The sequence below is a fragment of the Trichomycterus rosablanca genome, chromosome 4 (genome assembly GCF_030014385.1).
Source record: "Trichomycterus rosablanca isolate fTriRos1 chromosome 4, fTriRos1.hap1, whole genome shotgun sequence".
Taxonomy (NCBI): domain Eukaryota; kingdom Metazoa; phylum Chordata; class Actinopteri; order Siluriformes; family Trichomycteridae; genus Trichomycterus; species Trichomycterus rosablanca.
Genome location: NC_085991.1, coordinates 27577197 through 27690483, shown reverse-complemented (window position 1 = coordinate 27690483; position 113287 = coordinate 27577197). Strand labels below are relative to the sequence as shown.

At 38.8% G+C, this 113287-nt stretch overlaps 1 protein-coding gene across 1 annotated transcript; it reads left to right on the top strand.

Annotated features, from left to right (window-relative positions):
* Nucleotides 1–401: 401 nt before the first annotated feature.
* On the top strand, nt 402–100840 carry LOC134311905 (B-cell scaffold protein with ankyrin repeats-like). Its single transcript, XM_062993554.1, has 15 exons — nt 402–414; nt 3824–4219; nt 13715–13839; nt 18993–19131; nt 26258–26400; nt 26590–26704; nt 34286–34482; nt 71914–71977; nt 72075–72305; nt 89393–89455; nt 90273–90454; nt 92274–92334; nt 93736–93765; nt 94142–94221; nt 100670–100840. Exons 1-15 carry the CDS (start codon nt 402–404, stop codon nt 100838–100840), a joined length of 2010 nt encoding a protein of 669 aa, XP_062849624.1.
* The last annotated feature ends 12447 nt before the right edge of the window (nt 100841–113287 follow it).

Below are 113287 nucleotides of genomic sequence, written 5' to 3'. Positions count from 1 at the left end.
GCCATACATTAGAAGATGCTTATCTCCTCTTTTTTGTTTTCCAATTTTTGAGGTACTTGCATCCAGTTATGATTTTGTTTTACTTTTTTACTCTTAGTTTTTATCTTTTATTTAATATTAGTATGCTTTATTTTAAAACATATCAATACTTTTGGAGTTTTGTAGCAATGTAGTGTGCCTGACCGCTGCCGTGTGTGCCTGTGTGGGTGTGACATGGGTATGTCAGGAATACAGTTGCATACAAGGAAACCGTGGTCATAACCTGCCTTGATCCACCACAGTTCACGTATCCTACTTTATCATATCTATCTGTAACTCCCAAACTATAACCAGATAGCAGCACAAAGGAAACTGTGTGTGTTCAAACAGAACTTTCACTCTGTATCCACTCCGACCAAACGATGAGCAAAACATGTAAGTGCATTTTTAAAACTACAAACTGTTACTTAAATGAATAACTTTAATGTTATTGATGACAAATCAGGTCATGTGATGTTTTATAAAATGTTAGCTTTGGTGTGTTGAGTCTTAGGTGACATGGTTGTGTGGTAGTGGTCAAAAGTTCTTCCTATTATTTGAAATAATTTAAAGATTTAAATTATCCTGGATAATGTCCTGGGTAAAAACTTTCTTTAAGAGTAAGAGCTGACAGTTTATGGCACTTAGCCTTTAAAAGACTCCCTATTTCATTGTGTTGACCTGCAGTCAGCACTTTTTGACTTTAGTCTAGCTGGAGTTTTGGAATAAATGATTAGTATTTAGTTATGCATTTAAATTAGCTGAATTTCTCTAACTTTAAATTATTGATGGAGTAAGCACTTCTATAAAGACAAACTGCCATGCTTACTGTGTCTTTAACACCTCAAAACTCCCAGAACTAGTCGTAAATTTCTCAATTCATTGTAACTACTGAATACTATGCTTTAAACTATTTTATAAATTACTTAATAAGCTAGAGGTTTAGGGAATTATTAAAGAGATCAACTTTAATAGATCAAACTTCAATAATTAATTATTAATTCACTGCTTTTCACAAAATTGAAATATAAACCTGATTGTTGACATTTGTTTTATTGTGCACTGATTAATTAATAAGCCTTGGCTCACAGTCTGCATTCACATTTTGTTTTATTCTGCATGAAACATGACATTGTTTACCTTTGACAGCATCAGTCGCAACAAAATGCATCCCATAACTGGAGACCAGTCTTTTATATTATTATTATGCAAAATCTTGACACACAACTGCCACAATGCTCTCTGTCATTGTCTTGTTGCTTAACTGGATTAAGCTCAAGCTTCAGATTATTAACTGATGACAGTATATCCTCATAATTCATGGTTCTGTCAGTTATGGCAAATCATTGTCACATCACAACACCACCACTATCTTTGACATATGGTAAGGTGTTTTTATTGTGGAATTCTGTGCTAACTCATGCCATATATGAAAAAAGAATCATGTAATTATAAAAGGTTCTACTTAGTAATCATTAACCCACAATAATACCTTAAATGGCTTGTTTTGTTGGAATTAGTGAGATGAGCCTTTATGTTCCACTTAACTAGCAGTGTTTTAATGTTTAAATTATTAAAACATCTAACCTTATCTAACAATGGCTGAAAATATTCACTTAAATGAACTAATAAGTAGATCAAATACACCTGCTTAAAGCCATCTAAGCATGTGCCTCATTAGAAAGGATACGATTCACAGAAATCTGACCTTTTGTACATGGTCAGTTTCACTTGTGCTTTATTTGCAATAATAAGACACTCTGAAATTTAAGATTCCATTTAATAGTCAAGAAGTTATGCAGACTATATGATTTGGAATAAAACACATTATATGCGGGATCTTCAAAAAGTTTCAGCACTTTTATATTCGCTTTGGAAACAATGAGGTCGGGAGGAGTAGTAATTGGTCAAGTCTGAGAGACTGAAAGTGAGAGAGCTTATAGTCCGGATTTAGCACCATCTGATTTTCACCTTTTTGGACTGCTCAAAGAAGCTTTAAGGGAAATAAGATTTTCATGTGATGATGATGTGAAACCAGTGGTGCATCAGTGGCTACTTGCTCAACCAAAAACATTTTTTGCTGATGGCATTAAAAGGTTGGTACGATGCTGGGAAAAATGCATCGGAAGGTGACTTACATAGAAAAGCGAAGTCATTTGTTAAAAAATTACTTAAAGAAACAGTTTGAACAACCCTCATATTTTGTTCAACTGCTAGCAATGGTTTTGAGATGAGTTTGGTTTCTCCAGCTCAGGCCAAATTCTGCAATTTTTCTACTTTACCTAAAAGTGACACCGCATTTGTTGGATAAAAATAAAATATAAAATATTATAATTTTGTTATATTAAGTGACTTAAAAACAAAGTTACATTTTGTAAAATATGTAACAGATGTGGCTTTCTAATGATATATGATATATTCCACATTTAGATTAGATGCTAAATGTTAGGCTTAATGAAGACTAGTTTACATGTTTACAAAATAGCTTTTTATGCTTGAATATTAAGAATTTTTGTATTTTATTAATATTTAAAGATCCTAAATTATTTTATTGACAAATCAGTACTTTATTTATTTGTAACATCATGTTACACACTTTACACACTTTGGTTACATTCATGAGAGAAACAGTATTTTCTTTGTTACACAACATTCATCAGTTCACAAGTTTAATGTCAAACACAGTCATGGACAATCTCCTATTCACCTCACTTGCATGTCTTTGGACTGTGGGAGGAAACCGGAGCTCCCGGAGGAAACCCACACAGACACAGGGAAAATATACAAACTCCACACAGAAAGGACCCAGACCGCCCCACCTGGGGATCGAACCCAGGACCTTCTTGATAAACCAGTATACTCATTTATTAATTGGTACTTAGTGCTAAGCCTGTTTGGAATGGGGCATAAACCAAGTATTACACATTACACTGTGAACACACAGACAGGGGAAAATATAAAGAACACCTTACAGATAGTGACTGGAGGCAGCGACTATGATCCAGGTCCTTAAGACTCAAAAGTGTTATCTTTACCATAATTGTGTAAAAGTGCTAGTGAAATAAAATAAACATTTCTATTTAACAATGTTCTTTAATTCTTTGGAAACTGAAGGCACTAATTGTTGTATCTGTTAGAAGAGAATTTCGCAGGGACGTTAAGGTGGTGCAGTGGTAAAACACGCTAGCACACCAGAGCTGACATTTCGAACTCGTCGGTTCAAACCTCAGCTCTGCCATCTGGCAGGCTGGCCGCCTACGAAAACAACGACTGATGCAATTACAACCTCTGCTGGCTGATTGATGGCACCTGCACAGAGACAAAGAATAATGTGGACAGGGTGTGACTCTCCACACACAAAGCTGATCAGCATATAAACTCGCCTCGTGCAGATGAAAAGGGGGCGTGTGTTAGTCTCGCTCTCCTCAACCAGGGTGGAAATCAGCATGAGTAGAGAGGAAGCGTAATGCAATCGGGTAATTGGATACGATTAGATTGGAAAAGAATTTAGCTTCGGGATCTCTGACGTCATATATTACACTTAATGTTGTACTTGTAGAATGGGTTATGACTTCAAATTAGGAAAAAAAATCAGTGAAGTTGATATGGTAAAGCATTAAATATCTCGTATTTGTTCCATTTTTAATTAAATAATTGTAAAAGACAGTTTAGAAGTCAGTGCATTTTACTTACTGTCCCAAATTTTTGGAACCATGACTGTACGTGTATGATACAATGTGACAAACGTGAACCTGCAGCACTGACCATGTGTATCTCCATACCTCTTTACACACACTTGTTCCAGCTGAAGAACTGTTGATCATCTTTGAAACGGAGGCCAAGCAGTGGGCCTCGTACATGCAGTCTGTCCTCGCTGGCTCAGTTCCGGAGACGGGGATCTGTTGCTATGACATTGCCACAGTGACCGGTCGGCAAGACAACTTTCAGCAGCTCAGCCATTATAGATGCAAACTGCTGATCCTGTCGCGAGGTATGCTGGAGGACTTGTGCCAGCTGCGGCGGTACTTCCTGGCCTGTGTGCTTAGGCCAGAGTCATGTGTGGTGGTGCTGCTCTGTGGTGTCGAGAGCATAGAACCTCTGCTGGAACTTGTTCCACTCAAGGGTGACGAATGCCTCCAGATCTCCAGTGAGCAGGATGCACAGGAGTACCGCTCAGCTGTGCTTGATATCATCTGCAGAGGTGAGTGATAAAAGTGGGAAAAGTGCTGTTATTTAGAAAGTACTCTTTAAAACATAGAAAAGAGTAAGCATAACTAAAGTGCCATTCTGTTCATTACAAAAGATCACACTACTGCTGGCGCCTGAATTTAATCCTGAGCGCTTGTGCCATTCCTCCCAGGTACTCCAATTTCCTCCTTTAAAAAACGTGCCACTGAACACTCTAAGGTGTAAGTAAGTTGGAATAAGCAAGTAAAAGGGGCCATAAGATACACTGGCCACTTGTCCCAAGTCTTCCTGTCAGGTGAACAAGTTTTGGTTTGTTGTTATGGTGGTTAGGCCGATATCACCGCTGGGCATTCAAATCCTGTATCCAAGTGATAGTGGGCTGATGTAATTAACCACTGTGTCACCCGAGCATGGAACACATACTTATGTCCAAAACATTCACAAATACGTTTCTTTTTATATGCTTTTGTGGGTTTTCTAGAAATGTGACCAATGTGATGGTTTGAAGGTAGAGACAACACACATAATATTTGGTTGTTTGTCTCTTTGCTACGTTCTCCTTTTTTTTATGTTAAAAAGACACTTTTTTCCCCAAAAATAAAGACTTTACATTTTCAGCATTTAGCAGACACTCTTATCCAAAGTGACATACAATTGTGACTGTATACAATCCAAGCAATTGAGGGTAAAGGCCCAACAGTGATAACCCAGCAGACCTTCTGATTACTAGTCCAGAACTTATTTAATCCACTCTAAAGTCAGTTTTTCAATATTGGGCAGTTGTCACATTGAAACAACCAGCTGCATCCAAATCTATCCCCTTGTCTATTATAATCTTTCTTTTTTTATTATTCCATCTAACTTGTACATTGCACAAGTTCCACTGGCACCAAAACAGCCACAGAGAAGTCAAATGTTAATCAAAATACTGACAAGAATTCTGGAAATCATGCCACAAAGGTGTCATCATTGTAGAAAATGTACACATTATTAATACATAAATGAATAATGTACATTGCTCTATGCTCAATTTTTAAAAATAAAAAAAACCCCACAATGACCGACCCACAAACCCACAATGAACTTGAGTATGTGTTCCAATCATTCATTTACAGAAAAAAACAGAAGCAAAATGCTTCTATTATGCATTAATATTAAATGTACACATTTTAAATAAAATAATAAAATCATTAAAACAATTAAAATAATAAAAAATTTAATTTTTGAAAAAATTACACGAATTGTATGTATGTCTTCCTTTTGCTGTAATAACAGCATACACTTGAGCTGAAGTGGACTATACCAGCATGACTGCAATATTCCAAAAAGCATCTTAAAATGATTGGCTTTTTATTTTGTTTTGTTTTTTTATTAGGATTTTAACGTCATAGTTTACACCCTTCGGTTACATCCATGACAGAAACGGTAGTTACTCATTACACAAGATTCATCAGTTCTCAAGGTTATATGAACAGTCATGGACAATTTAGTATCTCCAATTCACAAGGAAGGAGGAAAACGCAGCACCCAGAGTAAACCCATGCAGACACGGGGAGAATATGCAAACTCCACACAGAAAGGACCCAGACCGCCCCATCTGGGGATCGAACCCAGGACCTTGTTGCTGTGAGGCGACAGTGCTACATAAATTAATAATGCACAATGCTCTCTTTTTATTATTTTGTAAAAATAAAAAAATATGAAAAAAAAACTTAAAACTGAACATGAGTATGTATTTCAATCAAGTAAAATGCATTTACTTTGCATTTTTTTTTTTTAATGATTATTTTACCCCTTTTTCTTCCACTTTTAGTGCATCCAATTTCTGCCCGTCAATCATCCTCTCACTAATGCTAGTCTCTGCTCCTGATTGGGGAGGACAAGGCTGCTCCACGCCCCCTCCGAAACGTGCACAGCAATCGAACATAGAGGGCCACACCCTCTACCGCACTCCTTCCCCATCTCCGTGCAGGTGCCACCAACCAGCCAGCAAAGGTCGTAATCGCACTAGTCTGAGAGAGAGTCCCCATCTGGCTTTAGTCCCGCCCCTTATCTGAACAACAGGCCAATCGTTGTTCATGTAGCCACTCAGCCTCAGCCGGCAATGCAGAGCCGAGATTTGATACGATGTATTCGAGATCTCAGCTCTGGTGAACAGCGTGTGTTTTACCGCTGCGCCACCTGAGCGGCCCTACTTTGCATTTATTATGAACACACATTTTTAAATACAAATAAAATAAAAAAAATGTAATCCTTGAGAAATTTGCAAGAAGTTTAGATTTTTTTGTTTGGAATGTCTTCCTTTTGCTGTAATGACAGCATACACTTGAGCTGACATGTACTCCACAATTTTCTGCAAAATTTCATGTTTAGTGTTATCCCAGCATGACTTTACAATATAAAAAGCATCTTAAAATGATTGAAATGTGGCTAAAATATTCTTTTAAAAAGCCATTCACACTGTCTCAATGCTAATTAGTATAAAACATTCATCCGAAAACCTAAAGAATGGCCATATTTATAATAGATGAACAATAGCTGCAAATGTAATAAATGAAATGAGCTTCTGGATGGTAGACCAAATCCACCTGAGCATCATCTGAGCATGTTCTTTAATGGACAGGATAAGACTCCAGGAGACCTGGCATTTTGTCAGTTTTACGAATGTGCTTACTTGCTTTTTAGTAGTTCCAAATAAAATTTATTTATTAACTTGTTAGTATTTTAATCACGTCATGTTTTACACACTTTGGTTACATTTATGACAGGACAGGTAGTTACTCATTACACAAGACTCATCAGTTCAAGTCTAATGTCAAACACAGTCATGGACAATTTTGTATCTCTAATTCACCTCACTTGCATGTTTTTGGACTGTGGGAGGAAACCGGAGTTCCTGGAGAAAACTCATGCAGACATGGGGACATGCAAACTCTACACAGAAAGGACCAAGACTGCTCCACCTGGAAACTGAACCTAGAGCCTCCTTGTTGTCAGTTGTTGTCATTTGACTTGTTGTCAATCCCCATTGTTCCCTCCTTTTACCCAGTTCTACTGGAACTGGCTCCCAATGATTGCTATTTTGCAGCATTATAATTATTTTTTTTTTTTTTACTTTTAATAATATTGTCTAAAACATTTATTTAGAGTGATTATTTAGCAGTGATTATAACCCTTTTTGTCATATTAGGAGTAGACTAAAGCTAACAGCAGGCTCAGGTATCCACACAATAGCTTCAAACACCAACTGAATTACTTTAAAGACCCTTAGTAAATTACATTCTTTCCTAGCTAAAGAAAGGCTCAGCATCAGATGAAGGGAGTCTTGCTGTGCTAAATAACTCGACACAGCAGGTTAAGCAACAGTAGTGGAAGTTAATCAGGTGTATGTTCTGCCAGCATGATCAGTGATTCCAGGGACTGTAATTACAGAGCAGTGTTAGCAGGAAAGAGAGCGGAGAGAGACACATTTTCCATGTGTTTATAATCCACAACAAACTCCAACAAGCCAATTACTGTTCCAACAGTACTGGTAGACTGTACTAGACTGTACGCAAGAGAGCAATGAATATTTTTAAATATATTGTAACAATGTTTATTTACTCTTGTGTTAGATTTTTGTAAATATGATTAACAATATGTTAACAATTATCAAAAACAGGATAAATATGACACTGCAATTCCAGACTTGAGCATAATTTATCACAAAAACAGGAACCATATGTTAAACACAGTTTTTCTTTAGAATCTAAAGTTTAAACAGAGGTTTTAATCATCTGAACACTAACTAGTCATGTGAAAAAGTTAGGACACCCCATGAGAACCTTTGTCTTTTTTTTTTTCCCTTTTTCTCCCACTTTAGCGCATCCAATTTCTGCCCGTCAATCATCCTCTCACTAATGCTGGTCCCTGCTCCTGATTGGGGAGGACGAAGCTGCTCCACGCCCCCTCCGACATGTGCACAGCAATCAAACATCTTATCACCTACACTTGATGAGTGCAGTGCAGTACAGCGCTGTGTACGGAGAGCCACACCCTCTACCGCACTCCTTTCCCATCTCTGTGCAGGCGCCACCAACCAGCCAGAGGTCGTGACTGCACTAATCTGAGAGAGAGTCCCCATCCGGCTTAATCCCGCCCCTATCTGGACAACAGGCCAATCGTTGTTCATGTGGCTGCTCAGCCTCAGCCGGCAGGCAAGACCTTTGTCTTTTTGAACGTATTTAAACATATGAACATTTGAGCTTTATTTGAACAGTATTGAGAGATGGAGCTTATATAACTAAACAAATAAAACTGAAAAAAATACTTTAAAACTCAATTTGAGAGTTGGAAATTGATTGTGAGGAAAAAGCTAGGACACCCTATGCCCTAATAGCTGGTATTTCCCCCTTTGGCTGAAATAACCTCAATTAGACGTTTCCTAAAACCATCTACCAGTCTCTGACATCAACTGGGAAAAAATTTTTCCCACTCCTCCATGCAGAATTTCTTTAGCTGTGTGAGGTTTGAGGGGTTTCTTGCATGCACAGCCCGTTTCAAATCACCCCACAGCATCTCAATAGGATTAAGATCCGGGCTTTGACTTGGCCATTCCAGAACTCTCCATTTCTTTCAATTGAGCCATTCGTTGGTGGATTTACTGGAATGAAGCAGCCCAAAACTACGACATTACCACCTCCATGCTTCACAGTTGGTATGAGGTTCTTGTGCTCAAATGCTGTGTTTGGTTTGCGCCAAACATGTCTTCTGTTACTGTGCCCAAATAATTCAGCTTTGGATTCATCTGTCCAAAGTGTTCTCTGGTAAACTTTAGTCTTGCTCTGATGTTTTTTTTGACAGCAAGAGTTTCCTCCTTGCAGACCTCCCATGAAAATCAAACTTGTGCAGTCTCTTTCTGATGGTAGATGCATGTATCCTGACATCAACTGTGGCAAGAGCTACCTGTAGGTCCCGTGATGACATTGTAGGATTATTGGAGACTTCTTTACACATCTTGCGGTCTGCTCTTGGGCTGAACTTGCTAGGACAGCCTGACCTGGCCATGTTGGCAGTTGTTTTAAATGTTCTCCACTTGTAAATGATTTTCCGGACAGTGGAATGGCTGATTTGTAATTGTTTTGAGATCTTTTTAAATCCTATGCCAGACTCATATGCATCTACAACCTTCTTTCTGAAGGCCTCAGAGAGCTCTTTAGATCTCACCATGGTGATACCACTCACTTTAACAATCAAGAGCAAACCAAACTAATGTCTGAGGTTTAAATAAAACTCCAATGTCCTCTAACGATGGTCTAATCATTGCAGCTGATCTATGCTGATGATGAATTCTAATTTTAGACGTTTTAAGTAGTAATAAATGTGGGAGTGTCCTAACTTTTTCCTCACAATAAATTTCCATTTTTGGTCATTACATTTTACAACTTGAGTTTAAAAGTAATTTATTTCAGTTTCATTTGTTTAGTTATATAAGCTCCATCTCTCAGTACTGTTCAAATGAAGCTCAAATGTCCATATGTTCAAATATGTTCAAAAAGTCAAAGGTTTTCATGGGGTGTCCTAACTTTTTCACATGACTGTATTTGCTCTAAGTGCCAGGATTTGATCCTTGCCCTGGTTACTGTGTGTTGAAGTTTCACATGTTCTGCATAAATCTCTGTGTTTTATTTCTCGGGGTACTCTGTTTTCCTAACACATCTCCCAAACACCCTGTACTACCCTGTCTAGGATGCATTTGTCATGTACCCAGTGTTTCTGGGTGGTGCCGAACACACTGTAACCCTGATCGGGATTAAACGATTAGTGCAAATAAATAAATAATTGAAGCCTAAAATAACCCAGACAACATATACAATGCCACAATAACACTGTTTAGAGAACAATAAAAACAATAAAAATTTCACATGTCAGAATTGTGTAAGTGAATGCTAACTAAATTCTGCAGTAATTGCACTGACCTGACTGCGATTACTCTAAATTCCTTTCTCTTTTGTGCACAGCAGTCCACCTCTCAGAAACAAGTCAGGACATAGCTACACAGAATATACAGAATTCTATTCTTTCCATCCTTTAAGAAACACACACACAGCTAAATTTACCTGTAGGTAAACTAAAACCTGTTGTGTCTTGTCACTATTTTTGAGAAGTTTTAGATGTTTTTACTTTTTAAGACAGAGGCCACTATTGGCACTGTACAGTGGCTGACCCTGAGCTCTGACCACAGCTTCCAAACAAGCTAGGATTAGGCAAAAAAATTTTATTGTAATGAAAACGTGTATATAAGAAAGGCATTCTATTCTATTTAATAGCATGCCATGAGACCAGCACTGAGAGCAAACTGACTAATGCACCTCCCAATGGCTAGGTTGTTCACTTGTCTTGTACAAAAGCTCAATAAGGTTTAATGGTACTGCTTTCTTTAAAATGCCACCAAGGATTTTCTATCTAATTTAAATCTAGAGACTGGAAAGGCTATTCCAAGAAATTCCAAGACTGATTCCTTAAACAAGCTGTGGTTGACTTGGAAGTGTGCTTGGGGTCATTGCCTCGCTGAAGTCCAAGTCCAATTATCACCAAAGTTCAATTGCACCACAGAAGACAGAACATTCTTGTTTAAAATGCCTTGGTATTTCTGTGAATCTATAATGCCAGTCACATGGTCAAGATTGTCAGTACCCACATCACTGACCCACCTCCATGCTTCACCATGGTGATAGTATTATTTTGGTTATAACCTTCACCTCTCTTTCACTAGACAAACCAGTAATCTATTTGGCCAAACAACTCCAGTTTTGATTCATGCCAAAAGGTCAAAGCAATTAGTCTGTATTACAGTTGAAATGTGTCCAAGTAATCACGTCTTTAAATGTGGCATTTTGCCAGAAATTTATATCATTTTATGCTAGTTCATAACTGGTCATAATATTATTATGATATGTTTTTCTCATCATGTGAGCAGTGGAGCATGTATCGTCCCCAAATAGTAGGTTAAGTTCACTTATTTTGCCAAATCTCTTTTTAGAACTATGCATTTTACTTTTCTGCTAATAAAATAAGCCAGGTTTATTTAATCACTTTATGTTAAATAATTACTACATTTTTTTCCCTCTTTTTCTCTGATCCCCCCCCCCCAATTTTCTTCCCAATCTAGTCGTATCTAATTACCTTGATTGTGTTACACTTTACCTTTACCGATAACTGCTGACTGAGTAGCTTCGCAACTGACACACACCCCCTCCAACATGTGTGCAGTACCAACTGCATCTTTTCACCTGCATGAAGCGAGTTCATATGTGGATCAGCTTTGTGTACGTAATTGCATCAGTTATGAGGAACCCTGGTCTGGCTCATCTCACCCTGTGTACAACAGCCAATCGTGGCCACGTCGAATGGCAGAGCTGAGATTCGATACGATGTAATCGAAATCCCAGCTCTGATGTGCTAGTGTATTTTACCGTTGCGCCACCTGAGCGGCCTATAATTACTACATTTAAAACAAAAAAATTTTAAGACTTTTTAATGTACAGTTGAAGGTTTACATACAGTATACTTGTAAGGGACATTTATAGTCTTGCATTCTTGTGATTTTAATGATTTCTGCTTTACTTTTTTGTAACTAAACATTTGAAATATTTGAAATATTTAGTTTATTAATTTGTGGTATAGAAATGTCTATGAAGTAATTTGTCTGATTATTGCTCTTATTGCTGTAATAATCTACAGCTGGTAAAATAATTGAAGTAGTTTGACCTTACCCATCAATCAGCACATGGACGAGTTGTCTCTTGCCAAGGCTAAAAAGAAATCCTGAATTACATTTTAGAACTTTCTATACCACAAAATTAATGATGCAAATAGCTTTATGCATTTTTTTTCAGAATACCCAGATTAAATGTAAAAAAGAACAAGCTTTTTGAGAACCTAATCATGTGTTTCAGTTATTTAGTCCTACAAAAACAACAGACATAATTAAAATCCCAAAATTGCTGTGACATAGATGTCCCCGACAAGTGTATGTACACTTTGTTAGTGAGTAAGGTGATTTTATTCTTTATTATTCTTTATTATTATTTTAGATTTTATTAACTTCATTTTATTTATCATATTTATTATTTTATTTATTATTTTTAATATTTGAAATATTTATATTTATTTTATTTTTATTTATTTTAGATGTTAGTATTTTATTATTCCTACTAGTAATAGCTTGCGTGTAATGACACTAATAATGCATTTTACTGGTCTCAGATAAAAGCAATGCCACATCCAAGCATCAGACCAATCAAATGATCTAAAAATCCTGTTCTGCATTAGTATAATTTATTTATTTATTTATTAGGATTTTAAAGTCATGTTTTGAACACTATGGTTACATTCATGACAGGACAGGTAGTTACTTGTTACACAAGATTCATCAATTTAATGTCAAACACAGTCATGGACTATTTTGTATCTCTTATCACTTGTATGTCTTTGGAGTGTGGGAGGAAACTGGAGCACCCGGAGGAAACCCATTCCACCTGGGGGCATTGTATAAAGTATTTTTAGTTATTGCCTAGAAAAAGTGTCCGATTTACCCAGTTGACCACTCTATGGTCCTCATAAATGTCAAGTCCACAGGAAGAACAAAATGTATAATAACCATATATCTTTACACATTTCATGTTGTTCAGGTATTAACCTACACTATTTTTTTCCCAAAATAATAGACAGTTTAATTTTGCCATCAGAAAGCTTACTTATTCTGTTTCCATGAGAACATGGTGTACTGCTCTGATACCCATGGAAGTTGCACTGACAGCTTGTGCTATTCATTTGCACTAACTGTTTTGCTGATGTTTATTTAAAGGGATTCTGAGCCATGCTGCAATACTCTGTAAACTGGGTGAACAAATGTGCTCTTAACTGTTTAAAATAGACAAGCTCAGCAGAGTAGGTCCCTTGTTTCTAGATGTACTTTGTTTGAAGCCTCAGATTTCATTAACACAGCTAATCAACATTGTGTCCCAGTGTGGATTATATACAGTACTTGCCATAAATTTTTTGTACCATTCAAAAAATAAAAAATACGACTGACAATTAAAAGTGTGTATTGAGATAGTGTTGTACCAAAGTCCCACTATATTTATCCCTTTTGTGGGTCCAGAAGGGCATGGCCAGAAGCTGCTATAAAATGGGTGTGTAATTAAGTCAGTGGCAACTGACATGCAAATGCAGAGCCCTTCATATGCGCCGTAACCACCTTCTATCACTCTCTATGCAAATCCTAATTTCCTGATCTCTATAATAGCACACCTAAGCCCCACTAGTAAAAATGGTAACTGTACTATACAGAATTAAAAAAAACATTTAGTCAATACAATATTCATTTTTATCTCAGCAACCAGGATATGCATCATATGCAAAATTATTAATGTTAAATTTTTATTGTTATCTATATTCACTTGCTAGAATATGTTATGAACAAAGCTTGTAGATTGTTATCTGTTTTGTTTTCATTTGTCTTTAGGTGGACAGACATCAGCAGGGGGGATGAGAGAATCACAGCGCCTTAAACTGGAGAGAAAACAATCTGCTGGTCCTGCATCTACAAAATCCCAAATAATGATCCTACCCAGTCGAGTTCCTTGTGAGGTAAGAGACAAAGTTTATTTGCATATTAAAAAAAATATAAAGAAAAATATTTTCTACTTACTGGAAAACACTCAAACAGCTTAGAATGATAAAAGGCATTGCATAGTTAAATATTAGATAGTGTGCAGCCCCTTTGACTATTTTGACTCACAATGTTCTTGCATAATTTAATTTTAATTAAGCTTTAGGAAATAGACATGATGTCTTTTAAAGTCGAATGTTTCTATTAAACAGCACATTTCCTTAAAATAGATTGGTGTTATTCATCCACAGATGATTCTAGCATCAGACCTCTCCTACTCTTCTGTAAGTGGGGACACATGTGTTTGTTGATGGTTCTTGTTCAAAACCTAATGATTCCACTTTTCTTTGTGGATATGCTGTGTGTAAGCTTCTGGATATTGTTGCTGAGGCCTTGATTTGGCGCGGCTCATAATTTTTGAAAAATCTGGTCTGCCAGAGGCTTTGTTTCTGCACAGGTTAAGCTTTTTGCCGATTCTCAATTAGTTTCTAACCCCATTTAAGCTCACACTTTGCCTTCTCAACTTGCTGTGGTTAAAGGTCATGACCTGTCTAACTCTAATATAGCCAAAGGTAGTGCCCTGGCCGACATGGCGGCCAAACAGGCTACCCAGGGCCTTATAGTCACTTATAATTTGTCATTCCCATCTGATACTTACCTCTATGGACCAAAATAAATAGTTATTATTTTGAGGTTTCTGTATATCCTTTGCTGTTTTTAGCATAACATGTTGTGGTGTTGGTGTGATTGTTTTAAGACAGCCACTAGTAGGATGAGTTGCAACAAAACTAAATTTCCTACATTGTAAACAGTTTGACTTATTAGTGCCTCATGAACATTCAGATCTTTTAATAAATTACATCTGTAGTGCTTTAAGTTCTTAAGTCTGTGTACCTTTATACAGGACAGGGCACTTACTATCAAAAATCATTTATTACACCCAAGTTCAAGTGGTTATCCCAGAAAGTAACATACTTTTTGTTAACCTGACTGTAAATGCTATGCTTGAAACATGCCATGAACAATAGTTTGTGTAATGTTTGGTAGAACTAGTATTACACAGTTGAGGGCAGCACAGTGGTGCAGTGGGTAGCTTAAGCTTTTCCTCAGCCAGCTCTAATATTCAACTATGTAATGCCTTTTATCATTCATTGTCTGTTTTACTGTTCCTTATTCCTGCTCAGGGTCACAATGGGTCCAATTCATTGGATGAAAAACAGCACACCACAGACAGAGTGCTAGTCTATCACAAGACACACACACTTGGCAATTTTTATTAGCTCCAGGTGGCCTGACTGCATGTCTTTGGACTTGTGGAAGTAAACCAGAGCACTTGGAATAAACCCATGCGGACACATGCAAAACATGCAATGTCCACACAGGAAAGACCCTGGCTGCCCAGCCAGGGAATCAAACCCAGGCCCTTCTTTATGAGCGGCAACAGTGCTACCCACTGCACCGTTGTGCTGCCCTCAACTATGTAATGATTAAAACATAGCATAGGTTAAACAAAAAGTATGTTAATTTCTGGAATAAGGTAGGAAACAAAGAACGCCCACACATACAAAGGGAGAACATGCAAACCTCACACAGAAAGTACCCAGATCGCTCCACCTGGGAATGAAACCCAGAACAGACACCATGCCAGCCATCCTTACTCAAGCAGCTACAGAAAATGTAAATGCTAACCAAATAAATTTGGTTCTACTACTTCTTAAAGACAAAATCTTGCTTTTTAGCCTGAACTGAATGAATTAGTTAATGAAGACATTTGGAAAACAGTAAAATTGTGTTATACTTGATTTTTATGACTTTTTAAAACATTATACCACATGTCAACATAGGATGTTAATTTCTGGGATAACCACTTGAACTTGGGTGTCAAAATAAATGATTTTTGATGTAAGTGTTCTGTCCTATATAAAGGTACATAGACTCTGAGTCTACGTTGTTTAAAAACTTGCTAGGAACTTAGAAAGGACTAAAGATGTAATTTATTAAAAGGTCTGAATGTTCATGAGGCACCAACAAGTAAAACTGTTTACGATGTAGGAAAATGAGTTTTGTTTTAACTCATACTACTAGTGGGTGTCCTAAAACAATCACACCAACAACACAACATGCTATGCTAAAGAAACAGCAATGGATCTACAACCTCGAAATATTAACTGTTTGTATTTTGGCCCATAGAGGTAAGTATCAGATAGGAAAGACAAATTATCTGTGACTAGTAGGCCCTGGGCAGCCTGTTTGGCTGCCATGTAGGCCAGGGCATTAACTTTGGCTATATTAGAGGCAGACTGGTCATGACCTTTAACCACAGCAAGTTGGGAAGGCAAAGTGCGAGCTTAAATGAGATTAGAAACTAATTGAGAATTGGCAATAAGCGTACCATGTGCAGAAACAAAGCCTCTGGCAGACCAGATTTTTCCGAAATCATGAGCCGTGCCAAATCAAGGCCTCAACAACAATATTCGGGAGCTTACACACAGCATATCCACAAAGAAGTGGAATCATTAGGTTTTGAACAAGAACCGTCAACAAACATAGAATAGAATAGCTTTTATTTGTCATATATTCTTTCTAAACTCTTTCTTTGCAGATCCCAACTTGTTTGGAAGCTAGGTTCAGAGCACAGGCTCTACCACTGTATGGCATCCCTGGAGCAGAGAGGATTAAGGGCCTTGCTTAAGGACCTCGCTATTGTAGCTTTTGTAGCTTCCACTAATTCTATCATTTAATGACTAACATATTTAATGAATGCCATGAAATGTGTCATTTTTCTTTAAAAATCTTAAAAAAAAAAAAAAAAAAAAAAAACTAGGTCCATGAAATTAAGCTCATTTCCCCGTGAATTTAGTAGGGCCCTACTTACTTTATTTATTGCAATTATCTTATATACAGTATAGTGCACATCAAAATATAAAACGTGTAGTTTATATTACTACAATGTAAAACTTTAACAACCAAAACATTGCTCAGTTCAAAACATACAATAATTAAAATGTGAGAAACTTATGAACTCATGACAAATCTATTTGATGATTTATGCTGTAATTATACAGCTTTCACATGTTTCTGATTAACAATAAGTATCAAGTCATATTCAAATCAGATGATGTGTTCTGTCTGCCAGCTTTTTCTCATTCAGCCCATTACACATATGGTACCCACACTGTGAGCATGTGGGTGGGAATGTTAATCATTAAACAGCCTGATTGTAGTGTGTTATAGGACCAAACAAGCGTGTGCGGTGCAGAAGGTATACCTACCTACACACAAGCGTCTATGTCACAATCATAAACACAGCTGCACTAATGACTTTCATTGGGTTAATAGTTAATACATTACTGGTTGTAAAATAACTTTAATAATTAGAATTAGCACTATGTGTGAAATTTTAAAACAAAAATGATCCAAAAAGGCCATATTGTGAAAGATTAAATTGCAGATTTAGTCACATACACTAACGAAATATTTTTGTTTTAAGAAGAACAGTCTTAAAAGTTATGTAGCTAAGGTTATTTATTTATTTATTAGGATTTTACACACTTTGGTTACATTCTTGACAGAAACAGTAGTTACTCGTAACACACAGTAATGGAAAATTTTGTATCTTCAATTCACCTCACTTGCATGTTTTTGGACTGTGGGAGGAAACCGGAGCTCCTGGAGAAAACCCACACAGACTGGGGAGAACATGCAAACTCCACACAGAAAGAACCCGGACCGCCCCACCCGGGGATCGAACCCAGGACCTTCTTGCTGTAAGGTGACAGTGCTACCCACCGAGCTGCACTGTCAGCTAAGGTTAAGCATGGACAAATAGCATCAATAAAACAAACAGTGGTCACAATCAGTACAGCCACAAAAATTTACACGAAAACCACCTCAAGAGCAAGAGCAGGTCTTACATGCCACACAATTAGCTTCACAAAGCTGAAATTAATGGGAACTCATTGACAGCGTTAAAAAAAAGTTCATGTCAAAAGCCAGTGAGCAAAGATGGTCAAGGAGCTTTCTAAAACTCTTAGAGGTAAATTGATTAAAATAGCAGGAAAAGCAGCTACACAAAAAACAAAACTGTACCCCAACCATTCATGTTCCTGTACTATGCAAAACAGCAGCAGGAACAGCAGTTACACAGAAAACTACATCACAATAATATCTGTTTACATCATGCAAAATTTTCTTTTACTATATATACAGTATTACACTGTACATATTTATATTTTTGTCCATATTTTACTTTATTATCTAAGGAAGTTAAGCACAAACAATATGTGTCTACAAGGCCACATTGTTGGAGCACATGCAGAATGAAGCCTGGCATTGTTTTGCTGAAATAACTAAGAACTTTTGGGGAAAAGATATCATCTTCGTTTTAGCACGTCTCACTAAAATCCAAATTTATGCCTACGCATAAATGGTACCTTCACATATGTGCAACTTACCAATGCCTTGGTCGCGGATGCACTCCCTTACCTACACCTTTTGGCAATAGCAGACTGAAAGGTCCTTTTTGTCTTTTGTACATCAGAAATGAGCTAAAACATAGACTTATCTGACCACAGCACATGTTCCCATTGAGACCTTAATTATTTGTAATGTTTTTAAACTGATTAATCGTTAGTTGTGCCAACTGTCAATCTTCGCTCCCAAAGAATAATCTTTGCTCCCTTTGTTGGATTCTCCTTGTAGACCCAATCATGATCTCTTCACCTATTACCAGTTTACATGCTAATTGTGAATTGTAAATATTGTAACTTAGTCTTTAAACTTTTCACTCTTATTTGGTCACTGTCCAATTTTTTGAGCATTTCATGTATTAAATTCTGAATTTGTTCAATTAACAAAACACAATTAGGTTGGTCAGCCAAAAAATTAAGTCATTAGTAATGCATTTTGTATAAATGTTTTTTTTTTAATTTAAATAGTGGTTTAATACTTGTTTCTTTTCACTGTAAACTTAATACATCAATAATCAATACATCAGCCATATCACATAGCCATTATGTTTAACCAGTCACTCTACTACAATGCTGGACTTGCTTACTCTAATCGTGTTACTAAAACCCTGAAATATAGGGCTGCCATGAAATTGCTGTTGTTTTGATGTTCATCTTTACAGAGTCCTGGTGAGGTGTATCTTCTATTGCGGGAAGCCATGACTAGTAAAAATCTGGAGGTGGAGTTCAGTGGTGTCAAGAAAAAAGTGAGAGTAAAGCCAGTAAATTGGAATGAGACCACGCTCAGTGTGACTGCTGCAGGTAAAACACTTAAATTTTTCTCTTTTTAGTAATCTATCCTTTGCTGTCAATACAACATGTTCAACTCACTGCCATCAAAAACATGTTCAAGCTTACGAAAAAAAAGTCACAGTTCAAGCTATTCAACTCTGAGCCAATCACATTAAATAATCAAATGATTAGAGGATGAAAAGATCCCTAGAAACTTAAGCAGTTAGCTGGCCTGCTTGCTAGCTATGTGCTTATGTTAACAAGATCTGTCTACTATTCCAAAAATGTTTAAAACGATAGGATAAACAAATGAAGTTAGAATAGCAGTCATAGATAAATTGACTCCGACCTGAAAACTGTACAGATGAGATAATTTTTGCTTTTTAAAAATAATTAATAAAGGGCCGCTCAGGTGGCGCAGCCGTGAAAAAACATGCTGGAACCAGAGCTGGGATCTCTAATACATCGTATCGAATCTTAGCTCTGCCTACCGGCTAAGGCTGAGCGGCCACATGAACAACGATTGGCCTGTTGTTCAGATTTTGGGCGGGACTAAGCAGGATGGGGTCTCTCTCCCATGACTGGTGCAATTACGACCTCTGCGCCTGCACAGAGATCAGAAAAGAGTGCTCTTAGGGTGTGTGTCTCTCCGTACACAAGGCTGAGCTGCACTGCACTCGTCAAAGTGCAGGTGATAAAATGCATACGGCATGCTGCCCACTTATTGGAGGAGGCGTGGGTTAGCTTCGTTCTCCTCAATCAGAGCGGGGATCGGCATTGGTGGAGAGGAAGCATGACGCAATCGGGCAATTGGACGCGCTAAAAGGGAGAAAATGCATTAAAAAAAAAAAAAAAAAAAAAAAAAAAAAAAGGCCTATTATTTTGAAAAAAACTGACCCTTTGGAACCCTCACCAGGATAAAGCTGTGTTTTTATTACTTTTTAAAATATATATATATATATATATATATATATATATATATACAGTGTATCACAAAAGTGAGTACACCCCTCACATTTCTGCAGATATTTAAGTATATCTTTTCATGGGACAACACTGACAAAATGACACTTTGACACAATGAAAAGTAGTCTGTGTGCAGCTTATATAACAGTGTAAATTTATTCTTCCCTCAAAATAACTCAATATACAGCCATTAATGTCTAAACCACCGGCAACAAAAGTGAGTACACCCCTTAGTGAAAGTTCCTGAAGTGTCAATATTTTGTGTGGCCACCATTATTTCCCAGAACTGCCTTAACTCTCCTGGGCATGGAGTTTACCAGAGCTTCACAGGTTGCCACTGGAATGCTTTTCCACTCCTCCATGACGACATCACGGAGCTGGCGGATATTCGAGACTTTGCGCTCCTCCACCTTCCGCTTGAGGATGCCCCAAAGATGTTCTTTTGGGTTTAGGTCTGGAGACATGCTTGGCCAGTCCATCACCTTTACCCTCAGCCTCTTCAATAAAGCAGTGGTCGTCTTAGAGGTGTGCTTGGGGTCATTATCATGCTGGAACACTGCCCTGCGACCCAGTTTCCGGAGGGAGGGAATCATGCTCTGCTCAGTATTTCACAGTACATATTGGAGTTCATGTGTCCCTCAATGAAATGTAACTCCCCAACACCTGCTGCACTCATGCAGGCCCAGACCATCGCATTCCCACCACCATGCTTGACTGTAGGCATGACACACTTATCTTTGTACTCCTCACCTGATTGCCGCCACACATGCTTGAGACCATCTGAACCAAACAAATGAATCTTGGTCTCATCAGACCATAGGACATGGTTCCAGTAATCCATGTCCTTTGTTGACATGTCTTCAGCAAACTGTTTGCGGGCTTTCTTGTGTAGAGACTTCAGAAGAGGCTTCCTTCTGGGGTGACAGCCATGCAGACCAATTTGATGTAGTGTGCGGCGTATGGTCTGAGCACTGACAGGCTGACCCCCCACCTTTTCAATCTCTGCAGCAATGCTGACAGCACTCCTGCGCCTATCTTTCAAAGACAGCAGTTGGATGTGACGCTGAGCACGTGCACTCAGCTTCTTTGGACGACCAACGCGAGGTCTGTTCTGAGTGGACCCTGCTCTTTTAAAACGCTGGATGATCTTGGCCACTGTGCTGCAGCTCAGTTTCAGGGTGTTGGCAATCTTCTTGTAGCCTTGGCCATCTTCATGTAGCGCAACAATTCGTCTTTTAAGATCCTCAGAGAGTTCTTTGCCATGAGATGCCATGTTGGAACTTTCAGTGACCAGTATGAGAGAGTGTGAGAGCTGTACTACTAAATTGAACACACCTGCTCCCTATGCACACCTGAGACCTAGTAACACTAACAAATCACATGACATTTTGGAGGGAAAATGACAATTTGGACATTTAGGGGTGTAGTCTCTTAGGGGTGTACTCACTTTTGTTGCCGGTGGTTTAGACATTAATGGCTGTATATTGAGTTATTTTGAGGGAAGAATAAATTTACACTGTTATATAAGCTGCACACAGACTACTTTTCATTGTGTCAAAGTGTCATTTTGTCAGTGTTGTCCCATGAAAAGATATACTTAAATATCTGCAGAAATGTGAGGGGTGTACTCACTTTTGTGATACACTGTATATATATATACTGTATATACACAGTGTATCACAAAAGTGAGTACACCCCTCACATTTCTGCAAATATTTTATTATATCATTTCATGGGACAACACTATAGAAATAAAACTTGGATATAACTTAGAGTAGTCAGTGTACAACTTGTATAGCAGTGTAGATTTACTGTCTTCTGAAAGTAACTCAACACACAGCCATTAATGTCTAAATAGCTGGCAACATAAGTGAGTACACCCCACAGTGAACATGTCCAAATTGTGCCCAAAGTGTCAATATTTTGTGTGACCACCATTATTATCCAACACTGCCTTAACCCTCCTGGGCATGGAATTCACCAGAGCTGCACAGGTTGCTACTGGAATCCTCTTCCACTCCTCCATGATGACATCACGGAGCTGGTGGATGTTAGACACCTTGAACTCCTCCACCTTCCACTTGAGGATGCGCCACAGGTGCTCAATTGGGTTTAGTCCATCACCTTTACCTTCAGCTTCCTCAGCAAGGCAGTTGTCATCTTGGAGGTTGTGTTTGGGGTCGTTATCCTGTTGGAAAACTGCCATGAGGCCCAGTTTTCGAAGGGAGGGGATCATGTATATATATATACAGTGTATCACAAAAGTGAGTACACCCCTCACATTTCTGCAAATATTTCATTATATCTTTTCATGGGACAACACTATAGACATGAAACTTGGATATAACTTAGAGTAGTCAGTGTACAACTTGTATAGCAGTGTAGATTTACTGTCTTCTGAAAATAACTCAACACACAGCCATTAATGTCTAAATAGCTGGCAACATAAGTGAGTACACCCCACAGTGAACATGTCCAAATTGTGCCCAAATGTGTCGTTGTCCCTCCCTGGTGTCATGTGTCAAGGTCCCAGGTGTAAATGGGGAGCAGGGCTGTTAAATTTGGTGTTTTGGGTACAATTCTCTCATACTGGCCACTGGATATTCAACATGGCACCTCATGGCAAAGAACTCTCTGAGGATGTGAGAAATAGAATTGTTGCTCTCCACAAAGATGGCCTGGGCTATAAGAAGATTGCTAACACCCTGAAACTGAGCTACAGCATGGTGGCCAAGGTCATACAGCGGTTTTCCAGGACAGGTTCCACTCGGAACAGGCTTCGCCAGGGTCGACCAAAGAAGTTGAGTCCACGTGTTCGGCGTCATATCCAGAGGTTGGCTTTAAAAAATAGACACATGAGTGCTGCCAGCATTGCTGCAGAGGTGGAAGACGTGGGAGGTCAGCCTGTCAGTGCTCAGACCATTCGCCGTACACTGCATCAACTCGGTCTGCATGGTCGTCATCCCAGAAGGAAGCTGACTCACAAGAAAGCCCGCAAACAGTTTGCTGAAGACAAGCAGTCCAAGAACATGGATTACTGGAATGCCCTGTGGTCTGACGAGACCAAGATAAACTTGTTTGGCTCAGATGGTGTCCAGCATGTGTGGCGGCGCCCTGGTGAGAAGTACCAAGACAACTGTATCTTGCCTACAGTCAAGCATGGTGGTGGTAGCATCATGGTCTTGGGCTGCATGAGTGTTGCTGGCACTGGGGAGCTGCAGTTCATTGAGGGAAACATGAATTCCAACATGTACTGTGACATTCTGAAACAGAGCATGATCCCCTCCATTCGAAAACTGGGCCTCATGGCAGTTTTCCAACAGGATAACGACCCCAAACACAACCTCCAAGATGACAACTGCCTTGCTGAGGAAGCTGAAGGTAAAGGTGATGGACTAAACCCAATTGAGCACGTGTGGCGCATCCTCAAGTGGAAGATGGAGGAGTTCAAGGTGTCTAACATCCACCAGCTCCGTGATGTCATCATGGAGGAGTGGAAGAGGATTCCAGTAGCAACCTGTGCAGCTCTGGTGAATTCCATGCCCAGGAGGGTTAAGGCAGTGCTGGATAATAACGGTGGTCACACAAAATATTGACACTTTGGGCACAATTTGGACATGTTCACTGTGGGGTGTACTCACTTATGTTGCCAGCCATTTAGACATTAATGGCTGTGTGTTGAGTTATTTTCAGAAGACAGTAAATCTACACTGCTATACAAGCTGTACACTGACTACTCTAAGTTATATCCAAGTTTTATTTCTATAGTGTTGTCCCATGAAAAGATATAATGAAATATTTGCAGAAATGTGAGGGGTGTACTCACTTTTGTGATACACTGTATATATATATTTTTTTTTTTTTTTTTTTTTTTTTTTTTTTTTTAAGTAATAAAAACACAGCTTTATCCTGGTGAGGGTTCCAAAGGGTCCGTTTTTTTCAAAATAATAGGCCTAGTTTTCCTCCTCCCTCCAGACATAGCCCATGATGTCTGTATGTAGATACCTGACTGCCCGACAGCACAACGTTTTACCACTGTGCCACACGAGTCTTGAAAATGTGCATATTCTACAATTTATATCAGCAACACTTTCCAAAAAGGTTAGGACAGGCTACTTTAGGCTAGGAACATAAAACGGTGTAAAAATGAGATTCAGTCTCAGCAAGTATGAGTCAAGGCTTGCACCAAAAAAGTATCACTAATCCACAAATCCAGCAGTTAAACAACATTCCTCATTGTGATTACAAGGATTTTATGTAACAGGGTGGATGCTAAAAAAGATTTGGCAGTTTATCCATGTTAAGAGGGAGGGCGGAGGGAGCATGGAGTCACAGTGTGACCTGTCATTCTTGTAATGAGTCACCTGTGACTTGTGAGTGCTTATGCACTCCAGGTGGAATGCTTCTCCATGAATATCACAACGTTTTTCTGTCTATTTCTCACCTATTTTCTATTAAAGCTGAGATGCCCTGAGGGTTGCCCTGTCTGCTCCAGTATTGGGATAACACAATGACCCAGCAATGACCCAATTGTGCCACAAGGGGTTTCCTTTTTCCTCCAGTGATACACAATGGTAAATCAACTTGGAGTGCAAAGGAAGTGCATGATCAGGGTGTCAACACTGTTAGGAGTCAACAATGAGTAGCACAAAGTTGTTTTTTTTGAGAACTTGGTTTGTTGCAGGCAACATACAGTTCTCAGTCTGCACGATACCCTTTAGTCCACTTTTCTTTGTAGTGGGTCCTAGACATTGTATTTTGTTTTATTATTCCTTGGTCACCTTGTATTTATTAATCATGTCAAATTCTCCATATTGAGTTTCTGGCTTTTAGCCACAATATTATTCTACCTGGTATTAACAATCTGCACGATAGATTCTAATTTGTTGTCTACTGTGTGTGGGAAGCGCGCCCTTGTATACTCATGTGCTGAGGCTCGTCTGCCTGTTTTCGCCATTACATTTTAGATATTTAATGCATTACAGTGCGCATAATATAGTTACAAATTCAGGTAAACTGGAACAATGTCTGTGCATGAAGGGCAAGGCTGAAAACTACTGATTTTTTTGCAATATGTGGTATTTCCAGAATGAAAATATGAAATTATATGGTTTATTGTAGCTAGCTTAGAGGTGACATTTAAAATTTCATCTTCCAGTGTTGGTGCCCTCACAGATGTAAAAGACACCTATGACATGAGCATTATTACATATAATACAGATACCATGACAGACTTAGGATTTTAAACCTTAGACCAGGACTAATCCCTCAGATGTTACAGCATTCACAGGTAGATATCACCAGATGTGCACGGGCATGCTTCGTCAAACATCTGTCAGACAGTTTCCATCACTGCATCCTCAAAGCACAGTAAAAACATTAAAAAAAAATTCAGATTGTTTATACCAAATGGAGAATGTCTGTCATGGTATCTGTATTATACACCGATCAACCATAACATTAAAACCACCTCCTTGTTTTTACACTCACTGTTCATTTTATCAGCTCCACTTACCATATAGAAGCATTTTGTAGTTCTACAATTACTGACTGTAGTCCATCTGTTTCTCTGCATGCTTTGTTAGCCCCCTTTCATGCTGTTCTTTAATGGTCAGGACTCTCCCAGGACCACTACAGAGCAGGTATTATTTAGGTGGTGGATCATTCTCAGCACTGCAGTGACACTGACATGGTGGTGGTGTGTTAGTGTGTGTTGTGCTGGTATGAGTGAATAAGACACAGCAGCACTGATGGAGTTTTTAAACACCTCACTGTCACTGCTGGACTGAGAATAGTCCACCAACCAAAAATATATCCAGCCAACAGTGCCCCGTGGGCAGCGACCTGTGACCACTGATGAAGATGTCAAAGACGACCAGCAGCAATAGATGAGAGATCGTCTCTGACTTTACATCTACAAGGTGGACCAACTAGATAGGAAGGTGTGTAGAGAAACAGATGGACTACAGTCAGTAATTGTAGAACTACAAAGTGCTTCTATATGGTAAGTGGAGCTGATAAAAAGGACAGTGAGTGTAGAAACAAGGAGGTGGCTTTAATGTTATGGCTGTGTACATTATATAATTTCTAAAATTATTTTTCCACTTATTCTAGTTTAATAAGCTATGACTTTTAAAACAGAGAAATATAAATGATTTGCTTTATTGAGGATATTAATTGTATGTTACAGATTTTCCAGCTGGAAGTGTAGTTGTAACACTGTACTGTGGAGGTGTGATCAAGGGCACTGCTTGCCTACACTACTACACCGCTATGGGGGAAATCTCCCGCCTGCTTAAACAGGCTGCAGACCCGGTGAACTTCATGCTTCAGGTTATGCAAACACCCCAAACACATTAACAGCTTGATTAAGCAAACAGCTTGGCATGTTTTTTTTTTTCTTACATAGAACAGGTCAAACACAAATTATACTAATTATTCTACTTAAACTGCTTTGACACTTGAGAATTATTTGACAATTTTTAAACATACATTTTCTGACTGTATCTGTCTGATTTCCAGGCTTTTCAGGTCTCCTCCACAGAGAAACTAGATCACATTCTGGCTTCCAGCATGATGAAAAAAATGCCTACTGGAGGTTTCCAAGCTCTGCAGCATGATCAGAGTCTGGCTGCAGGTAAGTGACTCTGTAGGTCAGTATAATTCTCAAAAGCTGACTATAGCTCAGTTCAACACAAGCAAATGATGAAATATCTTCTACCTAGAATCTGATCACACTGATCCTTGACCTGTTTGTAAAGACAAATGCTTCTGGCAACTCATTCTTCATTCTGTTTAATGAATAAATAAAGGGGAGAGGAGCATTAGTCTAGACTTGTAGCATGGACATGTGTCACAGACCTTTGCTTCTTTAATCCAGCACAGCTCAAACCCAGGGCACTCAAACACACTACTGCTAATGATAGTGCTGTGTGACCTACTTTTTTTTTTTAATTACAGCAAAATATGTAAAGAATCTGTCTTATTGGCTGTGTTTATTTATTGATTGATTTTTACCAACTGCTTTCCCATGCTGCTGAGCGACACCAATTGCTATGGTTGGTTTTATATAGCACTAAACTCTTCCGGTGTCTTTTAAATAAGTCAGTTTATTTATTTATTAGGATTTTAGCGTCATGTTTAAACACTTTGGTTACATTCATGACAATGTTACTCGTTACACAAGAGTCATCTCCTCACAAGTTTAATGTCAAACAGTCATGGACAACTTTGTATCTCCAATTCACTTCACTTGCATGTCTTTGGATTGTGGGAGGAAACTGGAGCTCCCGGAAGAAACCCACGCCGACACAGGGAGAACATGCAAACTCCACACAGAAAGGACCCAGACCATCCCACCTGGGGATCAAATCCAGGACCTTCTTGCTGGGATGTGGCAGTGCTACCCACTGAGCCACCATGCCGCACTCAACAAGTCAGTATATTAAAATTATGCTCCCAAGAGCTGACCTGGTCAATGTAAATGCTGCCCTTATGACATGGCTAGATTTACCAACAGCTTGTAAAGTATCAGGCTACGTGGTGCTCAATACACTATTCTACAGTGTAACATCTGCACAAGAACTGTTCTTCAAAAGCTTTTATGGCCAAGCAGCTGCACAAAACCCTCCTTGAATGGAATCGGGGATCCCCAGCAGTGGAAGACAGATTGACTACGCTAAATCAGGAGAAAATGCATAAATAAATAGAAAAAAAAATGTATTCATTAATAATTAAGAAACCCGACTTACTAATCAATGTGGAGCAGAAAAACACTAGAAGGCCCTTCTGACAAAAAATCTTAAGATATTACACAATAAACCTCACTCCTATTTGACTCTGGAGTTTAGCATTGTTTTTTGTTTATGCTTATAAATACAATCTTTTTTTCATATTTCTAAGTACCAAGCCAACAAACATTGTGTATAAGTCTTAATAGTGCAATGTGCACTAGACGTATCTTAACAAAACCTGTATTGATTAAATCCTTGTTTTTCTAGTCACTGAGTTAGGGCTCGTTACACTGCCCTGGAAGTAAAAATACTGCCTTTAAAATAGATGCTATGGCAAAATGTAATATGAGAAACTGACAAGTAACATAATGTCAGTGGTTAAATGTAGCTTTTTCATCTTCCACCAGTAATAGAAGTACAAATAGATAGCTATGTTTCATTTTTAAAAATATGACTTCAAACAGCTCATCCTGAGTCTGCTGAGAAGCAATTATTAGGTATGTCTGGTCTTGACTGCTCGAAATGACACCAGATTACTATTAAGTCATTCATACCCCCCGTGTCAAACCTATTTGAACAGGCAAAGGAGGTGAATGACTTCACACAGATTTTATTCCACCCCTCTACCTTTTTTATTTTTGCTTTTTACATAAACACACACACACACACACACTAATAATAGATTCTAATTCACCCGCTCAGTGAATATTTTAGCACATTTTACATCCTTAGCATGGTGTCTAAAAGCAATATTCATGTACTTGTCAAAGTCTTTAATTTTAATGGCCTTTGCTCACTGACATTTGCAATGCACCTCTTCACTAAACCTCCTCCCAGATCATCCCAGGTTTTCAAAAATACCAGCCACAATGTGGTAATACACCCTGGGAATACTCTACTGCAGAGCAGTACACACTCGATAGAGGGACAATTTGAGGAAGTCTGTCTACCTGCTGGCATGTTTTTGATATACGGTTCTTCAAAAAGTTCACACTTCATGTTCATACGGTTCTTCAAAAAGTTCATCACTTTTCTACAGTCATTTTCCCAGTGTCATACCTGTTTAATGCAGTCAGCAAAAAATGTTTTTGGTTGAGCATGTAGCAACTGATGCAGTGCTGCTTTAACATCATCACATGAAAATCTTCGCCCCTTTAAAGTTTCTTTGATTGTCCAAAACGGTGGAAATCAGATGGCGCTAAATCTTCACCATAAGCTCTATCAGTCTCTCAGACACGACCAAGTTCTACTCCTCCCGCCCTCACCATTTCCAACCAAAATATAAAATTGTGGAACCTTTTTCAAGAGCCCTCATACAACATATTATGTAGCCCACATTTTCAAGCGAATGTCTAGAGTGTCAAAATTTCACATGCATAATTCAATTGTTCGCTTAAACAGCAACTGAATTTGAGGAATATACTCCAGTTTAAGAAGCAATTTTTGCCCTGATTTTTGGTCGCCAACAGATGCACAAGCTCGGAGGCAAATCGGCGTTGGCTCGGGCCTTGAAAAATGTTTTGGATTGCTAGATGTGAACTGTAAACGACTCGATCTGAGCAGCTCACCGATCACTCATCGACCGCTCGCAGATTCAAGAAAAACATCTAGCGTGCTAAATGTCTGGAACTGTTGGTGACTAAATATCCTGTAGTGTGAAAAGTGTTGTGATCAGGTTGTGACTGGCAGTGAGTGGTGTTGAACTACAGCCAATGAGAGGGGGGTGTTTGGGGGGTGGGGGTGGCAGGGGCATAATATAGTGTCTATAGGAATACATCGGCACACACAAGCTTTACAGTATTTGTGACCTTACCGTCCACGGCAAACCATAATATCAATGTTGCATTGCAAAACAATATTTATTTACCTCCAACTTTCTCTGCAAAACAGACAATGCCTGCTGGTCACGTAGTCCAATCCACTCCTTCACCCAACACAAACACCTTGGATTGCTCGCTTCTTGATGACGTTCCTTCTATAATGGTATAATTATACCATACCATAGTCACTTCTTGCGTATGTTTTTGTGACAAAGCGTAGCTTGGGAGACCAGACAAACTAGTCTGAGATTCCTCCTGGTGATAGATCATGTAGGGTGTGACCCCCTATCTCAGATCAATTGTGTAGAGTAAAATCCATGACTTAAAAGACTCCTGAATACAAAAGATCAAATTGTGTAGTGTGAACTGTACAGTGATCTGACCACTTTAAAAGTCGTGTTGTGTGAACTTAGCATGACTGTTGGCACTACTACACCTCCCAACATTTACAAATGTACTGTAGCTTATAGTGTCTCTGTTGGTCTACTGTTTAATCTGCATTACAGCTACAAGGTGGAAATACACACCGAATGAGGTGCAAGTCCATTACAGCATCACACATATCTGGAGGAAATTTAGATACAATAATTCATGAACTGGCATGTTTCTGGAAGGTGGGAGGAAATCAAAGTACCTGGGGAATACCTGAAGTGAAAAAAACAATTCAACCAGACAATCCACCAAGTCTGCCCAGAGAGAAGGCCTGTCCTGTGGTGGTGGTGGAGAATTTCTGCTGGCCCCTGCCCAGAAAGAGGGCCTGCTGTGATGGGGAGGAACCTGGGGGAGTGAATTTTGGACTTGGACAAACAATTTACTGAATGGAAAAAAATTTACCCAGGCGATATGCCGACCCTGCCCAGGGAGAGAGGGCCTGCCCTTCTGTTTTGGTGGTGAGGGCCCCAGGGTGGATCTGCGGCCCCTGCCCAGAAAGAGGGCCTGCCTGAGATTTTGGGAAAACATGCCAAGTGTTTCACAGCTTGTAACCGGGACTGAACCAGATGTGTTGGAGGCACCCATACTGTAATATGCTGCCAAAACAGACATGAAGGTTTTATCACGATATCACAGGTTTTTAGACACTTAACCCTTGTATTGTGTTAGAAAGCTGCGCACATCTTTAGTGTTAGCGGGTCAAATTTGACCCGATTTAAAACAGCCTCAAAAAATACTCAAAAACAATAGTTATCATCCAATTTTGTTTCTCACCTCATAGCTAACTTAGTTTGTATTTACATCCATGTAAACACTGTTTTTAATTGTATTTTTTTGGCTCCATAAACTTTTCATCTCACAATATACCACTCATTTTCAATAAAAAAACCCTGTTTAAATACATTGTAGTGAATTTCCTATAGTGAAGAAACAATGTAAGGATATTATCTGAGTCTAACAGACTAATATCAGAGCACACTGAGCAAATATTGTTTGTATTTTTTTTTTTTATCTAAACATTATTATCTATAGTGACATCAGTGCTGCTACGGGTCAATTTTGACCCGTATAGATTTTTTCACTTTTTCATAAAACCAACTTTATTTTACTCAGAATAGCAGGTGTAAATTGAAAATTAAACTATAAATTGAACATAAAAACAATATTTTGTGTGTGTGCATGTGTGTGTTGTTTACATGCATATATCACAGTATGTGATTGTTTTAGTGTGCTCCTTGCAGATGTGTTTCTTACATGTGTGGCAAGTGGTGCTAGTTTTTCTGTCCTTGTTGGAGGGGCAGGACTGGCACCTCTATCTCTTGTTCCCCCTAGCATCGCCTGTCTGGTTCCATGTACAGGATGCTGGTGTGGGTGTAGCCTGAAGCTCTCTCACCAAATTGACAGAGGCTTCGGTTCGGGGCAGCCGCTGGCGTCTTTCAATGTGGGAATATACCAGAGTCCTCCCCAACTATTCCAAAAAAAGCCTCTTTTTGAAGGTTTTTCTGATGTTCCATCCAGGATTTATTTCCGTCCACACCACAAATGCATTGTATGCAGAAACATACAATATATTATAAAAGACTGCCATTGGCCACCTTTTTGTCTTTCGCTTGCATGTGTATGTGCCAGTGACCTAGTCCAGATTGTCAACTCCTCCTTTGTTTTTGTTATAATCCAGGATCATATCTGGCTTTTTGTCCTCCCTACTGCTCACAGCAGCATCCTTGTGGAGAGTGGACATCACAATGACATTTCTGGGGTTTTTTTGGACAGTTTGACACAATTGTGGTTCTCTCTAAGAATGCGAACTTCGAGGAGAGAGGTGCTCTGTCCTATGTTCCAAGAAGTGCAAGAGGAAGCTCAGGTTTGTTTTTCCTGACCGTTCCCACCATGGTCAGCTTCTTCTTCAGCAGTTCTTGGTCATAGGACGTGAAGAAATTATTACATGTTATATTGTGCCCCTGAAGACCATTTGTCATGTCTAGGACCACTTGCTTGTGTGTCTGTCTGTGTGTGTGTGTGTGTGTGTGTGTATGTGTGGTGGGGCAAATTGAGCCAGATTTGAACCACAGAGCAACCCACACCTTTTATGTAATAGACGCAACAGCCAGTATTCTATGCCTGGTCATATTTGACCCATAACACCACAAATGTCACTTTTTTTATTAGAGACATTCAGAATGGACTAAAATTATGAAAATTTATTTTTTTTATGAAATCTTGTTACAATACAAAAAAGCAAAGGGTACTTTTTACATACCTGAACTTAAAAACGGGTCAAATTTGACCCAAACACAATATAAGGGTAGTAGATCATGGCCTGGTACTAATCATGGTAGTAGTTCTAAATAATTAAAGAGACCTGATTGATGATGTAATCAGTTTAACAGCAGGTATTGATCCTGTAACCAATAAGTGATCGTTGATTCTAGCCTACACGTTGTATTCCGCAAGCAGTGCCAGTCATCACAAGTGGCTATAAACTGGCTACAGCCTACATACATTTTCTTGTTGTTCAAAAAGTTTCCCAAATTATCTCTTTATATTCAACTAAACACAACTAACAAAAATAGTGCTTTAAACTGAGAGTTGGTATGTGGTACAATGTACAGTAGATATCAGGCAATAACGCCAACTCTCACTTTGTTTTGCCTTTGCTTTTCTAACCCCTACACGTTAAGCTGGAGTTTGAACTCAACAATTAAGGTCATGAAACGGGCTAACCCTTGACACAGCTTCCAAATCAATAAGGATCCAGCATGTTTTATTTTGCTTTAAATCCAACAGGGCTAGGATGATAAACATGTGATGAAACTTTTCTTTAAAAATATTTATTTTGTCCGTAAAAATAATTCTAAATGATCAAGACTAAAGATAAACATGATTTTACACCATTTAACTTTAATCAGCCGCATTATCCTGGTCAGGTTTACAGCAGGCCAAGTTTCTGCTAATGCTCCAGTGTTTGCTAATGGCTATGACACAGAGATGTTCACAAGTCACAAAATACGAGTCCGAGTCGAGTCACGAGTCTTTGGGCTAGAGTCCGAGTCAAGTCACGAGTCTTTAGGCTAGAATCCGAGTCAAGTCATGAGAAAACAAATAATATGTAAGTTCAGATAAAAACAACAACAGATTAGCGACTGTATTTTGACGTTTTATTTTGTGTCTTTACTTTCCTAGGTACCAGTTAATAGCTTAAACTGACGTTTTGTTTTCATTGCAAAACAAAAGCGCAATAAATCACGACACAGCGGCCAAAATCCCAAACACAGCAAAAAAACCATAATACTGCTTACCTTAGCTTATGTTGTTCCAGATGCTATTAAATTTATAACCGTGTGTTGTCCCATTAGGAATATAATCCGTTATTTTGTAAATGTGCTTATAATTAAACCTCCAAACTTTTCCCAGTTGTGAAGTAAAACACTAACTCATTAGAAAGCCAATCAAGCGTTTCATTGACAATCATTTGTGTGATGCTGCAAACATTTCTTACTAAAAATTAAAATCATAAGGTCTGATTGGTTCAGAAAGCGGTTCTTACAATCATTAGCGCCAATTCTGTAGGAGCGTTCCATTTACATTATCTGTTACTGTGAAGTGCACTACGTAGGGTATTCCACCTTTTTAAGGAGGGAGCGACACTTCATCACTACGCCGGAAGCTGGCTGGAACATTTACTTATTGCAGGCATTGCATGTTAAAACAGCTGGAGTGTTATTAGAGAGCAGAAAATGACACGATCAGAATGATGTTGGATCATATACACACATATATATGTATATATATGTAATTGTCACACATAACTAATGTTGCTGACTTTTGTTGTCCACAAGTCAATTTTTGCGAGTCACGAGTCGAGTCTGAGTCATTTGAAACGAGTCTGAGTTGAGTCTAAAGTCGCTGTGTGTGTGACTCGGAGCCGAGTCGCAGACTCGAGTCCCCATCTCTGCTATGACATGCTATTATTAATTGCATGATACATTTTACTCTTAATCAATTTTACCTCAGCTTTTTCTTTTTAGTTAGGGTTGAACTCCAATAATACGCTGTGGTGAGACCTAAAGCAAATGGTTTACTGATGTGCCTAATTTAGTTTAGCTAAAATAAACAGAAACATAATATTTATGTAATAAAGTTATATAATATAAAACTAATATAAAAGTAGTATAAAAGTGTTATGTAACAGTAATTTTTCACATTACCATACATTTGTGTGCTCTTCTGCAGTATCCTCATCAGATGACATTCCCACTCTACTGCATTTTGCAGCTCAGCATGGACTAAAAGACCTGGCCAGCATTTTGCTGCAGTGCCCTGGAGCCCAGCAAGCCCTAAGGAGCCCCAATCGACTGGGACACACACCTTTAGCACGGGCACATGCACATGGGCACTCACAGCTCCACACTCTCCTGCAGGAATCACTGGTAAGTGTTGGGCTGCTATTTCATATGAATAAAATGTACCTTGCAAAATAATGTATCACCACACAGATGAAAAACCCAAAGTTACTTACATTTCTGTAGGTAACTTGTCACTTATTTAAATACAGTGGTACCTTGTAACTCAATGTCCCCTCAACTCAAAATCTTTGAAACTCAACACTCTAAATCGAGAAATTTGTACCCTTAAACTCAACGTTTTCCTTAAACTCCACATGCTCTAACTGCTGCTTTGTTCAGCTTGGCTTGATTGGTGTGGTAAAACGTCATTAAAGTGCGAACATGAGACGAATATGCATATGTGTGAAATAACCATCAAATTCACTCGAAGCGTCCACATGCATTTGTGTTCAGCTGGATTTTCCTCCTGTTTCACTTTTAAACTTGTGTTACAGCTCAGGGTTCTGAGAAATTGTAAGAATCAGCTTTTCCGAGAGTCTAAAACACTTATCGGTAAAAAAAGCTTAAGGTAACTTAATGCCATACTCCATAGGAAATAACAACACAGCCAGTGCCAAAGCGATTTTGCTGCTTCTCATGTGAACTTGCTAAGGAATACGGTATTCCAAGATCAACCATTTCCACGATAAGAAAACACTAAAGAAGTTAAGTGCAGGTTATTGTATTTTTGTTAACTGTTTTTTAATTGTATTTGTGTTTTTTATATTATATTTGTTTATTTTCAGTGTATAAGTGTCAAAAACAACCCCATTATTTTACATTAGCCTAAAATATATGCAGTTCCACAGGACCATGGAATGCATTAACAGGTTTCCCATACATCCTTATGGGGAGAAAATACCTTAAAACTCAACGCCTTTTAAACTCAACGCCAGTCCCAGACCCAATTGACGTTGCGTTTCAAGGTACGGCTGTACATGTTTAAAATAACTTTATTTAAGTCTGTCTGGACAGGGGTTTGTTTATTTGGTTAACTGTTTGTTTCTTAATGCCATGTCAGCTGATATGGCTATTACCATGGCTGAATACAAGGTTCCATTGTTAAAAAGTCAATGTCAGGGGTCGATATGTTTCTTTGTATTAATTCATGCAAAGACTTTATATGGATTAGAGTGTTGTTTGAGTTACTGTGAGTGTAGCTGCACCGGTCTAGTGAACTAATGGGCATGCTTCCTACAGATGTTTTTGAAGATTTATTTCTCTCTCTCCCTCTCTTTCTTCAGCAAACATCATGAAAACTACAAGAAATAAAATACTTATAAAGTCCACATGCATTTGTCAGTCCTTTAAGGTCTCTTAAATTAGCACCCACTGATAAAGCTTCTCAACATGTTAGCATAACTAAATGTGAGAAAATCAAATAAAGTTGCTTACAAGGTACATCATTGTCCATGTAAAGAGACAATCACAACATTAAGTACAAATACAACAATAAATGAAGTGCAATTACTGTGTGCGCCTCTTAGACCATGTGATCTCAGAGTTTATTGGTAGTAAACGTTTCCATACTTTGTCAAGCTTCTGAGGTGTCTACTTTTATGGCTGGCCTGAGATCAGATGGTGGGTAAGGACATTGTTGGAGCAGGGACATTACAGCTTGTTTTGCTATCAAGTCTGTCTGTTGTTGGAAGCACTGGGAGGGTCCAAGGGAACAATTTAGAACTGATAAGTGACAAGATAACACTATAATGTTTTTCTTGCTGCTAAATGTAGTGAATGTTTGTGTTGAGATCTACAACACCCAGATAAAAGCTCAGAGGAGGTTCAGCATGCTGCATTTATTCACTAATGATAAGCATTTAAGAGGTATCCACAAATAGATCAGTGAATGCATTAACCAAGTACTTAGGAAATAAGTCTTCTGAGGATGTTTTTAATATTATTGTCAAAATGCAACAGCACAACACAGCACAAAGTACTTCTGTCAAGATTACAAATTAGTCTTCTACTCTGCTTAATATTTAAGCTGGCAAGAACTTTTACTATACTACTATACTCTATACTTTGTTTATTAGGATTTTAACGTCATGTTTTTCACTCTTTGGTTACATTCATGACAGGAACGGTAGTTACTCAATACACAAGGTTCATCAGTTCACAAGGTTATATCAAACACAGTCATGGATAATTTAGTATCTTCAATTTACCTCACTTGCATGTCTTTGGACTGTGGGAGGAAACCGGAGCACCCGGAGTAAACCCACGCAGACACGGGGAGAACATGCAAACTCCACACAGAAAAGGACCCGGACCGCCCCACCTGGGGATCGAACCCAGGACCTTCTTGCTGTGAGGCGACAGGTCAGGAAAACCACCTATGCTACATGACTACATTACATGTTTACTAGAACTGTGTCTATTTGACAGATGTCCTTGAAGAATATACTACACTGCCAATAGACTGTGTACACCACTATACCTAGAGCAAGAGTTCTTTTGGTGAGCCAAAGCAGCACAGCACACACTCCCTCAGAGAAACACTGGCACTTCCCTAGGGTTGGCAACGTTGTGGACAAAGGAGTTTTACTGAAGTACAGGTCCCTTAGAGGGCTTTCCAAAACACAAGCCTAGTCTAATTAATCAATATTGTACCTAACCCCAGCTCTTAATTATTCCAGTGAATGTGGTAGTCTTTTTCCAGCTTTTAACTTTGTTGGCTGGTCCAGTTCCACTAATCTACATTTACTTTCATTTTTCTTGAGTACTTTTAAGCTAAATACAACAATGATGTCCTTGTAGAACATACTACATTGCCAAAAGTCTGTGTACACCACTACACCACTATAACTAAAGGATTCAGCAGTTTCAATCAAAACAAGTATCAACAGGTGCACAAACTTAAATATGTAGACATTTGCTTGAAATGTGGGCTACATAATATGTTTCTGCACTTTTATATTTTTGTTGGGAAACAGTTAGGGTGGGAGGAGTAGTAATTGGTCATGCCTGAGAGACTGAGAGAGAGTTTATAGTCCGGATTTAGCGCCATCTGATTTCCACCTTTTTGCACGCTCAAAGAAGCTTTAAGGGAAAGAAGATTTTCATGTGATTATGTGAAAGCAGTGGTGCATCAGTGCTAGCACAACAATCGTTAGTTCATCTCCTTCACTGTGGAAACAGGTATGTTTTTTCCTGTGTGGGAATATGGGAAAGAATTATCAGACACACTCCAAAATAATGTGGAAAGCCTTAACAGTCACCAAAGTTGGCCATACAGTGACTGTATATTGAGTAAATAAGTAAGGAATTAGGTTTTGTGAGGTCTTGTACCAGTGGTGGACAATAAGGCCTAGTTCACAATCATCATTTACATTGTTACGTCTTAATAGGCTTTTTGTTCTTATTCGTTCTGCTTGTCAGGTTATAGACATGCCCACAAGAGTCCTGCACTTCACCACAATCTTTACTGCTCACAAATAAAAACAAGGCAGACACCTTGATAGCCAGACAGTAGATGTGTGTCTCCCTGCAACCATTATATTATAACATTTTGGTAATTTACCTAGGGGTTTGCATTGTTTCCATTTGTGTGTAAAAAAGATTGTGGTGCAACCCAAATAGCAAAATTATTACCAACATTCAAGCCTATTGAAAATCTGTGCATCGAAATGGCTAGTTGTCCAACAAGCACAATTTGCTGTGCCTCAGTGAGGGATGGTCAACTGGGTTCATCATTGCTGCAGTGTAGTGTTTGCATGTTCTTCCTGCATCTGTGTTGGTTTTCTCACACAGTCCAAAGACATGCAAGTTGCCATTAACGTAACCAAAGTGTAAAGCATGATGTGAAAATCCTAATAAATAAACAATCTCTATAAACACCTCTGCTGACTGGTTGAGGTTCCTGTATGAGGGATGGATGACGCAATATAGCATAGCTTGTCTGTCCATACACAATTAATTAATACTATGCCTCTGGTCGGCGAAAAGAAGCGGCCAGCGACTGCATGCATAATAATCTGTGGATTTCCTCAGTCAGAGCAAGCGGCGGAGGATGTTACAATCAGGGAATTTTGAGGGAAAGGGGAAATACAAAAGGCAAGGCAAGGCAAGTTTATTTGTATAGCACCTTTCATACACAGTGGCAATTCAAAGTGCTTTACATAAGGAAAAATTAAAAGCATTAAAACATTCCTGAGATCTAGAACCTCAGAAAGACTTCTTGCAAACATTTAGTTACAATTAAGAACATGAAATTCAAACAAGAGAGATAAAAATTAAGAACATGAAAAATTAAAAGAAAATATTGTAAAATATACCCTACAATTTGGGAAATACGAAATTAAAACAAGAGAGATAAGCAATTAAAACATGAAAACTAAAAGAAAATATAGTAAAATATACACTACAATTTAGAATGTACACTACTCTATAAAAAGAATTATTAAGAGCATGAAAAACTAAAAGAAATAGGGTAATAGCAAAAATTTCGAGCTCAATCATAGGCACAAGAAAAAAGAAAAGTTTTTAACCCGGATTTAAACATTTCTACATTTGCGGAACATCTAATATCTCCTGGCAGTCTGTTCCAGTTATATGCAGCCCAAAAGCTAAATGCTGCTTCACCATGTTTAGTTTGGACTCTGAGCTCAACTAGCTGACCTGAGTCCATGGATCTAAGAGATCTACTAGGTTTATATTCTCTAAACATATCTGAGATGTATTCTGGGCCGAACCCATTCAGTGATTTATAGACCAGTAGCAGCACTGGAGATAAAAGCATGGATCAGCTTCTCTAGGTCTTGTTGGCACACTAGACCCTTGATTTTGGCTATATTTCTAAGATGGTAGAAGGCTGTTTTGGTGATGGTTTTAATATGGCTGGTGAATGTAAGATCTGAGTCTATTAGAACGCCAAGATTTCGGACTTGGTCTTCGGTTTTTAGAGCCCGGGAACTGAGGTGCTCACTGACACTAGACCTCTTGTCTTTGCTGCCAAACACCCCAATCTCTGTTTTGTCCTTATTTAACTGTAAAAAATTCTGGCTCATCCAGTTATTGATGTCCTCCAGACACTGACACAGTGAATCTATTGGGCTGTAATCATCTGGTGAGAGAGCCAGATATATCTGTGTGTCATCTGCATAACTATGGTAATCAATGTTGTTAGCCTGTAGCATTTGGCCTAATGGCAGCATTTAAAGATTGAACAGAAGAGGTCCGAGAACTGATCCCTGGGGGATTCCACATGTCATAGCCACCCTGTCAGATTCACAGCTGCCAATAGTGACGAAGTAACTCCGGTCTTCTAAATAAGACCTGAACCAATTAAGGACTGTTCCGGAAAGTCCAATACAGTTTTCCAACCTATCCAGCAGAAAAGGATAAAAAGTTGATTTTGAGCAAGGCCTTCTTGTCCAACATTGTCCAAGACCTCACATCTTGTATCTAATTGTTTCATCATATTTATTAGTTTGTTTTTTTATTATTGATTTATTTGTGCATTAATGCATACTTTCAGTTTTAGCAAAAGAATGGCTCCTTTAAAAAAGAAGCAGCACATTTTTTTAATTGCTGAACTGCATTCACTCCTAATTATCTGTTTGCCTCACATTTAAAACTCTTTATAATCTTGTGGATATCTAGACCTTGATACATTATGCTGTTTGTGATCAACAAATTGGTAACATTATGCTGAAACTGTTACATTTAAACGACGTTCAGCAAAAGAACAGAAGGTGAATTGTGCATTTCAATTCACCTGAGATATCAAACTACTTTCCATCTGCAATATTTTTGCAATTATACTTAAATCTTAATAGGTCTGAACAGATGCTGCCTTGTTGCAGATTCACTGAGCAAGCTTTCTATTGGAGAGCCAAGACAGCACAGCACAGCCTCCCTCTGAGAAACACTGGCAGTTTCCTAGGGTTGGCAACATTGTGGACAAAGCAGTTTTACTGAAGTACAGGTCCTTTAGAGGGCTTTCCAAAACACAAGCCTAGTCTAATTTGCCAAGATTATGCCTAATCCCAGCTTTTAATTATTCCAATAAATGTGGTAGTCTTTCTCCAGCTATTAACTTTGTTGGCTGCATTTGCTTTCATTTCTCTTGAGTACTTTTAAGCTAAATACAACTATGAGCAAGCATGTAGTTTATTTGCCAAAATAATTTATTAGACATTTAATACTCATTATAGACACAGTTTGACACAAACCACTAAAATTTCAGAGCTGTGTGGAGAACACAAATTCCTTGTGTTCCACTGTTCCACTGTTCCACAAATGGCCACTATACAACCAAAACAGCCTCCACTCAATTGGAAACGCTTTCCACATTATTTTGGAGTATATTTGTGTAAATGTGTGCCTCTAACGTCAAAAGAATACTTGTAATGTCAGACACTGGTGTTAAACAAAAAAAGCTTGGCTTTGGCAATTAGCATTTTAATTCACCGAAAACATTAATTTATTACAGTGATACCCTGTAATTCGATGTCCCCTAAACTCGAAATCTTTGAAACTCAACGCCCTTCGTCTAGAAATTTGTTCCCTTAAACGCGACGTGTGTTCGACTGCCATTTTGTTCAGGGCTTGTCTTGAGCGGTGCAGTAAAACATCATTAAAATGCGAATATGAGACGAATCTGCATTTGTGTGGAATAACCATCAAATCCACTCCAAAAGCTCCACATGTATCTGTCACAAGGGGCTAATTGTCTAGACCAAGGGGCGGACACACGCGCAGAGATGGGAACTAAATCAAGGATATATTTATTAAGAACATAAGCTATTTACATAGTAACAAAAGCTAAGCACACGGCTAGTAACAAAAGCTAAGCACACGGCTAGTAACAAAAGCCAAAACAGAGTCCAAAACAGAGTCCAAAACAGAGTCCAAAACAGAGTCCAAAACAGAGTCCAAAACAGAGTCCAAAACAGAGTCCAAAACAGAGTCCAAAACAGAGTCCAAAACAGAGTCCAAAACAGAGTCCAAAACAGAGTCCAAAACAGAGTCCCACACCATAAACCCAGTTCAGTTCAATAGTTCTCAGAGTCTGTCGAGAAGCTGCCTCCTTTTATTAGGAGCAGCTGGAGCTAATTAGCCCAGAAGAGCCAATCAGGAACAGGGTGTGGCAGGAGACAGAGTGTGCTCATGGAGAGGGGGGCGTGGCACCTCAGGAGCACACACAGAGGCTCAAAGCGTGACAGTATCTGTGTTTAGCTGGATTTTCCTCACTGTTTTACTTTTAAACTTGTGTTATAGCTCAGGGTGCTGAGAAATTGTGAGAATCAGCTTTTCCATGAGCGTCTAAAAAATATTTAGTCTAGTCTATTTTTTATAGTTAAAAAAAAAGCATAATGTGACAATGTATTAAAAGTCTACACAGGAACACTAAACCTCTCTTAATTATTACTGCTCATAAGTTCTCTCCACTAACATATATATTTCTCGTTAGTTGTTTGAGTACAATAAGTCAAGTTAAGCTTTGTGCACTGGCACACTCCATATGAAATAACGGCACAGCCAGAGCAAAAGCGATTTCTCCGCTTTTTATGTGAACTCGCTAAGGAATATGGTGTTCCAAGATCAAGCATCTCCACGATAAGAAAACAATGCCGGTTATTGTATTAGTTTGTTAATTTTCAACTGTTTTTAATTGTATTTCAGTGTTTTTAAAATTATATTTGTGTTATTTTCAGTGCATGTGTCAAAAACAATACCATTACTTTAAATTAGCCTAAAATATATGTAGTTCCACGGGACCATGGAATGCATTAACTGGTTTCCCATACATCCTTATGGGAACCCCATGAAACTCACTCCCAGAACCAACTGACAGAGCTTCAAGGTACCACTGTACTGAGTTTGGGGCTCTGTGCAGGCTGTTTGAGTTCTTCACACCAAACTTGTCATACCATGTTTTTTATGGACCTTGCTTTTTGCATGAGTCTCACTGGATCAGGAATGAGCCTTACCCAACCTATTGGCCATAACTAACCAACTAACCAACCTGTTGGCAATGTGTGGCTGAAATGCTTACTTTTCACTTACAGAATTAAGCTTCTGGTGCTATCAGCTACAGGCCACCCAAAGAGGATCGGTGCTTGCTGAGTTTGGTTCCTCTCAAGGTTTCTCTTCTTATAATTTTAAGAGAGCTTGCTCAACACTGGTTTTTGGTTTTCAGTCCTGGATTCTGTAAAGCTGCTTTGAGACTATCAATCATATGACTAGTTTATTTTCACCTCTACTAAAATACTAAATTAAATAATGGAAATTCTTCATTGTATTTTAATTGCGTGTCACTACTGCGCTTATTGTCAGAAAAAGGATTAAAAGGCCATGCAGCATGCTTCCTACAGACACATTTCATCTTAATACCTAGCCAGCTTTGAGCACATAAGGGAATACTCAACCACAGGGGAATGAAAATGAGGACTTAACCTGATCCTCGCTCAGCTGTGAGTGTTATGAGATAGATCCAGTTATAAATGTAAAACTGGATTAAAATTGACTGATAGCTATACCTACCCCTCCAACTCACTGAATAAATATAAGGGAAAAATACAGTACAATATAGAATTCTTATTACTGACACAAATGTTTTTATTTTAGGTGAAAATAAACTCAAATCGTTTGATTAAAATACACTGATCAGCCATAACATTATGATCTCCTCCTTGTTTCTACACTCACTGTCCATTTTATCAGCTCCACTTACCATATAGAAGCACTTTGTCATTCTACAATTACTGACTGTAGTCCATCTGTTTCTATGCATACTTTTTTTTAGCCTGCTTTCACCCTGTTCTTCAATGGTCAGGACCCCCACAGGGCCACCAAAGAGCAGGTATTATTTAGGTGGTGGATCATTCTCAGCACTGCAGTGACACTGACATGGTGGTGGTGATAGTGTGTGTTGTGCTGGTATGAGTGGATCAGACACAGCAGCGCTGCTGGAGTTGTAAAATATCACGTCCACTCACAGTCCAATCTATTAAACACTCCTACCTAGTTAGTTTACCTTGTAGATGTAAAGTCAGAGACGATCGCTCATCTATTGCTGCTGTTTGATTTGGTCATCTTCTAGACCTTCATCAGTGGTCACAGGACGATGCCCATGGGGCGCTGTTGGCTGGATATATTTTTGGTTGGTGGACTATTCTCAGTCCAGCAGGGACAGTAAGGTGCTTAAAAACTCCATTAGCATTGCTGTCTTATCCACTCATACCAGCACAACACACACTAACACACCACCACCATGTCACTTCACTCCTGTTTATACAGTTTAGGTATTACAACCACACCTGTTGCTAAAAGGTGTATAAAATCTGTTATGTAAAATTAAACATATACATCCAGCTGTGTAGCAACAGTTTGTGGAGGAAGTTTTCCTGTTCCAATATGACTGAACCCCTGTCCAAAAAAGCAAGGTTCATAAAGACATGGGTATGACGAGTTTGGTGTGAAGAACTCTAGCAGCCAGGACAGAGCCCTTAACTCATTAATACTGAACATGATTTGGGTAAATTGGAATACTGATTGCAGAAGCCAGGCTTTCTCTTTTAACACCAGTGTCTGACATCACAAATGCCCTTATAATTAAATTTCCCATAGGAAACCTTTCTAAAAGAGTGGAGGCTTAAAAAAAAAGGGGCCAACTCCTTACAATTACCAAATGGATTTGGAATTTCATGTCTAACAAGCTCACAGTTAGGTGACTACCAACACTGAGCAATGTCTTCTGAAGTTTAGCACAAAGTGGTGGGCCATGATCATTGCTTGTAAAGACTGATTCTTTGGTGGATCCTTCTTTTATACCAAATAATGATTCCCTCACCTGATACTAATTCACCTGCTTATGGTGGAACACCAATCTGAATATTCTGCATACTTTCCACTCTTATTTTGCCTCGGTCCCATCTTTTTTGTGTGTGTGTTGCAGGCATCAAATTCTAAATGTTTTTAACTGACAAAAGTAGAAAGCTTTCCAGTGTCTCCACTGATCAACTTTATTATATTTTTCTAATTTAAAAGAATTAACAAATCAAATATTGTACTTTGTAATGCATTTTAGACACTGTCCCAGCTTTTTCTGAAATATTTTTAAACAGGAGGAAAATAGTCAGTTAAAAGAGCATTTGTGAGGACTAGCACCAATGATGGACAAGAATTGCTTGCTGAACATGGAACCATGAATGAATATATTACAATGTGAGAAAATTCTGGGCGCCCAGATGGTGCAGCGGGATATTCCGCTAGCACACCAGCGGCGAGATTCTGAACTCCTCAGTTCGAAACTCGGCGTTGCCACCGGTTGGCTGGGCGCCATCTAGCGAGCATAACTGGTAGTGCCTGCAGTAGACATGGTTCTGCAAGGGCAAGATGAACGGACTTTGGGGGTGGGGTCTTCAAAAGCTGTGTAAGGACCCTGATTGGCAGATAGGGAGAATGCATGAGAGAAAAAGCACTCCGCTAAGGGCTGCACGTGGGTCGGAGAAGGCGTGAGCAGCAATATACCCACCACGACCGCAACTGGGGATCCCCCAGCAGTGGAAGACAAATTGACTATGCTAAATTGGGAAAAAAATGCATAAGTAAAATAGAAGAAATGTAAGAAAATTCTAATCAGGGTAATTACTGTGTCAAACAGGTCAACGTGTACAGACTATCACTTTCCAATTACATAAATGTTTTAGTAAAATAATATTTAAACTATAACATGCTTGTATGCAATTATATAATAGATAGAACTATTTTAGGAATGTAAAGAAAAATGTGAAATGGTTCTGACTAACATGACGACTTCACTGTAGCCTTATCATTAGCCTTTACCCATGTAATTAAACTTATTTTAATACACATAGCATAGAAACTGAAAGGAGAATTAAGAAACATTCATTTTTCTTGTGGTAGTTTATTTTTTAAATATATTTAAACCTCTACCCAATACAATTTCACATGCAGTTATGCTGTATCATTTTCCATATACTTTAGGTTCAGTGGTCTTGTGAATAAGTAGTTCTGCATTGTAAAACGGATCATTTGGCTTTTACTGCTTTGCTGAATTAGATCATTAAAGGGAAATCTGGCAGCATTTTATTTCCTGTATTATGTTTGACCATGCCTTTTTTGAAGCAATTTGATACAAATCCAAAGTTTTCATTTCAGACAATAAAATATTGTGCATTATGGGCAATACTAGTCAATGTAACCTTTTAAACTTGTAAAATCATATATTTAATACATTATTGTACTTGTTTATTCATTTTTATTACTCTTTTATCCTAATTAAGGTTTAACCACCCAGAAACACTAAGTACAAAATAGAAAAAAGATAGGGTGCCAGTCCAACACAGGTGACCACATGTTTACCACTACTGCAGTCAAACCAGAAAGTAATCTACAATTGCCAGTTTAACCAGAGTCACCCTAAATGTAAATAACATAAAGCTTATTATTTTATTGGAATTGTGCTCTGATATACTCATTTTTACATTTGCATAAAAGTGAGAACTTGACAGTTTAGGAATGTGTCAGTTAATATATACATAAGCACTATTAAGGATTGTTTTCTGTATAATATTATTTATAATATATATTTAATACACCGATCAGCCATAACATTAAAACCACCTCCTTGTTTCTACACTCACTGTTCATTTTATCAGCTCCACTTACCATATAGGAGCACTTTGTAGTTCTACAATTATGCTTTTTTAGACTGCTTTCACCCTGTTCTTCAATGATCAGGACCCCCACAGGACCACTACAGAGCAGGTATTATTTAGGTGGTGGATCATTCTCAGCACTGCAGTTACAATGACATGGTGGTGGTGTGTTAGTGTGTGTTGAGCTGGTATGAGTGGATCAGACACAGCAGCACTCATACCAGCACAACACACTCTAACACACCACCACCATGTCAGTGTCACTGAGAATGACCCACCACCCAAATAATACCTACTCTGTAATGGTCCTGACCATTGAAGAACAGCATGAAAGGGGGCCACAACAAAGCATGCAGAGAAACAGATGGACTACAGTCAGTAATTGTAGAACTACAAAGTGCTTCTATATGGTAAGTGGAGCTGATAAAATGGACAATGTGTGTATAAGCAAGGAGGTGGTTTTCATGTTATGGCGGATCGGTGTATAATTAAATTCTTATACCATGATATAAATTAAACAACCATTCCACCCTGTCCACACACATGTAAAATGTCAGTGTGATTCACATAATCCTCAGGTCCTTTTAAGTGCCCCACTAATACTTAAATTCACACTGCTGCTATTTTTTTTAACCATCCAGGGCTTTCTAAATTACAGTTATGACCCATGCTTAAACCAAGTTAATCATGCAAATAATAGAGATTTGTAGGTACATTACTTTTTCCCCTCATAAAATTGACACCACTCTCAATGGTTCAGCTAACATTAGCGTCAAATCAAAGATGTTCACTTAAAAGGTCAGCATGGCTTAATGGGGCGATTCTATTGTGAGCAGGTTACATTTGGTCTCAGATCTAATTTCAGCTTACACTCATAAACATGTCATCCCGCCGCCTTTAATACTACAGCGTGGATCATGAAAGGACGTAGCACCATGCAAACTACTGTACATAAATAGCAGATTACGAAAAAAGCTAAAACAATGAAAGTAATGAATTAATGGCCATGTGTCATATTACGTCTGAGTGGTGTTCATTTTTTATAAAGCCAGCCACTTGAGCTACTAACTAGATCCACTTGAAGTCTAATCATTCAGTTTGCTAATGACAGTGCACGAGGTGCAGCACCAATGAATGCATGGTGTGATCAATCACAGGGTTTATAAATAGATTAACCAAGCATTGGGAGTTACTTTGCTCAGGAAATTTGCAGTCCATAGACTCCCTTATGCCAGAGGAAGAACTCTAAACAGGTTCTAGATGACATGTCTCTGAATCTGATGAAACCAGGTGCAATGGCAATCAAACGTGGTAGCCATTCTGATTCTCATGTCCTATATCTGACTATTTCTGTAGCACATTATGTAAATGATTTTTGCCACCTTGTCTCTCTTATTACCATGCACATCTTACATAAATTACATTTCTTAGTCATATTTTCTAAACAGTACATTAAACATTAACATTAAAACCACCTCCTTGTTTCTACACACACTGTCCATTTTATCAGCTCCACTTACCATACAGAAGCACTTTGTAGTTCTACAATTACTGACTTTGGTCCATCTGTTTCTCTACATACTTTTTTAGCCTGCTTTTACCCTGTTCTTCAATGGTCAGGACCCCCACAGGACCACCACAGGACCACCACAGAGCAGGTATTATTTATGTGGTGCATCACACAGCACTGCAGTGACACTGACATGGTGGTGGTGTGTTAGTGTGTGTTGTGCTTGTGTGAGGGGATAAGGCACAGCAGCGCTGCTGGAGTTTTTAAACATCTCACTGTCACAGCTGGACTGAGAAAAGTCCACCAACCAAAATATCCAGCCAACAGTGCCCTGTGACCACTGATGAAGGTCTAGAAGATGACCAACTCAAACAGCAGCAATAGATGAGCGATCATTTTTGACTTTACATCTACAAGTTGGACAAACTAGGTAGGAGTGTCTAATAGAGTGGACAATGAGTGGACACGGTATTTAAAAACTCCAGCAGCGCTGCTGTGTCTGATCCACTCCTACCAGCACCTACCAGCACTACACACAAATTTAGTGACAATAAAGACTACTACTACTACTACTACTACACACTAACACACCACCACCATGTCAGTGTCACTGCAGTGCTGAGGTAATGAAAATGATCCACCACCTAAATAATACCTGCTCTGTAGTGGTCCTGGGAGAGTCCTGACCATTGAAAACCAGCATGAAAAGGAGCTAACAAAGCATGCAGAGAAACAGATGGACTACAGTCAGTAATTGTAGAACTACAAAGTGCTTCTATATGGTAAGTGGAGCTGTAAGTGTAGAAACAAGGAGGTGGTTTTAATTGTAAATGCATTGTATATATACATATATATACAGTATATACTGTATATACAGTATATATACTGTATATACAGTGTATCACAAAAGTGAGTACACCCCTCAAATTTCTGCAAATATTTCATTATATCTTTTCATGGGACAACACTATAGACATGAAACTTGGATATAACTTAGAGTAGTCAGTGTACAGCTTGTATAGCAGTGTAGATTTACTGTCTTCTGAAAATAACTCAACACACAGCCATTAATGTCTAAATAGCTGGCAACATAAGTGAGTACACCCCACAGTGAACATGTCCAAATTGTGCCCAAATGTGTCGTTGTCCCTCCCTGGTGTCATGTGTCAAGGTCCCAGGTATAAATGAGGAGCAGGGCTGTTAAATTTGGTGTTTTGGGTACAATTCTCTCATACTGGCCACTGGATATTCAACATGGCACCTCATGGCAAAGAACTCTCTGAGGATGTGAGAAATAGAATTGTTGCTCTCCACAAAGATGGCCTGGGCTATAAGAAGATTGCTAACACCCTGAAACTGAGCTACAGCATGGTGGCCAAGGTCATACAGCGGTTTTCCAGGACAGGTTCCACTCGGAACAGGCTTCGCCAGGGTCGACCAAAGAAGTTGAGTCCACGTGTTCGGCGTCATATCCAGAGGTTGGCTTTAAAAAATAGACACATGAGTGCTGCCAGCATTGCTGCAGAGGTTGAAGACGTGGGAGGTCAGCCTGTCAGTGCTCAGACCATACGCCGCACACTGCATCAACTCGGTCTGCATGGTCGTCATCCCAGAAGGAAGCTGACGCACAAGAAAGCCAGCAAACAGTTTGCTGAAAACAAGCAGTCCAAGAACATGGATTACTGGAATGTCCTGTGGTCTGACGAGACCAAGATAAACTTGTTTGGCTCAGATGGTGTCCAGCATGTGTGGCGGCGCCCTGGTGAGAAGTACCAAGACAACTGTATCTTGCCTACAGTCAAGCATGGTGGTGGTAGCATCATGGTCTTGGGCTGCATGAGTGTTGCTGGCACTGGGGAGCTGCAGTTCATTGAGGGAAACATGAATTCCAACATGTACTGTGACATTCTGAAACCGAGCATGATCCCCTCCCTTCGAAAACTGGGCCTCATGGCAGTTTTCCAACAGGATAACGACCCCAAACACAACCTCCAAGATGACAACTGCCTTGCTGAGGAAGCTGAAGGTAAAGGTGATGGACTAAACCCAATTGAGCACCTGTGGCGCATCCTCAAGTGGAAGGTGGAGGAGTTCAAGGTGTCTAACATCCACCAGCTCCGTGATGTCATCATGGAGGAGTGGAAGAGGATTCCAGTAGCAACCTGTGCAGCTCTGGTGAATTCCATGCCCAGGAGGGTTAAGGCAGTGCTGGATAATAATGGTGGTCACACAAAATATTGACACTTTGGGCACAATTTGGACATGTTCACTGTGGGGTGTACTCACTTATGTTGCCAGCCATTTAGACATTAATGGCTGTGTGTTGAGTTATTTTCAGAAGACAGTAAATCTACACTGCTATACAAGTTGTACACTGACTACTCTAAGTTATATCCAAGTTTCATGTCTATAGTGTTGTCCCATGAAAAGATATAATAAAATATTTGCAGAAATGTGAGGGGTGTACTCACTTTTGTGATACACTGTATATATATATATATATATATATACCGTATACGTATATACTGTATATATACACACTGGTGCTGGTCATAAAATTAGAATATCATGAAAAAGTTGATTTATTTCAGTAATTCCATTCAAAAAGTGAAACTTGTATATTATATTCATTTATTACACACAGACTGATATATTTCAAATGTTTATTTCTTTTAATGTTGATGATTATAACTGACAACTAATGAAAACCCCAAATTCAGTATCTCAGAAAATTAGAATATTGTGACAAGGTACAATATTGAAGACACCTGGTGCCACACTCTAATCAGCTAATTAACTCAAAACACCTGCAAAGGCCTTTAAATGGTCTCTCAGTCTAGTTCTGTAGGCTACACAATCATGGGGAAGACTGCTGACTTGACAGTTGTCCAAAAGACGACCATTGACACCTTGCACAAGGAGGGCAAGACACAAAAGGTAATTGCTAAAGAGACTGGCTGTTCACAGAGCTCTGTGTCCAAGCACATTAATAGAGAGAACCGCACCCTGGAGAGGATTGTGAAACAAAACCCATTCAAAAATGTGGGGGAGATTCACAAAGAGTGGACTGCAGCTGGAGTCAGTGCTTCAAGAACCACCACGCACAGACGTATGCAAGACATGGGTTTCAGCTGTCGCATTCCTTGTGTCAAGCCACTCTTGAACAAGAGACAGAAGCGTCTTGCCTGGGCTAAAGACAAAAAGGACTGCTGAGTGGTCCAAAGTTATGTTCTCTGATGAAAGTAAATTTTGCATTACCTTTGGAAATCAAGTTCCCAGAGTCTGGAGGAAGAGAGGAGAGGCACAGAATCCACGTTGCTTGAGGTCCAGTGTAAAGTTTCCACAGTCAGTGATGGTTTGGAGTGCCATGTCATCTGCTGGTGTATGTCCACTGTGTTTTCTGAGGTCCAAGGTCAACGCAGCCGTCTACCAGGAAGTTTTAGAGCACTTCATGCTTCCTGCTGCTGACCAACTTTATGGAGATGCAGATTTCATTTGCCAACAGGACTTGGCACCTGCACACAGTGCCAAAGCTACCAGTACCTGGTTTAAGGACCATGGTATCCCTGTTCTTAATTGGCCAGCAAACTCGCCTGACCTTAACCCCATAGAAAATCTATGGGGTATTGTGAAGAGGAAGATGCGATACGCCAGACCCAACAATTCAGAAGAGCTGAAGGCCACTATCAGAGCAACCTGGGCTCTCATAACACCTGAGCAGTGCCACAGACTGATGGACTCCATGCCATGCCGCATTGCTGCAGTAATCCAGGCAAAAGGAGCCCCAACTAAGTATTGAGTGCTGTACATGCTCATACTTTTCATCTTCATACTTTTCAGTTGGCCAACATTTCTAAAAATCCTTTTTTGTATTGGTCTTAAGTAATATTCTAATTTTCTGAGATACTGAATTTGGGGTTTTCATTAGTTGTCAGTTATAATCATCAACATTAAAAGAAATAAACATTTGAAATATATCAGTCTGTGTGTAATGAATGAATATAATATACAAGTTTCACTTTTTGAATGGAATTACTGAAATAAATCAACTTTTTCATGATATTCTAATTTTATGACCAGCACCAGTATATATATATAAACACACACACAATCAATCTGCCTTTACTTTAGGACACTTGGTGGTGCAGCAGTAAATTATGATAGCCAATTATTGCTGGGATCCAGGGTTTTAATTCCCTGCAGTACCCTAGGCTGTCTACATACAAACATAACTGCTTATGTCTGGAGGGAGGGGTGGCCATTATCCTGCAATGGATTAGCACATCCTTTCCAGAGTGTGTTACGGCATTGCACCTTGTGATTCCAGGGAAGTCAGACACACTGCAGTTCTAACCAGGATAAAGCAGTGATAAAACATGAAAATGAATAAATTAATTAATGCCTTTACTCTTGTAATGTTTGTCAGAAGGATACTAAAACAGGTTAAGGAACAGATTAGGAGACACTAGTGCAAGTATATTTTTAACAATGGGGAACAGAATACACAAAAAGTAACATACTACATTTTATACAACAGTTAGTTCTGACCTTACAGTCTGATTGGTTGAGAAGCGTTCTACAACGTTTTCACACCACAACTATTATTCCGCGGACGCGTTGCCAGTAACAACAAGCTTCATGCACACAAGCCGCCTTTTGTTTTGTAGGCCTATTTGTGCTCATACACATCCAGAAATTGATACGGAAGTGTGCAGATTAACATATACAAATAACGCAATAACTCTAATAAATAACTAAATTTTATCTTTTAATTCCTAATTAATTTTATTTTTAGCTTTTTCTTCTTTTCCTTTCATCTTCACTTATTATTCCAAACTAGCGTTACTTTGTAGTGTTAAACTATATGCCTTTTTTAGCCTACTGTGTTAAGGCAGGGTAGGGAATTTTTAACATTGCATAGCAGCAACTCGTTCGTTGTGGAACTACTTTTTGGTGGAAGGTATTGTCAATATTAAAGCATATTCAATATGAAATTCAGGGTCGTGTGTTATCGCGAATAACATCACGACTGTGATGATCACAGCCGTGATGTTATTCGCGATAACACACTCCCTCTCGTGTTCTATTGCTTAATTATACAACAGTTAGTTTCGACCTTACAATCTGATTGGTTGAGAAGCGTTCTAACCGTGCTGATATTCGTAATAACAGCACGGCCTTTTCACACCACAACTGTATTACTCCGCTGAGGCGTTGCCAGTAATGACAAACTTCATGCACACAAACGCGCAGTCGCGCACACAGGCGACACAGACCTTATTCCCGTTCGCATTTTAAATCCGTTATCTGATATACAATCTAGCGCACTGTGTAGGGAACATAAATCCACGATCTGATACACAATCTAGTGCACTATGTAGTGAACATAAATCCGCGATCTGATACACAATCTAGTGCACTGTGTAGGGAACTTTAAAGTGTTTGTAACGCGAACAGTTAGCTTAATAGCCCAGTTAGCAGCTCCTAAGAGTTCTGTTATCACCCATATCCTTTGGTGTGTGTGAGAGGTTTTTTATTTCTTTTTTTCCCTTCGGAGGTTCTTGCCTTTTTCTTCTTGTTGTTCTTACCTCCCTGAAATGAGTTTTTGCAACTTGGGATGTCTGCTTTGTAGTGTTAAACTTTATATTCGTTGTGGAACTACTTTTTGGCGGAAGGTATTGTCAATATTAAAGCATATTCAATATGAAATTCAGGGCTTCTTTGATTTATTTTCTTTCTTTATTTTGTAAAAACTGTTGTATAAAAGCAATAGAACACTTGAGGTCGTGTGTTATCGCGAATAACATCACGGCTGTGATGATCTACGGCAGGGGTGTCAAACTCACGGCCCGCGGGCCAGATCCGGCCCGCCACGTCATTTTATGTGGCCCGCGAGAGCTTAAACGACTGTACTACGGCAAAAGAACGCGGGTAGTAATGTAAACAATAATAATAAATATAAATAATTATCTTGCAGTATAATACAGAAGCATCGTCTGTAAGTAGTGGCGTTTATATTCTCAGTCGTTTGTAAATGTTTAGTGAGTATATCACAGCGTTTTAGTTACAAATTTACCGTAATTAAATACAGTTGTTACCGTTACTATAGCAATTAGTATCTTTACACAAAATGCTAACTCGTTAGCGCTATTTTATGTTTGGTTAAATCTCATATTGTACCAGATGTAACACTTGACTACAGCTGTGTGCTTTTACTTTATTAAGTTCTTTATTGTTTTAATTGTTTGTATTTTTACTTCATTCTGGTGCACACAGTATATCACAGCTGGGAAGCAAATAAAACCGACTGTATTCTGAAGAGGTCTGTCTGTCTGTCTGTCTGTCTGTCTGTCTGTCTGTCTGTCTGAGAAAGGGGGATAAACTCTTAGTGAGCAGAACAATTGTCTTAAAATACACTGTAAAATCCTACATTAACTGCATCTCTCAAAATGCATGCTGATTTTGTGACCTGCAAAGTCACACATCCTGCCAGTAGATGATGTTAAGAAATATTTACACATAATCCCAAAATGTACAAGAAGATAAGTAAGAAGATTAAGCGAAATTTAATGAAAATGAAAACAAGTTTGTGCTTCAGGATGAGAAAACGGTGCGTCTCTTGTGTTATGAGGCCGTGTCTGTGGTAAAGGAGGACAATATAAATGCAGAATTTAGCCTCCAAGAAAAACAACAGACTGCAATCTCAGCAGAATACGTTACAACCGGCCCTTTGAGGGCCACAATAATGCTGATGTGGCCCTCGGTGAAAATGAGTTTGACACCCCTGATCTACGGGGGGATCAAATCACAGCAGTGATGTTATTCGCGATAACACACTCCCTCTCGTGTTCTATTGCTTAAGTAAACACTGACATAGAATGCTGTGACATAGAATGCTGTGACATAGAATGCTAACAACAGTGCTAATGCTAGAGATAAGTGCTAATGACGTGGCTAATACTAAAGCTTATGCTTACCAGTGCTAAAATACTGACTAAACTAGAAAGAGAAAAAATTAACTAATATGAATTCTATCTAAATATACCAGGAATAACAAAGACGGAGCATAAAGATGGGCAATGCTGTACACGAGTATGAACTGGACTAGTATATAAAGCCATCTTTACGAGGCATGTGATGAGCTTAAGGTGTAAATTCCTAGGTGGGGTGGACTGCTGTGATCACACAGCCAAGGGCAGAACAGAGAGCTGGGGTTACTGGGAAATGTATTTAGTTACAGTGCTGTTAAAAGCTTTGTCCATTCTATTAGGTTTAACATATCAATTTGTAATTAATTTAGAACACAAATCAATCACACTTAAACACGCTAAAATGTGAAACACCAAAGTAGGATCAGAAAGATAAATTTAAAGTACGCTACAACTTGAGGGAAGTAATTAAAGCTTGTGTAAAGTCTGCAGTATTAAAAGTAACTTTTAGGGGTACTACTTTCTTCATAGTCTGCTGGTTTGTGCCTTCTATCCATCATTTAAACCATGGGCGCAGTGGAAAAGGCCATCAGATTGTCCCTACCCTCAGCTTTTTCAGCCTAGTTCTCTCTGTTCCCTCTCTAACCCCTTTTGATCCAGTCCTCATCACTTTCCTGGCCTGCAGATGACTGTAACCACAGCAACACTGACTCAGTGTAACACTAAGTCTGAATTGTGGATGAGAACAGATTAAGTGTTGAGCTCAAAGATTGTTCTCTCATTTCAATGCAGGCTGAGTTTTTCTGTAGAATCTCTAATCAATTTCGTTCAACATTTGTTTTCCTGCTTGAATATTCAGTGTTTTTTTTCCTACATACTGTATCGATCGTCTGTCCTCTATTTATTCATTCAAAGGTATACAAAATCATTTATAGAATAATATAAAATATTAAACATTATTGCTCTGGTGGTGGAGCAGCAAAAGCTAGCCCAGTACAGTTGATATGCAGGGTTTAAATCTCAGCAGTGCTATTGGCCGTCTACATACAGGCATAATTTGTAATGTTTAAGGAGGACATAGCTGTGGTGCTGCAATGTATTGGCATCCTGTCTGGAATGTTACTGCATTGGGGGGTGGCTAAGAGGTGCACTTATCAGAGTGCTCTCAGTGGTAGTCCCAAGCCCGAAAAAAATAATATTTGCATCAGGAAGGACAACCAGAGTAAAAGTGTAACAGCCCACACGGAAAGTAATATATGACATATATGCCCCTATATCAATAATGGTTTTTCCATACGTTACCTTTAAGATGATATATTGTTATAACATACAGTACATGTATCCTTTGAATATATGTAGATGTAAGCTTATAACATGGTTTCTGACCATCTTTTCATTACTTTCTGTCTCTCTCTTCCTATTATCAAATCCTCTCCGAAGACATTCATTTCCTATCGAAATTATTCTGCTATCAGTCCTCAATCCCTCATGGCTACTCTGGAACACTCAAACTTTACCAGTATTACTTCTGTATGCTTACCTGTGGAGGCTGTCTCACTTTACCATCAATCGATCGCATCTGCCATTGAGGTCCTAGCTCCGGTGAAAACCAGGTATGTTCCACGGTCCCACTCCTCTCCCTGGTTCTCCCCGGAACTACGTGTATTAAAAACTACTGGCAGATGGTTAGAGCGTCTATACAGGAAAACCAGGTCATCCGTGCATTCCATTGCTTTTTCTGCTCACCTAGACAAATATAAAGCGGCACTTAGTGCTGCTCGAACTACTTACCTTACTGATAAATTTAAGATAGCAGGACAAGACCCCTCTCACTTATTTTCTACTGTCAAGAGGCTACTGCATCCCCCATCTGACTCTTCTCCCGCTTCACGGGAGCTTTGTAATTCTTTTTTGACATTTTTTGAGGATAAGGTCTCTACTATTTATAAGACTTTATCAAACTCTACAAATCAAACTCCGTTTACTGTTCCTTCACTCTCTTCTCCTAGTTCTCTGTCATCTTTCACTGCTGTCGACTCTTCTGCTATTTTAAAGATCTTGGCCGCTTCAAAGCCCACTACCTCATTTCTTGACCCCGCTCCCACTTATATTCTGAAATCCTGTGACTCGCTCTTAGCTGCTCCTATCTGTCATCTTGTCAATCTCTCACTCTCTTCTGGTTCTGTCCCTTCTGATCTTAAAACTGCCGCTGTCACTCTCATCCTAAAGAAACCGGGTCTGGACAGATCTGTGTTAAACAACTTCAGACCAATCTCGAATCCTCCATTCCTTTCTAAGGTTCTTGAAAAAGTCGTAGCTTCTCAGCTTCTTGACTTTATGAGCACAAATAATCTATTTGAAACTTTCCAGTCAGGTTTTCGTTCCCAACACAGCACTGAGACTGCTCTACTCTATGTGCTGAACGATCTAATACGTTCCTCGGACTCTGGTTTTGTCTCGTCTCTTCTTCTTCTAGATCTCTCTGCTGCCTTCGATACGGTTAACCACAACATCCTTCTGACTCGTCTGTCTGATATTGGGATTTCTGGCATTGTACTCTCCTGGTTCAAATCCTATCTATCTGACAGGCATTTCTTCATTCGCTTGGGTAATCATGTTTCCGACACTGCTTTGGTGAAACAAGGGGTACCGCAAGGCTCTGTACTGGGGCCTCTTCTTTTCATTATTTACATCTTTCCACTTGGTTCCATCATACGCAGACACGGTCTTAACTTTCACTGCTACGCAGATGATACCCAACTCTACCTTGCCTTCAAACCATCCATCTCTTTTCCTCCCGCCTCGCTCACCTTGTGTATCCAGGAACCTCAATCCTGGCTGCATTCAAATTTCTTGCTGCTTAATCCCCTTAAGACTGAGCTTCTTTACGTGGGCACTAAAACTTCACTTTCCTCTTTCACAAACTCTCCCCTCCTCATTGGGAATGTTTCCATCACACCTTCCAGCTGTGTACGCAATCTTGGTGTTCTGTTTGACCCTCTGCTTTCATTCGGTCCTCATGTGAAATCACTATCCAAATCAGCCTTTCTTCAGCTTCGCAATATTACTCGTCTCCGTCCCTATCTTTCATTTGAGGTGGCGGAAACACTGATACACGCTTTTGTCACCAGCCGTTTGGACTACTGCAATTCCTTATTGCATGGACTTCCCGCCAAAACCCTCCGTCCCCTGCAAACTATACAAAATGCAGCTGCTCGGGTCCTGACATTTACCCGAAAGTTTGACCACATCACCCCTGTTTTGGAAGAACTACATTGGCTGCCAATTTCCATGCGCATTAAATATAAAATTCTGGTCTTGACTTTTAAAGCACTTCATGGTCTCGCTCCCGCCTATCTTACTAAACTCCTCACACGTCACACACCATCACGCAAACTAAGGTCGTCAGACACAAATCAACTCTTTGTTCCTAGATTTAGGATGTCCACTATGGGCGGCAGATCCTTCAGCGTTGCCGCCCCAACACTCTGGAACTCTCTGCCCTTGCCTCTTCGCTCTATTTCTTCTCTTTCTGCTTTCAAGGTGTCTCTAAAACCCATCTCTTCTCACAACATTTTCATTCTACTTCTTGAACTTATATCTCTAACCTATCCTTACACACTGTCGGTCTGTTTTTGTTTTGTTTTTGTTTTGTCTTGTTTTGCGTGTTGTCGTTTGTTTTCACTTTTTATTACTGTACAGCGACCTTGAGCTCGGTGAAAGGCGCTATATAAGTTGAACTTATTATTATTATTATTATTATAACATACAGGAGTTGGACAAAATAACTGAAACACCTGGTTTTAGACCACAATAATTTATTAGTATGGTGTAGGGCCTCCTTTTGCGGCCAATACAGCGTCAATTCGTCTTGGAAATGAAATATACAAGTCCTGCACAGTGGTCAGAGGGATTTTAAGCCATTCTTCTTGCAGGATAGTGGCCAGGTCACTACGTGATGCTGGTGGAGGAAAACGTTTCCTGACTCGCTTCTCCAAAACACCCCAAAGTGGCTCAATAATATTTAGATCTGGTGACTGTGCAGGCCATGGGAGATGTTCAACTTCACTTTCATGTTCATCAAACCAATCTTTCACCAGTCTTGCTGTGTGTATTGGTGCATTGTCATCCTGATACACGGCACCGCCATTGGATGCACATGGTCCTCCAGAATGGTTCGGTAGTCCTTGGCAGTGACGCGCCCATCTAGCACAAGTATTGGGCCAAGGGAATGCCATGATATGGCAGCCCAAACCATCACTGATCCACCCCAATGCTTCACTCTGGGCATGCAACAGTCTGGGTGGTACGCTTCTTTGGGGCTTCTCCACACCGTAACTCTCCCGGATGTGGGGAAAACAGTAAAGGTGGACTCATCAGAGAACAATACATGTTTCACATTGTCCAAGATTTGCACTCCTTGCACCATTGAAACCGACGTTTGGCATTGGCACGAGTGACCAAAGGTTTGGCTATAGCAGCCCGGCCGTGTATATTGACCCTGTGGAGCTCCCGACGGACAGTTCTGGTGGAAACAGGAGAGTTGAGGTGCACATTTAATTCTGCCGTGATTTGGGCAGCCGTGGTTTTATGTTTTTTGGATACAATCCGGGTTAGCACCCGAACATCCCTTTCAGACAGCTTCCTCTTGCGTCCACAGTTAATCCTGTTGGATGTGGTTTGTCCTTCTTGGTGGTATGCTGACATTACCCTGGATACCGTGGCTCTTGATACATCACAAAGACTTGCTGTCTTGGTCACAGATGCGCCAGCAAGACGTGCACCAACAATTTGTCCTCTTTTGAACTCTGGTATGTCACCCATAATGTTGTGTGCATTGCAATATTTTGAGCAAAACTGTGCTCTTACCCTGCTAATTGAACCTTCACACTCTGCTCTTACTGGTGCAATGTGCAATTAATGAAGATTGGCCACCAGACTGGTCCAATTTAGCCATGAAACCTCCCACACTAAAATGACAGGTGTTTCAGTTATTTTGTCCAACCCCTGTACATCTTCAGTTATCTGTAACGAACAACAAAAGTTTTAAACTTTGTGTTGATAACTTTTGAACCACAAGAGATATTGCAAATCTTGAACAGTAATATTGAAAATTCTGGTCTTCTTTGATATGCTACATGACCACCTTCCCATTGAAAAAACTTGCCCTTGATCCAATATGGCGGCTTTCAAGATGGCGGCCATGTTCCGGACATAGCCTAAAAGATAGGCCCCCTCACCCTTGCTGGGGTATTCAGATATATAATTTTCCCTTTCGTTTCTAAAATAAAAGAGTGTCCTGAGACTCTTGACTCACCCTGTATATAAAGGGTGGGCCATTTATATGGATACACCTAAATAAAATGGGAATGGTTGGTGATATTAACTTCCTGTTTGTGGCACATTAGTATATGGGAGGGGGAAAACTTTTCAAGATGGGTGGTGACCATGGCGGCCATTTTGAAGTCGGCCATTTTGGATCCAACTTTAGTTTTTTCAATGGGAAGAGGGTCATGTGACACATTAAACTTATTGAGAATTTCACAAGAAAAACAATGGTGTGCTTGGTTTTAACGTAACTTTATTCTTTCATGAGTTATTTACAAGTTTCTGACCACTTATAAAATGTGTTCAAAGTGCTGCCCATTGTGTTGGATTGTCAATGCAACCCTCTTCTCCCACTCTTCACACACTGATAGCAACACCGCAGAAGAAATGCTAGCACAGGCTTCCAGTATCCGTAGTTTCAGGTGCTGCACATCTCGTATCTTCACAGCATAGACAATTGCCTACAGATGACCCCAAAGATAAAAGTCTAAGGGGGTCAGATCGGGAGACCTTGGGGGCCATTCAACTGGCCCACGACGACCAATCCACTTTCCAGGAAACTGTTCATCTAGGAATGCTCGGACCTGACACCCATAATGTGGTGGTGCACCATCTTGCTGGAAAAACTCAGGGAACGTGCCAGCTTCAGTGCATAAAGAGGAAAACACATCATGATGTAGCAATTTCAAATATCCAGTGGCCTTGAGGTTTCCATTGATAAAGAATGGCCCCACTATCTTTGTACCCCATATACCACACCATACCATCAATTTTTGTGTTCCAACAGTCTTGGAGGGATCTATCCAATGTGGGTTAGTGTCAGACCAATAGCGGTGGTTTTGTTTGTTAACTTCACCATTCACATAAAAGTTTGCCTCATCACTGAACAAAATGTTCTGTGTAAACTGAGGGTCCTGTTCCAATTTTTGTTTTGCCCATTCTGCAAATTCAGTGCACCGATCTGGGTCATCCTCGTTGAGATGCTGCAGCAGCTGGAGTTTGTAAGGGTGCCATTTGTGAGTAGCTAATATCCGCCGAAGGGATGTTCGACTGATGCCACTCTCCAGTGACATGCGGCGAGTGCTACGCTGTGGGCTCTTGCTGAATGAAGCTAGGACAGCCACTGATGTTTCTTCATTAGTGACAGTTTTCATGCGTCCACATTTTGGCAAATCCAACACTGAACCAGTTTCATGAAACTTGGCAAGCAGTTTGCTAACTGTAGCATGAAAGATGGGTGGTCTCGTAGGGTGTCTTGCATTGAAATCTGCTGCAATGACCCGGGTACTGCGTTCACCAGACATCAACACAATTTCTATCCGCTCCTCACGTGTTAACCTCTGCGACATGTCAATGGCTGTAAACAAAGAGAAGCTTGTAAATAACTCATGAAAGAATAAAGTTACGTTAAAACCAAGCACACCATTGTTTTTCTTGTGTCACATGACCCTCTTCCCATTGAAAAAACTAAAGTTGGATCCAAAATGGCCGACTTCAAAATGGCCACCATGGTCACCACCCATCTTGAAAAGTTTTCCCCCTCCCATATACTAATGTGCCACAAACAGGAAGTTAATATCACCAACCATTCCCATTTTATTTAGGTGTATCCATATAAATGGCCCACCCTGTATATTAAACCTATCTATCAGATTCATTTCATATGGTATTACATGTTGAATCCATATATGTTAGCATATATGTTTAATTTATATATGCAGTTTTATTTACATAACATATATAAAAAGGCTGTATGCCAGCATATTATTTTTTTTATTTTCAAGCATTCATGTACATGTTTTACATTCAAATGTTGTGTAATATCCACATACTCTATATTGAGGATATATATGAAAAAAAACCTTGCAACAACGATGTTGGTAAAAACTGATTCTGACTCGAAGCAATACTTAAAAATATATTTTTTGCACCTTGTGATTCCAGGGAAGTCAGAGACACTGCAGGTCTAACCAGGATAAAGCAGTGATTAAACATGAAAATGAATGAATGAATTAATGCATTCACTTTTTAATGTTTGTCAGAAGGATACTAAAACAGGTTAAGGAACAGATTAAGAGACACTAGTGCAACAAAGGGGAACGGAATACACAAAAAGTAACACACACTACACTGTAAACACTGATATAAAATGCTGCGACAGAGAAAGCTAAGAACAGTGCTAATGCTAAAGCTTATGCTTACCAAGGCTAAAGTACTGACTAAACTAGAAACAGAAAATTAAAGTAAATTAAACTAATAGGAATACTATCTAAATATAGTAGGGATACCAAAGACAGAGCAAGTGGGCAATGCTGTGCATGAATGTATGAACTGTACTTGTATATAAAGCTGAGAAAGCTGTTTTGATGAGAAAAATGCACCCAATAAAACACATTTAATGCTTCTTAATGTTTTTATTTCATTTAACGTATAATTTGTCTTGTAAACTAAACTCAACAAGCTCTTCAAAATCTGCTCGATTTTTCTACACTTTGAGATTGAGTTGGCACGACTTATATTTGTTCAGTTTAAATTTGGGCAAAGAGGCTGCAACACAAGCAACAAAACCTTGTTTTGATTTAAAAAGAAGTTGACTTTTTAGTATTAAAAGTTTATTTTAAGAGTGCTCCGGTAACGCAGCGGGATAGTCCACTAAAAAAAAAAGTGCAGAGATTCTAAACTCCCAGGTTTCAATCTTGGCTCTATATGTTTCAACATATATGTAAAAAAGTATTATACACATGAGCATACATATTTTATGGGCCACAAATATATTTAAGTATATGAAATTGTTCCAATTTTTAACAGGTTTCATATATAGTTTGCAGAAATATGGGCATATATTTTATATATGAAAATTTTATTTGTGTATGGGAGATCAGATATTTGGACCAGAATGATTCACTGTGGTGGCCCCTAAATATGACCACAGTTAATCAATTTGGTGCATATAAGATACTCACTGTTTTCACACAGGTAAAATAATTTTCACTTAGTAGCAGTGTTAGCTGATTTTAAGCAGCAGCATCCAGTGTAGCATTTGAATTGAATATTTAACTTTATTTTACTTTTCTGTTGAAGGTGCAAATATTCACAGTGAGTACATATGGGGAAAGAGAGAGAGAGAGAGAGAGAGAGAGACAGTGAGTACATATGGGGAAAGAGAGAGAGAGAGAGAGAGAGAGACAGTGAGTACATATGGGGAAAGAGAGAGAGAGAGAGAGAGAGAGAGAGAGAGAGAGAGAGAGAGAGAGAGAGAGAGAGAGAGAGAGACCTTAGGCCAATCCAACTACAGTAACTGTATTCACACTCGACATTCATACAAAAAAGAAAATAAATATACACAAAGGCAATATACATACATCTAAACAATTAAACAGTATAAAATCTGAAGCATAAACCAATAATTTTCATACAAAATCCATGGCAGAAAAAACATAACACCACAACATTTTACTAATCTCCCTAATCTAGCTCAAGTAATGGTACCTTCCACTCCTAATGGCGGGAAACCCCCCTATAACTAAGCTCAATAGTACAGTTGTCTCTGTTCGTTAGTGTCCAAAGCTACTGCATGTAAGTATTTAATGCCGAGATTCCAGTAATGAATTAAATAAATGATAACCTGAGTAACATGTAATGACTGGTGTGTTATTTATCATAATATGTTGTAATACTGATAAGGATTAAATAAAAGAGAATTTTATTGAGAGGATCTATTACACAAACACATACCAAACAATATCCAGAGACTGCTAACAGGAATAGCATTAAACATACAGTAGATACCCTTTATTACCAGTAAGAATGTACACTGCCTATTACTACTATTTACAGTTTTAAAGGCATGAGGATCCATAAAAAGCAGATTAGAGTTGCCAACTCTCAACTCCACTCCCATCATAAGGCTGGTGTGTGGATGAAAAAACATTCATATATTATCAATATTAATGAGCAAATGGATAAAGTTACTGATTAACCCACCATCAAAATGTATTTTTGACCTTTAAATGTCAAACTGTAAAAATCTTTGGCTGTACCAGACATTTCTAAATAACAGTCATACTTTTGAAGCTAACATACTTTTAGTAAAGGTGTTCATACGTCTGGTTTTAAGGATTGTTTTTTTTTTTTATCTGCTTGTCCGGAATAATACCTGGATGAACATGTATTTGGAAGCTAACTATTCTTGTAACAATCATAATCACTTTGCCTGTCATTGGCTTGTATTTCATTGGTTCAAAGCCTGTCGCCTCACAGCAGGAAGGTCCTGGGTTCGATCCCCAGGTGGGGCGGTCCTGGTCCTTTCTGTGTTGAGTTTGCATGTTCCCCCCGTGTCTGCGTGGGTTTCCTCCGGGAGCTCTGGTTTTCTCCCACAGTCCAAAAACATGCAAGTGAGGTGAATTGAAGATACAAAATTGTCCATGACTGTGTTTGATATAACCTTGTGAACTGATGAATCTTGTGTAATGACTAACTACTGTTTCTGTCATGAATGTAACCAAAGTGTAAAACATGACGTTAAAATCCTAATATTAAATAAATAAATAGATGTCCAGCTGAAATGCTAGTTAATTACTCCGTTTTAATGCTGTCAGCATGCCAAAACAAAAACAACATACAGCTCTGAATGGTCAGCTCAGAAAGAGGTTTCCATGCTGAATTTCATGCTTTTTGTACTTTTTTTAGCTCATTTGGTTGCATCACAATTATATCAATTAAGGTTTTAATTTTGTGTGCTGTAGACAGTACCCTGTCTACTCACTATCATACCATAATTTTTGGGGTCTAATGTCTTCCTTTTTGGGGTTATGGAAGGGGCTACCCTAACTTCAATGCACTGTTTCTTAAAATGTTTTTCCCATGATGATAACAGCATTAGAACAACTAAGTAATTATTAACAGGCGCTAAGATTTGATTTGAATATTTGAATACTTGTGCATGGTCTTTTTGGCTAATACATAGCAGACAAATACATAGCAGACAAATACATTCTGATCCACTTGCTCATTCAGAGCGCTGGCTTGTTCATGATTTAAAGCACAATTGTTGGCGCACACAACATCTTAATAAACTGTCTTGTCACTGCACCAGTAGTGTCCCTTTAATACCCTTTTCATGCTAAATGACAATACTCTGTATTCATGTCAGCTTTAAAATGCATTTGCACAGCAATGCACTGATCCATATAGAGCACAAGAGATGTGTTTGAAGAAATTACATTTGTTCCAGTTCATTAAAGCTTTCATGATATCCACATGCTTCAATAGCAGGTTTACAAATTATGTAATGGACTGCAATTGCTCATTCGCAGCTCAGATTATGCTCGGGTAAAACATCCACTGGCAATGCAAACATGAGAATCATAAACAAATAATCTTTTATGATATGGTTCAAAGATTGTGTGGCTGTTTTTAGTTGACATTGGTTTAGTCTAAAATCCATTCAGACCCATTCAGTAAAAAAATGCAAGGTCACTTGTATTTCTGTGGATGTGAGCACTGAGAATGAAGTAAGGCTATACTCTAGCTGCTCATTCTATTCCCAGTAAATAATAAACATGATTTTTGTTAGGTTCCGGTTATATTGTTTTGCTAATAGGTAATTTTACTTATGCAATATAATTGTTAGAAAACATGTAAGTAAAACAATATTAAGAGTTGGATGAATTGGAACATTAATTGTGAGCCAGACCTTCTCATCCACTTTTAATGTCTTCCCTCACAAATGCTTCTCTAGCTAATATGCACCAATTCTCACACACACTTTTTACTTGTATGCATATATTACATATAATGTATTTTAAACACTGTTTGTGGTTACTTAGATTCCAGCTAAAAAATGATTTTAGGTCACGTAAGTTTTTATATTCAAAAAAGTACCAAGTACTTAAAAGATCACTGGACCCTGTTTTCCCTGAATCACTTGGTGCAATGCAATAACACACCTCGATAGTTTGAATTTTATCACTGCCCCACACAAGCTCCATTTTTAACATGTTCAGTTTACTTATTTTTAATGTTGTACCACCAACCAGAAATACACACATGACTATTATTGTTATTTAATACCCTCCTTGTTTCTACACTCACTGTTCATTTTATCAGCTCCACTTACCATATAGAAGCACTTTGTAGTTCTACAATTACTGACTGTAGTTCTACAATTGACTATAGTTCTACAATTGTAGTTCTACAATTACTGTCTGTCTGTCTGTCTGTCTGTCTGTCTGTCTGTCTGTCTGTCTGTCTGTCTGTCTGTCTGTCTGTCTATCTATCTATCTATCTATCTATCTATCTATCTATCTATCTATCTATCTATCTATCTATCTATCTGTCTATCAGACACTTCTACCTAGTTGGTCCACCTTGTAGATGTAAAGTCAGAGACGATCGCTCATCTATTGCTGCTGTTTGAGTTGGTCATCTTCTTCATCTGTGGTCACAGGACGCTGCCTACTGGGTGCTGTTGGCTGGATATATTTTTGGTTGGTGGACTATTCTCAGTCCAGCTGTGACAGCGAGGTGTTTAAAAACTTTGTCAGTGCTGCTGTGTCTTATCCACTCATACCAGCACAACACACACTAACATACCACCACCATGTCAGTGTCACTGCAGTGCTGAAAATGATCCACCACCCAAATAATACCTACTCTGTAGTGGTCCTGGGAGTCCTTACCATTGAAGAACAGCATGAAAGGGGGCTAACAAAGCAGAGAAACAGATGGACTACAGTCAGTAATTGTAGAACTACAAAGTGCTTCTATATGGTAAGTGGAGCTGATAAAATGGACAGTGAGTGTAGAAGCAAGGAGGTGGTTTTAATGTTATGGCTATCGGTGTATAGTTGTCAAGTCTTAATTCTAGGTGACAGATGTCTTACTGGAGTCTCTTTATATGGGAGCATAATTGGCAGACCTATAACCTATCCGATCTAGCAGCTGCTCAGCTGTTGTACTAACACCAGGTTACTAATAAATAAAAGACTGAAATATAACAATGTGAATTAAAACTGAAGTATGATTATGTTTGGTGTTGTTTTATAATAGCTAGCCAGACCAGAAATCCTTGTTACCACAAAGTGTCCTTGGTTGTGTGCCCTTTATTTCTATAGTTCTTATACATCTGTCATACCACAGACAGATGTTTTCAATTTTCAATGTGGCAACAATTCTTCAATTATTCATTAGAACACTTATACAAAACCTGATGTTGCACTCATGTCCAACATCAAAGCCGACATCTTTCACATCCCCCTCGACTTGTAATGCTTAATAAGCTTGTCTTGTCTATCTGTTGATTCTCCCTTTCTACTCTTATGAATATATTCATAACAGAATGCTAATGTGTATTACCAATACTAAAGAGGAAGACTGTGGGCCATTATTCTGACTGAAAGACAGAGGTTGCTAAGGAACAGTGTTGAGAGAATTGTAGCTGCATTGTGAAACATGCATCCAGGTGAAGTGTGTACATTCAATAATCCTCACTATCATCCATTCACCGCACAATTTCACATTTATTCATTTTAGCGAATAAATCTTATATAATTGTGGTCTGTGGGTTTGTGTCTGCTATGAATAGGCTTATTGTTAGTTGGTATGTGTGTTGCACAACCAGCACATAATCTGTTTGAAGGCGAACGTAGTTGTCGGCTTTTTCCTCAGTGACCGAGGCCTTACTTTGCACATGAAGTGTGTTTCACAAACCAATTTGACGAGGTTGGCGAAATTGGCTGGACTTAAAAATGAAAAGAATATTGCATAATAGCCACATCCAGTTTCTCCTTTAATTGAGCCAGTCATAACAAATGCAAGCGTAACACTTGGCCAGTCCAGAAGTAAATCTTTGGCACAGAGTCATGGGTAAAATTACATATTTGAGCAGGCTAAATTACATGTTTGAATAGACCGTGTTTACAAGCTGCGACTGATGAATTAGACAGAATGACTTTCTGTTCCAGACCACATCTCTGGCAAATCTAGATTTGTGAGCATTTGGCAATATCCACTCAGTCACTGTGAAGTGTATGGGTTTAGTTTTTTCTACACATATTTATTTTGATTGTGTTTTCTTTCTTCCTAAACCTAAATATTTAGCCTATAGAGACCAATGTGATGAAAAGTATGAAACTGGTGTATTTCATTCACTAGATGAAATAGTGGTTGCCTTGGAGAATAAATGCAATGCTTTTTTGGGCATAGTAGTGCTTGGATTCACAAAGATATTGTTAACATTAAATTATAAGCCGAGAGCAAGGACCTGGTTGGTTGGTCAGTCATTTGCTTGCTTGCTCACTCATTCTAGCAGATTTTTTTTAGCATAATAATGCTAACACACCCATGAGAGAAAATAAAACTATGACATCACAACACCTTTAACACAGTATAAGTAATGTATGTTAGGTGCAGTGATTTTGTACTTTTTTAGAAATGTGTCAGGACCCTTGTCTTGATGTTGGTGGAATCAGATGGCCCATTGAGATTTTAGTATTTGTAGATTGATTACTTGAATTCGTATACTTTATTTATATTGAATCAATCATTCTCAAAACACAAGTCATACCATTTACATTTAATATGACCATTTTCTTTTTGCTGGCTGTTTGCTTTTTCTCTAAAACCTACATTACAAACATGTAAAACCTGCCAGTCAGTCTCCACTATTTATATAAGCTTTATCTTTATCTGGGGTGTTCTGCTTTCTTACACAAGCTAAGCATTGTTTACAGTGCAGGTGATATCCGAACTCTGAAGTTTTGTCTCTTATATAAACAGCTAAAAGACAGCTCAACCTGTTCGCCATCATGTTCAACACACAAAAACACACATAATTTTGACTTACCGGGTATATAATGGATTATTTTTCTTCTGCAGATAGACGTACACCATGGGCGCAAATTGTGTGTCCGAGCTTTAAATGGTACTGTTGCTCGCTGGTTTTTGTGTGTTGAACATGACGGCGAACAGGTTGAGACTGTCCTGTAAATTATCTTACACATATGAAGTATGTTTTGTGAATAAATGGTTTCCATAAAGTGTTAAAATAACTAACCCTGTAGTATGTATATATACAGTATATACTGTATATATATATATATATATATATATATATATATATATATACACAGTGTATCACAAAAGTGAGTACACCCCTCACATTTCTGCAAATATTTCATTATATCTTTTCATGGGACAACACTATAGACATGAAACTTGGATATAACTTAGAGTAGTCAGTGTACAGCTTGTATAGCAGTGTAGATTTGCTGTCTTCTGAAAATAACTCAACACACAGCCATTAATGTCTAAATAGCTGGCAACATAAGTGAGTACACCCCACAGTGAACATGTCCAAATTGTGCCCAAATGTGTCGTTGTCCCTCCCTGGTGTCATGTGTCAAGGTCCCAGGTGTAAATGGGGAGCAGGGCTGTTAAATTTGGTGTTTTGGGTACAATTCTCTCATACTGGCCACTGGATATTCAACATGGCACCTCATGGCAAAGAACTCTCTGAGGATGTGAGAAATAGAATTGTTGCTCTCCACAAAGATGGCCTGGGCTATAAGAAGATTGCTAACACCCTGAAACTGAGCTACAGCATGGTGGCCAAGGTCATACAGCGGTTTTCCAGTACAGGTTCCACTCGGAACAGGCTTCGCCAGGGTCGACCAAAGAAGTTGAGTCCACGTGTTCGGCGTCATATCCAGAGGTTGGCTTTAAAAAATAGACACATGAGTGCTGCCAGCATTGCTGCAGAGGTTGAAGACGTGGGAGGTCAGCCTGTCAGTGCTCAGACCATACGCCGCACACTGCATCAACTCGGTCTGCATGGTCGTCATCTCAGAAGGAAGCTGACGCACAAGAAAGCCAGCAAACAGTTTGCTGAAGACAAGCAGTCCAAGAACATGGATTACTGGAATGCCCTGTGGTCTGACGAGACCAAGATAAACTTGTTTGGCTCAGATGGTGTCCAGCATGTGTGGCGGAGCCCTGGTGAGAAGTACCAAGACAACTGTATCTTGCCTACAGTCAAGCATGGTGGTGGTAGCATCATGGTCTTGGGCTGCATGAGTGTTGCCGGCACTGGGGAGCTGCAGTTCATTGAGGGAAACATGAATTCCAACATGTACTGTGACATTCTGAAACAGCATGATCCCCTCCCTTCGAAAACTGGGCCTCATGGCAGTTTTCCAACAGGATAATGACCCCAAACACAACCTCCAAGATGACAACTGCCTTGCTGAGGAAGCTGAAGGTAAAGGTGATGGACTAAACCCAATTGAGCACCTGTGGCGCATCCTCAAGTGGAAGGTGGAGGAGTTCAAGGTGTCTAACATCCACCAGCTCCGTGATGTCATCATGGAGGAGTGGAAGAGGATTCCAGTAGCAACCTGTGCAGCTCTGGTGAATTCCATGCCCAGGAGGGTTAAGGCAGTGCTGGATAATAATGGTGGTCACACAAAATATTGACACTTTGGGCACAATTTGGACATGTTCACTGTGGGGTGTACTCACTTATGTTGCCAGCTATTTAGACATTAATGGCTGTGTGTTGAGTTATTTTCAGAAGACAGTAAATCTACACTGCTATACAAGCTGTACACTGACTACTCTAAGTTATATCCAAGTTTCATGTCTATAGTGTTGTCCCATGAAAAGATATAATAAAATATTTGCAGAAATGTGAGGGGTGTACTCACTTTTGTGATACACTGTATATATTGGTTCAAAAAAGAATGTTTTTCAATGCAAAATTGCAAATAATTAAAGTGTTTTACCATCTACTGTTCATAATATTGTAAAAAGATTTAGGAAATCTGAAGAGATCTCAGTCCCTGTAGGGCAAACCTGGAAACTACCGTTGAATGTGTGTGACCTTTTAACTCCTAGACAGCATTGCATACTGTCATGCTACTGTGACAAATATGGCCACATGGGCTTGGGAATACTTCAGAGAACCATTGTCACTTAACACAGTATACCGCTACATTAAGAAATGCAACCTTAAACTCACAAAGAGACAAAAAGATAAGAAGGGCTATTTAGACTGTTATCAGTAGAAGATGCAAAAGCCAACGTCTGTCATGATATGGGGGTGCATTAGTGCCCATGACTAGGTTGCCTTGCAGATGTGTGAAGGTACCTTTGACACACAGGTGTATATTGGGATTTTAGAGAGACACCTGCTGCCAAAAAGCCAGTGTCTTTTCTGGAAAGTCCATGGTTATTCTTGTAAGCGTCTTTGGGTTACTGAAAAGCGCTATATAAATGTGATGTATTATTATTATTATTATTATTTCAGCAAGACAAGGTTTCATTCTATATGCTCTTTAACCGTAGACACAGAATTCCTGCCTGCAGTCCAGTCTTCCATTGAAAATGTATGATGCAGCATGAAAAGGAGAATCAGACTGTTGACTGTTGAGCAGCCGAAGTCTCATATCAAGCATAAATGAACAAACTATTCCACTTGTAAAACTGCAATAATTAGTGTCCTTAGTTCACAAACCATTGAAAAGCCTCGTTAATAAAAAATGTGATGGAACACAAGGGTCAACACACCTCTCTCTACTTGTATTATATTTACAAAATTAAACTGAAGTTGAAAACAATCAGGGAAAACATGGGAAATTCACTCACTCACTGATTTTCTTTACCGCTTATCCAATTAGGGTCGCAGAGGGTGCTGGAGCCTATCCCAGCTTTTCAATAACCGCAAGGCACACAGTAACACCCTGGACGGGGTGCCAGTCCATCGCAGGGCAGACACACACATACATACACACACACACACACACACACACTCACCAATAGTGTCTCCAATTAACCTGACTGCATGTTTTTGGACTGTGGGAGGAAACCGGAGCTCCCGGAGGAAACCCAAGCAGACACGGGGAGAACATGCAAACTCCACACAGAAAGGACCCGGACCGACCCGCCTGGGGATGGAACCCAGGACCTTCTAGCTGTGAGGCGACAGTGCCGCCCACATGGGAAATTCTTTCTACTTTTATTGCATTTATATTCTGTTACCGCTAGTAATCAAATCCTTATTAAATTGCATGTAACTTTATAGGCAAAGAACAGTGGAGAGGGCCCTGATGACGACACAAGCATATATGAACTGATGGGCAGAACTGGTAAGTGATCAGGCAAAAAAAAAGTTCTTATTCTTATACAAATCTACCATGCATTAACACCTATAATTTAATCTATACCACTTGCTTAATCATCCAGGCAATCTCAAGGTTACTGACAGCCACAAAGAGTCTTGCACATGGGCCAGTAATGAAGAGCTGGAGGAGGATGAGGAAGATCCCTATTTTCATGTAGAAACCAATAACGAAGAGTATGACACAATCTCGACCCCCAGTTGCTCAGATCTAATAGCGAACCGGCCTCCTGCACCTGCTCCCCGACCTAAAAGCCTTCCCACCAAGGAGAAAACTGTGCCATTCATTTGTCAGGGTAAGAATAAGAATGCTTCACAAAAATCGCATGCAGTTTAAATACCAACAGTGTGGAAACAGTCTATAGACGGCATAGACTGGAAGGCATGCAATTTTTGTCTTGATCAGGAGACACTTAGGTCAGTCAGTGTAACAATAGCAAATTACAAGCCTTTCTGTAAGATAATATTTGTAGAGAAGGGTGGTTAGTGTTATTCTTAAATCATTTAGATCTATTCAATAATTCTGTGCTGCAGTTTATCCGGCTACATACGTCTGGGAGGAACCATGTGCTAGACCTTAGTCTCCAGGCTAAGTAGCTATTGTTTAAAGGGAGATCTAGCAAGTGGTTGGAAATTTACTGTCTGAAATTTACTACAAATTATGGATAGTATTCACTTGAAGTATTAAGTTGATACTACGAGGGGTCTTCAAAAGGGGTTTCCGCACTTTATTTATTAAGAATTAAAAAAAACAAATGACATCACTTTTCTACATAGTCACCTTCCAGTGTATTTTTCCCAGCGTCGCACCGACTTTTTAATGCCATCAGCAAAAAATGTCTTCGGTTGAGCGCGTAGCCACTGATGCACCGCTGCTTTCACATCATCACATGAAAGTCTTCTTCCTCTTAAAGCTTCTTTGAGCGGTTCAAAAAAGTGGAAATCATATGGCACTAAATCCGGACTATAATCTCTCTTTCAGTTTCTCAGACACGACCAATTACTACTCCTCCCACCCTCACTGTTTCCAACCAAATTATAAAAGTGCGGGAACTTTTCGAAGATCCCTTGTAACATTTTTGGATTTTGGCTCTTCAGCAGAGACTTTTGCATGTCTTGAACAATTATTTGCAAAGTACAGATTAAGCTTTGGTACTTTTTCCCTGCACGACAATGATTTTACTCACAAGCAATATTAAGTGCAGCACTACTGTCTGACAGTTTGTTGTATCCAACAAAGTCAGTTTTGGAAAAATTCCAATTTAAACAAAATACAAATGAAAGGATATTTTCCCCCAAATTATGTTATCTTTTATATGTTCATTTTAACTAACCACTTAATCCTGTTCATGGTTCTTGTGGGTTTGATACCAGAGGAGTGTACAATAAACAGGGCACCAACACATTGCAAAGCACTTCACACCTACACATTCATTTTCTTATGCCTACTTCAATCCCTTGCTCTGGTCAATGACTGTAAGCAAAGACTGTGAATTTTCTTTTCATGTCCACCGAGGTTTCACTGACTGCTGTAAATGACCCTGTTGTGATTTTGTTTTTATTTTGCACCCAATATGTTTGGCTGGTGCTGGAACCATGGCCAACCAGAGCAGAGTTTATTACTTACTGAAAATGAATGATTGAACTTTTTTATATTATTTGCAATCCTTACTCTTGATTGGATTGCATTTTGAAATGACATTTTAGCTTTCTTGTTCTTCTTTAAAATTCTGCTCTAAAACAAATATATATAAATATATATATATATACAGTGTATCACAAAAGTGAGTACACCCCTCACATTTCTGCAAATATTTCATTATATCTTTTCATGGGACAACACTATAGACATGAAACTTGGATATAACTTAGAGTAGTCAGTGTACAACTTGTATAGCAGTGTAGATTTACTGTCTTCTGAAAATAACTCAACACACAGCCATTAATGTCTAAATAGCTGGCAACATAAGTGAGTACACCCCACAGTGAACATGTCCAAATTGTGCCCAAATGTGTCGTTGTCCCTCCCTGGTGTCATGTGTCAAGGTCCCAGGTGTAAATGGGGAGCAGGGCTGTTAAATTTGGTGTTTTGGGTACAATTCTCTCATACTGGCCACTGGATATTCAACATGGCACCTCATGGCAAAGAACTCTCTGAGGATGTGAGAAATAGAATTGTTGCTCTCCACAAAGATGGCCTGGGCTATAAGAAGATTGCTAACACCCTGAAACTGAGCTACAGCATGGTGGCCAAGGTCATACAGCGGTTTTCCAGGACAGGGTCCACTCGGAACAGGCTTCGCCAGGGTCGACCAAAGAAGTTGAGTCCACGTGTTCGGCGTCATATCCAGAGGTTGGCTTTAAAAAATAGACACATGAGTGCTGCCAGCATTGCTGCAGAGGTTGAAGACGTGGGAGGTCAGCCTGTCAGTGCTCAGACCATACGCCGCACACTGCATCAACTCGGTCTGCATGGTCGTCATCCCAGAAGGAAGCTGACGCACAAGAAAGCCCGCAAACAGTTTGCTGAAGACAGGCAGTCCAAGGACATGGATTACTGGAATGCCCTGTGGTCTGACGAGACCAAGATAAACTTGTTTGGCTCAGATGGTGTCCAGCATGTGTGGCGGCGCCCTGGTGAGAAGTACCAAGACAACTGTATCTTGCCTACAGTCAAGCATGGTGGTGGTAGCATCATGGTCTTGGGCTGCATGAGTGTTGCTGGCACTGGGGAGCTGCAGTTCATTGAGGGAAACATGAATTCCAACATGTACTGTGACATTCTGAAACAGAGCATGATCCCCTCCCTTCGAAAACTGGACCTCATGGCAGTTTTCCAACAGGATAAAGACCCCAAACACAACCTCCAAGATGACAACTGCCTTGCTGAGGAAGCTGAAGGTAAAGGTGATGGACTAAACCCAATTGAGCACCTGTGGTGCATCCTCAAGTGGAAGGTGGAGGAGTTCAAGGTGTCTAACATCCACCAGCTCCGTGATGTCATCATGGAGGAGTGGAAGAGGATTCCAGTAGCAACCTGTGCAGCTCTGGTGAATTCCATGCCCAGGAGGGTTAAGGCAGTGCTGGATAATAATGGTGGTCACACAAAATATTGACACTTTGGGCACAATTTGGACATGTTCACTGTGGGGTGTACTCACTTATGTTGCCAGCCATTTAGACATTAATGGCTGTGTGTTGAGTTATTTTCAGAAGACAGTAAATCTACACTGCTATACAAGTTGTACACTGACTACTCTAAGTTATATCCAAGTTTTATTTCTATAGTGTTGTCCCATGTACTCACTTTTGTGATATACTGTATATATAAAGCTGATTCTTTGATGTTATATACAGTATATATACCACTTTGTAGTTCTACAATTACTGACTGTAGTCCATCTGTTTCTCTGCATGCTTTGTTAGCCCCCTTTCATGCTGTTCTTCAATGGTCAGGACCCCCACAGGACCACCACAGAGTAGGTATTATTTGGGTGGTGGATCATTCTCAGCACTGCAGTGACACTGACATGGTGGTGGTGTGTTAGTGTGTGTTGTGCTGGTATGAGTGGATAAGACACAGCAGTGCTGCTGGAGTTTTTAAACACCTCGCTGTCACAGCTGGACTGAGAATAGTCCACCAACCAAAAGTATCCAGCCAACAGCGCCCCGTGTGCAGCATCCTGTGACCACTGATGAAGCTCTAGAAGATGAGCAACTCAAACAGCAGCAATAGATGAGCGATCGTCTCTGACTTTACATCTACAAGGTGGACCAACTAGGTAGGAGTGTCTAATAGAGTGAGACAGTGAGTGGACATGGTATTTAAAAACTCCAGCAGCACTGCTGTGTCTGATCCACTCATACCAGCACAACACACACTAACACACCACCACCATGTCATTGTCACTGCAGTGCTGAGAATGATCCACCACCCAAATAATACCTGCTCTGTGGTGGTCCTGTGGTGGTCCTGACCATTGAAGAACTGGGTAAAAGAGGCTTCAAAAGTATGTAGAGAAAAAGATAAACTACAGTCAGTAATTGTAGAACTACAAAGTGCTTTTATATGGTAAGTGGAGCTAAAAAAATGGACAGTGAGTGTAGAAACCATGATAGTTTTAATGTTATGTTATGATCGGTATATTAAACCTACATGTACATGTACCTGTACACTTTTTGTGTTTTTGGTTTATATAAAGTACTTTGAAAGCTTTTCTTCATAAGCTTCATATGTAATAATTACATTTGTAGATTATATAATTACCCAATTAAATAATCCTGTGAATCTTTGTACACCTACTTGCTTGTATTGTCTTTATCATTTTCAGAAATCTATATCTTATCTATCGATTTTAGTCTTAGTATAATGCTGTAGAAAGAAAGCCATTTTTTGTCACATTTAAACATTTAAGATTTTTATATAAGACAAAGACAACACAAGTAAACACAAATGCAGCTTTTAAATGATCATTCCATAAATTGAAGATAAACATTTATTGAAAACCTAAATCACCCATATTTAAAAAGTAACTGCCCCCCCAAATGTAATTACTGGTTGTGCCACCTTTGGCAGTAACAACTGCAGTCAGATGATTGTGATATTACTGTGGAGGAATTTTGGCCAACTCTTCGTTCAGAATTGTTTTAATTCCGCTACATTGGAGGTTTTTGAGCCTAAACAGCCTGTTTAAGGTATGTATTCAGGTCAGCCCACTCCAAACCTTAATTTTGTTTTGAGCCATTCAGAAGTAGACATGCTTGTGTGATATGGATCACGTCAAGCTTCATAACCCAACTGATCATTTGAAAGCTGCATTTTGTGTTTACTTGTTTCGTTTTTATCTTATATTAAATTTAGCTGGGAGATTTCAAACATTAAAATGTGACAAATTAGCACAAATTAAATTGGGAAGGAGTAATACTTTTTCACAGCAGTGTATATTTCTTATTATATCTACTAATGTACGTTTTTCACCTAAATGGCCTTTTTATGGTACCAGCTCTGAATACAGTCCATAAAGTTCAGCTACAAAGTGATGCAATAAAAACATTTTAATTCATACACTCAGCATGCTCCCAGCTTATTAAAATGTATCTGCTGCTCTCCTACTCCAGAGTTTTCAGTAACTACTGTTTATAAATACTTAGTTTTTGTTTGTGCTTCTCTAAACTTTGACAAGTGAAAGTAAGGCCAGTAGTAGCCAGTAGTTAAGTGTGAAGTGCTTCCTATCATGAAAGGAAGACCTTTATATGAACTGTGCAAAAAAACCCTCTCCTGAATCCTGAATCATTTAGCTGTTGCAGGTGGTAAAAAAATGCAAAAACTTAATTATATTTTAGTTTATAAACTATATACATCAATCAGGCATAACATTATGACCACCTCCTTGTTTCTACACTCACTGTGCATTTTATCAGCTCCACTTACCATACAGAAGCACTTTGTAGTTCTACAATTACTGACTGTAGTCCATCTGTTTTTCTACATACTTTTTTAGCCTGCTTTTACCCTGTTCTTCAATGGTCAGGACCCCCACAGGACCACCACAGAGCAGGTATTATTTAAGTGGTGGATCATTCTCAGCACTGCAGTGACAATGACATGGTGCTGGTGTGTTAGTGTGTGTTGTTCTGGTATGAGTGGATCAGACACAGCAGCATTGCTGGAGTTTTTAAATACCATGTCCACTCACTGTCCAGTCTAGTAGACACTCCTATCTAGTTGGTCCACCTTATAGATGTAAAGTCAGAGACGATCACTCATCTGTTGCTGCTGTTTGATGTTGGTCATCTTCTAGATCTTCATCAGTGGTCACAGGATGCTGCCCACGGGGCGCTGTTGGCTGTCAGTGTCACTGCAGTGCTGAGAATGATCCACCACCCAAATAATACCTACTCTGTGGTGGTCCTGACCATTAAAGAACAGCATGAAAGGGGGCTAACAAAGCATGCAGAGAAACAGATAGACTACAGTCAGTAATTGCTTCTATATGGTAAGTGGAGCTGATAAAATGGACAGTGAGTGTAGAAACCAGGAGATGGTTTTAATGTTATGGCTGATCGGTGTATATATATATAAAAATAAGGGGTATTTTACAGTGACAGTGTGCTAGTTATCACACACATACAACAGGGCTATTAAAATATGTGTGTATATATATATATATATACGTATATATACAGTATATATATATATATATATATACAGGGGTTGGACAAAATAACTGAAACACCTGGTTTTAGACCACAATAATTTATTAGTATGGTGTAGGGCCTCCTTTTGCGGCCAATACAGCGTCAATTCGTCTTGGAAATGACATATACAAGTCCTGCACAGTGGTCAGAGGGATTTTAAGCCATTCTTCTTGCAGGATAGTGGCCAGGTCACTACGTGATGCTGGTGGAGGAAAACGTTTCCTGACTCGCTTCTCCAAAACACCCCAAAGTGGCTCAATAATATTTAGATCTGGTGACTGTGCAGGCCATGGGAGATGTTCAACTTCACTTTCATGTTCATCAAACCAATCTTTCACCAGTCTTGCTGTGTGTATTGGTGCATTGTCATCCTGATACACGGCACCGCCATTGGATGCACATGGTCCTCCAGAATGGTTCAGTAGTCCTTGGCAGTGACGCGCCCATCTAGCACAAGTATTGGGCCAAGGGAATGCCATGATATGGCAGCCCAAACCATCACTGATCCACCCCCATGCTTCACTCTGGGCATGCAACAGTCTGGGTGGTACGCTTCTTTGGGGTTTCTCCACACCGTAACTCTCCCGGATGTGGGGAAAACAGTAAAGGTGGAAGCATCAGAGAACAATACATGTTTCACATTGTCCACAGCCCAAGATTTGCGCTCCTTGCACCATTGAAACCGACGTTTGGCATTGGCACGAGTGACCAAAGGTTTGGCTATAGCAGCCCGGCCGTGTATATTGACCCTGTGGAGCTCCCGACGGACAGTTCTGGTGGCAACAGGAGAGTTGAGGTGCACATTTAATTCTGCCGTGATTTGGGCAGCCGTGGTTTTATGTTTTTTGGATACAATCCGGGTTAGCACCCGAACATCCCTTTCAGACAGCTTCCTCTTGCGTCCACAGTTAATCCTGTTGGATGTGGTTTGTCCTTCTTGGTGGTATGCTGACATTACCCTGGATACCGTGGCTCTTGATACATCACAAAGACTTGCTGTCTTGGTCACAGATGCGCCAGCAAGACGTGCACCAACAATTTGTCCTCTTTTGAACTCTGGTATGTCACCCATAATGTTGTGTGCATTGCAATATTTTGAGCAAAACTGTGCTCTTACCCTGCTAATTGAACCTTCACACTCTGCTCTTACTGGTGCAATGTGCAATTAATGAAGATTGGCCACCAGACTGGTCCAATTTAGCCATGAAACCTCCCACACTAAAATGACAGGTGTTTCAGTTTCATTGTCCAACCCCTGTATATACAGGGGTTGGACAAAATAACTGAAACACCTGGTTTTAGACCACAATAATTTATTAGTATGGTGTAGGGCCTCCTTTTGCGGCCAATACAGCGTCAATTCGTCTTGGAAATGACATATACAAGTCCTGCACAGTGGTCAGAGGGATTTTAAGCCATTCTTCTTGCAGGATAGTGGCCAGGTCACTACGTGATGCTGGTGGAGGAAAACGTTTCCTGACTCGCTTCTCCAAAACACCCCAAAGTGGCTCAATAATATTTAGATCTGGTGACTGTGCAGGCCATGGGAGATGTTCAACTTCACTTTCATGTTCATCAAACCAATCTTTCACCAGTCTTGCTGTGTGTATTGGTGCATTGTCATCCTGATACACGGCACCGCCATTGGATGCACATGGTCCTCCAGAATGGTTCGGTAGTCCTTGGCAGTGACGCGCCCATCTAGCACAAGTATTGGGCCAAGGGAATGCCATGATATGGCAGCCCAAACAATCACTGATCCACCCCCATGCTTCACTCTGGGCATGCAACAGTCTGGGTGGTACGCTTCTTTGGGGCTTCTCCACACCGTAACTCTCCCGGATGTGGGGAAAACAGTAAAGGTGGACTCATCAGAGAACAATACATGTTTCACATTGTCCACAGCCCAAGATTTGCGCTCCTTGCACCATTGAAACCGACGTTTGGCATTGGCACGAGTGACCAAAGGTTTGGCTATAGCAGCCCGGCCGTGTATATTGACCCTGTGGAGCTCCCGACGGACAGTTCTGGTGGAAACAGGAGAGTTGAGGTGCACATTTAATTCTGCCGTGATTTGGGCAGCCGTGGTTTTATGTTTTTTGGATACAATCCGGGTTAGCACCCGAACATCCCTTTCAGACAGCTTCCTCTTGCGTCCACAGTTAATCCTGTTGGATGTGGTTTGTCCTTCTTGGTGGTATGCTGACATTACCGTGGATACAGTGGCTCTTGATAGATCACAAAGACTTGCTGTCTTGGTCACAGATGCGCCAGCAAGACGTGCACAAACAATTTGTCCTCTTTTGAACTCTGGTATGTCACCCATAATGTTGTGTGCATTGCAATATTTTGAGCAAAACTGTGCTCTTACCCTGCTAATTTAACCTTTACACTCTGCTCTTACTGGTGCAATGTGCAATTAATGAAGATTGGCCACCAGACTGGTCCAATTTAGCCATGAAACCTACCACACTAAAATGACAGGTGTTTCAGTTATTTTGTCCAACCCCTGTATATACTGTATATTAGGGCTGTCAAACAATGCAAAATTTTAATCGCGATTAATCTCAGAATTTCATATAGTTAATCGCGATTAATCACATTTATTTTTTATTTATTTTATTTATTTATTTATTTTTTAAAGGAGGTGGTTTTAATGTTATGGCTGATCTTGTTCCCTGGGTTCTGACAACTCATACTAGTGACTATATTACTTGCATCTTTGCACAATATTGCATTCTTTTTGCACCTTATTCTTAATACATTTTTATTAGGGCTGTCGAAGTTAATGCGATAATAATAACGCGTTCCAGTGTTGCCAGATTGGGCGGTTATCCGCCAAATTGGGCGGATTTTGTTGGAAAACAATTTAATAGCATTTAAATAACACTTCTGTTTAAAAGAAAATATTCAGTTTTAAGAAGCACCAGCATTGTAGAAGGTTATGAAAAGTAAAGTCAATTTTCAATGCTGATTTGGCTTAATAGTGTTGGTCAGTCTGTATCATATTCTTGAAATGATAAAGTATTGCAAAGGAATATCTTTGAAATTCTTCCTCATAATGTTAAGGTTGCTATATTTTGGTGTTTCACTTGTCAGGGAAAATTAAGAGAGAAAAAAGCGTATTATTATCATGCGTGTGATATACTGTATATCATTTACGTGATCTGCGTATTACGTTACCACTGTACGTCACTGAGCTGATGTGTGTATCAGGTGACCAGCGGGTAACGGCGTGTTATGTTTAAGTGTGATGCTCCAAGTTGTGGATTAAGCAATAAAGCTTAATAAAAGCAAAAAACACGTTCTCCACATAACTAGTGTTATTTGTATTTCGTGGTTAAGTACAAAACATAACAATGCGGGTCTTCGTGATGTAATTCTACATGTCACTCACTGCCTGTATAGGTAAATTTTTCCTGTATAGAATTTGCATTAACGGCACTATTTTTTTAAATCGCGTTAAATTGAGATCGCGTTAATGCGTTATTATCGCGTTAACCTCAACAGCCCTAATACACATATGTTAATAGCCCTGTGGTGTGTGTGTGTGATAACTAGCACACTGTCACTGTAAAATACCCCTCATTTTTCATATATTAACACAGAAGGTTGAATTAATATATAATAATAATAGTAATTGCTAAGGCCATATCCAGCTCTTTACTGTTCTCTGTTCTGAGTCATCTGTCTCATTTTTCCAATTTCTTTTCAAAGCATATTTTTCCTCTCATCTGAGATGAAATGATTATCTTTTTTACCTTTTGCATTGTGCAGTTTTGAAATGAGTTGCATATTGGGCTCTACTCGAGTGATTGCTTCTTTATTAACTCGGTTCAATCAGCACAGTCACGTTTAGACCAGAGGATAGGGAAGCAATAGCTGGAAATGAAACCGTTTAGTTAGAAGGAATGATAGATGGAAACACTTTTGTCTATGCCTTCAAAATGTATAAAAGCCATTTTTTTCCAGCATCCTGTCTTTTAGACACTTTACCAACTGTGCATGAGAAACTTTTTTTTATGAAGAACATTATATAACAGTAATTATTTATTACAAACTCCATTTCCAGGAAAGCTGGGGCATTTTGTGAAATGCAATAAAAAGAAGAATCTGTGATTTGTTCATTCTTGTGAATCTTTATTTAAGAAAAGTGTTCCAACACATTTAGAATTTAAGGCCCGCCACAAACTCAGAAATGTTTAGCACTGTGTTCTATCAGCTTTCCTAATGAAACTTGAGAGGTTGGGGAACTGAGGATACTAATTGTTGCAGTTTTGCAGGTGGAATTTCTCTCCATTGTTGCTTTATACAAGACTTAAGCTGCTCAACAGTTCGTAGCCTAATTCTCCTCTTCATGATGAACTATACATTTTCAATAGTCATGCAGACACACACTGTGTTTATGAAGCCACACTGTTATAGCACATGCAGAATGATACAGAATCATGCCATTCAAACCAATGGGATGAGGTGGCACAACACGCTAGCATGTCAACTAACGTCTCCCTCCGTGTACCGAAAACAGTTAAATTGTCACTGACAAGCCTGAATTTGCAAATAAATGACACTTGTGCAATTTTATACAAATTTAAAATGAATGAGAATTTATTTACATTTGAAAATAACTCAATTCGTTGCCTCGCATCGTCCGCCATATTTGTTATTTTTTTGTGAGAAAAGTTGTGGCGCACTGAATGCTGGGATTGCCATCACCGCTAAGGCAGCATCGGATGCTCCTTCGTTATTCACTCAAAATACCAGTCAAATTTAAGGTATCTTACTAGGAAGCATTTTAAGGCATCTAGGATTTCGAACAGCCTACTTCTCGGGAGCGCGCATAGGATGAAGTAAAATGCTGTCTATGTAGAGAGCTCCCTAGTGTACTTTTTTTCCAAAAGACAAACTGAACAGTGGACTCATCTGATAACAAAATACGTTTCCACTGTATTTGAGTCCATCTGAGATTAGCTCAAGCCCGGAGAACTCATTGCTGTTTCTACATAGAATTAATGTCTGGGCTTTCTCTTTACACCGATCAGCCATAACATAAAAAACCACCTCCTTGTTTCTACACTGACTGTCCATTTTATCAGCTTCACTTACCATATAGAAGCACTTTGTAGTTCTACAATTACTGACTGTAGTCATCTGTTTCTCTACATGCTTTTTTAACCTAAATTATTTGTAGGCATGCATTGAGAAATGTTCTTTTTGAACTGATTGACAATTCTCTCATGAAGTTTGGAACAAAGTGGTGAGCCACCAGCCATCATCGGTTGCAGAGACTGAGCCTTTTGGTGGGTCTTAAAACACTGTACCTTCAATTTTCTATGAATGTTACACACTTATTTTGCCTGTCCCAACTTTTTTGGAGTGTATTACAGGCAGCAAATGTGTTTGTTTATATTAACGAAATAGAAGTTGATCAGTGCACTCATTGATATTATTATTACAAAATGTTGTTGTTGTTGTGTTTTATCGCCATTATAAGCTCTGTATTTAGAGCTATCTCTATGGCGTGCCATTTGTATGTTCTTAGTATTACAAAATCAATCTACAACAACAGCTGATAGCACTCAGTAAACTATCCCTTTGGAGGGAACATATCGTAAAAAACCTTAAACAAGGAAGGGAGGGGTGAGGTGAGCTGCTACCGTTTTATAGTCAAATATCTCCTCCATATGCTTTGGATTATGTTAGTCCATTACTGTGCAAAGCATTCTGTGTATGTGGCAGTGAGTAGGTGGTGTGTTTATGACAGTGCATGTGCTTCTCTTTATAGGAACCAAATCTCACTATAGTAAAAGTAATTGTGTAAACAAGTGGCTAATTTATATAAATAAACAGTCTAGCCACTGGGAGGGGCATGTCCTAAACCCATGCAAAATATGGGTTGCACACCAGGACATACAGTATGTTACAAATAAATATGCAATTTTTTCCATGACATTTTACACATATAAAAAACATTTCTGCAGTATCAGTTTGGCTGCATCACAAGCCACATACAGCTGTACTAAATGTATTATCTTTAATAATGTTTTTATTTCTGATGAGGGTTGAAGTGAATCTAGAGGCTATCCCAAAAACACTGAATTCAAGGTGGTAAAACAGCCTGCACAGGGTGCCAATCAATTGCAAGGCTCACTTAATCATTTACATTTACACCTCAATGCACTTTAGAGTACAGTACATAATTCACCTATTGACATATACAGTGGTACCTTGAAACTCAACGTCAATTGGTTCTGGGAGTGGCATTGAGTTTAAAAGGCGTTGAGTTCTAAGGTTTTTTTTTTTTTTTTTTTCATGAGGATGTCTGGGAAACCTGTTAATGGGTTCCATGGTCCCGGTACACTTTTACACTGAAAATATAAATATAAATATAAAACACTAAAATACAATTGAAAACAGTTTAAAAATCAATAGAAAATAAAAAAAACCCTGCTCTTTACCTTTACTTCTTTATTGTTTTCTTATGCTTCTTAATTAGTGGAGAGAACTTATGAGCAGTAATAATTAAGATAGGTTTAGTGTATCCGTGTCATTCCTATAGCACAGTACATTAAACCACTTTAAGCGTTTTTTTTTTAACTATAAGCGTTTTAGATTCTCGGAAAAGCTGATTATTACAATTTCTCAGCACCCCGAGCTATAACACAAGTTTAAAAGTGAAACAGGAGGAAAATCCAGATATGTGGAGCTTTCAGAGTGAATTTGACGGTTATTCCACACAAATGCAGATTTGTCTCATAGTGTCACTTTGATGACGTTTTACAGCACCACTTAAGCCAAGTGCTGAGCAAAGCAGCAGTTGCACACACGTTGAGTTTAAGGGAAACGTTGAGTTTAAGGGTGCGAATTTCTCGAGGGGCGTTGAGTTTGAGTTAAGGTACCACTGTATTTGAGAAACTTGAGTACCAAAAGGAAACCCACACTCACATAAAAAGAACATGCTAAACTATAGATTAAAGTTTAAAGTTTAGCTGTTAAGGAACAGGACTAGTGCTTGAAAGGTCACTGCTTACAATATGCTGTCACAGTACTAGTGATCGAAATGTATAGACAGATGGTGTATATAGATGGAAAATGCTAAAGTTGACCTGAGTTGTTAAAACTAAATTAATAATTATACAATAATTAATACAATTAAAATTCTATAATGTTAAAATGTTAATATATTGAAGGTATGATTCTAGGAAAGTTTCTGTTTTTAAATAAAAAATAGTCCATGTTCTCCTTTTAAGAAGAGAACATAAAAACCATGATAAATAAATAAAAATAAATATGCAGCTTTTAGCTGAGAAAAACATTTGATCCATACCTTCAGTTACTGTCTGTGCAGGGCTTATTTGCATGTTTATTTGCATGATTGATTTACATTCATATTCATGACATAAAAACAAATAACACGCATGCACACACCAGAGATGGGGATTTGAGTCTGTCGTTTCAAATTACTCAGACTCGACTCATGACTCATAAACAACAAGAGTCGCAATGGGTAAATGTTACAGCCAGCTTCTGGCGTAGTGATGAAGCGTCACTCCCTACTCTCTACACAGTTTGAAGTTCACTTCATTTGAACATTTTCGTTACCTTTGGATTGGAATCTCACTTGAAATGGAGGAATACCCTACATAGTGCACTTCACAGGAACAACTGGGGTGAATGGAACGCTCCTACAGAATTGGCGCTAATGGTTGAAAGAGTGCTTTCTGAACCAATCAGACCTTCTGATTAAAATTGTTAGTAAGAAATGTTGTTATTTGCATTTATTCAGTTTGCGTCACACAGATGATGTGTCAATGAAACGCTTGATTGGCTTTCTAACGAGTTCGTGTTTTACTTCACAAGCGGGAAAAGTTTGGAGGTTTTTAATTATAAGCACATTTACAAAATAACGGATTATTTTCCTAATGGGACAACACACGGTTATAAATTAAATAGCATCTGGAAGAACATAAGCTAAGGTAAGCAGTGGTTATGATTTTTTTGCTGTGATTTGGATTTTGACCACTGTGCCGTGATTTATCGTGCGCTTTTGTTTTGCAATAAAAACAAACTGTATCAGTTTAAGCTTTTAACTGGTACCTTCTTGTTACGGAAATGACATTCATTTGCACAACTAGGAAAGTAAAGGCACTAAGTAAATGGCAAAATACAGTTGCTAATCTGTTGTTGTTTTTTATCTGAACTTACATATTATTTGTTTATTTTTACGCTACATTTCCAATATATGTTTTGTGTAGATTATATTGACTCGTGACTTGACTCGGACTCTAGCCTAAAGACTTGTGACTTGACTTGGACTCGTATTTTGTGACTTGTGAACATCTCTGGCGCACACACACAATTCAGCATGATCTTACGGGTCACAGTCCTTTTATGGGAAGTGTTGCTATGCTCATAATGTCTGTATATATGCCTGCAACACTACAGCTTCACTTCCCAGCTGTGAGCCCACTGACACACAAAAGAAGGGGGCCAGCTATGAGTAAAAGTTTATCGCCAAGCCGTAACTTCTTGGCATTAGCACCAGCGATTTCCACCTTTCAAAATTGGCTGCCGGCTTTTCACTATCCTGATTAGAATAAATTGGGTGCTAAGAAACAATATAGAAGTTTAAAAAATTCAAAGGATTTTCTTTCAGGCACTAAGTCTAAGGTTAAGGTTAGTGTCAGCGTTTTGTTTAGAAGTAGGAATAACTAAATGACGACAGAATAAGATTGAGTTTGAGGGTAAGAATAACTGATTAGAGAAGGGAATAAGAGAGAGTGTATGCCAGCCTCTCCTCTGGGCTTAATATGTGTCATAATTAATTACTCCTCTTCAGATGATGTTATGCTTAGATTAATTTAGTGCACAAGCCGTTCCCATGCGAGAAGCTTTTAGTCCATTTAATGAAGTCTTGTTGCACTGATCAGCAAATCCTCAACAGGCTTATGGGACCATTCCAATAAGATTCGAGAGTCATTAGTCCCCAGTGACTTCAGCCTAAGAGCACGAGGGACGCTTTACTGCGCAGTTAGTCTTAAAAACACAAAACACACAACTGTACACATAGGACAGAAGGGAAAAAAGAAAGAAGCCAGGCTACTACTCAGTGCATCTGCAACCAATCTGAAGGGTTCAAGAAGGCCAAGAGAAGCCGGCATCATGCATTACACATGTTTTCCACCTCTCCCATCCTGCAACGTTAAGAGAGGGAGGGCAGAGAGAGAGAGAGAGAGAGACAAAGACTTTTCCATACACTTTAATGTTGTGATCTTTGGCCCATGCACTGATCAGATTTCCTGACCCACTGATGATGTTTATAGAGCTAACCAAGGATTTAATTTAACCTTGAAAAATCTCTAGCAATTTTCAGCGGATTATCTGTTATCAATTTGTTTTGATTTAATTTTCTTCTTTTATTTTTTATTTTTTTAATCACTGCAGCTAGGGACACAATATGGCAGGCCTATGCTACTCTACAGGTCATTGCATTGTGGGTCTAGAAGTCACAAAATGGTGCAAATGAGAAAATGGTCGAAAGGAATCCATCACGTCTCTGTGGCGCACAAAGAGCAGAGCTGAGCAGCACAGCCAGCGGCCTTTCATTTAAGGCACTTATCAAATGATCAATAGTACCACCAAGTGTATCCTTCACTTTAATTCAATTTTCATCCTTCCATTGAGCCCAATTAGCCTCATCTCTTATAGCCTTTGATTCATCAGGCTCCTTCCAGTCTACCTTTGTCATTAATGCCAGTATTGTTCATCAAATTCTTACTTTGGGAAATACTAATTATGGTCACAAGTGCTGCTGGCTTACCTAAGGGAATTCATACTTTCTTAGAAAACTGTTCTTGTGATCCCTGTAATGCATTTTCGGTTATGTGTTGCCACCTAGTGAATAAAAAGCAGTGGTGTAGTTCAGTCTGACGCGCTGAATATATGACTCAATTACTGTCCATCATTCATAATATTTGTTCAGTCATTCATTGTCTGTTTTACAATTAATTCAGGGATCCAATTCAGGGTCATGGTGGGTACAATTGACTGGGTAAAAGGTATTGAAAACACCATGGACAGTCAATCACAGGGCAAACAAACAAACAAACAAACACACACACACACACACACACACACATCTAAGAGCCATTTCAGTAGCTCCAGCTGGCCTGACTGCATGTCTTTGGACTGTGGAAGGACACCAGAGCTCCCAGAGAAAACCCACACAGACACAGGGAGAACATGCAAACTCCACACAGACAGTGGTGTATAATGTATAAAAGTACAAGTATCTTACCAGAAATTAACTTTGATAGAAGTAAAAGTCATCTCTTAGAATATTACTTGAGTAAAAGTCTTGAAGTATCTGATGTGAATTTCATTGGGTAGAATTTTTAAAAATAGTTCTTTTAAGCCTGTATACCACCTTAACAACCGAGCCAACCTTACACCTACAGAAAAACATGTCTTCAGATGTGTTTTTATTTACAGCATTTACTTGTACTTCTACTTTCAATACTTAAGTACGTTTAATATCAGAAAATTACTTTTGATACTTAAGTACATTAAACATCAGATACTTCAAGATTTTTACTCAAGTAATATTCTAAGAGGTGACTTTTACTTTTATCAAAGTAAATTTCTGGTAAGATACTTGTACTTTTATACTTTATACATCACTGCACACAGAAAAGACCCAGAACGCTTTTTTTTAGCGTGAGTGAGTTAATGGAGTGAGTAATGCCCAGTCCACTGTGCATTTTCACCTTGCAGTCAGTGTTTCTGGTCTAGGATCTGGACCCACCTTGACCCTGATCAGGGTAAAGTGATTACTGAAGACCAATAAAAATAGTATACACAAAAAAATTTTCTTTAGTCACACATCGTGATATTTTAATTGTCATTAGGGTGCAGTGGGTCTGGAGTCTCAGTATCCCAGTAACCTTAATCCATGATGCACTAATCCACAATCAATCACTCATTCACTTACACAGACACACTCCACAGTTCAGTTTTGTTAAAACCCTTTTTTTAAAAAGAAAAACAATTAAAAGTTGAAATGAGAGGGGGATTAATACATTAAAACTGCTAACAGTCAATTGTTAAACCAGATTGCAGACAATGATTGCTTTTATTTTAATACCAGTCCAGTAATTAATGCTGATTTCTTTTGATTTCGTCCTAGTGTTCCAGAAGAAAATGCCCCAGGGAGATTCTGACACCCTCTACTCTTTATCCTCTAAACAAAGTAAGATTTATATTTACATTTTCAGCATTTAGCAGACGCTCTTATCCAGAGCAACTTACAGAAGTGCTTCCATAGTAAACATTACCTTACTCTAGTTTAAGTAAACAACGGTCCAAGAACACAAATCTGCTAAAACCTGTTTTTTTAAAGAAATGAATAAGAGCATTAGTAAGTAAGTACAAGTCAGCTTAAATGCTTAGTAAAGAAGTGAGTTTTTAATAGTTTTTTAAAGACAGCAAGAGACTCAGATGTTCGGACAGACAGAGGAAGTACGTTCCACCACTTGGGTGCAAGTACAGAGAAGAGCCTTGATGTTTGTTTTCATCGAGTTCTGGATGGTGGATCAGGTCGAGCAAGACTAGAGGCTCGGAGGTTGCGTGGTACAGAGCAGGGTTTGATTAGACCTCGAAGGTAGCTTGGGGTTGGTCCATTTTTGGCTTTGTAGCTGAGCATCAGTGTTTTAAACTGAATGCGTGCAGCTACAGAAAGCCAGTGAAGAGAAGATAAGAGAACATTTACTACGTTCTACAACTCTGTACAAGTGTCACACATACATACAAAGATCTAAATCTAAAATATTCTGAAATAATTGCTAATGCTCCATAACACATGGAATTTCACAATACGTTTTTAGTTTTATGTCTGAGCAAAAGTTTGTATTTGTCAATATGCTGTAAAAATAAAGTGTATATTCAATTTTTATTTGTGCCACCAAGGCACTGCTCTGCTTTCCGTCTGGTGCAGGCTGTTTTAACCTTTCTCTTCTCAACCCTAAATAATATATTTAACCCTGTTGACCCTTGGACACTTGTCTCAGCACGGGGTCGAGACAGTATCTCATCCACATATGACACGTTCATGCCGACTCACGCGCCGGGCCTGGACAACCTTATTGACCTGCAAAAGCAGGTGAAGGATGGAGTGATCAGCATGGACGAGGCCCTGGAGAGATTCAGTGACTGGCAGAGGGTTCAGAGAGGCCTGGATACCTTTCAACAGGTAACCAGTTAATGGGGATACATTCTGTATATTGTATATACTGTACACTATAATACAAAGGTCAAGCATGCAGTAAAGAAGGGGAAGGGTGGGTTTTACCTTTAAGCTTGGTTGCTTTTAAGTTTTCTGTCTTACAATGTCTCTGTTAGGCTTCTATATAAGAATGATTACTGCTTTAAGTGCTATACAGTGAAACTAATTTTAAATAATTAATAATAGGTGGCTTAATAGGTGGTGTGGGTGCAACATGCATCCCAGGTCTGTGTTTTCTATGGATATTCAAGTTTGCTTTTACTTCCCAGAACATTAAAAAGGTGAATTGACTCAAAGAATTCACTGAATAAATAAATAAATAAGTATGTACGTGTGGTCTGGGCCAGTGATAGCTCAGTGGTTAAGGTACTGGACTAGTAAACAGAAGGTTGCCGGTTCAAGCCCCGCCACCACCAAGTTGCCACTGTTGGGTCCCTGAGCAAGGCCCTTAACCCTCAATTGCTCATTGTGTTCCGCTCACTGTGTAAGTCGCTTTGGATAAAAGCATCTGCTAAATGCTGAAAATGTAAATGTAAATGGTCTAGCAATAGATTGGCACCCTATCCACAGTGGCAGTGGAGTGCCTTTGACACTAACCAGAATGTCAGGATGCTTTTAAAATGAATTTACACAATAACAAAAGTAATAAAGACTATAAGGTACACTAGTCTTCTGATTAGTTCTAACTTATCATATTTAAAACACTACATTATTTTTTTAATTGCATAGAGACAAAACATGAGAAAATGTAAACATAGCTTCAGAATCACCATTTTATTTATAAAGAAAAAAATACAACACTTATATCTACCTGGAAGAGTAATTGCCCACTAAATCATGTTGCTTTCATATTGCTGTGGAGAAATTTTTGGCCCACTTTTCTCTTCAGGATTGATTTAGATTAATCAAATTGTTTTTAGCACAAGCTGTCTGCAGTTCTTTGGATATTTATCTGGGTGCTTTGTGTGACATTTTTTGTGAATAACTTTTTGTTATTCCTTTTATATTAATAATGTGTAGTTCAATAATTATTGTTTTAGTAATTTTTTTTTCAGAATTTAATGTATTGTTACAGTGTACTTTGGGTGTTGTACTACTATTTTACTGTTTATATAAAACTATAACTACATAGTACTTCTATATGGTACGTGGAGCTGATAAAATGGACAGTGAGTGTAGAAACAAGGAGGTGGTTTATTGTAATGGCTGACCACAGTATTTAGTATATGTTTCTGTGCTTTATAAACAATATGTGTATTTTCATTTTGCTTAGCCTGCTCTGCCTTTGAGGTCAGAAATATGTAGTAGCACTAACATTCACTGCTAAACTTTGCATTACCCTAAGTAACCAACATCCAAATGAAGCATTTCCATTAGAGCAACAGAGTGACTGCAGTCATAAAATAAACAATAAGTGAGAACAGATAAACTTTACATTCACCAGAAACTCATCTGTATAGCAGTGCAACACCAATAAAACACAGGCCAATACTCGTGGCCATATTAGGAGCAAATACAATATACAATCTAAACACACCTGCAGTAATAAATCAAGTAATGTAGTACGGTTTGCAGAGAAAGCAAATTAAGCAAACATCTTTTCTTATGGCCATTAATCTTGCAGCACACTAGCAATTCCAAAGGGACATTTTTGGGACACTTTGCAGAACTCCTGAAGAGATTGCTAATTTTATAATACTTCTAAAGAAAGTCACTGTGTTTAACAAAGTAACTGGGAATATACTTGTACTGTGATGTGAATGTAATGGATTGTTTTACTTTGCAGGAAAAACTGCGGCAGTTACGGGCAACATTAATTAACAACAAAGAGGATGATAGTGTCTATGGTTAGTTCTCTTCACCAATGTTAATAACAACACCACCAGCATAGAATGTACCTTGCCTTATATAGCTGTAAGCAAAAGATTAGACACCCCTACTTAAATGTCATGTTTATTTGTAGTGCATTTTTCCACATTCTATACATGGGCCAAATTAAAACGAAGATGTTGTGATGTTAACCTCTTGTACATATATGGTAGTGGTTATTAGAACCAAAAATGGGCAGTCATTACTTGGGTGGTGGACCATTTTTGGTAGAAGTGTATAAGATGCAGCAGCATTGCTTACATTGTTTTGATGTTTGAGAATAGTCAAATAGTAAATAGTAAACTCTTCAGCCAGTCATATGGTAAGAAAAATAAGGTTTAAATTCAAACAAATATATTTCATGCATTGTAAAAAAGGAAGTAAAATCTTAAACTGATGATCAACAGTAGCAGTAACAGCAGCAGTAGCGTCTAATAAAGTGAACAGAATATGTCTACAGTATGTAGATATATCATAAGAACCAACATTGGTCATTGCTGTGCTGGCAATAGTTCACCATTTAATGATGGGCCCTTCTGTTGAGATAGATGTCCAAGGTAGGAGACATTGTACATATTAGTCAAATTTACTTATTTTTAATCTACAAATGTAACAAATATTTATTAAATACAGTTACATGCACTATGTGATCAGAATTATGTAGTAACCTTATTATAAACTTGTTGGATATCCTATTCCAAAAACCAATGCTATTAATTTAAATTGCCCCCATTTCTCCCCTTTTTTTTATTTATTTATGCATTTTCTCCTTGCCAATTAGTCTTCCGCTGCTGGGGATCCCAATTGCACTCGAAGAGGGTATATTTGCCTGTTCCACGCCCCTCCCGACATGTGCACAGTCCCTCAAGCCCTTCTTTTTCACCCTTACTTTAGTGGATTTGCACATGAGACTCATCCGCTTCTGCTCAGGTGCCTCGGTCTGCTAGCCAGGGTCCTTGAACAGCGTTTGAGGACCCCACCCACTTAGTCTGGCCTTTTCCTCACCCAGTAGACTCAGTAGCCAATTTTTTATTTGTCTGCTGCAGGAACTGCCAACTGTGCCCGCTAGATGGCACCCAGCCGACTGGTGGCAGAGCCGAGATTAGAACTTTTTAATATTAGCCTCATTCTGTGAAAAGGCTTTTTTTTGTACATAATATGTGAGTGTGTACATGGGACAATGTGCCCATTGGATCAAAACTGGGTCAACATGAGGTCAAACAGTAATGTTAGGTGATGTTAACACAGGAGTGTTCACATACTTTTGGCTAAATTAATAAAAGAGATAAAAGAGAGAATAAAAAAAAGAGATAAATATTAGGCAGGGATATCATAGTATGCCAGATTCTAAAGCTAACTAGCTTATTTTTTTCCAACAGATAAAATCGCCATAGTTCATCACACACCATGTAAGTAGCTCACAGCTCCTTTTTAACATTCTGGAGATGGGAATAACTCTAGGTGATTATTTGATCTCAGTTTTAGCCTCCTTCATATGTGTAGAAATGCATCCTAACAAAGAGGATCACAGACCAGGGCCCTGTCTTTATGTGCTGCCAGGAGGTTGGCCAGAATGCAGTTCCATACACTCTTTGAGTTGCCATATGTCAGTAGACATAGAAATGTATTCTGCTTTTAATACTTGCTTCATTAATCTACACCACATCTGAATTTTAATGAGCATTACAACTGTTCACCAGTAATAAGTACCTCTGTGTACGTTGAGTGACACATGCTGGGTTGAACTTTCACTGTTAGACTAATAATTAGTTTTGCTCTGGTCAGCTGCTACTTCAGACAAATGCCGACGAGGAAGCCAGCAAGCAGAGACGGACTTCTACAGTAAACCCATCAAAGGACAGCATGTGAGTTTTAGAATGATTTTCTGTGACAGACATCTACCTTTTATATAACAGTTTTAATCTGCGTGCAGATGTTACTTTACTGGCACTCTTCCACTTCTTTTTTTCCTAATAATTAATGTAATAATTAAACTATTGGTACTTATTCTTTATTTTACAGTCTAATTCAGTTAGGAAAGCTGACAAACATTAAAAGTAAGTATAATCAAATCAGTTTTTGATTAGTTTTACTGTTGATATGTTGCAATGGAAATATTCAACTTTCCAAAGAAAATAAGAATTTATAAGATCCTTACGAATTTTTCTGCGGAGTGAGGTTTTGTTTTAAATGACATTATTAGCAGTTAAATAAAAAAGCATTTGTACAGAGAAAATGACTGATATTTGTATTTTAGAGTAGCAGAACAATTATTCAACCTCTACTTAAATATTGCTGATCTTAAAACCTACTGCTAGTCTGTATTACCTAAAGTTGGGTTACAACATGAGTAAAATATTGGGAACTAAATAACCACCCTTAAATTGCTTCAGCTGTGGTGTGTGTGTTAAATATAAACACCACCCAGAGATTAAAGTGTTTAGGGTAAAACGTAAGGACCTGTCAGAAACGCTGAGAAAGATCATTTCATTGTACATAAAGGCCAATGCACATAAGATGATTTCCAAGACCTTAAACATTTGTAAACACACTATTGGGAATACTCTCTGGAAGTTACCTGCCTGGCCGTTGGTGAAAGCCTTATGGGCCTTAGCAATCACATCAGGACAACAATGACAACACTGTGTTACTGCACAGACTTACAGGATGACCTGATGAAGGCTGGAACAAATGTGTCAGTGCCAAACAGAGGAAAAGTCACCAAAGGTTTCATGGCCAGACTCAACCACTCATGTGACTCTGGACCAAGCAAGAGACACAGCAAGACTCAACTGGAATATGCTAGAAGAAATTCAGATATGGGTGAAAGACGAATAGGGTGTTCCAAGTACCAAAAAAATAAAATGGTTAAATTGTATAATTTTTTCATTTAATATTGTGCACAAATGTGTCACCTATGTAAATATGTATTTTTTTTCTCAGCATTTTGCTTATTTGATAATTTTAGTGTGGTTGACACACAACAAGGGCACAAAAATGTCATTCAGTGCAACGATTATTTTATGAAAAAATACACACACAAGGAACAATCTTAGCCATTTCAAATTTATAAGTTTAGTATATCTCTTACAAAAGATTTAAAACCTCAGAAGAAACTGTACTTACTCTGTTTTGAATTTTCTGTGCATTGTGTGTACTCTAATGCGTCTTGGGATTTTGTTTATTTGTATACAAGACGTTTTTGCTACACATTCTATTCTATTTGAAACCCAATCAAACTCCGTTTTCTATGAAGCAGGCCTGGATTCTCTTGCATTCACATGAAAAAAATATATAATAATTACTTATTACAGTTATTTTAAGCAAATGTTTTTGTTGCACTGTATGATGATTTTATGCTGCACTGAATGACATACTCCAAATTATCCTGTTACATCAGAATATTCATGACTTAATTTGTTTTTAAGTTCTTTATTGATTAAAGTAGCAGTAGTAGAATGAAATTATGCCACAGCAGTGGCAAGTATGTGTTATAATATTACTACATTATGAGTTTGCATGATCTCCCCGTGTCTGCGTGGGTTTACTCCGGGTGCTCCGGTTTCCTCCCACAGTCCAAAAACATGCAAGTGAGGTGAATTGGACACACTAAATTGTCCATGACTGTGTTTGATAAAGCTAATGAACCTTGTGTGAAGATAAACTACCGTTTCCTGTCATGAATGTAACCGAAAGTGTAAAACATGACGTTAAAATCCTAATAAACAAACAAACAAACTACATCATGAAAAAAGTAAGGCAATCAAAAACGTAAACTTTATTCTGAAATAAAACAAGAAACTTGCATAAAAGTGATGTAACATAAGATCATTTGAAGTCCTGTCATAGCATGAAAAAATGGTTGCTGTTAAAGCATTTCAATATATTCATAAAGCATTTTAATATTAAAACTAATGAAGCCCTCATAACAACTTGTAAGGCACCAGAACAGTGTGGAAGTGTGGAATTTGTCATAACACGTGAAAAAGTTGCTGCAGTAAATCTAAATTCATTCAGCAGTGAAAACCATTTGAAGTCACATTTTATCTTTTGTTGTTAACCTTGAGGTTCTTGCTGTACATGGTTTGGTTCTGCGATTATGATTTTGACATCAGACTTAAGGTAGTAAATTTCATCAGGTGGATTTGGCCACACAAAGGAATTTCTGTTTCAATTTTGCTTTAAAAAATAATTTTTAAACATTAAAAAGTCAGTATAACAATGTCATTGTCAATTTAGTGCAACAGTGAAATTCTGTTGCACTGAATGACTGTTGTTGTACTGAATGACAGAAATTTTACTTTAGCACATTTTACAGTTATCCCAGTGGTTAGCCAAAGCTAACATTGACCTTAACTCAAAGACATTTCTACACATATTCACATTTAAATGTTAATAACCTTGTTTGTTTACAAGAGTAACCGTAATATTACGTTTTCTGTGTTGTACTGAATGACACTCAGTTTTGTTCTTTAATGTACTGTGTCAGTAAAAAGACATTTTTATCAAATAATGTTAAATGCATTGACCTCGTGTGTGTGCTGAAGGGTCCCCAGGAGTCTTCTTTTGTTGTTATAATTGGTCACATGACTGCAGTAGCTTGATTGCATATTAAAATAAGGCTCTTTATTAACGTTGTACTGAATGACAACTGAAGATTGGGAAAATGGGGACTGAAAGTATCCTGAATATTATTAATATTAAAAAACACATCTGATTGAATATTATTTAATATGTCACACATGGCATTTGTACAATTATGCCAAAGCAGTAAATTTTAAGTTTTACTTAAGATTAATTAGTTTTTTTTTAATGTTTTATTACTTAAAGAGGTAGGGGGACCGTTGCACTGAATGACATTTTGGGGGTTTCAAGGGTTATTTTTTCAAAAATCATAAATTTTCTGTAAAAATTACTTGTACAAATGTACAAAGATGTACAAATGGAGTAGACTGAAGGTATATCCACTTATATTAATATAATTGTATATTATTTATCAAGTGGGGACACTAAAAAGTTACGTCTCGTCTTTGACCCATATACCAGCAATATACTAGGACATAATTCTATGGAATGAGAAAACAAAACTAAAACTTTCTGACACAAGAAAAGAGAGGCTTAAGACCAGAAGAATACTGTCCCAACGGCCAAACATGGAGGTGGGTCGCTAATGATATGGAATGATGTCTTCTGCTGCAGGAACCGGCAATCTTGACAGTGTGACTGACATTACTGATTCACAGAAATACCAAGGCATTTTAAAAGGCATTTTTATGTCTTTTCTGGTAAAATTGAACCTTGATGATAATTGGACTTTCCAGCAACATAGTGACTCTAAGCACACTTCCAAGTCAACCAGCTTGATTAAGAAGTCAGTCTTGGAATATCCTGAAGGGATCTCCAGATTTAAATCCCATAGAAAAGCTTTGGTGGTATTTAAGAAAAGTAGTTGCAGCAAAAAGCCATCTAACCTCACTGAGCTGGAAGCTTTTGCACAGAGAAGAACAAGTAAAGATTTTACAAAAGAGGTTTCAGAAGCTTGTTGCTTATCAAGGTAATTCAAATTTATCAAAATTGCTTTTATGTATCAAGATATCTTCTTTCTCCGTTTACTGAGACCTGTTGTTTTCATTCCTTTTTATAAATAGAACCATAATAGCCTTTAATGATAGTGGTTAATGATAGTGGTTGAATATTTCTGATTGCATCTGTGCGTAATTATATCAGACATACCACTTGCTGTTCTCCCAAGTTTAACCTCATCATTTCTTATGTTGCCTTCATTCCATCATTCCATATTTCTTCTTAATTCCATCATTCCTCATGTTCCTCATTCAGTCTCAGAGTCAAGCTACAGCCTTTTACTCAACAGTGCCATCCGTCTTACCTCTTTATAAAGGCCTGCTTCATGAAATGCTATAAAGATGGTTCTCCACCCAACAGTTTCTCTCATCTCTACACAGGAGCTTCCTACTTTCTTACCTCCCTGACAAAGTCCCATCTTGCCCTGTTGCCCAGTTTGGCCAGACGATCAACATTAGGAAGGTTCACAGATGTGCCAAGCTTATTCCATTAAAAATATACTGTGGTTCTGGAAACACTCAAATTTTTACATGCTGTTTTATACCCTTACCACAATTTGTTTTTGAAGATATTTAAACAGTTTTCTTAACTTTATGGCATGTATTTTGTTCTAACAATGCAGTTCTAAATTGTGAGTCTGTATAAACCCTTGTATGTGACTTTCTAAACTATGTCCAATCAATTTAAATTGCAACAGGATTCCACTTGAGTTCTGGATACATCTCAAGGATAATTAAAGCAAACATGATGCACCTGACTACAATTTGAAGTTCCACAGCAAAGGGATTAGGAGTTTTCACTTTGTCCTTATGGCTGATTAATTGTAAAGTGATGGGTAAAATGACACATATATCCATAAATACAGTTAATTACACCTTCCTTTTTATGACTTTTTGAAGGCATATTCATGCTGGGAAAAAGAGAGACAAAGAAATGATCACACAATAGAACAATCATTATATAATCAGAAATGGTGATACATTAGCAAATCTAAACCAATAATTATCATATCTTTTTTTCCCCAAGGACAAAATTCTAAATATGCCAATACTATTTATCTTAACGTTTAAACACTATAGGGTGAGTATTATTAAGGTGGGACACAACAAATATAGCAGTACCTTACATTCTTCATCTGTTTTAATCTGATTCCAGTGTCATAAATCTATGATAATAAAAATCTCAAAACTGTGATCAAATTTTAAAGCAAAGAAGAAAAATTAATTTACTAATGTAATAAGAATAAATACATTAGAAAGAATGATTTGAATAATTCTTAAGCCTTTGCTTACTAAGCCAATATTTTTGTAATTCTTTTAAAATGTGAACACATGGTAGTACTGTATTTTTAATATTTCTTTTTTTGTTTGTATTTGTTTGTGAATATTTTGCTTCATTTATTATTTTATTATTTATTTACTTTTTCTATTTTTTTCCCAATTTTCTTTCCTAATCTAGTCGTATCCAATTACCCTGATTGCATTACGCTTTACCTCTACCAAAACAACCCTCCACTGCTGACCGAGGAGCTTTACAACTGACACACGCCCCCTCCAACACGTGATCAGTACCGACTGCCTTTTTTCACCTGCACGAGGTGAGTTCATATGCCGACCAGCTTTGTGCACGGAGAGCCACACCCTGATCAGCATTATTCCCCAACTCTGCGCAGGCAACATCCACCAGCCAGCAGAGGTCATAATTGCACCAGTTATGAGGAACTCTGGTTCGGCTTACCAACCTTGTGAACAACAGCCAATCGTTGTTCATGTGGCAAAGCTGAGATTCTGTACGATGCATCAGAGATCCCAGCTCTGGTGTGCTGGCGTGTTTTTACCGCGGTGCCACCTGAGCGGCCCTACTTTTTCTATTTTTAAGTCACATGGAACAGCTTTACCAACGCCCTAAAATTGGTATTTTCTGTGTAACCAGTCCTCACAGATCCATCAGTTAATTTGCTTTTTACTTTCATGTTTTTGTTGTATATACACATTAAAGTACAAATTAAGTTTTTTGTCCCACTTAACCCATATTTACCCTACAATGTTTGTGACATTTTCTTAATGAAGTCTTAATTACTACTTTTTTCTTTTCTTTCATTTGCTAAAATAAAACAATAATTCATGATCTTGCTGATGAGAGGTGTAGATGTAGGAAAACGTGTTTCAAATTATGTTTACTTTGTACATCACAATAAAATAATACAATAATGTTATAATGTGCATCTTTTTCTTTATTCACAACTTTGCAATCTTATTTCTAATTAGTGATCATCTGCTGAGCACTTGTTGGACTGTTTACCTGCACTCATTCAGGTGTGTCCATACTGTGACTGGTAGTGTATGCCCACGTTATTTAAAACATCCACAAGAGGGTGCTCTCTCTTCATACATGCGGATAAAAAGGATTTTCTTGATTAATACACGGGGCCTTTGATAGACAAACAAGACCCCTCTACATCACTTTTTTTCCCAGCAGACTCCCTGAGTGCCATACGGATCAGTGACTGCATGTGAGGACACAAACAAGCGTCTGAGAAATTGAATGATGCTGTTCGAGTGAGGTCTTGCCTGTTATGGTGGTGTCAGGGGACCCGGGAGAGCTAAAGCAGCTCTGCGATGCACAGCATGCTGCTAACCGGCGCTGCCTGCCAAAACCTAGCAGCTGGACACGTTTGCATGATCAATCATGCTCTTTGTGAATAATATGTATTAAAACCCCGGCACGCAGGCGTGTTTGGAAGCAGCAGTTTTGCCTTTGGAGATGATCCGGTTCCAGCAGCCTGGTGGCATTTGCCGCGTGGGTTTTGCCTGTCACCTGCTGCTATGGGAGAATGCCGAGCTTCCTGATCCTAGTCTGGAGCCAGCTTCGCATTCCCTTCTTCACCTTAATATTTCTTAGCTTTGTGATAGGTAATTGGTTGTACCACATTCATATGTGTGTGATGCACTGGATGAAAATGAGACCTTTTCAAAAACAACAATTGTCCCTTGACTAAATAAAATATTTTAATGTTTGTCGCTTGTTCATTATCATCTTATAGAAAGATGCCACAGGAGTTCTTGCTATTGGCAAGCTGCAAGAGGATTGATAAACCCCTTATAAAATATTAAGGCACCCCAGAAGTATTAAGCTTAATCTGAGAGAGAGAGCAGAGGGCAGGATTAGAATGCAGATGCATCAACAACCCTGCCGTAAAACCGCAAACTGATAGAGATCCAATGCAGCTGAGGCTCATACGCAACAACGCCACTGACAAGGGGCATTCAGCAGCCCAACTTGTTATTCTTGCTAAGCGCTATGTTGTCATTTCAGAAATGTCCTTAACTGAGTTTAGGCATGTTTAATAGACACTTTTATAGACACTTTAATTTTACCATTTTAGAAATAAGTTGTAAGCATGCTAAAAATGTATTATTTTAAGAAGTTATGAAGTAACAGAGGTTTGGAAGGAGGACATCTGAACCTCCACCTAATTTTTATTTAGTCATACGTATTTTCTCCCATTCTATCTTTAATACCCTGTTTCAAGGCTCAGTGGGTAGCACTGTCGCCTCACAGCAAGGTCCTGGGTTCAATCCACAGGTGGGGCAGTCCGGGTCCTTTCTGTGTGGAGTTTGCATGTTCTCCCCATATCTGCGTGGATTTCCTCCAGGAGCTCCGGTTTCCTCCCACAGTCCAAAGACATGCAAGTGAGGTGAAGTGAAGATACAAAATTGTTCATGACTGTGTTTGACCATAAACGTGTGAACTGATGAATCTTGTGTAACGAGTAACTACCTGTCCTGTCATAAATGTAACCAAGGTGTGTAAAACATGACGTTAACATCCTAATAAATAAATAAATACAAATATCTGCCTCCTATATATCCCTCCTCTTCAACATCCCCTACAACTATGATTCTTTTCTAAGAACTTCGGCCCAAGTCATCCAAGTTCTTTTTCTCCTACAAGGCTTCTTACATCAATGAAGGTAAATTTAAGAAACTCCATGACACAACGTATTTACACTAAAAAGCGGTAAAAACACGCTAGCACACCAGAGCTGGGATTTCGAATACATCGTATTGAATCTCAGCTCTACCATCAGGCTGGGCTGGGCAGCTACATGAACAACGATTGGCTGTTGTTCAACGGTTGGGACAAGCCAGACACGAGTTCCTCATAACTGGTGCAATTACGACTTCTGCTGGCTGACTGATGGCGCCTGCACAGAGTAGAGGAATAATGCTGATCAAGGTGTGACTCTCTGTGCACAAGGCTGATCCGTATATGAACTCACCTCGTGAAAAGATGCAGTCTGTACTGCACACGTGTCGGAGGGGGCGTGTGTCAGTTGCAAAGCTCTTCAGGTAGCAGTGGAGGGTTGTATTGGTAGAGATGAAGCATAATGCAATCAGGGTAATTGGATACGACTAGATTAGGGGAGAAAATGTATTTAATTTTCATTAAAATGAATAAGAATAATGCTTAAGAAATGTATATTTAAAGAAGCTAGCGTGACTGTAGCTTTAGAGTGCCAGTCGTGATGGTGAGCAAAAAGATCTACACTTTTACATTTCATTTAATACAATTCTTACCAGCTTGAGCTTTTATTTATGTGGGAAAATAAAAGTATAATTTTAATAGGATTAAAGGAAATAAAACATTACTATATGATTAATCTCTGACAACTTGTATTATAAATACAGTATATTGGATGTCAAAGGTGAACTTGCATTTGTCAGTTAATAGTTTGTACGAACCTGACATCCCCCAGAAATTGACTCAAATTAACCAGAAGAGCAAAGTACTTACCAAAATAGATGCTATGCATCTCAAGAGTTTTCAAAACATTTTGATTACCAAGTTGCTAATGGTGCAGGGTCTTGGTTTTAAGTGTTTCTAGAGCTGAAGAAAAAGGCTTGAGTGATTGCTAATCATGCTAATCAACATGCTAATCAATCACAGAAGAGCCAGGTGTTTGAATTGTGCCTTAGTAAGTTAATTCTTAGGCTTTTTTTAGGCTTCTGCTGGCTAGTGGAGTGGATACGTCACAACAGCACATGTCCTGGAAACCTGGGTTTGATCCTCACCTCTGATCATGATGTCTAGCAGTTGTAGTTTAGTGGTTAAGGTACTGGACTAGTAATCAATAGGTTGCCGGTTCAAGCCCCACAGGTTGCCACTGTTGGGCCCTTAAGCAAAACCCTTAACCCTCAGTTGCTTAGACAGTATACTGTCACAACTGTAAGTCGCTTTGGATAAAAGTGTCAGCTAAATGTCAAAAATGTCTCTAGATTCTATGATTCCACACCAGATATAAGTGAATGGACGTGTTAGTGTGTTGCCCAGTCATGGATTGGCACCCTTTTCTGCCTTGTGCCCGGTGTGCCTTAGTGCACCCAGGGTGATCCTAGCCAGAATAATAAAATATCTCTAGGGCCTAGTGTTCTGATTCAGTGGGTCTGATTCACTGTGTGAAAGGCAGGAAACACCCTGGACAGGTCGCCATTCCATCACAGGGCAGACTCATGAAATTTCTAGTAGCTCCAGTTGGCCTACCTGCATGTATTTGGACTTGTGGGAGTAAACCAGAGCACTAAAAGGAAACCCACAGAAACAAACTCAAACAAACAAAAAAAGTTACATATCTTTTTCACTTTCTGTAATGATCCCACATTTAGGTCAACAGGACCTGATCCATTTTTTTGGCATGCCAGAATGTTTATTGCTTAAATGTACCCTGTAATACATCTAAATGGAGGAATCTGTGTTTATTAGAATTTACTTTAATTGTCTGTTTTTCTTTTGTTGCCTCTACAAATTGGCTAATAATAATAATAATAATAATAATAGCAGTAGTAGTAGTACTAGTATAAAGAACAATAATAGTAATTGTAATAATAATAATAATAGTAGTAGTAGTAGTACTAGTATAAAGAACAATAATAGTAATTGTAATAATAATAATATAAAAATGCAAACAATATGTCAAATAAAAGATAAGATAAGATAGCCTTTTATTATCCCACGGGAGAAATATTGCAACGTTACAGCAGCTTTAAGAATATAGAGATATAAAATATTTATACATATATTAAAATAATTGTAAAGATATAACAGTGTTAAGCATAAAAAGCATATAACAGTTTTTAAAAAAATCAACAAATATTGCAAATATTTTTAAAATACAGTGGTTCTGGGAGTGGCACTGAGTTTAAAAGACGTTGAGTTTCGAGGTATTTTTTTCCTATAAGAATGTATAAGAAACCCGTTAATGTGTTTCATGGTCCAGTGAAACTGCATAGATTGTTTTTGACACTTATACACTGACAATAACACAAATATAATATAAAAAACACTGAAATACAATCAAAGAAATATATAAAAATACAATAAAACCTGCACTTCAGCTTTACTTCTTTATTGTTTTCTTACACTTCATAATCGTGGATGCTTGCACTTGGAATACCGTATTCTGTTCAGTAATGGCACATTCACATGAGAAGCGTCAAAATAAGTTTTGCGATTTTCTGCTTTTTTCCATGATAAGTTTTGTGCATTGTGAATGCACTTTCCAATAGCAAGCATCCACGAAGCGCAAATAAACAATAAAGAAGTAAAGGTAAAGTGCAGGTTTTATTGTATTTTTATATTAATTTTAACTATTTTTCAATTGTATTTCAGTGTTTTATATAGCCTTATTGTACTAAACCAATGATTGAGGAATTTCATTAGTGGAGAGAACTTATGAGCAGTAATAATTAAGAGAAGTTTAGTGTCCCTATGTCATTCTTTTAATACATTAATCCACTTTAAGCTTTAATTTTAACGATAAGCGTTTTAGACCCTGAAAAGCTGATTCTCACAATTTCTCAGACACCCCCCCCCAATTTCTCAGACACCCATTTGATTGTTATTCGTCTCATATCCGCACTCTGGTGATGTTTCAGAGCGCTGAACAAAGCGGCTGTTCATTGTTCATTTTAAATTAAATTAAAAATTTAAGAGTACAAATTTCTCTCTGAAGTGCGTTCTTTCAAATATTTCGAGTTTAGGGGGCGTCGAATTACAAGGTACCACTGTAATTACAATAACCCAGTTGAACTTTGTGCAATACCTTTCAGTGCAATATTTGTTACACCTCTAAGACTGTTATATTTATGCTATTTTTTATATCTTTACATTTCTATTTTTGTTTTTATATATCTATAAACATATTCTTGAAAGCTGCTGTAACATTGTAAATTTCCCTGTGGGATAATAAAAGCCTATCTTATCTTATCCTAAATTATGATTATGGTATAGTTCACTGGGGCTCATAACTAGCTATAACTGAATGTATTACAGAGTTTTCTACAGCATGCAGTGTTTGTCCAAACTAAACAAAGCTGCATTGCGAGTAACTAATAAAGAAACCAAAAATGATAATGATACGTTTTGCCCTCAAAGCAGCAGGGCGACAGACAGGAACCAAATATCATGTCAACGATCCTTTCCTTTTGTCTCTGCCAGCGCATGCTTTGTAAGCATGGTGTGAACCTGGAATTAACTCAATGAAAGGTTTCACCAGTATGCAAACACCTCCTCTGGTGCAGCGATTCAAACTTACTTTCTTGCTTCAGTCTGGCTATGCCACACTAATGCCCTCCCTCCGGGAAGCACAATCCCTGAGAGCTAAGGCAGCATCTGCCGATAGGGCAAGGGTACATGGGGCACCGTGGCTCCTGCCGACCCATCATACATCTGATCAGGGGCCAAATGAGGCCCCCAGGGTGTGACTGTGCCCCTACGTCCGCAGCCTATGGGCAGATTAGTGGCCCTATTCAGCGCAGGGCTTTTGTGCGGCAGCGCCCAGGCGAGGTCCAGCTGTCTGCGGCCGCAGGGATTCACTAATTCCACCGCAGGTCAGCGGCTCTGCATCTTCAAGCATCTCCTAAAAGGTCACATCCGCTGAGGAGAAGCCAGACAAGCAGCTTTCGTGTCCTTGCACAATCCCTGCGACCCACGTCCCCCTGCAAAGTCGGCACTCAGGCTCAATCAAAGGCTGAGTAGATATACAGGGAAGGCTTAAGGCTTTTTCTTTTATCACTGCTTCATTCCTTCCAAGAGGGAGTTCAGCCTTTGAAGCTGACAGTTATGTTTTCATAGGGATGTTTTGACTGCTTGATGTGTCTTAGTGAAGTCCCATTGTGTGTTTTGCTTTATCAGGGTATTTGATTTAGTGTATTTTTCCTAGAATGCTTGTGTTTAAAAAAACACTGTAAAGCGTGGATAGGTCAATGGCAGCACTTATTTATCTTTAAAGAAATTTTGGCCTCATTTCAACTTTCGTAGATAATCTTACCTTAAAGCACTTTAAACAATGAAAATAGTGACACAAGTTTGCTGTGCTCTGGCTAAATAATTTGTTTTTGTTTTTTTTGCCAGAATAAATGTGCTGGTTCAGAAGTTTAAACAAATCAAAGTAAGAATTCTTATAAAATTCTATAAAATTTACAGTTTAATCTTTGAAATATAGAATACAATTAAAGACATTGGTCACCCATCCATTTAAGTCTATTTGCAATCCAGAACAGTTGAAACAATAATCATCTAACTTGCTAATTGCCATGATTTATTAAATGTCACGGTTATCAGCAAAACTAGTGATAAAACACAGGTTAAAATATAAAAGCTGAACATGTTGTTTGTGCTTCAAAGAGCCCAAATCTTCAATAAAAGAGCCAATCAATCAAAAAGCCATACCTATTTTTTTTACACTTTAGACCAATATTTATAAAATAAAACTATATGCAGTTACTAGAGTGTAAGTCTAACAATGGTTCCTGTTTCATTATATGGTTTGATGTTCAAATAACTCCCTTTGTTTGTTTATTAGGATTTTAATGTCATGTTTTACACTTTGGTTACATTCATGACAGGAACGGTAGTTACTCATTACACAAGATTCATCAGTTTGCAAGGTTATATCGAACACAATCCTGGACAATTTTGTATCTCCAATTCACCTCACTTGCATGTCTTTGGACTGTGGCAGGAAACCAGAGCTCCCGGAGGAAACCCACGCAGACACGGGGAGAACATGTAAACTCCACACAGAAAGAACCCGGACCGCCCCCCTGGGGATTGAACCCAGGACCTTCTTGCTGTGAGGTGACAGTGCTACCCACCGAGCCACTGTGCTGCCCCAGTTTCACAATACGACACTGGACACAAAGGGCATCCATTGGAAAACCACTGGTGACCAAAAAGAACACAAAGGCTGGTCTCACATTTGCCAAAAGTCATCTAGATGAACACCGAGACTTCTGGGATAATATTTTGTAGACTGTTGGGTCAAAGGTGGAGCCTTTTGGAAACATGTTGGTGGTAATATAATAATCTGGGGCTGGAGTGGCCAATTCAAAGTCCTGACTTAAATCCCATTGAGATGCTGTGACAAGAACCTTCAAACCTAGATCTCAGTGGTGCTATTGTCTGGCTGGGTGTCCACACAGATATGACTGGCTATGTCTGATGGGATCTATGTCATTCTGCTTAACTCATTAGATTATCTGCTTATTATACTGTCTTTTATTTTAAAGCATATTATTTAAAGTAAAACAAAAATTATGTGCCGTTACAAGAGTATACAGTGGACCCTTGAGTTACGATCGGTTTACCATACGAACATTTCGGGTTACGAGCAATCTTTTTCAACTCAACGTACGAACAAATTTTGGTTCACGAACAGAAATTCGCGAAACATGTGACGTCACGAACAAGTTGACTCCAACCATCTCTCTCTCTCTCTCTCTCTCTCTCTCTCTGTGTGAGCGAACATTCGGACAGCGGACTGTGTTTTTATGGTGTTTTCTTTATATTTTGTTATATTTGTTTATATTTTTTTTATATTTCTATATTAAAATGTCCCCAAAGAAGGTGCAGAGGAAGTGCAGTGGTGAGAAAATGAAAAAAAAATCACTATTTGTTGTTGTATAATTACTCCTGCCAGTAGCTGTCACTGTGTATCAGACAGAGGGGACAGTGAGTGAGAGAGAAGAAGGAATTCGGCTCAGTAAAGTATTCTTTCTTTCGTGCAATTACACCTACAAAATACAACACTATTGAAATAAAGAAGAAAATAATAGAGAAATATGAGAGTTATTGTTGTTTCTGGTAGATACATTTTATAAAAAAAGAAGGAAATTTATTATGGTGTATAGTACAGCACACATACTGTACTGAAATGTGGTGTGTGTTTATGTACAGTACAATACTACTGTGTATTGTTTATTATTGTTTATTACAGAAATGTCTATTCTATAATTTAAAATTTAAGAGAAAATATACTTGTATTTATAACAAACAAAGACCATTTAAGACATTAGAAAGGTTAGGTAAGGGGGTGGTTTGGGAGGTCTGGCACGGATTAATTCTGTTTACAATATTTCTTATAGGAAAAATAGGTTTAACTAACGAACATTTTGACTTAAGAACAGCCCTTTGGAACCAATTAAGTTCGTAAGTCAAGGGTCTACTGTAAATCCACTAATGGTTCCTGTGCCTAAAGAATATTTATTAAATGGATTAATGTTCAACTCTTAACATCAATCAATTTTATTTAAAAGCAATTATTTAAGAAATAAAAAATATTAAAAAAGGTAATAAATACATTTTCTTTACAGAAAAAAGAGCATGTAAAATATGTTCATATTGAAAACATGAGTATTTAACATGAGTATATGTTTTTAAACACCACATGTCATATTCCACACCTTTCTCATAAATTCTCACACATGGTGTTCACATATAAAATGATTTAATAAGATGTAACATGTACAGTGTATCACAAAAGTGAGTACACCCCTCACATTTCTGCAGATATTTAAGTATATCTTTTCATGGGACAACACTGACAAAATGACACTTTGACACAATGAAAAGTAGTCTGTGTGCAGCTTATATAACAGTGTAAATTTATTCTTCCCTCAAAATAACTCAATATACAGCCATTAATGTCTAAACCACCGGCAACAAAAGTGAGTACACCCCTTAGTAAAAAGTCCTGAAGTGTCAATATTTTGTGTGGCCACCATTATTTCCCAGAACTGCCTTAACTCTCCTGGGCATGGAGTTTACCAGAGCTTCACAGGTTGCCACTGGAATGCTTTTCCACTCCTCCATGACGACATCACGGAGCTGGCAGATATTCGAGACTTTGCGCTCCTCCACCTTCCGCTTGAGGATGCCCCAAAGATGTTCTGTTGGGTTTAGGTCTGGAAACATGCTTGGCCAGTCCATCACCTTTACCCTCAGCCTCTTCAATAAAGCAGTGGTCGTCTTAGAGGTGTGTTTGGGGTCATTATCATGCTGGAACACTGCCCTGCGACCCAGTTTCCGGAGGGAGGGGATCATGCTCTGCTTCAGTATTTCACAGTACATATTGGAGTTCATGTGTCCCTCAATGAAATGTAACTCCCCAACACCTGCTGCACTCATGCAGCCCCAGACCATGGCATTCCCACCACCATGCTTGACTGTAGGCATGACACACTTATCTTTGTACTCCTCACCTGATTGCCGCCACTCATGCTTGAGACCATCTGAACCAAACAAATTAATCTTGGTCTCATCAGACCATAGGACATGGTTCCAGTAATCCATGTCCTTTGTTGACATGTCTTCAGCAAACTGTTTGCGGGCTTTCTTGTGTAGAGACTTCAGAAAAGGCTTCCTTCTGGGGTGACAGCAATGCAGACCAATTTGATGTAGTGTGCGGCGTATGGTCTGAGCACTGCCAGGCTGACCCCCCACCTTTTCAATCTCTGCAGCAATGCTGACAGCACTCCTGCGCCTATCTTTCAAAGACAGCAGTTGGATGTGACGCTGAGCACGTGCACTCAGCTTCTTTGGACGACCAACACGAGGTCTGTTCTGAGTGGACCCTGCTCTTTTAAAACGCTGGATGATCTTGGCCACTGTGCTGCAGCTCAGTTTCAGGGTGTTGGCAATCTTCTTGTAGCCTTGGCCATCTTCATGTAGCGCAACAATTCGTCTTTTAAGATCCTCAGAGAGTTCTTTGCCATGAGGTGCCATGTTGGAACTTTCAGTGACCAGTATGAGAGAGTGTGAGAGCTGTACTACTAAATTGAACACACCTGCTCCCTATGCACACCTGAGACCTAGTAACACTAACAAATCACATGACATTTTGGAGGGAAAATGACAAGCAGTGCTCAATTTGGACATTTAGGGGTGTAGTCTCTTAGGGGTGTACTCACTTTTGTTGCCGGTGGTTTAGACATTAATGGCTGTATATTGAGTTATTTTGAGGGAAGAATAAATTTACACTGTTATATAAGCTGCACACAGACTACTTTTCATTGTGTCAAAGTGTCATTTTGTCAGTGTTGTCCCATGAAAAGATATACTTAAATATCTGCAGAAATGTGAGGGGTGTACTCACTTTTGTGATACACTGTATGTGATTTTTCTGTAAGGGTTGCACAAGTGATTGTGTTTGTTTTATTAGTTTTTTCTACAACTTAAGAGGACAAAATCTGCAATAATAACAAGCATGTGATGACAGCACAAATCCCCAACTCTTAAAAGTGCCTCTCACCAGAACGAGCCTTGCTGTTCTTTACAGCAACAAAAGAGATTAATTGTTCCAACACATGTGCAATAATTGCTTGACACCATGCCCAGCCAATAGAGTATGCAATGCCAGTCCACAGAGTAATCAAGGTGGTTTGGCAAGCGCTGCCTTGCATACATTGCAGCGTAAAGTCATCAGCCTATGCTGCACAAAGCCTTCCCACATATTGCCTTGAGGACCTTCATGTGCCAAAGATGTGCTGTAAATAGGAACCAGGGGCATTGACTAATCAAATAGAAGTGCGTCTGAATGTCTCTGTCAGCATTATGACTGGAGATGGACTACTCACTGTATCAAGGGTGAGTAATAATCACGACACTGCCTCTGAGGGACACGGGTATATATGGGACAGATGTATTTTGTCATTTTCCTAATTGTCATATGCTATACCCTTCATGTTGCAATAATTCACCAAAAACATTTACCCATACTGCCATATGCATTGCTTTCTCTTGCTTTTCTCATATTGTATGACGAACACATAGTAAATACAGAGGAAGAAGAAAGAAATCCTGGCAAAAACTTAAAACATTAATTCTTAAAAAGTAAAAAAAACAAGAGTAAAATGTCTGGGCTGTTTTCCCAGTTTCTCTCTGCCTGAGGGAACTTTAATGGCTTTTCTCCACTCGGATGCAGGTGAGGGGAGTCTGATTCCAGCTGAATCACGCTCAATCCCCTTCCCCCCCCTCCTCCAGCCCAAACTCAGCCAATCTCTGAGCTCGTTGCTGCTGGATGACAGCCATATTGTTATTAAAACCTGCAGGCATGCTGAACATAGCCTTTAAGCATCGCCCTCAAGTGCCACATGGAATTAGGGAAAAAAAAATCTGGAAAAGAAGTGGAATCATAAAAAAGCAAACTAGGGAAGGAAACAAGCTGATGGGTTTAGTATGATGATAAAGAATAGTGAGCTCAGGGCATTACGCTTTTACCTAATCACTCTTACTAATGTGGTCAAGCATTAAAAGTAAATTCTTTGAGAAGCTGGTAGGAGAGATTATGGCCAACCTAAACACACACGCACACACACACGAATGCATTGTGCATTTCTGTAGCGCCTTGCTTTAACACATGAAGTTAAAACAACAATATCTTTAATAGCGCTAAATTCCTTTTCACCAGACATTGTGTATCCAATAATTATAGTAATTCATTTATTTTACATTCTTTGCCAATGTTCCTCCAAAAAAAAGTGTGAAGAGCAAAATACAGCACATTATTTGGGGTTTGGTCCCTGTATACACCAGCTTCAAGGTTGCTGAGGCAACATCCAATCAGAAGCCATCGTGCCCATACGGTTGGCGCAGTGTTGGTTGGGCGCAGGTGGAACACATATGGAACAATGGCCCATCTGGGTGTGCCAGCAGCGCCCATTTTAATCACACCATTGCCACGGTACTGGCTAATGGAGACATTGAGTGGCCTGCTGGGAGAAGGCCAGGCCTTGTCTATGCCAGGAGGAAAAGGACAGGAGACGCTAATGTCCAGAATGAAGGGCTGATGACAAAAAGACTCACAATTGACAGTTTTGGAAGACCATTACTAAAGGTAACTTGATGCCCTGGCACCATGATTCAAAAAATCTAACCATTTGGATTTGCCAAGACATAGACAAAAAAAGCTTTCAAATTCTCTAGCATCAGTCGATGCCTAGTGCTAATGTTAACTCCAGCTATAGAAACTAGAAGCATGTGTGCCCAATGAATCAATCAACCAGGGCATCTTATCAACAGAAGCACATTTACTGTGAGCATGCCCTGCTCAGGTTAATTAAAACACAAAGCCAAGGGGGGGAGGCCTGGCATCTATCTCTGCCCAGTATAAGCCTGTTTATGCCATGCTGTGGGAAGAGGATTTAGAGCCGAGGGTGTAATTTTAAGCCCCCCTCTCAAACAAACCCACCAACCCCCTACTATGCTTTCACACATACCAAAATAAATCAAGTCTTTGCCTCTTTCCACACCTGCCCTATTTCAATTGATGTTTGTCAAGTGCTAGCAAGGCTTTATAGTTGAAGCAGATCGCCAGGAAGCTTCTGATATACATTTAGTAAAATATAAAAGTGATGGATGTTTGTTAAAGTCCTTTTTTCTTGATTTACTTTGTTTTTTTTGCATTATTAAAAGAAGTGTTTTTTTTTTATCTGGTATTAAACAAAGCATGATGTAGAGCCTAATCTACCAGCCAATTTACTAATAAAATGCATCAAAGTGTACCTTAAAGATACAAAAAAATAATGATCTTACAAAATAATTTTCTACTGTTTTTTATTTATTTATGTATTTATTTTATGCATTTTCTCCCGATTTTAGTACGTCCAATTTACACCCAATTGCGTTATGCTTCCTCTTTACTGTAGCTGACCCCCACCCCAATTGAAGAGAGCAAGACTGTCACACGCCCCCGCCAACACGTGCGCAGTAGCCGACTGCATCTTTTCACCTGCACAAGCGAGTTCATATGCGATTAGCTTTGTGTACGGAGAGTCACACCCTGATCAGCATTATTCCTCGACTCTGTGCAGACGCCATCAACCAACCAGCAGAGGTCATAATTTGCTCAGTTATGAGGAGTCCCTATCTGGCTTGTCCTACTTTATGAACAACAGCCAATCTTTGTTCATGCAGCCGCCCAGTCCAGCCGGATGGCAGAGCTGAGATTCGATACGATGTAATCGAAATCCCAGCTCTGGTGTGCAAGCGTGTTTTACTGCTACGCCACCT

What these genes read in the sequence shown, in the direction of transcription:
- LOC134311905 (XM_062993554.1), top strand. An exon ending in CCAGTCGAGTTCCTTGTGAG is followed by an intron (nt 13,840 to 18,992) that starts GTAAGAGACAAA and finishes TCATCTTTACAG; the next exon opens with AGTCCTGGTGAGGTGTATCT. An exon ending in CATAGTTCATCACACACCAT is followed by an intron (nt 93,766 to 94,141) that starts GTAAGTAGCTCA and finishes TGCTCTGGTCAG; the next exon opens with CTGCTACTTCAGACAAATGC.